This window comes from Dermochelys coriacea, chromosome 7 (assembly GCF_009764565.3).
Source record: "Dermochelys coriacea isolate rDerCor1 chromosome 7, rDerCor1.pri.v4, whole genome shotgun sequence".
Taxonomy (NCBI): Eukaryota; Metazoa; Chordata; order Testudines; family Dermochelyidae; genus Dermochelys; species Dermochelys coriacea.
In genome coordinates, this window is record NC_050074.1 from 69,223,633 (window position 1) to 69,367,811 (window position 144,179).

Below are 144,179 nucleotides of genomic sequence, written 5' to 3' on the forward strand. Positions count from 1 at the left end.
CTCATTGCAATTAGCCTCTGTGTTGATGGTTGCTGTGCAGCATCAGTGACCCCTGCAGGCTCAGCTTCTTACATTTATTTCATTTGTTTTGCTCTTTTTTTTTTTTTTTTTTTTTTAAATAAATAGGTGCACAAAATCTGAGTGACTCCTTTAAAGAGACATCCTCAACTTTTAAATCACATTGGTCTGGAAATAGTTTGCCTACTTTAGTTACAAGTAAGACCTATGGTAAAATGACTATAACTGGAAGAGATCAGAAAGCAAATTCTAGTTTTTTCAATTGGTTTACTCTGTATTTGTGTAAGGTCTGTTTCACTATAGCCTATTTCCCTTTGACTGAGATGGGGGTGGGTTGTTTTTGTTGGGTTTTTTTCCGTCTTCCCACACAAATATGAGAACACCCTTTTAAAAAACAGGATACTGTTGTGAAATCACCAAATTAGCAGGAAGACTTGGGGGCAGATGTTAGTAGCTGAAACTGCTTTTAACTCATTCTTTTAAAAAAGTTGATGTAGATCTTGGGTTTACAGTGTTCCTTTAAGTCATCTGGTAAACTCTCTACATGACAGGGTCTTTTCTGTTTGTTTTTCTATGCTGTGTTTTTTGTTTCACTTTGTCAGTTATATATTCTTGTTGCTGTGAGACCACCTGAAGTTGGTGCCATTTACAAGCTTGTGTAAAAGGAAGAGAATTCCAAGGAATCCTCCCTGCATTTTTCAGATTTATTTCCTACAAAACAAAGAGAGCATTTTAAGGCAGACATACAAGGAAATCTACTCTGTATAGTTTCACCACTGGATGTCACTGCTTCTCCAGGTGTAAGAAAGGTCAGTGATAAAGGGGTCCTGCAAAGAATTTGCAAAGTAAATAAATGTGCCAGAAATTGAACACCATGGATTCCTACTGGGCTAGAAGAAACCTGTTAGAAAAGACAACAGGAGCAGCTGAAAGACAAATATTCTTGTGCCCTTTTTACTGTTACGTACATTCTACTTTCCTAATATAGGAGATTTGGGATGGGACGGGGGGGCGGAAGGTACAGTCTGGCCATTTTATAAATACACCATATATATGCATTTATAAAAATGGGCTTGGGAGGAAATTACTAATTTAATAGAACTACAGCAAAGACACTTGATAAAACATTAGTTGGAATGACAGTGGTTCACTCCAGGTGGATTGAGGATAATAGACTCTCTGTCATTCCCACACTAATGCTTTATCAAGCTGCTTCTTGGATAGTGAGAATGAATGTTCCTCAATCACTTTCCATAGTAGACTGTCTATTACAGCTGAGACTAATTTAGTGGATGAGCCAGTACATGCACCACCCAATTGGAAATGCTAGAGATGGGGTGGAGAAAACATGGAGAAATGTGAAATAGCAATTACAATGTGAATTAGCTGGAATAAATGGTCCAGTCTAATCCTACTGGCTGCTTGATTCAGCCAAACTACAGTTTGAGCTAGTGGCTTAAAAAGGGCAAGAACATCTAAATCTTTACCTCCTTAGTTTCTAATTATTTTCTTGTAGCCTTATTATCTGAGACTGTTTGAACTCTCAGAATCTTCTCACGTGTTTCATCCCCTTTTATATTTCTCTTACTGCCTATATCTTTCCTAACCGGTGGAGTTTGCAATCACACATCACAATCTCAGGTGAAATCACTTGCGTACAGTGACACATCCTGGCAGCAATAGAACCTTCCTCCCCTACGAATTCATACTTCAGTTGGGAGAAGCAATAGATAATAATTCTATAATAGCAATAATGTCCTCAGTTGCAGGGACTAGTGAACAGCTGTGGTCCCTGTGCCCTATTCCAGCAACTTTTCCTGGTCCCTCATTAATGTTAGGAAACGTTTTGTGATGACCACAGGAAACGGTGTTAATGAGCTATGTATAAACATGACAGTTTGCATCTCTATCAGTCTTGTTTTCCACTTCAACCTCTTCATTCTAGTGAGAGAATTGAAGCCTTGGCCAAGCAAAGCTTTACAGACTTTACAAGTTTGCTTTTGCAGTTACAATTACTGCAATAGAGGGGATACTATTTAAACTTTATAACAAGGAGCTATTATGAATATAGAGGGAAGATTGGTTGGTTAGTGGCAAAGGCAACTGAAACATTTTTAAGAGTGACCGCTGCAGTAATTCCCACTCTTAAAGGTGAAAATATACCCCACTGTAATGTCTCCTGCATACAGTATAACAGCAACCTTTTCACAGGCCTGTCACAAAGAATGTGGAATCTGTTTAAAATGTTGATTGCTGCAATCTCCATGGCTAGTGGCCTGCCAGTACCAAAGCCTCCTAGACTCTCTCCCCCAACCCCACCCCCGGTTGATCACAGCATTTCAAATGAAAGTCTGGAATGTTGATGGCAGGGGAGATGGGCTCCACAGGCAAAGGGCATGACAGAGATTAGACAAGTTGCTGACTTACACCAGTACAGAGAGGAATGGTGTGAGCGTGACAGTGTATTTCCCACCCAACTTTCTACACTGTTAAAGAGAAAGAGGGCATCTTAGAGAGAAGGCAGCACCAACGGCCAGCACTGCATCCTGCAATGCTCAGGCAGTGGTTCTCAATCTGCGGCCTGCTTGCGGCCCAATCAGCACAGAGCTGCGGCCTATGTGACATCCTCAGGGCCATACAGGTAGTACTGGATGCAGCCCATAATGGTAAATAGGTTGAGAATCACTGGATCTCTTCTCATTGCAAAACCACACAACAGGACCGCACCAAGACATAGATACCATAAGGCCTGTACCTCAGGCTCCAGCTCAAGGAGGCATTGAATTATATCAGACTTTTTTTTTTCAAGTTTGCAGCCCTCAGGTTGTGAAGAAATGCTTGAAAAAAATGAACTGAGCATAACCGAAGCAGTGCTGTCTGCTTCAGACTGCAGACAGTCTGAAACAATAGCTCTGAGGAGTGAGAATTGCCCCATGTATCGCTGTGGTGTGTTAATTCTAAGAGCCATTGTGCTGGGGATCCCTGCTAATATCACCCAGCAGAGACTCGGTAGGTCAGGAGGGTCCAGCCTACTATTTACCCAAGAGAGCCAAGTTATTGGTGAAAAGAAAAGGAGTACCCGTGGCACCTTAGAGACTAACAAATTTATTAGAGCATAAGCTTTCATGAGCTACAGCTCACTTCATCGGATGCATTTGGTGGAAAAAGCAGAGGAGAGATTTATACACACACACACACACACACACACACAGAGAACATGAAACAATGGGTTTATCATACACACTGTAAGGAGAGGTTTCAGAATAGCAGCCGTGTTAGTCTGTATTCGCAAAAAGAAAAGGAGTACTTGTGGCACCTTAGAGACTAACAAATTTATTAGAGCATAAGCTTTCGTGAGCTCCGATGAAGTGAGCTGTAGCTCACGAAAGCTTATGCTCTAATAAATTTGTTAGTCTCTAAGGTGCCACAAGTACTGTAAGGAGAGTGATCACTTAAGATAAGCCATCACCAGCAGCAGGGGGGGAAAGGAGGAAAACCTTTCATGGTGACAAGCAAGGTAGGCTAATTCCAGCAGTTAACAAGAATATCAGAGGAACAGTGGGGGGTGGGGTGGGAGGGAGAAATACCATGGAGAAATAGTTTTACTTTGTGTAATGACTCATCCATTCCCAGTCTCTATTCAAGCCTAAGTTAATTGTATCCAGTTTGCAAATTAATTCCAATTCAGCAGTCTCTCGTTGGAGTCTGTTTTTGAAGCTTTTTTGTTGAAGTATAGCCACTCTTAGGTCTGTGATCAAGTGACCAGAGAGATTGAAGTGTTCTCCAACTGGTTTTTGAATGTTATAATTCTTGACGTCTGATTTGTGTCCATTCATTCTTTTACGTAGAGACTGTCCAGTTTGGCCAATGTACATGGCAGAGGGGCATTGCTGGCACATGATGGCATATATCACATCGGTAGATGTGCAGGTGAACGAGCCTCTGATAGTGTGGCTGATGTGATTAGGCCCCATGATGGTATCCCCTGAATAGATATGTGGACAGAGTTGGCAACGGGCTTTGTTGCAAGGATAGGTTCCTGGGTTAGTGGTTCTGTTGTGTGGTGTGTGGTTGCTGGTGAGTATTTGCTTCAGATTGGGGGGCTGTCTGTAAGCAAGGACTGGTCTGTCTCCCAAGATCTGTGAGAGTGATGGGTCGTCCTTCAGGATAGGTTGTAGATCCTTGATGATGCGTTGGAGAGGTTTTAGTTGGGGGCTGAAGGTGATGGCTAGTGGCGTTCTGTTGTTTTCTTTGTTGGGCCTGTCCTGTAGTAGGTGACTTCTGGGTACTCTTCTGGCTCTGTCAATCTGTTTCTTCACTTCAGCAGATGGGTATTGTAGTTGTAGGAATGCATGATAGAGATCTTGTAGGTGTTTGTCTCTGTCTGAGGGGTTGGAGCAAATGCGGTTATATCGTAGCGCTTGGCTGTAGACAATGGATCGAGTGGTATGATCTGGATGAAAGCTAGAGGCATATAGGTAGGAATAGCGGTCAGTAGGTTTCCGATATAGGGTGGTGTTTATGTGACCATCGCTTATTAGCACCGTAGTGTCCAGGAAGTGGATCTCTTGTGTGGACTGGTCCAGGCTGAGGTTGATGGTGGGATGGAAATTGTTGAAATCCTGGTGGAATTCCTCAAGAGCTTCTTTTCCATGGGTCCAGATGATGAAGATGTCATCAATGTAGCGCAAATAGAGTAGGGGCATTAGGGGATGAGAGCTGAGGAAGCGTTGTTCTAAGTCAGCCATAAAAATGTTGGCATACTGTGGGGCCATGCGGGTACCCATCGCAGTGCCGCTGATTTGAAGGTATACATTGTCACCAAATGTGAAATAGTTATGGGTCAGGACAAAGTCACAAAGTTCAGCCACCAGGTTAGCCGTGACAGTATCGGAGATACTGTTCCTGACGCCTTGTAGTCCATCTTTGTGTGGAATGTTGGTGTAGAGGGCTTCTACATCCATAGTGGCTAGGATGGTGTTTTTAGGAAGATCACCAATGGACTGTAGTTTCCTCAGGAGGTCAGTGGTGTCTCGAAGATAGCTGGGAGTGCTGGTAACGAAGAGCCTAAGGAGGGAGTCTACATAGCCAGACAATCCTGCTGTCAGGGTGCCAATGCCTGAGATGATGGGGCGTCCAGGATTTCCAGGTTTATGGATCTTGGGTAGCAGATAGAATACCCCAGGTCGGGGCTCCAGGGGTGTGTCTGTGCGGATTTGTTCTTGTGCTTTTTCAGGGAGTTTCTTGAGCAAATGCTGTAGTTTCTTTTGGTAACTTTCAGTGGGATCAGAGGGTAATGGCTTGTAGAAAGTGGTGTTGGAGAGCTGCCTAGTAGCCTCTTGTTCATACTCCGACCTATTCATGATGATGATGACAGCACCTCCTTTGTCAGCCATTACCCTCTGATCCCACTGAGAGTTACCAAAAGAAACTACAGCATTTGCTCAAGAACAAATCCGCACAGACACACCCCTGGAGCCCCGACCTGGGGTATTCTGTCTGCTACCCAAGATCCATAAACCTGGAAATCCTGGATGCCCCATCATCTCAGGTATTCGCACCCTGACAGCAGGATTGTCTGGCTATGTAGACTCCCTCCTCAGGCCCTTCGTTACCAGCACTCCCAGCTATCTTCGAGACACCACTGACTTCCTGAGGAAACTACAGTCCATTGGTGATCTTCCTAAAAACACCATCCTAGCCACTATGGATGTAGAAGCCCTCTACACCAACATTCCACACAAAGATGGACTACAAGCCGTCAGGAACAGTATCCCCGATACTGTCACGGCTAACCTGGTGGCTGAACTTTGTGACTTTGTCCTGACCCATAACTATTTCACATTTGGTGACAATGTATACCTTCAAATCAGCGGCACTGCGATGGGTACCCGCATGGCCCCACAGTATGCCAACATTTTTATGGCTGACTTAGAACAACGCTTCCTCAGCTCTCGTCCCCTAATGCCCCTACTCTATTTGCGCTACATTGATGACATCTTCATCATCTGGACCCATGGAAAAGAAGCTCTTGAGGAATTCCACCAGGATTTCAACAATTTCCATCCCACCATCAACCTCAGCCTGGACCAGTCCACACAAGAGATCCACTTCCTGGACACTACGGTGCTAATAAGCGATGGTCACATAAACACCACCCTATATCGGAAACCTACTGACCGCTATTCCTACCTATATGCCTCTAGCTTTCATCCAGATCATACCACTCGATCCATTGTCTACAGCCAAGCGCTACGATATAACCGCATTTGCTCCAACCCCTCAGACAGAGACAAACACCTACAAGATCTCTATCATGCATTCCTACAACTACAATACCCATCTGCTGAAGTGAAGAAACAGATTGACAGAGCCAGAAGAGTACCCAGAAGTCACCTACTACAGGACAGGCCCAACAAAGAAAACAACAGAACGCCACTAGCCATCACCTTCAGCCCCCAACTAAAACCTCTCCAACGCATCATCAAGGATCTACAACCTATCCTGAAGGACGACCCATCACTCTCACAGATCTTGGGAGACAGGCCAGTCCTTGCTTACAGACAGCCCCCCAATCTGAAGCAAATACTCACCAGCAACCACACACCACACAACAGAACCACTAACCCAGGAACCTATCCTTGCAACAAAGCCCGTTGCCAACTCTGTCCACATATCTATTCAGGGGATACCATCATGGGGCCTAATCACATCAGCCACACTATCAGAGGCTCGTTCACCTGCACATCTACCAATGTGATATATGCCATCATGTGCCAGCAATGCCCCTCTGCCATGTACATTGGCCAAACTGGACAGTCTCTACGTAAAAGAATGAATGGACACAAATCAGACGTCAAGAATTATAACATTCAAAAACCAGTTGGAGAACACTTCAATCTCTCTGGTCACTTGATCACAGACCTAAGAGTGGCTATACTTCAACAAAAAAGCTTCAAAAACAGACTCCAATGAGAGACTGCTGAATTGGAATTAATTTGCAAACTGGATACAATTAACTTAGGCTTGAATAGAGACTGGGAATGGATGAGTCATTACACAAAGTAAAACTATTTCCCCCTCCCACCCCACCCTCCACTGTTCTTCTGATATTCTTGTTAACTGCTGGAATTAACCTACCTTGCTTGTCACCATGAAAGGTTTTCCTCCTTTCCCCCCCCTGCTGCTGGTGATGGCTTATCTTAAGTGATCACTCTCCTTTCAGCGTGTATGATAAACCCATTGTTTCATGTTCTCTGTTTGTGTGTGTGTGTGTATATAAATCTCTCCTCTGCTTTTTCCACCAAATGCATCCAATGAAGTGAGCTGTACCTCACGAAAGATTATGCTCTAATAAATGTTAGTCTCTAAGGTGCCACGGGTACTCCTTTTCTTTTTGCGAATACAGACTAACAGGGCTGCTACTCTGAAACCTGTCATTATGCAAGTTATTGGTGCTCCCTGAATAGCTGAGCTGTATCTGTCAGGAAGCAGCTGTTCCCAGTGACCAGCAGAGGCATTGATGTGTAGGAGCTCAGCACAGCAATCTAATGATAAGCCAGGGGCAGCATGTGAAGATGGTCTGTGCAATCTAATGATAACCCGGTTCAGGGACTGGTAGGGACAGGGATCTGTTTTTCATAAACACAATCAGAAGACTGGGGAAATCTCCTTACTTGGGGGTGTTCCCAGAAAACCAGACTATATGATTACTCTCACCTCTCTGAACATTACTGCCAATTGCAAGTGTTCAAAACCCATGAATTAGTCCATACTCCACAAGCAGGAGATTGATTTAAAAATCACAAGACACATTTTTTTAAAATGTGTTCTTGGATTCTTTTTCTTTGCTTGCTGGTTGCTGAGCCTTTAGTGTGTTCTCAGTTAAATGTTTTCAAGCTTTTCTCCACCGCGGCGTAGCTACACTAGAACCTCAGAGTTACAAACAGCTTGGGAATGGTGGTTGTTTGTAACTCTGAACAAAATCTTATGGTTCCTTCAAAAATTTACAACTGAACAGTGACTTAATACAGCTTTGAAAATTTACTATGTAGAAGAAAAATGCTGTTTTTAACCATCTTAATTTAAATGAGTTTTCTTACCTTGTCAATTTTTTTTTAAATTTTTTTAGTAGTTTGCATTTAACACAGCACTGTAAAGTACTTGCTTTGGAGGAGGAGGGTATCTCTGCTGCTGCCTGATTGTGTACTTTGCTTCCAAATGAAGAGTGTGATTGAATGGTCAGTTACTAACTCTGGTGTTCATAACTCTGAGGTACCACTGTACAATGGTGCAGTTGAACTCAACCCCCCAAGGAGGTTAGGGAATGGAATGACATTCTGGTACTTTACCTGGCACACACAGGGTTGCAAAACCACTCACTCAAAGTTGGTCCTGCTGCCCACCCCCATCATTGCAGAGGAGGCAGCTGGGCCAAATGTGAGCGAGTGCATTGCAACTTGACACATGCATGGGGTTGTAGTGCCACTCAGGTTTGGCCGAGCCTCCCCTGCATCATGATGGAGGGGCAGCTGGGCCAAACTTGCGTGGAGCTTTGACTCCACATGCCAGGTTGTGATGCCACTCATCAAATTTGGTTGGTATTGTGACAGGGTGGGTCAGGTGATGTAAGCAGCTGCCCATAGGCTGGGATGGGGCAGAACACTGACCTGGGGGAAGGAGGGGTGAGTGACTAACAAATTTCCCTTGGCAGTTGGTGAGGGGTTAGGGGCAATGTGCTGCTGGGCTATGGATTGGTGGGGGGTGAGGGAGTGGAGGATGTTGGTGGGTTGTGGTGAACATGGGGATATTGGGGGCAAGCAAAATTTTAGATTTCAGAATTGGGAAGGGGGCCCCTAACCTATTGCACCAGGGCCCACTGAGGCATTATTACACTGTTATTGTCATGCCCATGAGGATTAGAAATTTAGCTTTTGCTTAAAAAAAACAAATAAAGTGAGATTCCCACCTAGTCACAGGACTCCAGGAGCTGGGGGTTGAAGGCAAACAGCAAATAGTGCAAGACTTGTGTTTAAAAATGAGGCGGATTGTAGCAATGCTCTGTATACTACTTTAATTTTAAATCAGATTTTAATCGAAAACAAGGGACAGAGTGGGGCCAGGTCTGGAAGTGGGCTAATGAAACCTCTCAGGCAGGCTGCGTGCGTTAATTAGTCTCCTGGTGTGTATGAAGTACAGCTGAGCCCCTGTCAGGCTGATGAGCGTTACAAATATTTGTAAAGCCCTTTGAGTCTGTAGGATGGCAAGTATTATGAATAGCGGAGGGGAAAGGGGAGGAAAAAATATTAAACTGAATACAAAAGTTAACTGGGGGGAGCGTCTAAAACGCCTGTGATCGGCTTACCGAGCGTTTCTCTTAGCTAAATTTAAGCCACTATACGAACTTCCCCCCTGCAAACCATGAGAGACACGGGTTGAAAGAAAAAAAAGCTAGCTGATGTGCATGGGGCGGTCAGGGTAGAATTACATCCCGAAGGAGAGGCAAACTGCTTCCCTGGAAGTTCTCCTTTGTGTAAACCGTTTTGTTGCGAAAGGAGAGGCGGGACCTGACCGACATTTCCTGTGCTACCAAGAAAGAGTATAGCAGCCGTACGCCATTGGAGAGCTGGCAGAGAAATAGGCTCTGCAGACTCGGGGGGTCATTATTTCCTGAGCGCGGGGGAGCCTCCTTTAATCGCGTGATCCGCTTTCATGGACTGACCGAGGCAGCAACCAACCGAGGAACGCCTGTGTTTCTGGCAGCCTCTAGCCTTTCACCCAAGTTGGTGAAACTTACTAAGCAGGCTCCGGGGCTGCTCCTGGGTGAGTTTCGTTTCCTGTGCTGATCGCGGCTGTGTGCCGATCTTCCCTGTGTGCTGCCGTCATTGGGTCACTCTCTTGGGCGCTGTTGGTTCCCGGGCTTCGGCTCTTTACCATCGTTCTCACCAGCTCACTTCTCCCTGCGCTTTTTCGACGGGTTAGAAAAGCAGGGGCAACCTGCAGATTGTTAACGCTTCACCCAGCCTTCTGTCTGTAAGTCTTTCTTTCCTCTCTCTTGGGGATTTCGACAACGAATGAGAAGGTTGTCTGCCGAGCCTGTCCGCGACTCGCCCCTATGGGGTTCTCGGAAGTGGGCGGGCACTCACACGGTTCTTGTACATTAGCCCCAAATTTTGTAGTTGATCATGTTCGCTGGGGTGGGTTCGAAGAGCCCACGTGGAATTTCTTTGTATTGCCACATAGCGAGAGAGAGAGAGAGAGAGTGAGTGCATGCATGAGTCTGTCTTCGTTTACACCTTCGCGTAAATAGGCGAGAGAAGAGAGCTGCATAAAACTTCCAAAAGGCTGAGCAGATTGAGGCTCGAGAGAAAAGAAGCTCCAGAAGGCAACTTTGAGAGGCTTGTCTGGAAGTCAGAGCTGGAGCAGGGCTTGCCTATGGTGGTTGAGATGTAATTAGTTCTACATGGAAGAAAGTTTCCTGTCGCTATTTAAGAAACAGGTCTGCCTGCACTGTGAATGCCTTTTAAACCATCCTCTTTGAATTCTACAAGTCATTCAATATTGATTTATTGGACTGATGGGGATGTTCTCACAACAATTTCTTTTAGTGTCTCTTCTCCCCTCCCTTCCACACCCACACAATTTTCTCAAAGCTCATAACAATGCAATTAAAGGGCATTGGTATATTGTATTATCTCATGGCTTCAATTGCAGCCTTCCCTGATGAGCAAAGCTCTGATCCTGCAACAGACTCCTGATGGAGCTCAATAGAAAGCACCAGGGCCTATTTTGGCTTCTGTTAGCAGTATTTAAAATGTGACTGGGTTTCCTATATCACCCAGCTGTAAAGTTGTTAAATCTGATATTCCTAATCAGGATCCAACTGAGCCAGTACTTGAATGAGAAAGATAAGATGTTTCAGAGTAGCAGCCGTGTTAGTCTGTATTCGCAAAAAGAAAAGGAGTACTTGTGGCACCTTAGAGACTAACAAATTTATTAGAGCATAAGCTTTCGTGAGCTACAGCTCACTTCATCGGATGCATCCGATGAAGTGAGCTGTAGCTCACGAAAGCTTATGCTCTAATAAAGATAAGATGCTGCAGGAAGTGGTGGCATCAGTACACAGGTGGCACTCTTTCCTCTGGTTCAATAACAAAATACTGCCAAGATGAGTTTGGATGGGCTATCTTCCAGATGAATCAGAAAGTGGAGGTCCTGTCCGCTTGAGGCTATTAAAAGGGCATCTTGCAGCAGTAGAATTAACATGTTCAGGTCCAATTGCAGTTTAATCAGTTGCATTCTAACTAGCCCCTCCCCTTGGAGTTTCAATTGAATATGCTATTTCAGAGAACTGTTTAATAGTTGCTTTGTTCCACCTGGAAAGGTGAGTTGAGTAATACTCCTTCTTTAGGCCTTGTTTACATGGGAAAGGGTCTTTTAGTATAACCAAAGGGGGTAAATGTAAACCTCTGTAGTTATGTTGGTATAGCCTATCTCTCCCATTATAGTATGAATGGCTTCCCCCTTTTTATTTATTTATTTATTTTAGTCTTCATTAAGGAAGGGAGAACAGGAGTACTTGTGGCACCTTAGAGACTAACAAATTTATTAGAAAAGCTTTTGTGGGCTACAGCCCACTTCATCAGATGCACAGAATGGAACATATAGTAAGAAGATAGATAGATAGATAGATATACACACACATACATATAAATTGGAAGTTACCATACAAACTGTGAGAGGCTAATTAGTTAAGATGAGCTATTATCAGCAAGAGAAAAAAACTTTTGTAGTGATAATCAAGATGGCCCATTTAGACAGTTGACAAGAAGGTGTGAGGATACTTACACTTATTGAATCTATTTCCCTAAGTTAATGACCCAGCCACTCCCAATCTCTATTCAAACCCAAGTTAATGGTATCTAGTTTGCATATTAATTCAAGCTCAGCAGTTTCTCCTTAGTCTCTTTTTGAAGCTTTTTTTGTTGCAAAATTGCCACCCTTAAATCTTTTACTGAGTGGCCAGAGAGGTTGAAGTGTTCTCCTACCGGTTTTTGAATGTTATGATTCCTGATGTCAGATTTTGTGTCCATTTATTATCCAATGAAGTGAGCTGTAGCTCACGAAAGCTTATGCTCAGATAAATTTGTTAGTCTCTAAGGTGCCACAAGTACTCCTTTTCTTTTTGCGAATACAGACTAACACGGCTGCTACTCTGAAACCTGTCTTTTTGCATAGAGACTGTCTGGTTTGGCCAGTGTACACGGCAGAGGGGCATTGCTGGCACATGATGGCACATATCACATTAGTAGATGTGCCACTGAACGAACCCCTGATGGCATGGCTAATGTGATTAGGTCCTATGATGGTGTCACTTGAATAAATATGTGGATAGAGTTCGCATCGGGGTTTGTTGCAAGGCTAGGTTTCTGGGTTAGTGTTTTGTTGTGTGATGTGTGGTTGCTGGAGAGTATTTGCTTCAGGTTGTGGTGTGGTTGCGGTGTGTGGTTGCTGGAGAGTATTTGCTTCAGGTTGTGGGGGCTGTCTGTCTCCCAAGATCTGTGAGAGTGAGGGATCATTTTTCAGGATAGGTTGTAAATCTTTGATGATGTGCTGGAGAGGTTTTAGTTGGGGGGCCGAAGGTGACAGCTAATGGCGTTCTGTTGTTTTCTTTGTTGGGCCTGTCCTGTAGTAGGTGACTTCTGGGTACTCTTCTGGCTCTGTCAATCTGTTTCTTCACTTCAGCAGGTGGGTATTGTAGTTTTAAGAACGTTTGATAGAGATCTTGTAGGTGTTTGTCTCTGTCTGAGGGATTGGACCAAATACGGTTGTATTTTAGATCTTGGCTGTAGACTATGGATCATGTGGTGTGTCCTGGATGGAAGCTGGAGGTATGTAGGTAAGTATAGCGGTCAGTAGGTTTCCGGTTTAAGATAAACTCAGTAAAGTAACTCGTACCACAAGTGCCCACATGAGAGCTATTATAGTAAAACTTTCCTATGTAGACAAGGAGTAGTAGAAATTTACTATCTTCAAAGTGCTGTGTGAACATTAAGGCCTCAATTCAACACATGCCTAATCTAAGCTTAAAGTTAGGCACATATTTAAGTACCTTGTTGATTAAATTGATTCCATCTGGAATCGTTCATGATGCTTATTTATTATTTGTATTACTATGGCACAGGGGTGGGCAAACTACAGCCCAGGGGCTGTATCTGGACCTTCAGACGTTTTAATCTGGCCTTCAAGATCCTGCCGGGTAGTGGGATTGAGGGGCTTGCCCCACTCCACATGTGCCATTGCCGCACGCAGCTCCTGAAAGCAGCGGCATGTCCCCGCTCTGGCCCCAAGCGCCACCCCCGCTATTCCCATTGGCCGGGAACCATGGACAATGGGAGCTGCAGGGGTGGTGCCTGCCCACAGGGCAGCGCACAGAACCACCTGGCCACGCCTCCAAGTAGGAGACTGGGACATGCTGCTGCTTCCGGGAGGCGCTTGAAGTAAGCACTGCCCGGAGTCTGCACCCCTAACCCCCTCTCATGCCCTTCACTCTCTGCCCCAGCCCTGATCCCCCTCTGAACTCCTCAGTCCTAGCCCAGAGCACCCTCCTGCACCCCCAGCCCCTCATCCCCACCCCAGAGCCCGCACTCCAAGCCAGAGCCCTCTCCCACACCCCAACCCCCTGCCCCAGCCCAGGGCCCCTTCCTGCACCCTGAACTCCTCATTTCCAGCCCCACCCCAGAGCCTGTACCCCCAGCTGGCACCCTCACCCACTCCCACATCCCAAACCTGTTTTGTGAGCATTCATGCCCCCCCCCATACAATTTCCATACCCAGATGTGGCCCTCGGGCCAAAACATTTGCCTACCCCTGCTATAGCACCTAGGAGCCTCAGGCATGGACCAGGACCCCAGTGTGCTAGGTGCTGTACAGGAACAACAAAAAAGGCTGTCCATGTTGCAAAGAAGAAAAAAATACTGTAAATAAGAGCTTACACTCTGGTGGTGGGGGTGAGTAGGAGGGAGGGGATGGACAGTCAGGCCTTAGTCTCTCATGGGAGGGAAAAACTGATTCAGCACTGTAACATCTAGGCACTCTGCAACTCTTGTTTAAATGATTAAAACTGGCAGTGCCTTAAAGCGATGAATATCTAAGAAAAATGATGAAAGCGCAGAGTGTTTCTTGGAGATACAAAGTCACTCTTAGGCATTTATCTAGAGATGCAGCCTTGGGCTATCAGCACCAACCACTTGTGAATCCCCAGCCAGGTCCAGTGTTGATAGCATTATCGGTACTAGTTCTAAGTAGCTAAGCGTACAGACTAGCTTCAAGCACTTGTGCATGGATGAGTGTGTGTCATTATTGCTGTTTGTGTGAAGCTGGAGTTCTGTGTGGGGGAATTGTGGGAAAGCGTGGGCTGGGAATTGTAATCCATTTTGGACCTCCTAATTGGGATAAAATGTGGCTGGGCTTGTGGGGAGGAAGAGTGCTGCTGTTTTGTATTTTAACTCCTCTCTGTTGTCTTTAAAAACACATATCCAGGGCCCTCTCTGCCTCAGATTGGTGTTCTGTGATGTGGGGTTATTAACTCTGAAGAGATTGTCTAGGGAGTGTGGTGTGTCAATCTAGTAATGGTATTAAAAGAAGGCCAGTTATTTTCATGTTGAGCAAACTATGCTGAAAACAACAGCAATGCTTTCCTAAGTAAATAGGAACACAACTTTGTTTTTATTGAAACAGCATTTTCTTTTAAAGAACAGAACTTGTGTTTTAAAAATCTGGAAACAAATGTTTATAGCAGCATTGTTGTGGTGGTTCAGTGAGTAGTTTGAAGTACTTTATAAGGTTTCATTTTTTAAAACTAAGCCTGGAAACTTCCTGGGGGGTAGACATTGTATTATTTCATCTTAGGGTATGTCTGCACTACCCGCCGGATCAGGAGGAAGCGATCCATCCAGCAGGGATTGATTTATCGCGACTAGACTAGATGCGATAAATCGACCCCCGAGCGCTCTCCCGTTGACTCTTATACTCGAGCACTGAGAGGTGCAGGCAGAGTCGACGGGGGGAGCGGCAGCAGTTGACTCACCTTGGTGTCTTCACCATGGTAAGTCGATTTAAGTACGTTGACTTCAGCTGCGTTATTCGCGTAGCTGAAGTTGTGTAACTTAGATTGATTTTCTCCCCTCCCTCCCCCACCCCCGTGTAGACCAGGGCTTACAGAGGAGGTGGCAGAAGCTCCTGGTGCCTGAGTGCCGTACTCAAGATCCTACAGCAAGTCAGTGGTGGAAATGTGAATCAAATCCAGGGGCTTGAGTCTCGGTTACTCTCTGCTAGGGTTGCCAGCCCTCCAGGATTGCCCTGGAGTCTCCAGGAATTAAGATTAATCTTTAATTAAAGATCATGTCATGTAATGAAATCTCAAGGAATACATCCAGCCAAAATTGGCAACCCTATTCCCTGCCTTTGCTTGAGGCAGGAATGAGAGTGGGCAAAGGTGGCTTTAAGCCACCTTTGAGCTCTTTATACTTTGGGGCTATGCAGTTGTCTGCCAGGCCCCTAATGAAAGTCAGAGCAAACTTGATACTGCTCTGATTTATGCTCTGCTTCCCATGGCCCCTGAAAAACTCAGAATAACTCCCCCCAGTTTAGGGTAGATTGGGATGGGAACAAGGTCATAAATCAGTACTGTCAAGGAGTCCGTTTGTGTGGGAGGTGACCACTCTAAGGCATCTTTCTGTGGCCAGAGAAGCATAACACTAAACCAGACATCAATTTAGAGCATCTTCTCTGGGACTGAAGATTACAATTTGCTGTGTTTTAATGTAAGTCTATAGCACGGGTACTTGGGATGCAGGAAGTTAAATAGCACACTTGCAGTGAATGAGCAATTGGGTAGCTACTCTTTTTAAGCAGTAGCTCAGTATGTTGTGATGTTGACTTGTTCCTTTAAGGGTGGTTAAATGTGGTCCATGGAGCCTTGAAAGGGGAGCAGTAGCCATCCTTTTTCCTGCAATCACAGGGTAAAGATGACAAGGAAATGCATCCGATGAAGTGAGCTGTAGCTCACGAAAGCTTATGCTCTAATAAATTTGTTAGTCTCTAAGGTGCCACGGGTACTCCTTTTCTTTTTAAGGATTTTATTGCTTGGAGCCTTGACCACAGCAAACTTTTCCTATTCATCTATCAAGTTTTGCCTGAACAGCCTCAGGTGATGCAAGGTTTGAGCACCCTTAGTTAGAACAGGTTGAGTTTGTGTATGGTTCTGTTGTCTGTTTTTTGTCTTCAGTGTGAACTCTGGCAGGGTTTGAATGTTGGTCTCTGTTAGATCCTCTACTTTGTAACTGAACTCTTCTGCCACCAAACTACAGTTGGCTGTGGGGGAGCAGATTAAAATGTGTGGTTTGTATACTTCTGAAACAACTGAGCTTTTTTAGCTCAAAGTTTGCATTACAGAGCCAAGAATGTGCCTACCCACTAGTTTATTTTCATGCCATCCTTCTGTGCATTGTAGGCTTTCTGGGCCAATACATCTCAAAAAAAGGAGATTATGGTACTGTGCTTTCTGCTGGCATAAATTTTGTGTTTTTTAAGAGTACTTAACCGTGTATAATTCATGGATGCTGTGTTTACCTCTTTGTGACAAGCTGTTTCTGTGGAACCACCTTGTTTTAAAAGAACAAAACCAAGCTTGGTTTCCACTTTAATGTGAATTGTGTTTATTGCTTCAGGTTTTTATTATGAGGGTACACCTATTGGCCCTCTGACCTTCCAGTCAGAACAAATAGACATACTCATGTGTTTTTTGCTCTCTCAGCCAATAAAGGTAGAACCCAAGTAGTGGGTTTCAATGAAGTCACACGAATGAGGGTCATTCCTGTCAGTTGCTAGCTTGTGTAGATCAAGGAGTGACTGATTGACATTCTTTTCCAGGTGCAAAGCACACTCCATTGCTGTCAACCCATTCTCCCAATAATCACGATCTGGTTTCTTGATGTCCCACAAAAAGATGCAACTGTCCCTCTGGTTCTGCAGCTTCGTGAGTTTTTCAGCATGTTCACACTCCTCGTGGGACTGGTGCAGGAAATACTTGGCAAAGTTCTTTAGAGCCACTTCATCCCTTGGAAAGCATCTGCCTCCATCAGCGCAGGCTCAATATTCTTCCATGTCCTCGTTTGCTATTGCCACTCCAGAACAGGACTGTTGGCAGATAAGCTGCTATGGATCATCCCAGGTTTTATAAGCCTACCTGGGTACATGGAGTACTGCTGGATTTCAACAACTGGGGATAGCTGTGCTGTATGGGCAGGATGCCAAGGGATGACTGCTCCTCTCCTGCTCTTCATCAGTTGCTCCTGCTGAGTCAAAGGAAGGGAGTGTAGCAGCATGTGAGCTCTTCAGGTCACTTGATCTGCCCAAAGTGAGGATTTATCCATCTCAAAACTGGAAGCTCTCATCATAGGGAACTTCAGCCGATGAGACTATTTTTAGGAGTTTCAGTTATCAGTGTATTTATTACGCTCAAACTCTTTTGGCTCTTATCGACCTGACCTTATTTACAGCATCACCACTCGGGGAAAAAAGCTCCAAATGGCCACGCTGTGTAGGGGGAAAACAAGCCTCATTCTGCTTGATTGACTCATCATTTCAGCATTGCACGTGCATCTCAGTTTCGAAATATATAACATATAGTTGGAAAATAAAGTTCAAATACAGCCCCAAGATGAAATGGTTCCAACTCCTGTGCTTCCAGCAGGACATGGAAACAAATCAAACTCCCTGTGTTTCCTATGCATTCGGAAGTCTATGGTAGAACCCAGCTAGCAAGTGGGTCTGACGGTCTTTTTTTCTTTCCGTTTCCTGCCCGCAGCCCTTCCTCTTTATCTTCCTCTTTTCAGAAGCAAATAAGTGCTCTGTGCTGGGAATGGAGCTCATGCTGCTAAAAAACTGTGAATTCCCCCCTTCTGATCAGCCTCTCCACAACCAAACATTGTTTTTGCTTGGAGAACAGATTCTGTCCATCCTCATCCTTCTGGCAAAGCAGTGACTATTAGGTCATCCTCACCCTTTAATTACGGACTCAAAAACCAGAGGCGAGGGTTTAAAAGTTCTATGTCTCTGATTCTTCTCTTTGTTAACCGTAGGCATCTTTCAGAGTAGCAGCCATGTTAGTCTGTATTCGCAAAAAGAAAAGGAGTACTTGTGGCACCTTAGAGACTAACAAATTTATTTGAGCATAAGCTTTCATGAGCTACAGCTCACTTCATCGGATGCATTTGGTGGAAAATGCAGTGGGGAGATTTATATAAACACATGGAGAACATGAAACAATAGGTTTTATCATACACACTGTAAGGAGAGTGATCACTTAAGATGAGCCATCACCAGCAGCGGGGGGGGGGGGGGGGGAGAGGAGGAAAACCTTTCATGGTGACAAGGAAGGCCATTTCCAGCGGTTAACAAGAACATCTGAGGAACAGTGGGGGGGAGGGGGTGGAGTGGGGGGGAGAAATAACATGGGGGAATAGTTTTACTTTGTGTAATGACTCGTCCATTCCTAGTCTCTATTCAAGCCTAAGTTAATTGTATCCAGTTTGCAAATTAATTCCAATTCAGCAGTCTCTCCTTGGAGTCTGTTTTTGAAGTTTTTTTTTGTTGAAGGATAGCCACTCTCAGGTCTGTAATCGAGTGACCAGAGAGATTGAAGTGTTCTCTGACTGGTTTTTGAATGTTATAATTCTTGACGTCTAATTTGTGTCCATTTATTCTTTTACATAGAGACTGTCCAGTTTGACCAATGTACATGGCAGAGGGGCATTGCTGGCACATGATGGCATATATCACATTGGTAGATACGCAGGTGAACGAGCCTCTGATCGTGTGGCTGATGTGATTAGGCCCTATGATGGTGTCCCCGGAATAGATACGTGGACAGAGTTGGCAACGGGCTTTGTTGCAAGGACAGGTTCCTGGGTTAGTGGTTCTGTTGTGTGTGGTTGCTGGTGAGTATTTGCTTCAGGTTGGGGGGCTGTCTGTAAGCAAGGACTGGCCTGTCTCCCAAGATCTGTGAGAGTGATGGGTCATCCTTCAGGATTGGTTGTAGATCCTTGATGATGCGTTGGAGAGGTTTTAGTTGGGGGCTGAAGGTGATGGCTAGTGGCGTTCTGTTATTTTCTTTGTTGGGCCTGTCCTGTAGTAGGTGACTTCTGGGTACTCTTCTGGCTCTGTCAATCTGTTTCTTCACTTCAGCAGGTGGGTATTGTAGTTGTAAGAATGCATGATAGAGATCTTGTAGGCGTTTGTCTCTGTCTGAGGGGTTGGAGCAAATGCGGTTATATCGTAGAGCTTGGCTGTAGACAATGGATCGTGTGGTATGATCTGGATGAAAGCTAGAGGCATGTAGGTAGGAATAGCGGTCAGTAGGTTTCCGATATAGGGTGGTGTTTATGTGACCATCGCGTATTAGCACCATAGTATCCAGGAAGTGGATTTCTTGTGTGGACTGGTTCAGGCTGAGGTTGATAGTGGGATGGAAATTGTTGAAATCCTGGTGGAATTCCTCAAGGGCTTCTTTTCCCTGGGTCCAGATGATGAAGATTCATCAATGTAGTGCAAGTAGAGTAGGGGCATTAGGGGACGAGAGCTGACGAAGCGTTGTTCTAAGTCAGCCATAAAAATGTTGGCATACTGTGGGGCCATGCGGGTACCCATCGCAGTGCCGCTGATTTGAAGGTATACATTGTCACCAAATGTGAAATAGTTATGGGTCAGGACAAAGTCACAAAGTTCAGCCACCAGGTTAGCCGTGACAGTATCGGGGATACTGTTCCTGACGGCTTGTAGTCCATCTTGGTGTGGAATGTTGGTGTAGAGGGCTTCTACATTCATAGTGGCCAGGATGGTGTTTTTAGGAAGATCACCAATGAACTGTAGTTTTCTCAGGAAGTCAGTGGTGTCTCGAAGATAGCTGGGAGTGCTGGTAACGTAGGGCCTGAGGAGGGAGTCTACAAAGCCAGACAATCCTGCTCGATGGGTAATTGGAATTAATTTGCAAACTGGATACAATTAATTTAGGCTTGAATAGAGACTGGGAATGGATGAGTCATTACACAAAGTATAAAACTATTTCCCCATGGTATCCCCCCCACCACTGTTCCTCAGATGTTCTTGTTAACTGCTGGAAATGGCCTACCTTGCTTGTCACCATGAAAGGTTTTCCTCCTTTCCTCCCCCTGCTGCTGGTGATGGCTCATCTTAAGGGATCACTCTCCTTACAGTGTGTATGATAAAGCCCATTGTTTCATGTTCTCTGTGTGTGTATATAAATCTCCCCACTGTATTTTCCACCAAATGCATCCGATGAAGTGAGCTGTAGCTCACGAAAGCTTATGCTCAAATAAATTTTAGTCTCTAAGGTGCCACAAGTACTCCTTTTCTTTTTGCATAGGCATCTTGGAACTATTCCTCCAGTCACTCCAGGCATATTATTATTTGACTAAATGTCTCTGTCTTGCCTGTCTGGTTTTGTGACTGAGAATATAAGTAAATAACGAATAATGATAAAAATCTCTTTGGTAAGAGCCTGATCCAAAGACCATTAAAGTTGGTTAGCAGTTTTCCTTCAACAATCATGGGCTTTGGCTCAGGCCCTAGCTGAGTCTGTAATTAAAAAATGGATTGATGGTGGACTGAATAGTGATTGGTACCATAGTTGTCCTTTTAGTAGTTCACGTAGGGTTGCCAGCTTTCCAATTTTTCAAAACCGGACACTACATATCCTGTTGCCTGCTCCTCGCTCCCCCGGGACTCGCCTGCAGAGAGGGGCTGGGAGGAACTGACACGGAGCTTACCTGCCCAATTGGGGCACGGCAGGGTGGAGAGGGGGGTGTCAGTCTCAAAGCAAGGGGCCGGGGGCAGTCGTGGCATGGCAGGGATGAGGAGCTCGGGCAATCGGGGTGGAGGAGGGTCTGTTTCCGGACTGAAGGGCGGGAGAGAGCTGGGGTCTCAGGAAGTTGAGAAGACGATATCTACCTCCTCTGCGGGAGCCAGTTCCTAAGCTTCTCTCCTGTCCAACAGTAGCTGCTCTTCCTACCCTCCTGTGGTAAACAGACTTTTGATGTCTAGTCAGCAGTACTGACCAGACACTGCACAGATCCCCTTTGGACCAGACTTTCTAGTTGAAAACTGGACAACCCTAAGTTCACGCCTTTTCAAATGAGCAGTTTTCTGTGCCAATTAAATATTTAATATCCTGTTTTTCCTAAATAATAGGTGGGGTTTAGAGGTGTGGGGGGTTTTTTCCTTTCTTTTTTTAAAATAGCTTCTAAAGCAATAGGAAGTAGAATGAAGCACTACAGCTCTTTCCGTTGGGGCAGCTGGCAGCTGAATGCTGTGAATTATAGGATGTCATAAATATAAAGGGAAGGGTAATCGCCTTTAAAATCCCTCCTGGCCAGAGGAAAAACCCTTTCATCTGTGTTTAAGGGTTAAGAAGCTAGGATAACCTCGCTGGCACCTGACCACAATGACCAATGAGGAGACAAAAAGAAAAGGAGTACCGGTGGCACCTTAGAGTAGACACCTAATGCCCCTACTCTACTTGCACTACATTGATGAATCTTCATCATCTGGACCAAGGGAAAAGAAGCCCTTGAGGAATTCCACCAGGATTTCAAAAATGCATCCGATGAAGTGAGCTGTAGCTCACGAAAGCTTATGCTCTAATAAATTTGTTAGTCTCTAAGGTGCCACAAGTACTCCTTTTCTTTTTGCGAATACAGACTAACACGGCTGCTACTCTGAAACCAATGAGGAGACAATATACTTTCAAAGCTGGAGGGAGGGAAAAACAAAGGGGCTGTCTGTCTGTGCGATGCTTTTGCTGGGGACAGAACAGGAATGGAGTCTTAGAACTTAGTAAGTAATATAGCTAGATATGCGTTAGATTATAGTTTCTTTAAATGGCTGAGGAAATAGGCTGTGTTGAATAGAATGGATATTCCTGTCTTTGTGTCTTTTATGTAACTTAAGGTTTTCCCTAGACGGATTCTCTGTTTTGAATCTGATTACCCTGTAAGGTATTTACCATCCTGATTTTACAGAGGTGATTCTTTTTACCTTTTCTTATATTAAAATTCTTCTTGTAAGAAATTGAATGCTTTTTTCATTGTTCTTAAGATCCAAGGGTTTGGGTCTGGGGTCACCTATGCAAATTGGTGAGGATTTTTATCAAGCCTTCCCCAGGCGGGGGGGGTGCAAGGTTTTGTTGAGGATTTTGGGGGGGAAAGATGTTTCCAAAAGGGTAAAATAGTTTGTACCTTGGTTTCAGAGTAGCAGCCGTGTTAGTCTGTATTCGCAAAAAGAAAAGGAGTACTTGTGGCACCTTAGAGACTAACAAATTTATTAGAGCATATTCTTGTTAACTGCTGGAATTAGCCTACCTGCTTGTCACCATGAAAGGTTTTCCTCCTTCCCCCCCCTGCTGTTGGTGATGGCTTATCTTAAGTGATCACTCTCCTTACAGTGTGTATGATAAACCCATTGTTTCATGTTCTCTGTGTGTGTGTATATAAATCTCTCCTCTGTTTTTTCCACCAAATGCATCCGATGAAGTGAGCTGTAGCTCACGAAAGCTTATGCTCTAATAAATTTGTTAGTCTCTAAGGTGCCACAAGTACTCCTTTTCTTTTTGTACCTTGGGGAAGTTTTAACCTAAGCTGGTAAAAGTAAGCTTAGGAGGTTTTCATGTCAAGGTTCCTTCCCCACTCTGAACTCTAGGGTACAGATGTGGGGACCTGCATGAAAACCTCCTAAGCTTACTTTTACCAGCTTAGGTTAAAACTTCCCCAAGGTACAAACTATTTTACCCTTTGCCCTTGGACTTCCACTGCCACCGCCAAATGTTTGACTGGGTTTACTGGGAAAGCGTTGTTTAGAAATAGCATAGAGTAGAAGTAGGATTACTGAAGGAACTGGCTAATTTGGAGCTACCACTTGGAAGTCTCATGTCGCAAGAGTAGTGTTAGACATTATATGGTATCAGTGAAATGCAGCTAGCTCTTAGAGGTCCCAGTTAGATGCTCTCCTCTGCCCATTAGGTACTGCTCAACAATGAGGGAAAGGAACTCTTGGGACTGGGGGTGGGGGGGGGGGAAAGGAGCCCTTGTCTTACCAAAAGTTAGGACTTCAATTTTTAAGATCTCCTAAGACAGAAATGCTCTGCCTCTCATGCTTTCACAACTGGGCTGTACTTCCTTTGTCACCAGATATGTCACCAGCCTGTCAGGACAATAGTTTCAGCTGTCACTTCTCACTTTAAGGATGCTTGAAAAAAAATTACCTCTCAATTACAGGTACCGATTAGAAAGTTTTATGTTGTAATTCATCCTTTGTGCCCTTCAAATTATTACAGATACGGGAGTGTCTCTTTTCTCACAAAGAAAAGGAGTACTTGTGGCACCTTAGAGACTAACAAATTTATTAGAGCATAAGCTTTCGTGAGCTACAGCTCACTTGAAGTGAGCTGTAGCTCACGAAAGCTTATGCTCTAATAAATTTGTTAGTCTCTAAGGTGCCACAAGTACTCCTTTTCTTTTTGCGAATACAGACTAACACGGCTGCTACTCTGAAATCTTTTCTCACAGTGGGTGACAAATATATAAGGCAAAATCTGCGTTTAAAGGAGCTCTGACGTTCTTATTGAAATTGCTTTCCTGCCTTCATCAGTACGAGCTAGGCTGTTGTTTCTTGGCCTACTTCACAAGAGGTGGAAAGCTTGTCCTGATTCCCTGGGGAGAACAGGGAATCTTAGTGAAACAATTGACAAAGTTTCTCATGACCCCATCCCCGCCCTTTGTGTGTTTGGGGGAGGGGGAGAAGAGGGAGACTGTCTGCCAGCTGTGTCAGACTAGAGCAGCTTGTTTTTTGTCTTGCAGTGATGGGCCATGAATAAACCTGGTCACCACACACATCTCCTCAAACTTGTGTGTCTTTCACAGTGCATGCTGGCTCACTTTATCTTGCCGTTGGGGATATCCTGCATGACAAGCCAAAATTTTGCTTTTAGCTCAGCTGCATGAGTTGTTGAGAAGCTGAGAATGTGTCTTTTGGTCACTCTTTTCTCATGGTCTCCACTGCTTTGTGTTTCAGGGATCTCCTTGCTAGTTCTCTTTCAAAAGTATTTCAAGCCCATCTCTTTATCAGAACGGCTCAGTTGATAGGCAGAATAATTACCACACAGAGTCGTTGAGCTGTTTAAATGGCCACAAAAAGCCATTTTCTTTGTGATCCATGTGCTTAACTCTCATGAATTGCATGTAAAACAAGGTCCTCTCTGAGTGAGTTTTGAGTGCAACTCGGGACATCCATTCCTTTGCAAGAGCTCTGAAATTTAAGCTTTGAATGGGCCAGAAACCTTATATGATTTGCTGAAATTGATTTTATTTTTATCTTTTTAAAACAAAGATCGTTCCAACTCTTTCAGGGATTGAGCCCCACATGTCTCAGTAATATAGACATTACCTGGCTGATTATACTAAACAAATCACAAATGTGGCTGGCATTGCATAGAAAAATGCATCCGTTTCTTGTCACAAGATAGCTGATATTGAAAGAGGTTGGTTTTTTTTCTTAAATTTTGAAATTAACAGTGTCCTTTTAACTTGTTACAATAGTAGGTTAAAAAACTTCTCAGTTTGAAGCACAATTTTTGACCTGCCAAGGGCACAGTGTGTGACACAGACCCAAAATGAGAGATGTTTAAATAAATTAAGAAACAAAATCGGCAAACTTCAATGCTGCAAGATTCATTCCTTCTGTGTATATAACTGTATTGAAAGTTGCATGTAAATAACCTTAAATTGTAAAAGGCAAGAGGATGTGGCATGTAGGTAACTTTGGAGACTAAAATGAGTGGCATCCATTGACAAGGACAGTGAGATATGGTTAGCAGTGTTGGGCTTTTTAAAATTGGTGTTCCTTTAAAATTGGCAAAGAAAACTGCTCACTTCCTTCCTTGACTGCTTTAAAATATGACACTTTAATATATGAAAGATTTTAGTTGAATTGTACAATAAACAAAGAACCCCATCTCCTTCTGCCTGAAACTGAGACAATTGGAAAAAACTGGGCTCCCTCAACTGCCAAGTCCACATGGCTTTCTTGTTTATGGTCTTAACCTTCCCGCTTTCTTGTGCAGAAAGTTCAATATCTGAATAAATATATATGATTCAGTGCAATGTGCAGACACCTATCTTCCCGTGATTTACCACCATCCCTCTCATTTAACAGCCAGAAGGGTGTGGCTTTTAACACAGCATCTGATAGTTCAGGATGCCTTTTTATATAAGAACCTGGAGTTCTCTGAGAGTGTTGTCAGTGCTCAAAAGTACAAATAAAAAGTCACTTACAGCATGGCCAGGCATTGTCCTTTGGCCACACAGCTGAGTCAGTGCAACTCTGGACAAATCACCATTGTTCTTCCAGGCCTGAGGATAGAGATACAAAAATACTTAATTTGGCTGACCTTTTGTTACAAATTTAAAGGTTTGGAGCCAAATTCTGTTCTCATTACAGTGTAAATCGAGGGTATCCCAGACTTTAAATGACGATACACTTTTGCAAATCTGGCATACCTGAGAACAGAACTTGGAGCTGATGTTTCCCTTGCTTCTCACCTACTCTGGACTTAAACTCACTTCTTCTTCTTTCTTCTGAGATGTGCTGCTATCTTGGACATCCTCTGTTTTCAGTCACACTTTCTATTAAGAGTATTGCCAACTCCAAACATGGAAGAATCATTGGACTAACTTAAAAATAACAAGACTTAAAAATATTTTGGGAAGCTTTTATTTGCCTTTTGGCTTCTGATCCTTTCTGGCTCATGATTTTCAAGATTTTCTCCACAGCTACAAATTCTAGAAACTTTTTTTTTCTTTAAACAAAACTGAGATCCTTTGCTTAAAGCCCCAGTTCCTGCCAAATATTGTGTGACTTGCGATTAAAATGGGCCACAGAGAATGTATTGGAAGACTCATCTGGAGGGAAGGAAAAGGGATCTCCATTGGACATGCCTGAGCTCAGCTCAATCCCTGAGAACATCAAACAGATCCAGAGAAGAGGCCACACAATCCCTGCAGTGGGGACTCATTGTTAGAGAGTGAACAATACATTCTGCAGGTGACAAAAGAACAGCAGGACTCTGTGCAGTCTCAAAGGTTGGATGGGATTTTGAAGACTTCAGTCAAGGATCCATTTGGCTATACACATTGTTACAAATGGTATTGCCTCAGAAGACAATTCAGGGATCTTGTAAGAGAGTTGAAGGAGGGGGAAATACAGATGATCTTAAAGTTTCTTCCTGTTCCAAGAGCAAGAGAAGATAGGCAACAGAAGATATTGGAGGTAAGCATTGTAGAGTAGAGGGTTTCCGTTTTGTGGAATATGGCGCCACCTTCTATATGGAGAGGAAGATTTATGCTTGGACTGTGTGGGTTTGAAAGGTGTAGCTTTAACTCGTCTGATGCCAAGTAACCTTTGTTTTAAAAATATTTAGTTTGGAGAAAGAAGAAATGCTAGGCCAGCTCTTCCTAGCTGTTGCCAACTTAAGAGTGGTTTCCACTATTTAATCACAAGGGTTCTTTTACCTACTTTAGGGGATACCAAGATCAAGACCAAGCAAAATAATCACAATTAATAACCATATTTTATTAAAGAAAGGAAAAGGAAACATTAAAAACGCCTGAGACACTGGTTACTTTGTTTTTTTGTTTATGAAGAGGAGTGCACACCTCAGAGGTGCTCACTCTCAAGGGTGTAATCTCTGTTAAACTCTCCACAGACCCGCATACAGAAGAGATTGTAACCAAAGTATATTGTTTCCCAAAATTATTGTGAATCCATTCTTCAGTATATCCTTAGATACCGAGGAATGTTTATATGGACAACAGAATTTCATTTCAGGGTAGATGGACCTGTTTGGTGGTTAATGTATAATCACTCAGTTTAAAGTTGGCAAAGTAAGCAATCTTAACTACATCAACCAAAGAGAATACGTAAATCAGTTGCTTAGAAGCCATTTAAGGAGCTGTCTTGGGACAGGCAAATTAACCAGTATTAGGAATCATAAATCCGATTAAATTCCATTATTCCTCCGCTTACTCACTTTTCTACAAATACATTATCTAACCACTTGGTGATGAACAGGAGTAACTGTCTTTTTAAGTTACAACAGCATTTAAAACCTCCAACAGTTATCACAGGAGTTTTAAATCTAATCCACTGCCAGTGGCTTAACTTCCTCTCCCCAATCCATGTTGAAAGTTTTCTTGCGTTGGTTTTGTCTTGAGTGGTCTGTTTTTTCTTGTCTGTGGCAATTTGCTTGTAGAAATGGACAGGATGTGCTGTGAAGTGCTTCCTGTTACTGTGCTTAGACAGCATGAGAGTGTGGGATGCTCACTTCAGAGTTGTTTTTATATACCTTTTCTTATTTTAATGAAATTATAGGAAAACCTGCTGCAGCTCAGGAACCCTAATAGTATCAGCTATGGTAGCTGACCTTTTAGAAACATGACATGTACAATTCCCTGGGCTACTTCCCCCACAGCAGCCCTCAAGCTCCACTTCACCCTTACCTCAGGGCCTCCTTCCTTGTGCCTGATATGGTGTGTACTACTCAGCCTCTCCAACCGCACAACTTCTTCCACAGCTTCTGACATGCACCCCCACCTGACTGACTGAGAGGCTTTTAACTAGTTTCAGCCAGCTGCTGATTGGCTTCAGGTGTCCTAATCAACCTAGCCTTCTCCCTGCCTTCTGGAAAGTTCTTAATTGGCCCCAGGTGTCTTAATTGACCTGGAGCAGCTGCCATTTCACTTAACCTGGTACCAGGGATTTGTTTAGCCTGGAGCTAATATATCTATCTCCCACTACTCTTCCACAGCCTTCTAGCTTGGAGGGAGGTGGGAAGCTGCTACTCCTGCTGCTAGGCCCTAAGCTCTCCCTGCTGCTCCAGTTGCTCCCTTGGCTGGACCAGACCCCTCCTTCCCCCCCCCCCCGTTCTCTGCTACCTGGTTGCTGGACCCCCCACTCTTGGATGCTGCTACTGCTCCAACTGCAGCCCCCGGGTGGGGGTGGGGGCTGCTAGCCCACTCCCCAGAGAGGAGGAGTGAGGGACCCCAGCCACTGCGTTTGTGGACACGACCACCACCACCTGAGAGAGGTCCTTTCTGCCTGCCTGGACCACCACCTGGAGTTCCTGGAGCTGCTGCTGCTGCGAAGCTTGCTGCCGGGAGCTGCTGAAACCCCGAGGAGGACCATCTACTAGTGGGGGAGCACCTAGAGACTTTGCAGACCACTGTGGAGGGGGCCCTAAGACTGAGTAACTTTCAAACTGTGCTCTTGTGGTGGGGGCCACGGGGCTGTACCAAGGGCCCCGTCGGGGAGTAACCAGGAGACCGTAACCCCAGCCCCCCATGCGCTGCGAGAGGAGTTGCGGGAGTTTTTTAGAAGATGTCTGTGGCTCCCGCAACAAAGTACAGCTTGTCCTCCAGCGATGGGGGGACTTTCATCAAATCCTCCGGGCCGCAAGGGCCCTCATGGGGGAGGGTAAAAGGACCGGGAGGCAGGGCGCCGTGGCCTACCAGCGGGTCCGCCTCTTCTGTGACTCCTTACTCGCCTACGGGGTAGGTCATGGACTGCTGCGCGGCCTATCGCGAGCGTCCCTGCAGGCGAGGATCCCCCCCAGCACTCCTTATGGCACCTCTTACCATCGCAACATTGAACACCCGTGGCTGTAGGATGGGTCTCCGCAGGTCCCAGGTGCTCTCCTTCCTTCGAGAGGGGAGGTACTCTGTGGTTTTCCTGCAGGAGACCCATACGGATCCGACCGCCGAAGACAGCTGGCGGCTGGATTGGGGAGACAGGGTCTACTTTAGCCACCTCACAGTTCATACGGGTGGAGTGGCGACCCTGTTCTCCCCCGACCTACGGCCCGAGGTGCTGGGGGTCGCCGAGGCTGTGCCGGGTCGCCTGCTGCACCTCCGGGTCCAAATGGAGGGGCTCGTAGTCAACCTCGTCAACATCTATGCCCCAGCAGCGAGCCCAGAGCGGCTGCAATTCTATCAGCAGGCATCCGCCTTCCTCGGCACCTTGGATCCTCAGGAGTGCCTGGTCCTGGGAGGGGACTTTAACATCACCCTTGAGGAACGGGACCGCTCGGGAACCGAGCAGAGCCCGGCCGCCATGGCCGTCCTCCAGGAGATAGTCGAACACCACTCCCTGGTGGACGTCTGGCGCGATCACCACCCGGATGACACTTCCACGTTCACCTTTGTCCGGGTGGAGGCCCATCGGTCGCGCCACTCCCGGTTGGACCGCATTTATTTATCACGCTTTCATCTCACACGAGCCCACTCCTCCAGCATCCGGCCGGCCCCATTTTCTGACCATCACATAGCCACCGTGACAGCCTCCCTCTGCGCGGAGAGGCCGGGGCCGGCCTATTGGCATTTTAACAACAGCTTGCTGGAGGATGCGGGCTTCGTGGCGTCCTTCCGGGAGTTCTGGCTGGCCTGGCGAGGGCAGCGGCGTGCCTTTCCCTCGGCACGGCGGTGGTGGGACGTAGGGAAGGTGCGCGCTCGGCTCTTCTGCCGTGACTACACCCGGGACACCAGCCGACGGAGGGATGCAGCGATAGAGCAGTTGGAACGGGAGGTCTTAGAGCTGGAGAGGCGTCTGGCCGCCAGCCCCGAGGATCCACCCCTCTGCGGAGCGTGCCGGGAGAAGCGGGAGGAGCTCCGGAGCCTCGAGGACCATCGGGCCCGGGGTGCCTTTGTTCGATCCCGCATCCGTCTCCTTCGGGAGATGGATTGCGGCTCCCGCTTCTTCTACGCCCTGGAAAATAGAGGGGGGCTAAGAAACATATCATCTGCCTACTGGCAGAAGATGGCACCCCCCTCACGGATCCGGTGGAGATGTGCGAGAGGGCGAGAGCCTTCTACGCAAGCCTTTTCTCCCCGGAGCCGACCGATCCTAACGCTTGCAGAGTGCTGTGGGAGGAGCTCCCGACGGTCAGCGTGGGCGACCGAGACCGGCTAGAGCTGCCTCTCACTCTGGCCGAGTTCTCGGAAGCCCTCCGTCGCATGCCCACCAATAAATCTCCAGGCATGGACGGGCTGACCGTGGAGTTCTACCGCGTGTTCTGGGACGTCCTGGGCCCAGACCTAGTCACCGTCTGGGCCGAGTCTTTGCAGAGCGGGGTCCTCCCTCTTTCGTGCAGGCGAGCCGTGCTCGCCTTATTGCCGAAGAAGGGGGACCTCCGCGATTTACGAAATTGGCGTCCCGTCTCGCTCCTCAGCACGGACTACAAAATCGTGGCAAAAGCCATCTCCCTGAGGCTAGGGTCCGTGCTGGCGGACGTGGTCCACCCAGACCAGACCTACACCGTCCCGGGCCGCAGTATCTTCGACAACCTATATCTGGTCCGGGACCTATTGGAACTTGGGTGTAGGGATGGTCTGTCGTTCGCCCTCCTGTCTTTAGATCAGGAGAAGGCGTTCGACAGGATGGATCACGGGTATCTCCTGAGCACTCTGCAGGCATTTGGCTTCGGACGCAGGTTTGTGAACTTTCTCCGCGTGCTGTATGCTTCCGCAGAGTGTCTGGTAAGACTCAACTGGACCCTGACCGAACCAGTCAACTTCGGGCGAGGAGTACGGCAGGGGTGCCCCCTCTCAGGCCAGCTCTACGCTCTGGCGATCGAGCCCTTCCTCTGTCTCCTCCGAAGGAGGTTGACAGGGTTGGTGCTGAGGGAGCCGGAGCTGCGGCTGGTCCTGTCGGCGTACGCTGATGACGTGCTCCTCATGGTCCAGGACCCGGGCGACTTGGTGCGAGTGGAGGCTTGCCAGGCCATCTATTCAGCAGCCTCCTCCGCGCGGGTCAACTGGGTCAAGAGCTCTGGCTTGGTGGTAGGGGACTGGCGGCAGGCGAGCCCCCGCCCACCCGCGCTTCAAGCCATCCGGTGGAGCACGGGTCCGCTGCTCTATCTGGGCGTTTACCTTTCTGCCACGCATCCCTCTCCGCCGGAGAACTGGCAGAATTTAGAGGGCGGGGTGATAGAGCGGCTCTGGAAATGGACAGGATTGCTCCGGTGCCTCTCCCTTCGAGGGAGAGCGTTAGTGCTTAATCAACTAGTCCTGTCCATGCTTTGGTACCGGCTCAACACCCTGGTCCCTGCCCCGGCTTTCCTGACCAACCTGCGGACATCGATTCTGGAGTTCTTTTGGTCAGGACTGCACTGGGTCCCTGCAGGGGTTCTCCATCTACCTGTGGAGGAGGGAGGGCAGGGCCTCAAATGTCTGCTTACTCAGGTCCATGTCTTCCGCCTCCAGACCCTGCAGAGGCTCCTTTATGGTGCAGGTAGTCCGGCGTGGAGCATACTGGCGCACGCCTTCCTGCGCCGCTTCCGAGGGCTCGGATACGACCGACAGCTCCTTTATCTCCATCCGAGAGGTCTTCCGCGAGACCTCTCCGGGCTGCCGGTCTTCTACCAGGACCTCCTCCGGACCTGGAAACTCTTTACAACGAGCAGGTCCGTGGCGGCCACCGAGGGGGCAGATCTCCTCGCGGAGCCCCTGCTACACAACCCCCAGCTCCGTTTGCAGGTGGCGGAGTCCCGCTCGGTGCGCCAGAGGTTGGTCCTGGCAGAGGTCACAAGAGTCGGAGACCTCCTGGACTATGACCGGGGAGACTGGCTGGATCCCCTAACCTTCGCTCAGCGCATGGGGCTTTCCAGACCTTGTACTCCCCGATGCATACTTCAGGAGGTGAAGGCCGCTTTGCCGCCCGCTGCTCGGGTTTATCTCGACCGGGTCCTGCACGAGGGCACGCCCCGCCCACCCACTACCCCAGGCCCGCCGGACCTTTTAATTGGACCCCTCCCCCGTGGACCCAACCGATCCCTTCACCCCTTCACTAGAAGCCGGCTGCACGAGATGCAGCCAGTCTGTTTTCAAACCGCGCCAAGAAAACATCTCTACACGCTCGTGCTCCACACCCTTCACGCCCGCACCCTCGTGTCCCGCCCCGATACAAAATGGCGGGACCTCCTGCCACCTTTGGAGGGTGAAGAGCCCCGGTGGGCCAGCCTATATTCCATCTTAGTCCCAAAGCCCGCCGGGGATGTCAGTTGGCGGCTCCTTCACGGAGTCGTGAGCACGGGTGTGTATTTGGCGCGGTTCACCACAATCCCAGACACCTCCCCCTTTTGCGGCGTGAGGGATACCCTGGCACATGTCTACCTGGAGTGTGCCAGGCTGCAGCCCCTATTCCGGCTCCTCACCAATATCTTATTAAGTTTTTGGTTGCACTTCTCCCCTCACCTTCTTATTTATGCACTCCCTATCCGTGGCCCCACAAAGTCACGGGATCTCCTGGTCAACCTCCTCCTGGCCCTAGCTAAAATGGCCATCTACAAAACCAGAGTGAGGAGGTTGGCCGATGGAGTCTCCTGTGACTGTAGGGCCTATTTCCGATCCTCGGTCCATTCACGTATCCGGGCAGAGTTCCTCTGGGCGGCATCCTCTGACTCCCTTGACGCCTTTGAGGAGCAGTGGGCGCTGTCCGGGGTTCTCTGCTCGGTGTCCCCGTCCGGTTCCCTTCTTTTGACCCTTTGACCGCACACCTGTCCCTTTTATTTTATTAGTTGTCCCCAGGAATTTTTTGGTCATCTAGGTCCTGTGGATCCCCCTTTTAGGCTGGGGGGGATCCTTTAGCAGTGGACGGGCTTCGCCCGCCCACTTCCCGGATCCCAATAAGACTACTCTTCCACAGCCTTCTAGCTTGGAGGGAGGTGGGAAGCTGCTACTCCTGCTGCTAGGCCCTAAGCTCTCCCTGCTGCTCCAGTTGCTCCCTTGGCTGGACCAGACCCCTCCCTCCCCCCCCCCCCCCCGTTCTCTGCTACCTGGTTGCTGGACCCCCCACTCTTGGATGCTGCTACTGCTCCAACTGCAGCCCCCGGGTGGGGGTGGGGGCTGCTAGCCCACTCCCCAGAGAGGAGGAGTGAGGGACCCCAGCCACTGCGTTTGTGGACACGACCACCACCACCTGAGAGAGGTCCTTTCTGCCTGCCTGGACCACCACCTGGAGTTCCTGGAGCTGCTGCTGCTGCGAAGCTTGCTGCCGGGAGCTGCTGAAACCCCGAGGAGGACCATCTACTAGTGGGGGAGCACCTAGAGACTTTGCAGACCACTGTGGAGGGGGCCCTAAGACTGAGTAACTTTCAAACTGTGCTCTTGTGGTGGGGGCCACGGGGCTGTACCAAGGGCCCCGTCGGGGAGTAACCAGGAGACCGTAACCCCAGCCCCCCATGCGCTGCGAGAGGAGTTGCGGGAGTTTTTTAGAAGATGTCTGTGGCTCCCGCAACAAAGTACAGCTTGTCCTCCAGCGATGGGGGGACTTTCATCAAATCCTCCGGGCCGCAAGGGCCCTCATGGGGGAGGGTAAAAGGACCGGGAGGCAGGGCGCCGTGGCCTACCAGCGGGTCCGCCTCTTCTGTGACTCCTTACTCGCCTACGGGGTAGATCATGGACTGCTGCGCGGCCTATCGCGAGCGTCCCTGCAGGCGAGGATCCCCCCCAGCACTCCTTATGGCACCTCTTACCATCGCAACATTGAACACCCGTGGCTGTAGGATGGGTCTCCGCAGGTCCCAGGTGCTCTCCTTCCTTCGAGAGGGGAGGTACTCTGTGGTTTTCCTGCAGGAGACCCATACGGATCCGACCGCCGAAGACAGCTGGCGGCTGGATTGGGGAGACAGGGTCTACTTTAGCCACCTCACAGTTCATACGGGTGGAGTGGCGACCCTGTTCTCCCCTGACCTACGGCCCGAGGTGCTGGGGGTCGCCGAGGCTGTGCCGGGCCGCCTGCTGCACCTCCGGGTCCGCATGGAGGGGCTCGTTGTCAACCTCATCAACATCTATGCCCCAGCAGTGAGCCCAGAGCGGCTGCAATTCTATCAGCAGGAGTCCACCTTCCTCGGCACCTTGGATCCTCATGAATGCCTGGTCCTGGGAGGGGACTTTAACATCACCCTAGAGGAGCAGGACCACTCGGGGACCGAGCAGACCAGCCGCTGCTGCCGTCCTCCAGGAGATAGTCGAATACCACTCTCTGGTGGACGTCTGGCACGACCACCACCCAAATGACACTTCCACATTCATCTTTGTCCGGGTGGAGGCCCATCGGTCGCACCACTCCCGGTTGGACCGCATTTATTTATCATGCTTCCATCTTTCACGAGCCCACTCCTCCAGCATCCAGCCGGCCCCATTTTCTGACCATCATTTAGCCACCGTGACAGCCTCCCTCTGCACAGAGAGGCCGGGGCCAGCCTATTGGCATTTCAACAACAGCTTGCTGGAGGATGTGGGCTTTGTGGCGTCCTTCCGGGAGTTCTGGCTGGCCTGGCGAGGGCAGCGGCATGCTTTTCCCTTGGCACGGTGGTGGTGGGACCTAGAGAAGGTGCCCGCACCCGGCTCTTCTGCCGTGACTACACCCAGGGTGCCAGCCGACGGAGGGATGCGGCGATAGAGCAGTTGGAACGGGAGGTCTTAGAGCTGGAGAGGCATCTAGCCGCCAGCCCTAAGGATCCGCCCCCTGCGAAGCGTGCCGGGAGAAGCGGGAGGAGCTCCGGACCCTCGAGGACCATCGGGCCCGGGGTGCCTTTGTTCAATCCCGCATCCATTTCCTTCGGGAGATGGATCGCGACTCCCGCTTCTTCTACGCTCTGGAGAAAAAGAGGGGGGCCAAGAAACAAGTCATCTGCCTTCTGGCAGAAGATGGCAGCCCCCGCATGGATCCAGTGGAGATGTGCGAGAGGGTGAGAGCCTTCTACGCAAGCCTTTTCTCCCCGGATCCAACTAATCCTAACGCTTACAGAGTGCTCTGGGAGGAGCTCCCGACGGTCAGTGCAGGCGACTGAGACCGGCTAGAACTGCCTCTCACTTTGGCCGAGTTCTCAGAAGCCCTCCGTCGCATGCCCACCAATAAATCTCCGGACATGGATGGGCTGACCGTGGAGTTCTACCATGTGTTCTGGGACATCATCGACCCAGACCTAGTCAGCGTCCGGGTCGAGTCTTTGCAGAGCGAGGTCCTCCCTCTTTCGTGCAGGCGAGCCGTGCTTGCCTTATTGCTGAAGAAGGGGGACCTCCGCGATTTACGAAATTGGCGCCCCGTTTTGCTCCTCAGTACGGACTACAAAGTCGTGGCAAAAGCCATCTCGCTGCGGCTAGGGTCCGTGCTGGTGGACGTGGTCCAACCAGACCTACACTGTCCCGGGCCGCAGCATCTTCGACAACCTATATCTGGTCCGGGACCTTTTGGAACTCGGTTATAGGGATGGTCTGTCGTTCACCCTCCTGTCCTTGGATCAGGAGAAGGCATTCGACAGGGTGGATCACGGGTATCTCCTGAGCACTCTGCAAGCGTTTGGCTTCGGACCCCAGTTTGTGGGTTTTCTCTGGGCGCTGTACGCCTCCGCAGAGTGTTCGGTCAGGGTCCAGTTGAGCCTGACTAAACCGGTCAGCTTCGGGCGAGGAGTACGGCAGGGGTGCCCCCTCTCGGGCCAGCTGTATACTCTGGTGATCGAGCCCTTCCTCCGTCTCCTCCAAAGGAGGTTGACAGGGTTGGTGCTGCGAGAGTTGGAGCTGTGGCTGGTCCTGTCGCCGTACGCTGATGACGTGCCCCTCGTGGACCAGGACCCGGGCAACTTGGCGCGGGTGGAGGCTTGCCAAGCCATCTATTCGGCAGCCTCCTCCGCGTGGGTCAACTGGGTCAAGAGCTCTGGCTTGGTGGTAGGGGACTGGTGGCAGGCAAGCTCCCTCCCACCCGCGCTTTAGGCCATCCGGTGGAGCACGGGTCCGCTGCTCTATCTGGGCGTTTACCTTTCTGCCACGCATCCCTCTCCGCCAGAGAACTGGCAGAATTTAGAGGGTGGGATGATAGAGCGGCTCCGGAAATGGACAGGATTACTCTGGTGCCTCTCCCTTCGAGGGAGAGCGCTAGTGCTTAATCAGCTAGTCCTATCCATGCTCTGGTACCGGCTCAACACCCTGGTCCCGGCCCCGGGTTTCCTGGCCAACTTCCGGACATCGATTCTGGAGTTCTTTTGGTCAGGACTGCACTGGGTCCCTGTAAGGGTTCTCCATCTACCCCTGGAGGAGGGAGGGCAGGGCCTGAAATGTCCGCTTACTCAGGTCCATGTCTTCCGCCTCCAGGGCCTGCAGAGGCTCCTTTATGGTGCAGGTAGTCTGGCATGGAGCATACTAGCGAACGCCTTCCTGCGCCGCTTCCGAGGGCTCCGATACGACCGGCAGCTCCTTTATCTCCATCTGAGAGGTCTTCCGCGAGACCTCTCCGGGCTGCCGGTCTTCTACCAGGATCACCTCTGGACCTGGAAACTCTTTTCAACATCCAGGTCCGTGGTGGCCACCGAGGAGGCAGATCTCCTTGTGGAGCCCCTGCTACACAACCCCCAGCTCTGTGTGCAGGTGGCAGAGTCCCGCTCGGTGCGCCAGAGGTTGGTCCTGGCAGAAGTCACAAGAGTCGGAGACCTCCCGGACTATGACCGGGGAGACTGGCTGGATCCCCTGATGCTCGCTCAGCGCATGGGGCTCTCCAGACCTTGTACTCCCCGGCGCATACTGCAGGAGGTGAAGGCTGCTTTGCCACCCGCTGCTTGGGCTTATCTCGACCGGGTCCTGCACGAGGGCATGCCCGCCCACCCTCTACCCCAGGCCCGCTGGATCATTTAATTGGACCCCCGCCCCATGGACCAACTGACACCGCCACCCATCCCTTCACTGTAAGCCAGCTGCACGAGATGCAGCCGGTCTGCTTTCAAACCGTGCCAAGAAAACATCGATACATGCTCATGCTCCACACCCTTCACACCCTCACCCTCCTGTCCCACCCTGATATAAAATGGCGGCACTTCCTGCCACCTTAGTCCCGAGACCCACCGGGGATGTCAGTTGGCAGCTCCTTCACAGAGCCGTGAGCACGGGCGTGTACTTGGCGCAGTTCACCTCAATCCCAGACACCTGCCCCTTTTGCGGCGTGAGGGAAACCCTGGCACACCTATACCTGGAGTGTGCCAGGCTGTAGCCCCTATTCTGGCTCCTCACCAATATTTTATTATGCTTTTGGTTGCACTTTTCCCCTCACCTTCTTATTTATGCACTCCCTATCCGTGCCCCCACAAAGTCACGGGATCTCCTGGTCAACCTCCTCCTGGCCCTAGCTAAAATGGACATCTATAAAACCAGAGCGAGGCGGTTGGCCAATGGAGTCTCCTGTGACTGTGGGGCCTATTTCTGATCCTCGGTCCGTTCGCGTATCCGGGCAGAGTTCCTCTGGGTGGCGTCCTCTGACTCCCTTGGTGCCTTTGAGGAGCAGTGGGCGCTGTCCGGGGTTCTCTGCTCAATGTCCCCATCCGGTTCCCTTCGTTTGACCCTTTTGACCACACTCCTGTCCCTGTTGTTTCGTTAGTTGTCCCCTGGAATTATTTGGAATCTAGGTCCTGTGGATCCCCCTTCTAGGCTGGGGGGGATCCTTTAGCAGTGGATGGGCTTCGCCCGCCCACTTCCCGGATCCCAAAAGGACTACTTTTCTATAGCCATCTATTACCCCATCACACTATGCAGAGAAGAAAAGTTACATTTGCTGTTCAGGCGTTCGAAAGTTAAGTGTTACTTAAAATTTTTGAACAAGGCATTTTACATTGTTAGTTCTCCTTTATTGGGGTAGGTAGCAGAGCAGTACCATGAGAGGAGTAGAACAGGAAGAAGGCAGAATTTAGACCTTTCAGAGTTTTGGCCCAAACAAGGGGGTATGGGGGTGTCATTTGAGCTCCTGCCTCAGATGCCAAAATGTTGTGGTCGGCCCTGGTATGAGTGTTTCGTTCTCAAAGCAGTCTTTTAAAATAAAATAACTCTTGGAAAGCCTTTAGCCTGAGTTGTTGACTCCACATGACAAGAAAATCCTCATTTCAACAATTGTCATCTTGCGTTGAGTAAGGATTTGCTCAGGCACCACCAGAGATTGATTGGTTTGATTTTTCCCATTAATATAAGTAATGCTTACATTAGTAATTAGCCTAGCACCAAATGATTTTTCTATATTTGTACATAAAACATCTTACTAGTCATATAACAATATCAGGCAGTTATGTGAAGGCTTGCATTTAGATACAAAATACTTGCAAATATACACATTAAAAGAATCTTATGCAATCATAAGCATTTGAGAAGAGATTTTCTCCTTTAACTGGAAAAATGAGTTGAACATAACCAATATCTTCTGTAGGTCACTTACCACCATAAATGTTCTCCAAGTTTAAAGAATGAAGACGACTTTGGTGTGTGTATAGAAGAAATCAATTTCATAAAGATGTTTCTAGAATACTTTGTTTGTGAGTTTAAGCTCAAGTTTTATTTTGGGGGGAAAAAAGTGGTGGAGGAAGATTTGTTATAGGCCTGCTTTTCCTCTGGGTTTGTTGTTCTGATACCACAGCATTGCATTCTTTTCACAGGCAGATTTCTTCCAAATGTTTGTGATTTGTAGGCTTGATGTTTGCTTGGTCTAGAGAGAGAAAAGTATAAACCTGGAATTTCTCTGATTTAGCTTTAAAGTTTTGTAACATAATAAGCTAACTATGTATATTGTCATATTTTCAAACATCGTGGCTATAATGTTCTTATGGCTGCATCTTGATATTTAGTGAAGGTAAATTTTTAACAACTTAATTTTTTTTAAGTGGAAGGGGAGCTAAGCTTCTAGATAGCAAACTAGACATAGGCCATGTCTAAACTACCCACCGGATCGTCGATCTATCAGGGATCAATTTATCGCATTTAGATCGCTCTGCCATCGACTCCGGAACTCCTCCATGGCAAGAGGCAGAAGCGGAGTCGATGGTGAGCAGCTGCTGTCGATCCCATGCCACGAGGATGCGAAGTAAGTGATTCTAAGTTGATCTAAGATACTTCGACTTCAGCTACGCTATTCTCGTAGCTGAAGTTGCGTATCTTAGATCGATACCCCTCCCCCCCCCCAGTGTAGACCAGGCCTTAGAGTAGTCATGAGGGTTTTAAATTGGCATCAGAAGGGGAGGGTGAGGAGGAAGAGGATAAACGTAGGACATATGATCAAATATAACTCTGGCAACAAATCAAGGGATGTAAAGAGAATAAATCCTTCAGTTTAATTCCTTCAGAATAAATCCTATACACCAAAGCTAGAAGTCTGGGTGGTGAATAAGAATTAGAAATATTCATTTATGAAAAGCAACTTGATATGGTTGGGTAGTACTGAGTTGGTGTGGTTCACATGATTGGAATGTTATAATAGGGTGACTCTAGTGGAAGACAGAGTGGGCTGAAGAGAAGGTGGGGTGGCACTCTATGGTATAGATACCTTTACCTGCTTTTGGGTTGCTCACAAACCTTATATTGATAGGACATGTAATGCATATAGGTGGATTGGTTGAACTAATTCAGCTGAGGGGATAGGATATGCCTGGCATAAAATATCTATCTATGTTGCATTATCAGAGGGGATTTCAATCTGGGGGACTTGATGAGGTCTCATACTGCCACTAGTAAAACTTCTTGGAGTGTCTCAAACTGATGATAAATTTGTAACATTTGCAATTAACTTGAGCAATTCTATTATGAGACCTCATTCTGTCACATAAATGTGGACTGAAAATTGGTGGTTGTCTAGGTACAAATGATGCCAATGTAACTTCATTTGCTGCATGCAGAGTATAGTCCCAGCCAGTTACATAACACTTCCCCCTCCCCCCACTCCCGCCCTTGGTGATTTTTAAAAAACCAATTTTCCAAAGCTGGAAGTAATTATGAGCATAATTCAGTGGGAGAAGATATCGAATGATTGGAAATTAGTTAAGAATGCATTATGTCCCCCCATCCCCAAACATATCCTTACTAAAAAGGGAGGTGATGACAGCAATCTAAATGTAAGTAAACTGAAAAATGGCAAAGCTGATAGCAATGAATATAAATCAGAGTTTAGGTGGAAATATCTCTAGCTTTCCTTATCAATTTTATGCATCAATGAAAAACTGTGGCCAGTAGGGCTAAGGACAATAAGGAACAATATATATTAAATATATATATATATAAAATATATCAGGAACAAACTAAATCCTAGCAATGATATAGGTCCGATACTATAAAAGGATGGTAAAAATGTCAGTTGTGATGTAGAAAAATATCTGTTCCGTATTTGGAAATCAAAAAGATGATGTATTCATCGCTTACAGAGATAATATACTTTCCCTGGCCTGTAACTAAGGAGGATGTTTCAACAGTATCCATTAAAGAGTTAAACACTTATAAAATATATATGACTGGATAACTTGCACTGAAAGATTTTTTTTTTTTTTTTTTTTAAATTGGCTCTGGAGCTCTCTGAACTGTGGGTGGTTGTATTTAAACAAATAGATTCATAGATACTAAGGTCAGAAGGGACCATTCTGATCATCTAGTACGACCTCCTGCACAGCGCAGGCCACAGAATCTCACTCACCCACTCCTATGAAAAACCTCACCTATGTCTGAGCTATTGAAGTCCTTAAATCCATGGTTTAAAGACTTCAAGGAGCAGAGAAGCCTCCCTCAAGTCAACCATGCCCCATGCTACAGAGGAAGGCGAAAAACCTCCAGGGCCTCTCCAATCTGCCCTGGAGGAAAATTCCTTCCCGACCCTAAATATGGCGATCAGCTAAACCCTGAGCATATGGGCAAGATTCACCAGCCAGATACTACAGAAAATTCTTTCCTGGGTAACTGAGATCCCAGAGGAGTGGGGGTGGGGGGGAAGTTTAACATTGTTCCCGTATTTAAAAGACCTGCGAAATTAACTATAAAACAGCTTTCATGACTCACATCTTAGGCAAAACCATGGAAAGCGGATATAGGACACAATTATAGAATCATAGAAATGTAGAGCTGCAAGGGACCCTGAGAAGTCCTCTAATGTTGTGTTGTGTCATGTTTCTCCTCTCTTTGTCCTCCCTTCTCCCCCCTGCCCCCTCACTGAGCCAGGATTAAGTTAAAGCTAGACAAACAGAAGTTAGGGGCTTGATGCAAGAATTACTGGGTGAGACTCTTTGGCCTATGTTATGCAGCAGATCAGACTAGATGATTGTGATGGTCCTTTCCTTAAAATGTATGAATCTGTGAGTTGGTAACATGTATTAAGATTCTAATTATAAAGACCTAATAAGCTATTAATGGATTGTGAGAATTACAACCCTCAAAGTACTTGAGGCTTTTATTACTGTCCACAGCTGTCTTCTGTTTGCCTTAAGTCAGTCACTAATTCTACCAGTTTAGTTGTTTCCCTTTGCTGCTTGGAGTTAATTAACCCATGGTCAAAAATGATTTGTAGAACCTCTAAACATTGCACAATATTTAAACTTACTAAAAAGTAAATAGCAAGTCTTTGTGTTTTGTGTTTTGGTTGTTTTTTGTTTTGTTTTTTGTTTTTACAGGACTCTTAAGTAATAGTTTTCCAAATATGCACTAATTCCAAGTAGGTGAAATCCCATTGTAAATTAAGAAGTCTTGCAAAGATCCTGCACGTGTATTTTCCATTCCCAAAGGTGCCGTGAGTGTCCACTTTGCTATTTTAATGATAGGACCTAATTCCAGTCTCGTAGATCCACTGATTTTGAGTATCAGGAGTGACTTTGGTAGTATCCGAGCAGATTATGGTCTGTATTTTATACTTGTCCTGAACTTTTCACCTGCAGATCACAAAATGCTTTACAAAGATGAGTAATGTTGGAAAGTTCACAACTACTTTCCTCTTTTTGAAAGTCAGTACTTACCGGTTTAGGCTCAAATTCCTTTTTGGATTCACTTCCTTTATGACCTTTCCTTCAGTTTATTTTCTAGGCATTTTTCTTCTCCTGCCCCAGGTGGACTCACAGAAATTTTAGTTGTTATGATCACTTCTGCTTCCAAACTCTCCCCCACTCTACCTCTGCAATTGTATTTTTATATTACCCAAAACTAGGTCAAAGATTCCGGCCTTTTTAGTTTGTGTATTGTGTAAGGAAGCCTTTATGTACGTAGTACAGAAACGGATTGCTCCATTTACTGCTTTATGCTTTAATGGAGTTCCAGCAGCGTGGAACACAGTGGAGAATTAGGCCCTGTATATCCAAGATGTACCCTGGTGGCAGATTTTGCTCCCATTTTTACCAGCTTGTTCTTTTTTTATTTTAATATTGTTTATACTGGATTGGTAACTTTTGCTCATTAGTGTTACAGAAGTTCTAAAATGTTTAAGTGAATGTATACGGTCAGTAAGTGGACAATGTAAACATAACCTTTCAAAACTCTCACACTGAACACCAGAGCACTCTTGTCCATAAGGTGTTATCTGTAACTTTGATCTGCAATGATTCCGCCCAGATTATAGTCCCACCTGAAATTTCTGCAGCACAGCTGGTATTTTTTTTTAGTTTAAGGCATTTGCCTGTAAAGCCAAATTATCAATACAAAGTGAAGCAAGCTGCTATCTGCTGGTTTTCTTCCCTGATGCTCCATTTGGAAACTGGATTGATACGCCTGCTTCTGGCTTTTCTCCAGGAATCCCAAAGCCTTTGGAATGCTAGGGATCCAATCCTTGACTTTCCTACTTCCAGTTTTGCCTCTGCTTCTCAAGTCTGTCTTCTCCTTCTTGCCCCAATTCAGGAAGTTGAATGGGACTAATAACATAGTTAAAGTTAGGCACATACTTAAATGCTTGACTGAATCAGGGTCTTGTGATGTATAGCTTTAGCTTACTCTGCTGGATGAGCATTGAGTAGTTCAAAAGACACCAATGGGATGACTCTCCTGGATAAAGATACTCCTTGTTCATAAGTATCTGCAGGATTGGTCCCTTTAATCACTACTTTAGGAATCCACTGAAACTTCACTGGAAGAGAATGATCTTAATTTAAAAACAAATGTTCTATTCTCTGTGCTCAAACCTTTAAGAATAATTAATAATAAAAAATACACAAACTTAAGCTGAGATCCCACAAGCATTTAAATATGTCACTTTACTTGGACGAATCGTCCAAATGACTTTAATGGAACTGCTCCCCGTGAGTACAGTTGTTCATCTTTAAATGTTTGCAAGATCAGTTCCTTTAAAATCCTTCAAGACCTAAATTTCTTCCCTTTGCTGGCACCCGTGGCATGAGTGTGAGAGAGAAAAGCACACACCCGAATGGCTTTCTTCAGACATTGTGTCTACAGACTCTGAAAGAAAACACATTAATTGGTGGAGAGAAGAAAATTTACCAGTGCAAACTTGCTGGGAAAATGATTGGCTTCCAAATGCAGGACATTGCTATTTATTATGTAGGGAAATAAATCCATGTAAACATTAATTTTAAAAAAGCTCAGAGCTCAATACTTTTGGGTCATGATGCATCTCCTTTAAAAAGCCTGGCAATATAAAAAATATTTGGGATGGGATTTCCTGGGGGGTCCTTATCAAAGCTGTAGAGAGTGCCTGGCTTGACAAACCCTTCTCCTTGAAGGCCCTCAGTGTATCCACCTGCCAAGGGGGATGGATCGGAATTCCACTGGAAGCTTGTCACTGCTGCTCTGTAATCAACTATTGAAGATTGCTATTGAGGAGTTTGTTACTGGCTACATACGACTTACTTTCTGTGATGCCTGATGCTTGGTTCCTGACACCAAAAGAAATGAGACATGCCTGCAGTTTCTAAGTCTCTCTTAACTACATTGTAAACAATTAGTCAGAACTCGAGTTAATCATTGTTGTTAATGACTTCATCCTGTCTGATGTGATTCATTTTTGTTGCAAGTTGCTGAGAGTCTAGGAAGCATATTACTCTTTATTGCAGTATGTGGGTGTAAATTCAGTTGGAAAATCTTCTTGGTGTATGGGAGCTTCCCAAGACTCCCCCGGAGGTCTCTTTGTCAAATTTAAACTCCACATGGAGAAACTTGAATTCCTGATCTCTCCTGAACTTTCTGCACCCCAGTACTGTCACTGTTGAAGATTACACTTTCATCCCTATACATAATGGGTATTAGTTTTGACTTCCTTGCAGCCAGCCTGTGTCCATACCCTGCTGTTGCTTCCTCCACGATATTTCTAAGATTCAACTTTTTTCTCTTTCCAGGCAGTTAAAATTCCTCATCCAGTACCTCATCATCTCCTGGCTTGACTTCTTTGTGAATTGTGCCTTTCTGAATACCTGTATTGGGTCCCCCTTCTCCACTACATGAACTCTTGTCCTCCTGTTAAAGTCTCTGCATAACTTTGTCCCTCCCTACCCAGTGACCATCTGTTGGGTTATGTGAAAGAGTTTGGTTTCTGTCTAGTTCCTAGAGGAGAGATGTCCCTGTCATAGAATATTCCATGAGACCTGGTTGTAAGAGGTACTGTAGCTGGTCTCAGTAAATAGTACAGTCATGGAGCCTGGATTCCTCTCTATCCAGAATGATGGGCTCACTGGTGATGTCGGGGAGACTGCACTGCTACTGCTCATGTTGAACTTGTTCTGTGGAAAAATGGAGGACCCGGACCTTCAGAACAGCACTGATGATCAAAACAAAAATTCCAGAAGTCACTTAGCAAAGATACTGTCTGTCATTTCCACTGACTTCAGGAATCCTAGAACAATTCGCAGCCCCTATTTTCTAGTCAGGCCACAATGTTAGAAATGGTTGTACATTTGCATGACTATAGAATTATAGTTTGAAGTTGCCTGCCCCACTGCATTCTCAGGTTCCGTGATCCAGATCTCCCTTTCTTGTAGCTTACTCAACACTAAATGCTTCATCTGTCTCCCAGGAGTGAGCAGAGCTTCCTCCACACTTTCACATCGCAGCTGAAGTAAATACATGTCTGTAAGGAAAGAATCCTTGAGCCATTCCATTCCAGCATCAGTCAGAACTCTTGGGAAAGTGACTGTTCAGTGACTCATAGGTGCACGCCCTCAGATTTACCTGATACTGTACTTAATGATTCACGATCTCTTTTATTGAAAGAATCAACAGCTCTTATATTTTCCCTTTACCTCACAGTAAGAGGGGTTATGGTGTTTGTTGCAGCCTTGGGAGAGTCCCTCAGGTTTTTCTTTTTCTTACAGCTCATCAGCTTAATGTAAAAATTTCTAATACAGCCATCTCCATTGGATCTGGGTGCTGCACACAACAGCTGGTAGAGCCATCACTGCACCTGATCTGCCCGATGGAATATTTGGAGGATACTAATGGGGAGGAGAGAAATATCAGTGGACTGGTGTCCTTCTTTGTAGAGAGAACTGGCGAAAAGTGCTATGAAATGTAATACTGGGAACAAGGTGAATAACAAATTAATAAATAAACCATTAACCAAAATAATCCGATCTTTTATATTGGATTTTTTTTATTCTACTTAAATGTTTTTCCAAAAATCTTTTTAAAATCTGAACTTAACATTTTACACCTTAGCATATTTTATTGCAAAATATTTCAATAAATAAATATGCTGCATCCATGCATGTGTCAAAAACTTTGAGTTTGAAAGCTGCTTTTCTAGATAAAGAGAAAATTGGGAGGGTGGGGAAAGGACCATTTAACTTGACATTAATCTTTTTAAATATGGCACAGTAAATCATGTGCTACATGATGCTACTGTGCTACAGGCTTCTTTTGGTTAATACAAATACATTTTATATTCTGTTTTGTGTGTCAATTAAATTCTATTTGCCACCCTAATGCAGCTTGCCACAAATCATGAGCAGAAAGTTAATTATCTAGTGAATAAGTGATGTCCTTCACCATTTTCTAATATACTAAAAATGTACAATTAGCTTAATCTTTTGAGATTCTGATGTGATTGCTTAAATGTGTATAGTTATGTAGTACCCTCATAAGTAGCAAAAAGATGTATCCCATCTAGTATTAAGGCTCTATTTAGTTGTAAATCAGCATGTTCTAATGGTTATATCAACCAGTGAGAGTGCACTTTTCCATTTCTACGTCAGTTATTTTCTAAAGAAAAGTTTATTTGAATTCAGTGATTTTTAAATGGAGAATTTCCACTTTGGTGTTTTAAATTGCCTTGATTTTAATCTACACTGACAAGATGAGAAAAAGGTAATTCTGTATTGGGATAGTTTGTTTTCACAAAAGCTTACCATAGTTGGCACCTCTAAATAGACATTAACCTGTCAGCTTCAAGCCTTCAGCTGGACAGGTGGTAAATCACATGCAGCGAGATCAAAAAAAAAAAAATTAGCTTGTTATATTATAAAAAATAACAAGCTAGAACAATACACTGTGGATGAAATAATGGAAGTAACTTGCATGCCAAAAGATTTGACGGGATGTTTTTCACTCCCAATAGTTCAATGTTTTGTTACCAACAGCCATGTAACCTTCTTGAATCACTGTTCTGCTCGCTGATTGTTTTGATTTTACAGAAACAATGAGGAGTCCGCGGCATCTTAAAGACCAACAGATTTATTTGGGCATAAGTTTTCATGGGTAAAAAACCCCACTTCAGCTGCATGTGAAGAAATATGCCCAAATAAATCTGTTAGTCTTTAAGGTGCCACCGGACTCCTTGTTGTTTTTGTGGATACAGACCAACACGGCTACGCCCTGTTGTCCTGTTTGAGGGTCACATATGCTGCAAGGGTTAAAAATCTATGGGCAGTGAATAATATCACAATTTTATAAAAACTTTAGGATCCTTGCACTTTGTAGATAACCGTGTAATCTGTGGGTTTGGAACTGTCTGACTGGAAACTGCAGCATTCTTTTGCTGAATGGTTATATCTTTCATCAGTGCAGCTGTGAGCTGAAATGATATGTCTTTAAAAAGCTAGCAGTATCCCTCTGTATTAGTTCTCTGAAAGAAATTCCCACTGCTATAAGTGGGAAATAACTGTTGTCAAAGTGAGTCCGTGTAACTCCATATAGAAGAATAAGATGTACTGCAGGGAAAGCTGATGATTACCATCTGCATGTCATTTTATATCTCTTCAAAGCACTTCACAATACTAATTAGCTAATCAATGAAACCTATGAGGTAAGTTAATATTACTAACCACATGTCTTATTTTGTAGTCTGGCAGCTGATACTTCTGAGCATCTCCTACACTAAGTGACCTGTTCAAGTTCATGTAGCCAATCCATTTTCAGAATTAGGAATAAAGTTTAGGATGGGAGTTGGACGTGACCAGTCTTGGGGCTAGTCTACGCTGGCAGAGCTTTAACGTGGCTCGTGTAGTCACAGCACAGGGCTGGGAGCGCTCTTAAAAAAGACCCCATCTCAACGAGAGGCATAGCTACCAGCGCTGGGAGCACAGTTTACACTGGCGCTTTACAGCGCTGAAATTTGCAACATTTGGGGGTGTTTTTTCACACCCCAAGCGAGAAAGTTGCAGTGCTATAAATTGCCGGTGTAGACAAGCCCTCAGTTGCCTAGAACATGTTGCCTCTCCATACAGCATTGTTGCTATAACAGCAGTGTGTATCTCAATGGCAAAAACCAAGATACCATCTCTGTTACTTTTTCCTCCACCTCCCCACCCAAAAAAGTGGCAATAGGCCAAATCCTGACCTTAATTTACATGGGAGTAAGGGGCACAGAAGCCCTTTTCCTCTCTATTTTCAGGACTCCAGCTCTGAAGATAGGTACAACGTTTCTGCTAAAGAGAATGGAGAACTCCATAGAAATGCCCATTCTGTCATCCTTTCTCCTTTCAGGAAGTTGTCATTCAATTTTGCAGTAATTCTTGCATAGCTTTCTGCTCCCACATGCCTCCCTACCCCTTCCTGGAAGTCATCCCTGTGGAGGAGGGAATTTTGGGGGGGGGCAGTGTGTGCTGCCCTTCTTGGTACCTAGCCACCTATGTGGGAGGACAAGGTGGGTGAGAAAATTTGTTTCTTGGATCAACTTCTGTTGGGGAAAGAGATGAGCTTTTAAGCCACACACAGTTCTTCAGGCCTGGGAAAGGCATTCAGTGCATCACCACTGAATAAAAGGTGGAACAGATTGTTCAGCAATGTGGAAGGAGACAATCATCCTGGCTGACCGCTCAGAAGGGAAACTGTGTGTGTTTCTGCTGTGGTGCCCCTTTTAAGAATCATCATCGCAGGTGCATTTCTTGGAGATCCACCCTACCTCCTGAAGTGGGCAGATGGCTTATAGTAGTGTGGTTTGATCAAGTGTGAATCCCCTGACATCACGGGATACTGTAGCATTCCTCACTACCTACACAGCGACACTCCTCCAGGGCAGGCAGTTGGTTCGTTGTGGCTGGGCAGCTGGCCAATGGAAGGGGAAGTAGGGAGAAATGTGTTACCAGTCATAGAAAGGTCAAGATGATTAGGCAGTTGGGACCCCAGCTTGTCAGTAAGGATGTGGGAGAAGCTGATATTCCTGTAGTGGGCTTTTCACTGAAGTTAAGGCCTGAACAATCAAGGTAGGTCTGAGAAACAGTGAGGGGAGGAAGCCAGGCAGAAAATAAGATCTCTAACTGGGGGTGGGGGAATTCCTTCAATGGCTTTGGCTATCTTTTTTTGTTTTTCAGTTCCGTTTTAGGACTGTTAATTTGCTGGGGTTTTTTGTTTTTTTTTGTTTTCCCCCCTGGATCCTCCTGGTCTACTAGCTTAGAGGCAAAGTACGTTGGTTATATAACTGTCTATTTGCAGCTTGATACTTAATATATTTAATTGAAATACTCTGCGACACCCCCACCCCACATGAACTAGAGAGACTCTCGTCCTTGTTTCTTTTTGTGTGCATCAGTTTAGTTATGTCTAAACTACAGACCTTACAGCCATACCACTGCAGTTGTAAGCTCTTGTGTGTAGCTGCTTTATGCTGGTGGGAGAGAGCTCTCCTGCCAGCATAATTAAGCCACCCCCAGTGAGCGGCTGTAGCTATGTCGCTGGGAGAGCATCTCCCACTGAAATAGCACTGTTCACACCAGCACTTCTGTTGGTCCAGGAAGGGTTTTTTTTTTTCACACCCGTGACTTACAGAAGTGCTAATCGTGGGCCACCCTTCCTTTCTTTTACGCTTTGTGAACATGTCTGTCTGCTCAGTTTCCATTTGGGCTTTGCTGTTTCTGGTAAACAGTCTCTTGCGGGTCCTGTGATAGGGTGTGGTTGTGATCTTTCCCCCAGAATACATCATGGAAAGTCATGATGCAGTGCTAGAGCATGAGAAAGGGAACCCGATTCTAACAAGGTACAGGGTAGTAGAGAAACGGGCCCAGGAAGTGCAACTAACAAATAGCAAAACACTGAAGTTGACGCTGCACAACGTGAACTGAAAGAGCGGGGGTGGGTCGGATAGCCCTGTAATCCTGCTTAGCAGCCTTAGATGCTACTTTTAGCCCTAATAGGAATAATACTGTCAGATGGTGTTGGGTCTTCTCAAGCTGATGGGGTCAGTCATAGTTACAGAGATAGCTGCTGCTTTTCACCCCTCTCTGTTCTCTGAGTGCACCCTTTTAAGATTTTGCACTTCTTGACTGTACTCCTCGGCTGCAAGTCTTCCCTTCGGGAGGCATGACCAGGCAGCTTTCTAAAAGTATTGTTTTAATGATAGAAATACAGCACAGTATGGGTAGGAGATTTGCCCACAGACTGTTTTAAAGTCTTCTCTCTTACCCTATTTTTACCATCCTTCTTGGAAGGTTAAGGAGGCTCACTGGCTTCAGGGCCTGTGTCTCTGTGCTTGCTGACAACTCTCACCCCTCTCTAGAGTTCAAGTATTTCAGTCCCCTTCAGTCCAGCCTGTTCCATATCTGGGCAAATCAAGCTTTATAATTTCAGCTGGTACCTGTAAGTATCATCTTCGCTGTTTAACAGCACAGACGTTGTTTCCTAACCTTTTGCCTTGTTTACCAGGAAGCGTTTGTAGCTGGAGCTGTTACCCGCCAGCTATTATCCTGAACCTCCATGTGCCCACAGTAAACCCTTCAGTATATTTATGCAATAAACATTTCCCATGGGTTGCTCACCTACAGTCAGGGGCATGTGCAGGAATTTAAATGTGACCACTTTTGTAGGGGCACGTTCTGTGCCCCTGCCGCAGCCCTGGGGCTGAAGGAGCTCACTCTCCCCACTGCGGCCCTGGGGTCAGAAGAGTTCTGTGCCCCTACCCATTATTGGGGAGCCCATGTCCCTACTTGCCCCCCCCTTGTGCAGGCTCCTGCTTACAGTGTTTGTAAATTAATACAGATCAGTCCTTCAGTGGCCATTGAAAAGGTTTGTATTTACATCAGAATGGAGACCACTGAGTTCAATAGTTAGATCCTCTGTTTTTAGAAGTTGTTTACTATCTCATTAATCTATAAAGCCTTATATGGCCACATAGTACTGAGGGATGTGTGGTAGGTTTTTTTTTTGGGGGGGGCAAGGGGGGAGGGGAAGGGCTCCTGCAGTCAAGAATATACTGGAATTATTCTTTCATTTGCTAAAATGTGTGCTCTTTTTCTCTGTGTCAAGGGGAATTATCATAAAGTTGTGCTGATGGTCCAATCTATTGCGAAAAGGAAAATTGAAATGTACTTTCATTCATGTGCTCTTGAACTTGGAGGCCTGAATTAGGTGCTACCGCTCTCTATATTTTTAAAAGAATAAAGGTCAATCACCCATTTCTGAGCATAAGTGAACACATTTTCTTGCAATACAAGAACCAGAGATGTCTCTTATTTTAAACAAACAAAAAAAACCCACCATATTTGGACAATTCTTTTGTCATAGCTACTGGTATTGTGTAGCAACAGTATCACTCTCTCTCTCTCTCATATTTTTCTTGTTTTAACATTTTTATTACAGTAGTGCCTAAGGGCTAAGTAGCAGTGGGGCTCCATTGTGTTAGGAAATGTCAGAGTAGCAGACTGTTGATTCCTGAAGTGCTTAAAAACTAAATGGACAAGACAGTCACAGGTGCAGGAAGGGGTAGAACCCACTAGCAGAATGAACAGTATGATAGGAGGGGATCAGCTAAAGGGAAAAGGAAGTTGAGGAGGGACAGGAGAAGAAAAGCAGATATGGAGTGAAGAGACTCCAACGGAGGGCTGCAGCAAACAGCCAGTCAACGAAAGTTCAATCAAAACCGATCCTTTGCATTTGGAGAACTGTCTACCAAGGTCCCTGCTTTGGCTGCTTCTACCCTCTACTGCCTGGAGTCCCTGGCTTGCTCCTATCTGTAATTTTGACACCACCTGGTGTCCCCAGTTTTTTAAATAGGCAGAGACCAACAAATGCAGCAAGTTGTCAGGAAAACCGCAGAGGCCCAAAAGTGACCACCAGGTGATGGCTGGGGAAGTCAAGACCAGATCTATGAGACCACTTAATCTCCTTTTGAGAGAGGTGCATCTTGGACACTCCACACATGGAACCCCATGGGCAAAGGATAATCCAACTTCTCCCTAGGGGCTTGGTTTGGAATTACTCTCCTTTTTGCAGCCAAAAGTTTGTGCTTGGTGCTGAGTTTCAAGTTCATGGCAACTTGATATGAGACAGGGTTTGGTTATGAAACTTAAAAACAGACTTGGTGGCAGTATTCCATCATGCTGCTGGAAACTTTTAGCAATGCCGTTTTGAAAACTAAAAGAGGCAGTCTTATGTAAAATGAGATATTCTTCAAAATAGATAACAGTTGGTTTTTTGGGGCGGGGGTGCCAAGGGGTAGAATGATTTTTATAGTGAATCTGTGTGACAAACCTATCCATCATCCTATTGAATTTCTTGTTACAACCAAGAATACAAGACAACTTCATGCTAGACCATTCTGTGATGCCTCAGTGAGATACCAAGGCGTAATTATTAGAGAAGTGCTTAATTAAGTATGAGGGCCCTATTCACCCACTTGTCGTGCACAGCTTATGACCCCAGCCACAGTATGGGTGATGGAAGAGCAGTAGCTGCTCACCCTGAATTCCCCCTCGCAAAGAAGTGAGCAGATGGGTTGGGGGTTAGAAGTAGCTCACGAGCTGTCCTTTCTCTACACCTCCTCCCAGATGGCCAGCTGACATGCAGGAGTATGCTCTGCTGTAAAAAGAGTTGAAATAATTTGCTTGCTCTCCAGATCAAAAGGGGAGGAATTATGGTTGAATCTGCTTCTGGAACTACACCGCTACGTGCCCCCACCTTACTCTATAAAGTTACAGTCTAGCCCTATCAGGCTGGTACTGTGGATGTCTGTTTTCCCCCGCCTTCCCTTTTATGTTATTTAATGTAATTCCACAACAAACAACTTGTCTCATTTCTTTATTTGGGGTAAAACCATTTGAAAAATCTTATTATGCTCTCTCCCTTGCTAAGCTTCTACTAAAATCCCCTGGGAGGGAAACCCTTGATTTAAAGACATGATTAGAGGGTTGAATTGTGGGAATGGTGTTAACCCCTCTCCTGCCCAATTCTCAGAGTGACAGACCAACTGATATTGGCTGGTGGGCCTTTCCCACACACTGGCCTCTTCTGAACTTCTTCAGCATAACAGCTTTCAGCTGGGAGGTTTGTGGTTTTGGTTTTCTATATGGGGCATTCTGCTGCATTCCTATAGAGAGATGGGTTAGGCATAATGCCCTGGAAGGCTTCAGTTTTTTGAAACATTGAGCAACTCCAGTGGCTGATGCTTACCTCCTTCAAATACAAGAAGCACAGAAAGCAGAACTCTGCAATGCCCATCAGATCAAAGCTTTCATAACTGCATGACTTGTGATCTAAATAAAACCAATTATGCAAATTTGATGCAGTATAGGAAGATTAAAAATATCACAGTGCTACAATCTGTCACAGCCTAACAGAAGCTCCCACTGCACCATTCTTTCTCAGTTACTTAAAGCTTTGTCTTCTCCATTTCGCTGCGTACCACCATACTTAACATCACATCTCAAGTCCAACAGGCATAGTGGTAAAAGGAAAATCAGCCTGTATGCAAAGTCCAAGTCCATGCATGTGCATGGAGTGTCTTGGGCCAAGGGGGCACAAAAGGGATTGTCTGTTTAATACAGAGCCTGAACTCATTGATGTGTGTCTTCTGGGTTTAACTCTAACTGTATAGTCAGTTTTGTTTATCTCTCTCAGATGGCAACAGGCAGAGAGAGAACTGGTTAAAAACTAGAAAATATTGTAAAGCCACAAGAATTGGCAGCGGGACTTGGAGTCAGGTGTGGTATTTTGAAATTTCACTGAATATCTTTTTGAAATTGACTAGATTTCAAGTTACCGTAATACTTTTTAATATAAACTTTTGGAATAGGGACTTTACTTTTTCTAAGATTGAAGAAAGCTCACATTTAAACATCTGAATTTTTAGACTGAACTTTTTCTCCCTCTTTTCTTCCTCCTCTGCAGATATTGCTCTATAGAAGATGCTCTATTACCGATACTCTAACCCAGAAATCAGCTGTTGGTATAAATATCTGCTTTTCAGCTACAACATCATCTTCTGGGTGAGTACAAGGCCAAAACTCTCCTTTTTGTAGTATGAGGTCCTCAGCCTGGGACTTGTCTCCCTGAAATTATGTCCTTCAGCCCATGCATATTACTCACAGTGAAAGTGAACGGCATGGACTTGGATGGAGACTTTTGTGATATGGCCAAGCATGACTGAAACCTTCAAACTCATTTCACTTCCAACTTAAATTGGAGGCAGGCAAATGTCCAGATGTTTGGATTTGTCTTGTTGGTTTCAGCATGTCAGGTGGCTCAATCCGTACAATAATAAAGAAAAATGTGGTCCTTGCTCCAGTGAGTTGACAGTTTACGTTATGGATGGCTCCTGGCAGAGACATCCAGGTATGTGGACTGATTCAGATGCCTCTCCAGCCTGAATCTTTTGGGTATGGAAATAGCCTTTCCTGGGGACTGTGGCTCTCCTGTCCTGCTCCAGGCTGGAACCAGGAAGCACCGTGTGTGTGTGTGTGTGTGTGTGTGTGTGTGTGTATGTGAAGAATAGTATCGCAGGAAGTTATCCAAGATCTTCTGAACATCAAAAAAGTTAATTTTCCTTTGAGTAGTGTCACTTTGGGTGTTCCATTTCAGATGTGCGTGCACCTCTCGAGCCCTGTGGGGATGCTGGTTGGGAGTCACCTAAAATGGAGCACTCATAGGGACACCACTCAAAGAAGAAGAGGTTACTCACCTTGTGTAGTAACTCTCTGGTTCTTTGAGAGGTGTTCCTATGGGTGCTCCACCACTACTGCCTTCCTTCCCCTCTCCTTCAGACTGTGTTCTTTGTTATCCATTCAGATAAAGAAGTAACTGCCTGCACAGCTCTGTATCCCCTCTGTGTGTGACATGAGATTGTACAGAGTGCATGCACAGGGCAAATGGATAGCAATGGAAAAATCTCTGATCAAGGGCTTGAGAGGTGTATGTGTAACCCATACACCTCCTAGGTGTGGTGTTCTGTCCCATCTAGTGGCACCGAGACCTCTTAGAGAGAAGAAATGAGTCTGCTTTACAGTCTTAGGTAACAGCCAGTTGGCTTTTAACTCATGCTGTAGAGGCTCATGCACTAAGCTCCAGAGGTCCGAGGTTCAATTCCGCCTGCTGACGATGGGAGTCTGTTGGCGTTACATATGCGCACCTGAAGTGGAGCTCCCATAGGGACACACCTCTCAAAGAACCACAGTTACTGCACAAGGCAAAAACCTCTGGTTATCTTGGTCTGAGCTGGTTCTTATGACTTCTGAACTATTAGTTTGACCCTAACTTAAACAGCATCAGTAAAAAGGGTACAGAAAATGGTATCAACCCATTCTTGTTACTTTATACTATGTGCACATTAAATTAGGCTTATGTTCATTAACTATCCTGGCCTTTCAACATCTGTGCATGCAAGGTGAGGAGATGCTTCCTGAACCAGAAGTTTAATAAAAACCTCAAAATGGCCATGAGGCCAAACTATGCGATGTCTGATGTGTATCGCTGTCCTTCAGACAGTGCAATCGGAAGACTGGCATAAACGATGCAAGTGTCATTTGAGAAATGATGCAGCCACATATCCTTCCCATAGACAGCTTGGGCCAAAATGACTACTAATGAAAACAGGTACAAAGTGGAGCTGCCCCTTTGCTAATATCTTTTACAGTGATACATGCAGCTGGTCTAATATGTTGACTCTGCAGTGTAGATAATCAAAACTTTACTGAAGCAAACTTAAGTGCTGGAGTTTTCAGGGGAAGACATGAAAGTGACTTTTTCCCCCCCTTCATAAAACTTGATACCATGATACCAGGAGTATAAATTGACACATTTCTGTTAAAGCCAGTGGTGCCATATTGACTTACAAAAGCTGGGGATCTAGCTATGATGGAAGCTGCTCTCACTGGTGACCATCCTTGTTTAGTAGTCCATATCCTCAGCCGAAGGCAAGTCGTTTTAATGAAAACCAGGACCTCTAAACTGAGATACTATAGATGATAGCTCACAATAGAGCAAGTAATGTGGGAAAAGGAGATGGAAATATCCCCTGCTGGAGAATCAGTTTTCCATTATAGCATTATGATAGTCCTAACCTTCTGTAGTAGGCTTGTCAAATCCTTTTGTTTTTGTAACTTGACAGTAGGAATGTACAGCACTTGGAAAAGGTCAGAAGTCCCTGACGTTTCCACAAGACTATCAATGATCTGTAACTGGTTTTTTTATAGCAACTCAGTTTTCCCTCTCATTCTATGTTGTTCCATCCTTTTTATCACTTTTTTTTCTTTTTCCTCATAAAGGATAGAATGACCTTTTTCTTTACCCGTCTGTTTCCAACCTGTCTAAAAACTGATAGTGATCTTAACTGTTCCTTTTTCTGACCTCTTGGCTTTCAGTTTGCCTTGTTGCTCACTGGAATGAGGGCTAATTCTGAGAGAAGAAAGAGCAAAGATTTTGCAAAGGTTCTTTGCTAAACAGTGATAAAGGGGCAGAGAACTTGAGTATTATGGCTTTGAGCTACAGCTTTTTCCCTCCCCCCTCCAGATTGCTGTTTAATGTTTCCAGTACTGAATTTAATCTTAGGGTTGTAATTTTGAAGAGATATTGGTTGAGTCTTTGCACCTTTCCAATTTAATGTTGGGCTTGCATTAAAAACTGTGTCCAGAGTGTGCTGGTAAGTGATTGTACCTAGGGCTCAAACCTCCTTGATAAGATACAATATGGGGACCTATCTGCTGCATAAGAGGCTATTTAAATTGGGGGTGCGTGCACACACCCACCCCTTGGAAGTACCTCTCTTGGCTGACCTGGCAGTCTGTTGCATGAGGTCAGGAGTATAGTGGTTGGGAGGGTCAGGCTGTGCTTTGACAGTGACTTCAGGACTTTGCTTCCCTCTGTGGAGGAAGGCTGGAATTGGAGAAGAGTACAGGCTAAACACTTTCACAAGCCTATCTCAACCATTTACAGTACTGTGTTACAGTGATCTTGGAAGGAGCTTGTCTCTGTCTTGCGTAATACTTCAAGAAAAATGCTGTAGGTGTGTGCAGTATCTCAAAGGAAAAGATTACAAGGCATATCTGAAAGGTCCTTAATGAACATATCCAAATGGGGTAATAACTTCTTTAGTTACAGTCCTGAGATTCCTTCCTACATACTCACCGTTTGTTAATACGCTACATGTCTAGAGGGAGGGGTAAGATCGAAGACACTCTCCACTGCAATATATAAAATGTAGAGGAGAATAATAGGCCAAATTATACCTGTCCCTGCATAATATTGCTATGGGGAAAGGCCCTGAAAGCACAGATGCAGAGGGCAACCGTAATCTCTCTGAGCACAAATGCAATGGGGAAAAAGGGTTTACCAGCATTGCCATGAGAGCTGAACATCCTCCAGGCTGCTATCTGGGCAGGGCCGGCTCCAGGCACCAGCTTTCCAAGCAGGTGCCTGAGGCGGCATTCCGAATGGGGTGGCAGTCCATGTCCCATGGTGGCTTTTGGCAATTTGGCGGTGACTGCTTGGGACGGCAAAATTGGCAGAGCCGCCCCTGAATCTGGGTGCGGGCAAGTTCAGGACCCTGACTCTCGTGTCCACTAGTTAGTGCTGGTAAGCAGCCCTGGGATATAGCACAAGCCACACTTTACACAGGTATAGAAACTGCTTAAGATAAGCACACTCCTCCAGCACACATAGGGTGGCCAACTTTCTAAGTCCAGAAAACCAAACACCCTTGCCTTGCCCTGCCCTGTCCCCAGCTCACTGCATCCCCCATTCCCTTCATTGCTTGCTCTCCCCCACCCCCTCTCACATGCTCATTTTCACTGCAAGGCCCAAACGTGTATATATATATTGTTTTGACAGATGTATTTATGCTAAGTTCAGGTTTTATTTGTTACCGGATGCTATAGCTGGCAGCAAAATAGTCAAAAAGGGTCAGTTTAAAAAAAAAAAATTTTTTTTCACAAAGGTTTTCATGATTCTTCCGCCCCCCCCTTCCCATTTTCTTTTGCAACCAACTCCATGTTTTTTGTTCACTAAAGTTGTTGTAATTTTATGTATAGAATTAGGACCACAAATGATCATAGTGGCAATGGGTCCATTACAGGCCCAATCCTGAAGCCCAGATCCAAATCCATAGACTACAACCACAGAAATGCATACCAGTCCAGATACCTATATAAATAAATCTGTAGCAACTGACTCCCACATCTACACATAGGTACACATATATATTCGTGTGTACATATCTAACATGCACTAACACATTTACTTCCACATTATTTAATATTACAACTGTTGTTTAATACCTAGAAATCTCTATTAAGATCAGGGCTCCAGGGTGACAAGTGCTAGACCTACTGGCCAAACTGGACAGTCTCTACGTAAAAGAATAAATGGACACAAATCAGACGTCAAGAATTATAACATTCAAAAACCAGTCGGAGAACACTTCAATCTCTCTGGTCACTCGATTACAGACCTAAAAGAGGCAATTCTTCAACAACAAAACTTCAAAAACAGTCTCTGTCGAGAGATTGCTGAATTGGAATTAATTTGCAAACTGGATCCAATTAACTTAGGCTTGAATAGAGACTGGGAGTGGATGGGTCATTATACAAAGTAAAACTATTTCCCCATGTTTATTCCAACACCCCCCCCCCCCCACACACACACACTGTTCCTCACAGGTTCTTGTCAATTGCTGGAAATGACCCACCTTGATTATCATTACAAAAGGTTTTTTTTCCTCTCTCTCTCTTGCTGGTTATAGCTCACCTTACCTAATCGCTCTTGTTACAGTAACACCCATTGTTTCATGTTCTCTGTGTATATAAATCTTCCCACTATATTTTCCACTGCATGCATCCAATGAAGTGAGCTGTAGCTCACGAAAGCTTATGTTCAAATAAATGTGTTCGTCTCTAAGGTGCCACAAGTCCTTCTTTTCTTTTTGCGGATACAGACTAACACGGCTGCTACTCTGAAACATAAAAAAAGAGTCTGCAACAAAGTTTATAATGTAGCTAAACAAAGGTGGGGAGAAATGTATGATACATTGGCTCTTCTGCAATTATTAGTCAACAATAGTCACTTTTTTAAGAAAGAATACATTTCTTTGAGAGATCCCTTCTTTTTAAAAAAACTTGTTACGGAATGAATACACATCTATTTTATGTCATCAATTTTTTTTTTCCTGCGGAAGCCAATAAAAAGACTAAAAGTCAAAAAGTTAGGCTGCAAATTTTATTCACACAGGTGTAAACACATGCAGCAATACACACATCTCCCTACTCAGTCTCTTACCCACACACACACACACACACACACACACACACACACACACACACACACACACACACACACAATGCATGCATGCACACACTTGCCTACACAGAGACAATTTTTCATACACTTTTCCAGGGGCTGCCTAAATCACCCAGCTGGGAAAGGAGGTTGGTGAGCTGAAGGGGAAAAGATGCGGGTGGTGGAGAAGAGGATGGGGAGGAAAAGAGGGCAAGGATGAGAGCAGGATGGGGGCGAGAGGGGACAGTGAAGGAGAGAGGAGGGGTGGATGGGGATGCAGGGGGAGGCAGAAGGCTACAGGAGCATGAGGATGTGGGGGAAATGGGTGTATAGGGACATAATGGGAGTGTAGCAGTGTATGGAGGTGAATGGGATGCAGGGCTGTGGGGGGTGAGGAACATGAGGGTGGCGGCTCTGGGAGGTGGAGAGGATGGGTGGGAAAGCACTGCAAGGGGTATTGGGCTGGGATGGGTAGGTGTTGGGGGCAGGACAGGATGAGACAGTGGAGGGATGCAGTGATGGGGATAGTGGTGTGGGGGGGTTGGGGAAGGGTGTGGGTGCAACCCCATTCCCAGCACTTGGAGATGGGGGTACACATACCTCAAACTCCTGGGTGCTGGTGATGGGGCAACAGACAGACTGCAGTTCGCCGCATGGCACGCACTGCAGCTCAAGCCCAGCCACACGAGGAGAGTGAGGAGAAGAGGGCTGGGCAGCAGCGGGAGAGGTGCGTGCCGCCTGCTGAGCACTTGCGAGTCGTGCTCATGCTAGTTCCTCCCCTGTCCTGACCTGAACCAGCCAATGGAAACTACACTAGGGGAGGGACATCATGCAGACCCTCCCTGGCTGCCCCTAAGGCTAGGAGCCGGACATGCCAGCTGCTTCCCAACCTGGGAGCCGCGTAGTGCAGTGGCTAGAAGGGAGCCTGCCAGTCCCGCTGCATGGTGTGGCAGCACTGCCAACTGCCAGCAGTGCTGACCGGAGCCACCAGGGTCCCTTTTTGACTGGGTGTTCTAGTCCAAAACCGGACACTTGGTCACCCTAAGCGCACAGAGAACAATATGCCTGTTCGTGCACCTTTCAAACTTAGCCTTACAGCTATCACAACCTCACATTGCCTTCAGTTGCCACCAGGAAACAGATTTTTCTGTAAACTCTTGACTGCATGTACATAAAATAAAAGTGGTGGCACAGACAAACTCGCAATATTATAATGGATTCCTGCATTGATGGGGACCCTTTCATCCAAGGATCTCAAAATGCCTTGTGAGCGTGAGGAGCCCCAGTAAGGCCTGGGCTACACTTAAAAATTAGATCAACCTAACTACCTTGCTCAGGCTGTGAAAAATGTCATGCCCTGAATGTCGTAATTAAGTTGACCTAACCCCCTGCGTAGATATAGCTAGGGTTCTTCTGACAACCCAGTTCCCACCTCTCAGAGAATTTCATAACGGTATCACTGTAGCGTAGGCATTCCCTAAGCTAGGTATAGAGTTCATTTCACCCACTACTAAAAAAGCCAGCCATCTGTGGACTAGAATTGCATGAGCTGTTGAGGAGTGTTGCTGTGAGTTGTTAGACCACTCAGACCAGGAAATGGAGAAGTAGGAAGGAAAAACGAAATATATTAAGTAAGATTTGGTCGGGACTCTGTGCTTAAAACATACTAAGCTCCAAAATGTATTTTTGTTGTATCCATAAAGTCTGCTAGCAACAGAGTTCCCCAGTGCCAAGATAGGATATTGGTTCAATACAGATTTGGAAGGAAGAGTTCCACCTACTGAATCTCCAGTGCAATTTCCTGTATCACATACCCTGCTGTCTACATAACATTTTTGGTGTTGCAGCCACCTTTTCAGTCCTCTGACATATCTCCATATGCAAGCTTATGGTGTAGACAATGCCTGAAGTGCTACTTGGTGATCCTTATCCAAATACTCACCTGACTCAGCCTGACCTTCCCTAGCTTGTGAGATCTAATGGAACTGGATTAGCTAAAATTAAGATAGTGTTGAATGTAGGTATAGTTAAAATATTTATTTGCAATATTTCAAATCAATTATAGATAAATAATTAGCCTTGCAAGATTCTGCTTTCTTAGGGCGAAGTAAAATCTCTAGGTTTTTCATTGTCCTCACTCATCATGGGAGAGAGCAGGCAAGTAGCTCTTGTGCCTGGACAAATAGATATTCATGAAGGCTGAATAAAACCATACAGCTTAAATAAACAACTCTTTCTTTAGGGAATTTGGTTTTTTTTTTCCTTTTTGCAAATAGCCATTTTCAGAGACGTCTATTTCCTTGGGGGAAAAAATATGTATATAAAAACTTGCTTCCTTTCAGGAAGCAGTCATGGCCTTCTACATTAAATCTCTTGAGTGCCTGAGATGGTCTCTGTCTGTTACGGCACTACATTAATTTGTGGTCTTTTTTTTTTTTTTTTTTTTCTTCCTTCCATCTCACACCAGAAGCTGTCAGGTTGTGACCTATAGATTTGCTGAGACAGACTTTCAATTTCCCTGAAATAGATATAAATATATTTTTCTTTTCTTTCATCCTTATTGAAGTCACCACATTTGTGACCATTTCCTGCTGTTGATTTGCCTGATGTCTGCTGTTTGAAAGCTAGCAGTTTAAACTATGAAGTTTAGCCCAGTGTTTGCTATGCTTTCATTTTTCGCACATGTCTAGCTGATCAGACATTTAGACCCTTTAAAAAGGCTGTGACCTTTCCCTGTGTACTCTGAATGACAGGCCACTAGTAACTGTGATCAGTGGCTTTGATGTATATAGAATGTAGTTGAGCAATGTGATACAAGTATGATTGGGTTTTGTTTGTTTTGTTTTTAAGATCAATATAATTTTAACCCTGGCAGGCCCAAAATTTAACTAGGCTCTAGAAAAATTATCCATGCTTATAAAACCTTTGTTGTTCAGATCAAGGGTTGTAAGCAAGAAGTTATTGATATTTCATTTTCTGATGAGAAATATGGGTCTCTTGGTATCTATATGGTATATTGGAAGCTGTGTAAAAATTACCAGCTATCACTGTAAATCCTAAGGGTTTTTCTGGTCCTGTTTGCATGCTTTCCTGCAGATCCCCTTGACCTGCAATCAGTCAGTTCTGCAGAGAGCTAGCCTCGAGAGAGATGGGTTGAGTTGTGTCTCTCTGTTTTAGAGAGCTTGTGCTCTCTGTCTCTCGTTTTTAGTTCTTGCATGTTAAGGGTTGTGTATTTTAAGAACTAGTGTTATGTTGCAACCTTCCAGTAATAGTTAAAAACATAGAATTCTAACTTCCCTATGTGTATGCCTGAACATAAAAGTACAATCAGTTGTGAACGTATGCAAATGATTCAGCCCACACAGTAAGGCATGGGGCATTTAAAGTCTCACATGGAATTTAAAAACAAGGAACTCTCAGTCATTTAAATATTTGCACTTTGGCAGCCATGTGAATCTGCTCCATCATTCCACTTCTATAAATTCACTGATAGATATAGAGTTCTGCTCCTATTTGAGGTTGAGGTGGCTCAACATCTTGGACGATTAGGCACATAGACCAAAGAGAGTACCACCTCTGATGGTGAGTCACCTCACTACTGCCATGGATCAACTCCCAGCCCATGTGGATAGTAACCAAAACTTGTTAAAATAGGATGGTTGTCTGATGACCCATTTAATGATGCGTTTGCTCTCTGTCCATTGCTTCTGGACTGGTATCCACATCACAAAAACAGCACCACAATTAGATTTATTTGTAGTTCTTGTTGGCAGTTCTTTGGTCTGACCTCTCACCAAAGACCAAATGAGCATGGAGACTGAGAGGCCCTCCAGCTCTGAGAGATGGTCCTTCTAGCTCAAGTTAGAGCCGCACAGGCTGGGAAATAGATCTGGGAGAATAGTGTGACATAAAAATCACAGTGAATTCTAAATTTGGGTGTGCTCACACACAGCTTCTTCAGCACTCACTTATGTAAGATTTTGTTCTCGTGGATATCTGGCACATTTAGGAGGTGAGGGTGGAAGCTCATACCTGGAAAAACATGCTGGTTCACTATGTGATCATGCTAGAATGTGTATTCATTTCAGAAGTGCTTGCAAGGTCGTCAAATTATATTGCTGAATTTGGATGTGAGGCTCTTAGTCAATTGGGAACACACAGTAACTTGTGATAGGCCTCCACAAATTGTGACTACTGGCAGCAATACTCCTAGGGCCAGATTGTGATACCCTTACTTAAAGGCTATGTAGTGAGTAAGAGTGTCACAATTTGGCCCATAGTGCACCATTGATAATTCATAAGCTAACATGCATTCATCCAAAACATTTTTTTCAAATGAATCTGAACAGGGAAACAGCTCTTTTCTACTGGGCAGCTTGCACTGCAGCTGTTCTTGGTGAAATAAGCTTCTTCATCTCTTAGTTCTGCAGAGCCAAATGGCTAAGAAGGAGTGAGCCTGATTCTGTTTCCGTTGATTCTCAATGCATAATTGACTGAGATTCAACAGTGAGGTGCAAAGGTGTTGAGGGTATGATCTGGCCTACAAAATAGCTGGCTGGTAATGCACAAGAAGGAAAGAATGGAGCTGACTTTCAGAGCACAACCTGAGAGCTTGAGGTGACAGAAAAATATATCCTCTTAATTGTAAACTGAGAATATGGGGCTTGGAAGGTGCTGGAGGTGATTAACATGGAAACCGAAAGTGCTGTTTTTAGTCACTTTTCAGAGTAGACCTACACTTCGAAAGAAATACAAGTTTGCCTCATTTCTATTACTGTAACAGACAAGTCAATCACCTCTCTGAGTGACAGTAACATAAGAAGGAAGTGGGAAAAAGTGGAATGTACATAGGAAATCAATTTTAATTTTGCTGTGCTATGTCCAAAGGCCCCTGTGATCCTTCATCTAGAGTTAAAACATTGTTATACCAAAGAGATGAACTTGTTTTTCTATTATCCCCAGATTGGAAGCAACAAAGACACATGGAACTGTAGAGAGAAATCAAAAGATACTATCTTCCCTTTCCTTCTAGGACCAATGGGACAGAATGTCTTTTCTGCTGAATCTTAATAAGGGGAAGTAGTCTTCCTGTCAGTCTCTGAAAAATTCTCCATGGCCTCTTACAGTACAGAAGCAGCTGTTTTAATTGTTGGGTGTCCAGTCCCACTGCCCAACAACTCCTATCTAGGCAGGGTAAAATATGCTGCCTAATGGAAACCAAAATAAATGCTTCTCAAGTAAGAAATCCATTTTTTAAAAAAAAAAATTAGGATGGGAACAAAACAGGAAGGCTGTAATCCGTTCAAACACAACAAACATGAACGCGTTAAATAGCTCGCTATGTGAATAGCGGCATGGTCCTCTCTTCTTTTTGTGTGTATCAGCTAGTCCCATTCCATTAATTTTCTAGAAATCTTCCTCAAGTTCCAGTTAACCCTTTACCTATTGCCAAGATTAACCCATGCTGTGGCAACTTGCTACCTTGTCTCCTGCACCCTACACCAGCCTCTTCTTCTCTTGCCTTCTGGCATCGTTGTGGCACATTAGTAGGAAATATTAGATGAATGTCTTTAAAAAGAGCTGATTGAAACTCAGAAATCCCTTTCCACTGGATATGCCAATGCTTTGATAAGAAAATTTTCTCACTAGAACAAAACCTAGAAATTTTCAAAATTTTCCTTAAGAGGAAAAAAAATCCATTTTTTTTCCATATTGAGGAAAAATTGAAGTATTTTCATTTGTTCCCTTCCCCTTCTCTACTCTTCTCTTCCCTCCCCCTCCCCCGAGTCCCTCCTGGAGTTGCCTCCTGGAGTTGTGGGAGCCTAGAAGCCATGAGAGCCCCAGTTCAAGCCAGGACTTCCAGTTCCACAGCAGGGACCCTGGAAGTCCTGGACCTCCCAGTCAGGCTAAATGGCAGGGCTGTCCTGGAAGCTTTACTCTGGAAGCTTAGGATCCCCAGCAGCCCACCAGGTGACCTGTCAGGAATCTACGCAGGGTTCTGTTAAAAGTTTGTTGAAACCAAAATGTTTCCATAGATCAGCAGTTTCTGATGCAAATTGGTACTGGAAAATTTCCTAACTAGCTCTAGCTTTGAATTTTGTATAATAGAAAATCCACAATGAAACACTTCTGTTCCCTGCCTGAAAAAAGTCACTGGTTAGAGACTTAGGTGTGGTCTAGGTCATTACTACTTTTGACACATCCATATGTTTTTTCAAAGCTTATTAAAATGGGGGAGGTTTTTTTAACACTCAAGGTGTGTACTTGCTTCAACATGACCAAGTTCCATGTTCACTGAATGCTATTGCTCATCTAACCTTGAAATGGAAGTTTAACTAGCATCACTTTGTCCACCCGTGGCTGTTTCATGTGTAATTGTTTTGCATCACTTTCTGTGTGCTTGTCCTACTATATGTTACTGAGCTCTTGCAGAATCATCTGACACTCTTTTGGTATAAAATGGCTTATACATCACCCTCAGCATTTTTAGCCACAGAGCAAACTAGGAATTTCTCCTACTCTGATCACTGCTATGCCTGTGGCAATAGAAGTGTTGACACTTCAAAATCCTGACATCTGCCTAATGCGAAACGATCAAAAAGCTCTCTGCTTCCCCTCCCGCCCCCTCTTGACTACATCATGTGGAATTAGCTGTAGTGTTCAGCTCACTGAAGATGGTCGTTCCAGATATGGCTGCTTTTGCTAGAAAAAGGTTGGTTTTTTTTTAAAGATATTGCCCTCTACTTCTCAGCAGGCATGTGTTGTCAAGCTTAGAGGGGAATACCAGATCACAGACTCAAGAGAAAGGAAGTCCTCCATAGTGTTAATAGTAGAAGTACTGGTTCTGAGTTAGTGGAAGTGTCAGACAAGAATACCATTTAATATGATCTCAAGGGGAGAATTCAGGCTTACTACAAATGAGCAGAAGACACGCTTTGGTGAGCCAAAATTGGATTGAAAATTATATATGTAATATCTGCAGTCAGTTCTTCATATTAATTAAAAAGAAATATGGCCAGCTGCCTAGCACTCACAAATAGTAATAAAAGTGCTTCTGTAAAGTGAATGAAGGGGGAGAGAATATAGCACAAGCAAATAAACAATTTCAGACCTGGGAGGAATTGCTGTAAGTAATAAGGAAATTGTCTGAGAAATTAAGAAGAATCCATTATAATCTGGAACACAGTTAAGCCACCCCATAAAAAGCAGCGGGGGACACCTAGCAAGTGATGGTTGGGTACCTTGTTGCTAAGCACCTTAGAAAAGCCAGTGTTACCAGTCTACAGTCTGGTTATGGCCTGTCAGCAAGGGGGCAGGGGGCAGCGTTCATACCGCACTCCCCATCAGTGCCCGGGCTGGGGAAGCTAATGATCCAACGAGCGGACTAAATACTTTACTTTGAATCCTGGTCACGTGCCACCTGAGGCATGTTGCACATATGCTAAGAAGAATCAAGAATGCACAAAGTATAAATCATGGCAAAGAGCTGACTTCAGTTTAAAAACCAGTGTTCTGCTAGCACAATGCAGCTCTTGCCAATGGAAACTCCTGAAAGTTGGTTATGATCCCAGGCTTTGCATACTTCAGTTAGCGTTCCTACTGCACTTCCTTTTGGCTGAGAGAAAGCAAGTATGGTATCAGTCTAATATTGGATTCAGCCTGTTTCTGGGGAACTGTACCCTCCATGCCAAGGGCAAGGTAGAGCTTTTTCCCATCTCTAACTTCTCTACACCCAGAAGACAGCATTCCCAAAGCTGGTTAGGTATCGGTAAACTAGGCAGCTGCCTAAGATGGCAGGTTTGGCCTGTTCACCCCTCTGTCATGAAGGAGGAGCAGCCTGGCTAAATCTGCCACTCAAGGCCTAGGAGGAAGAGGGTGGCATGTTGAAATGTTGTTTGTCTTGAGTGACCTCTGGGTGAGTGTCTCCTCTCCTTCATCTGAAACTGTTTATGCATAGGTTTCTGAGATGCCTCCAAGCTTTTGGGTAAACGGTTTCTATTATAGACTTAGAGAAGTGAGAGTGAGACCTCATTTACTCTCAAACTATGGAAAAGCTTTTGCTGTAGCAGCATATTATTAACCTACAAGGTCAGCAGGTATGCTCTAGGGGAACGGATAAAGAGCTGGTTAGCTCAGACATTGGGGGTGGAAAATTTCATCTTTTGTTTGGATACTGATATTGGGTGTTAAGACAGAGACTGCCTGTGACTACAAAGTGTTGACATCAGAACAAGGATCAATTTTTGCTTCACATGAAAGAGCTGAGTTAATGGGGGTTATAGAATGTTTAAGTCAGTGCAAAATCTGGGTTAGGTGTTTCTCAACCTAGGTGTTTGCTGCTTTCTGAAAAGGAAGGAGTTGGAGACCATCCCTACCACCTAATTCAAAGTGTCTTAAAGTTAGGAGCAGGAAGCAAAGAAATGGTGTATCTAATTGAATGGGAAGAGGGTTAGGTAATGAGTCTTGACATAGACAAATCATAAAAAAAGGGAATACAGGAGCACTCAGTCTAGTACTGCCCTGTAAAATTACTAAACGGGAATGAGCTGGGTGAAGTAGTGCATGAAATTCTCTGAAATCATCATCAGAGCGCAGATAAGCGGTTTAAAAAAAATGGGCCGTGGGATAATAGAGAATGATCCCTTAAGGAGGCAGCATGCACTTTTCTAATAAACAGTTTTTAAAAGGAGTTAATTTTTTATTTGTAGGTGGAAAAAATGCAGCGGGCTAAAACCAAGCCCTGAAAAGGCTTGTTTTATGAGGAGACATTAAAAAGAATGGGGCTGGTCAGCTTAGAAAAGAGATGACTGAGGCGGGCTATGATAGGAGTCTCTAAAATCAGGAATGGCGTGGAGTAAATGATAAACAACACTTCTGTATTCCCTTCACATAACACAAGAACCCGGGGTTTAAAACAAACGCATGGAAGTACTTCACACAACTTTACACAACACAGTCAACTTGTGGAACTTGTTGCCAAGGGATGTTATGAATTCCAAAAGTATAACTGGGTTCAAAAAAGCATTAGATAAGTTCATGGAGGATAGGTCCATCAATGGCTATTATCCAAGACAGTCAGGGAAACAGCCGCATGCTCTTGGTGTCCCTGAACCTTGGACTGCTAGAAGCTGAGACTGGATGACAGGGAATGGCTCATTCGATAACTGCCCTGTTCTGTTCATTCCCCTGAAGCACCTGGCACCAGCCACTGTCAGAAGACAGGATACTGGGCCAGATGGACCATTGGTCTGACCCAGTATGGCCATTCTTATGTTTGTAATGCTGCTTATTAAAAGGTCGTACCTCTGCGTGGGTGTCTTCTGCCCTGGTTCTACGCAGCTCCTGGAAGTGGCTGGCATTTTTCTCCAGCTCCTAGGCAAAGAAAGGCTTGGCCACAGGGGCTACGCATGCTGCCCCCTGTCTCAAGTGCCGGCTCAAACAGTGTGGTGGGAACAGTGGCCAATGGGAGCTGCAGGGGTGGCTTGTGCGGCCAGGGGCAGTGTGCAGAGCCGTCTGGCTGTGCCTCCACCTAGGAGCTGAAGAGAAATGCCATCCGCTTCCGGGAACCACCTGAGGTAAGCACCACCTGGAGCCTGCACCCCCTCCCGTGCTCCAGTCCTGAGCCCCCTCCTGCACCCAAACTCCCTTCCAGAACCTGCACTCCCTCCTGCACCCCAAACCCCTTGTCCCTGGCCCTAGACCAGAGCCTGCACCCCTAGCTGGAGCCTTCACTCCCCCTGCACTTCAACCCTCTGCCCCAGCCCAGAGGTCCCCCCCTACTCCAAACCTCTCATTTCTGGCCCCACCCCATAGCCTGCACCCCTGGCCAGAGCTCTCACCCTCTCCTGTACCCCAGCCCCTGTCCAGCCCAGTGAAATTGAGTGAGTGAGCAAGGGTGGGGGAGAAGGAGTGATGAAAGGAGGGGGGATGGATGAGCAGGGGGCAGGGCCTTCGATAAGGGGTGGGGCATCAGGAGTGTGTGGGGCAGGGGGCAAGGGTATTCAGTTTTCTGCAATTGGAAAGTTTGCAACCCTACTGTAATTCCTGGGGTTCTGGTCTATGATTGAGGCTAGTAGTGCACTAGGAGCCGTACGAACCAGAATAAAAAAATCCTTGCCCCACAGAGTTTATAATTTAATATGGATACTTGCAGACTGACTGAACGAATACAAGGAAACAATGAGACAATACTGGTCAGCATGACAGGCTGCTGGTGTGCTGAGACCACTGGCTAATTGTAGTCAAGTTTTTTGTAGGCATGACAGCAAATGATGAATTTGAAGGAGGATAATGAGGTAGGTTTGTGGACGTTTATGGGGATCTCCTCTCAAACATGAAGGCAGGAGCATGGGAGGAAAGCGTGAAGATGCTTGTTTGAAAATACAATAATTGCATCATGGAGGCTATACTTATTGACCTATCAAGCATGGAAATTGACACTGAATGAAACATTATGGCTAGGGTGAGGATAGGCTGTAAAGGGCCTTGAGAGTGACGATAAGAGGCTTATGTTTTTGGTGCGGTAGAGGCGGAAGCTAGTGGAGGGATGCAAAAGGAAGGTGATGTGGTCAAAGCAAAGGGCTAAGAGTGACTTTTTTTTTTTTAAAATCAGCCTTTTGAATGGGTATAGGTGGAGCAAGATTGTATTTGTCAAGGCCAGAGAGAACGATGTTGCAGTAATTGAGATTGCAAGATGAGAGCCTGGGTGAGCGTTTTAGCTGCATTGATGGATAGGAAAGGTGGTATTTTAGGGAGATTATTTCTGCATAACCTGCAAGATTGAGGTATATGTAGCCCAAGGTCCAGTGTTTTTCAACAGCAGCCCCAGAAACTACAAGTTGTGGACTACAAACTGAGGCATGCTGGGAGAACATGCTGATTCCTGCCAGGATGTACCCTCTGTTCCCCCAGCAGGAGGTTCTCAGCACTGACTGAGCTGGGAGCACGAAGCAGGCAGGCAGAGAGGAGGCTACTGGACTGTAATCCTGTTCTATGTTCTTTACAGAATAAAGCCTTGTTCCTGATGGTTTGTCTGAGTGGGTCTGGTCTGAGGTGAACACACACTGACACACAATGCAGAGCACACAAAGGAGCCTCAGGCCCAGTTTCCCAAAGTTGTGTAAAAAGTCGCAAGGCAGGCTTCCCCTATCTTGAACAACCTCATACTGGACCAGTGAACAGGAGAAGGGGCTACATATAGCCTGGATGTGGCAACGTAGAAAGAGGTTTGAGTCAAAGATGATGTCCAGGTTACATGCCTGTGTTGTGGTGGTGTCCATTGTAATCACAAGAGGACATAGGAGGACTTGAGTTGATGTCTAGGCATCCACAAGGAGATGTCGGGGAGAGAGTGGGAGGCGCTGAGATTTTTGGTTTGGACAGAAAGAGACAAGCCTGGAGTAGAGAGGTAGATCTGCACATCATCAGCATGTGGAGATGGTAGCTGAATTTGTGTTGTGCAGATGAGATTACTTAGAAAAAGAAGAGAAGGGGACCAAGGACAAAGCCATCTATAACCACTGCAGAAAGCTGGGGAAGGAGGAGTATCCTCTAAAGGACATGCTAAAGGAATGATTAGAGAGGCAGAAGAATCAGCATAGTACAGAGTCACAGAACGCAAGGGAGAGCAAGATTTAAAGAAGGCAATAGGGTGACCAGATAGCAAGTGTGAAAAATCGGGATGGGGGTGGGGGGTAATAGGAGCCTATGTAAGAAAAAGCCCCAAATGTCGGGACTGTCCCTATAAAATCGGGACATCTGTTCCTCCTAGGAGAACATGGTCAACTGTCCTCAAGGAGGATGAGGATGGAGTATTGGTTCTGAGTTTTGGCAAGGAAGAGGTCATTAGAGATTGTTTCTCTACTGCAAAATGGGGATATGATACTAACCATCTCCAAGTATTCTAAGATTTAAAGAGGCAAAACACTAGAATTATTATTTTAGGCCCTGATCTTGCAAACATATATTCACATCCTTTTCTTTATTGAAATGAGTATTCCCCTTGAAATCAATGGGATTATTTATATGCATAAGTATTTCAATATCTGGGCCTTAAACCCAATGTACATTCTTTTCAAGCACATCTGTTGCTCTCTGCCTTTTATTGTTGCAAACTCTTTGTATCAGCATTCCAGAATCACAAGCCTGAGAGTCTGGGGATGAGATGGCTCAGACCCATTCATCATTAGAATACCTAGTACTAGCCACAGCTGATGGTCAGGCCTGATCCTGTGAGATGCTTAGAGCCTCTTCAGAGGTATTCACAGAGAACTGAGTAGATTCAGCATATCTCTGGGAGATGTTTCCCCTAGGACAAGCTTAAGGTACCCATGTGGAATGGCAGAGGGATCATGCACTGCCACTGCCGAGCCATGCGGCTAGCCAGAGAATCTCATTCGCTAGTTGTGCTATAGATCTGGTATCCTTTGCCAGTACTAAATTTGCTTAATTAATGAAAACTGTAGGTAATGCTTCCTGAATTCAAGACTTTTTTTTCCCTATGTTCCTCAATCATTTTTAGTCTTTGTCCTATGTTTTTGTTTCTTCAGTATGGATACAATGAGGGGAACACACTTTTATACAGGTTTCAGAGCATCAGCCGTGTTAGATTGTATCCGTAAAAAGAAAAGGAGGACTTGTGACATCTTAGAGACTAACAAATTTATTTGAGCATAAGCTTTCATGAGCTACAGCTCACTTCATCACTTTTATACAGAACTCTAGAGTCCTAAGAATCCCTTCTGTTCCTACAGGAAGTGTTAACTTAATTAGGAAACCTCTCCTATCAGGTGATTTTTATGTTATGCTGTAACAATTTTTTCTGAGAAAAGGACTGCTGTTCTATGTAAGCCTATACGCATACAGAGACTCGTAAATACATTCTCCTATTTGCTTTATTATATGTATTTATGGTGATTATTTCTAAGGAGGGTGAGGGGAGCATATTATTTCACATTGGGAAGTCTTGTTTTCATTCCTGATTAGTGTTGTAATAAAATTTTCTTTCTTTTCTGTAGCTAGCTGGAGTTGCTTTCCTAGCAGCCGGGCTTTGGGCATGGAGTGAAAAGGTAAGACTACAAAGGATTGTTGATGTTGCATTAACCAATTTCTTAAGTGTGTTTTAGCTTCCCATCCTCAAGAAACAATAGGAGTTAAAAACATCTGAGCTGAATTCTTAAGGAAAAAATAATTTACTACTTTATAGAATAAAGTCCTAGTTTTTGCCCTTCATAGGGATGGTTGTGTCTGTAGGGCCTATATACAATAGGCAGCACAGGTATAATATCCCTCTTATATTTTGCTAGATAAACCTTTTCTCCCCTTCAAAGCCCTGTGGTAGTCACCCCAGCATCACTCCATTATTTTTCCATTTGCCAGGAGGAATGAGCTGGACTAAATATGTACAGGTATACAATTCGATCTACCAAATGCGATAGCTGGAACCATCCATTATGATGATGATGGTACGCTTTAGTCATATGTGTTTGACCTTTTTTTTTCTTAAAATTTCTTTTTGTTGCTACCAGCATTGTTGTGACTTGCTTGTGATTAGAATTAAACAACAGGGGTTTGGAACTGCAAGTGCCTGTGTATGTATTGTTGAGTTGTTGTAATTGGTAGTGGATGTGGGATGTTTGTAGGGGGGAAAAAAGTCTGAGCCCTAATATCACAACTTCTGTTAACAAACTTTATTTTAGAATCTATTGTAGAGATGCAATACATCTATTGGGTCATCTAGTCCAATTCCCTGTCAGTAAATCACCTTATTGTACACCTACTAGAGTTTTATCTAGTCAAATTTTAAATGAGATGAGATTTCCCCAACTTGATGTGAGAGATTATTCCAAAGGCTAGTAGATCATAGTTTGGAAGCTTTCCTGATATTCAACCAAAATTTTCCCTTTCTTAGGCCTGGTCTACACTATGGGGGTAAGTCGACCTAAGTTATGCAACTCCAGCTACGTAGCTTAGGATGACTTACTGCGGTGTCTGCAACCGCGCTGGGTCAACAGGAGACACTCTCCCATCGACTTACTTTATGCTTCTCTTTCTAATGGAGTACCGGAGTCGAGGGGAGAGTGATCTGTGGTTGATTTAGTGGGTCTTCACTAAAATTTGACTAGATAACTCTTCACTAGACCCGCTGAATCGACTCCCAGTGCATCGATCGCTGCAGCATTGATCCCCGGTAAGTTTATACATTCCCTTAATTTTTTTCCCATTACTCCTTAGGTGTGGTAGGTAACTGAGATATCTCTTCCCCATCTCACTTCAGATGCTGTTGAGGAATTGCTAAATAGATTTGAGAGCAAGAGCTGGTATTGGCAAAATATAAACAGTATTGGGAGAAAAAGCACTTATTGGAATTTCAGTTACAGATTTGACCAACAACCAAAGTGAATTAGATCTGAGAAGGATGAGGCAAAAAAAGCTTTTTCTTTTAATTGGTTAAAGAAAGACACGCCAAACATGTACATCTAAGAGCTTTTCTGTCAGTTTTCTTAATCAGCCTGTCTTCTCATATACAGTAGGCCAGGGTGACATTACTTAAAATCATGAAATGTAGGGCTGGAAGGGACCTTGGGAGGTGATTTATAGGGCCCGGGGCTCCGGCTGCTGGCGCAGTAGTGACGGTGGTAGCTGGGAGCCCCAGGCCTTTTAAATTGCTGCTGGGTAGCCGTGGCAGCGGCTGAGAGCCTAGGGGCTCTGGCAGTGATTTAAAGGACCAATGGCTCTGGATGCTGCTGGGAGCTCTGGGCCCTTTTAAATTGCTGGGCCCCAGGCAACCTGCCCCTTTTGGCCCCCCCCATTGGCAGCCCTGCTGGTATGGTCGTCTGTGTACCGGCTCTTACTGGTACACTGTACCAGACCATACCGGCTTACTTTCACCTCTGGTTGATGTACCCCAGAATGATAGTCACCTTTTTCACAAGTGCCTCACATTGTTGGCTTATACTCAATGTGTGATCTACTATAACTCCCAGATACTTTTCTGAAAGTATGACGACCAAGTCAGTTATTCTCCATTTTTATATTTGTGTATTTGATTTTTGCCAGCCTTTCTCCTGGTTTTGTTAAGAAGTTTTCATTTCGTTGGTATTGGACAGACATGCTCTCTGAGCAGCTACCTTGCTAAGTAGGTGCATGTGAAATACAGACAAGTATGCAATGTTTGCTTCCCTTATTAGAAATCCATCTGAGCATTTTCAGGGGTCCAGCAGAAACCATGTATGTAATGGGGCCTATTCCTCCTTCATTGTTTTGGAAAATGGAGAAAGTTTGAGCTAATCGTATAATAACATACAAGGTTTTCACTGTCAAAAAAATGCAAACCGTGAATTTATTTTGAATTTCTCCCTATTCTGGTTGGATTGCAGTATGAAACTTAGTTCAGTGTATGAGACCATGTTGCACATTTCCTAGTCATTCTTTGAATACTGTAAAGATAAAACAATTAACCTAAATTGTTTCTTACCTAAATTCCTTTTTCTCTGAATTTTATGAGATTTTAACGTAATTAACACTTTTCTGTTTATAAAACACAAACAGATCTTGAAGAATCTGCCTTCTCTTCTTAAATTTAATTAAGCTTTTCCTATGCTGTCCACAGTTTAAAAGAGGTGCCTAGTATTGTAATTACAGAAATGGCTAACGCATAACCATCTCCATCTGACTGATGGATTGACAATGCACTGGATTTGTGTAAGAGAAACATTTAGCAAAAGTTATCTTCTTATATTGTAAATTGTTAGATGTCTTTAACAGTTCTATAATTTTTGCACATGGCATTCTGCCTTTCCACCAGTTAGCTCTTGCTGTTGATGCTCCCAAACCTTGTCAATGAGCAGTATGATACCTAAGGTCTGTGGCTTAAACATTTGAATGACCCGTAAGCTGTGCATATAGTTAGCTACTGATAAGTTAAAACAATCAGTGAGAAAAACTAGTGTCTAAATCCCTTGGTGTTACTGATATTCTTCAGCTCTCATGCTGATGAAGTATGGATCTATTCTGTCTACTTGCCTGTGCAGATGGAACTCTGAATGTATGATGCTGCAATAAACCAGGGGAGATGAATTTATTTATAAAACAAAACAAAATTCACCAGTGATGGAGGTGGATGTGGGAAGAGCCAAGGAGAAGTTCTGAACTCTCCCCCAGTGCAAACTGTTAATCTCATCCAAACATATCTGGCACCTACATAATTCTGAATTCCTCACATTTTTTTCCTCCAGTCAGAATTAATTCAGCTTGATTCTTCAGCAGGGATTTTTATCATCTGGATTCATTCCTAATTGCTCTATCTGGGAGTGAGTGCCAGAATCTAGCCCGTCCCAAAACAACCTTTGTTCACAGGAAAGGCAGATCCTGCTTGAGCTGATGACTGTCTGGGAGGGAAAAAAATGAGTTCAAGGTGGAAGGAAATGAGTAGAGCAGTTGTGGAAAGCTTCATTAGTGTGCAAAAATGCTGTTACTAACTGATAGTTTCCATTGCTCTGTGGTTGTTGTGCAAAAGCACTGTGTTATGCCAGAGTTTATGTTGGTGCTGCTTCCCCATTTGTGGGTTCTGATGAGTCAGGGCTAAAGAAAGAGTAACCCAAAAGGGCTGGAGATGGTAAATGTAGATTCCAGGTGTATCCATTGCAGAGAATGAGAACACATCTCTAGTAAAACCAGATGGACAACTCACTGCTTCATCTAGCAAGAACACTTTTTATATTAGACATTCATAATCATGAGAGAATCTACATATTCTGACAGGTTTCAGAGTAGCAGCCGTGTTAGTCTGTATTTGCAAAAAGAAAAGGAGTACTTGTGGCACCTTAGAGACTAACAAATTTATTAGAGCATAAGCTTTCGTGAGCTACAGCTCACGAAAGCTTATGCTCTAATAAATTTGTTAGTCTCTAAGGTGCCACAAGTACTCCTTTTCTTTTTACATATTCTGAGCGATTTTGGAATGGAGAATGCCTAGGCTATGATAATTGGTCAGAGTGAAGTGTAGCATGCAACTGCTCCTCTCTAGTTCTTGTACTTTTTGACAAATGCTGATTAAAAGTAAAGTTCTGTTAGCATGTTACTGCTGCCAACCTGGCAGCTCTAATGAGAGCCCACTCTGGCAGTTTGTTTTAAATTATAGAGGAAGGTGTAATAATTCTTAAATATCACTGGGGTGCTATCCCTACCCAAAGAGCAGCAATCACAAAATTTCCCAAAAGCAATATCCTTGCCTTATATTTACATGCTTATTAAAGGATAGTATTGACTCTCTAAAATCCCCCTTTTGTGATGTGTATTTTTAGTTATTCCAGCGCTGGTGTCTCTGTTGAATAGGAAGATGGCAATATACAATGCTTTGAGAGAAGTAGGCTGCTTCTGTGAATTATATTTCTGAATTCTCTGACCTCTCTTTTTACTATTAGATTTAGTTTGGTTGAGAACCACACATCTTCATTTCATGGCGTAATTGCCAGCACTGCTTTGTAAATGGCACTCTATAACCCGTTGATCTTTACCCATTTTTCATTATAGAGTGAAAGACCGAGGTCTTCCTTAGTTTAGAATGCTTCTTGTATTCATATTGCTGATTAACGTTTTGGAAACCTTCATGCTTTCACAAAGCTGGCAGCCACATGGATATCACCAAAGATCAGTCTTGTACTCCCCACTTTTTCTTTATCCTGTCTCTCTCAATAAAACAATAGGTTTCAGAGTAGCAGCCGTGTTAGTCTGTATTCACAAAAAGAAAAGGAGTACTTGTGGCACCTTAGAGACTAACCTTTTCTTTTTTTCCTTTTCTTTTTGCGAATAAAACAATACTAAACCTTAGTTTGTCCCATGCTCTATTACTATATTAAATATTATTACAATTATACTCTCATTTACTTTCATCCGTCTAGAAAGATCATCTTTGTAGTGTACATTTATAACTGGTTGTGCACTTACATTTTGTACATAATTTTTTGTAATTTCTATTATGGTAGTGTTAAGAACCTCAGTCAGCACGGATCCGGGCTTCATCATACTAGGTCCTATGCAAACACATAAGAGAAAAAAGAAAAGGAGTACTTGTGGCATACTGTGGAATGCATCCGATGAAGTGAGCTGTAGCTCACGAAAGCTTATGCTCTAATAAATTTGTTAGTCTCTAAGGTGCCACAAGTACTCCTTTTCTTTTTGCGAATACAGACTAACACGGCTGCTACTCTGAAACATAACAGAAAGATACTCATAGAACTCATGTTCTAAGATTAGGCAAACTACTATAAGTAAAGAGGAGGTGGATGAACAAGTATATAATAAAGACAAATGCATATGCATAAACTAGTCATAATGGTCAATGAAAGCCAAAACTATGTTGTATTTTGGTGTTGGAAGGTAAGTGTTGCTAAATAACCGTAATGTGTTTATGTGGTCTCAAGGAACTATTAATTTGTCTTGATGTAGGTTCCCCTGTAACACTGGCAGAAGTTTGTTTGTACATTGCTTTCCCTCCGTTTGCAGAAAGATGTCCAAGGAGATACCCAAAGCTTGGTAGTAGTCAAAATGAATTGAATTCAAGAGTACAGCAAAATGTCTTGCGGGGAAAACACCCATGCCTCTCAAGACAAAAACATCCCCCAGAGACCCATCATCTGTAACTGGTTCCTTAGCAACTGTGACATTGTTCAGGGTTTTAAGGTGGGAAAAGGTGGTTCTGAAGCTTGAAAGCTCCTTTGCCGATTGCCACACTTGGCATGCTAATTGTTTTGCTGTGGCCCTAGTTCAAATCCTCTGGCTTGACGCTCTGGAAATGCTGTGATGGTTCCAGGCTTTTAGCACCATCTTGTGGTAGCCTGTTTAGTTGAAATCTCCGTGAAGATTGATTTTTCTGCAAAGCTAATGCTAGGTTGTGAGTTCTTCTGTCACCTTTCTTACTGCAGCTCTGCTTCAACTAGTTTGCTGTGCTGGATGAAGAAATGGTGTGATTGATCAAACACCTATTTATAAATAATTTTCCAGGAAAACCTCCTGGGGTGTGCAAGCTTTCCCTAGGCCTAGAGGGTCACATGCAAAAGGTGTTCATGGGGCTTATATAACCCACACACCTTCTGTGTGTAGTGTTCTGTCCCAGCTAATGGCATCGAGACCACTTAGGGAGCAATTAATGAGTCTGCTCTACAGCTTTAACTAATAGCCAGTTGGCTTTTAGCTCATGCAGTAGAAGCTCATGCTTTAAGCTGCAGAGGTTCCAGGTTCGATCCCATCTGCCAACGTGCAGGGGCTGTCAGCGTTACAAGTAGGGGCTCTTCTGGGATTTCAGCTGGGAAGACCCTGATGCATGGAACATGCTTCCTCAGCTAGGGGAAGTGTATAACCCACACACCTCCTGGGTGTGGTGTTCTGTCCCTTGTAGTGGCACCGAGACCACTTAAAGCAGAGGTGGGCAAACTATGGCCAGTGGGCCACATCTGGGCCACGGGATTGCCTTGCCCCTGAGCTCTTGGCCCCAGAGGCTAGCCCCCAGCTTGTCCCCCCTCCCCCACAGCCTCTGGGCGGAAGGGATGTGCACTCATGCAGGGCAGCGCAGCAGTGTGTCTGGCTCCAGACATGCTGCTCTGAGTGGTATGGTAAGGGGGCCGGAGGGGTTGGATAGGGCAGAGGTTCTGGGGGGGTGGGAAAAGGGGGGGGTTGGGTAGGGGATGGGGTCCCGGGGGGCGGTTGATGGTGCGGGGTACCGGGTGGGGGCAGTCAGGGTACAAGAAGCAGGGGGAGTTGCATGGGTTGGGAGTTCTGAGGGGGGGCAGTCAGGGGGTGGGAAGTGGGAGGGGGCGGATAGGGGGCAGGGGCCAGACTGTTTGGGGAGGCACAGCCTTCCCTACCCGGCCCGCCATACAGTTTTGCATCTCAATGTGGCCCTCGGGCCAAAAAGTTTGCCCATCCCTGACTTAAAGAGAGAGAGAAAATGAATTTGCTCTACAGCCTTAGCTAAGAGCCAGTTGGCTTTTAGCTCATGCGATAGAAGTTCATGCACTAAGCTCCAGAGGTCCCCGGTTCGATCCTGCCCGCTGACAACTGTGGTCTGTTGGTGTTACAAGTGGGACAGAACACCACAGCCAGGAGGTGTGTGGGTTACAATTGCATGTAGCCTTTTGTCTATGCACCTTTTACTCCTATTCCAGAATTTCCTCTAAAACATCAATGTAGCATTAGTGGCTTCTCCATGCTTATTTTTTTTTTTCTTTTTAAGTGCCTTTGCATTCCCTTTACTGAAAGCCTGTCCTAGCTCTTATTTAGCATAAGACAATAACAAAATAAACTAGACTTTTTAAAAAATTTGAAACTCTTCTCTCCCCGATAGTTTCAGCAGCCCTGCCTACACAAGGGTAAAAGAAAGCTTACATTTGTGGAAAGCTGACATAAATGTGCATGGCTGCAGATTACCATGAATCGGAGTGTTGTTTTTTTTTGTTTTTTTTTTCCTTGGTTTTTGTGTTTCCAGGTGTGAAATGGGAGAGGAGAGGATTGGGCTCTGCTATGTCTTCCTGGGGTAATCTCACTGTCTCATTCCCTCTGGGAGCAGAAAGGCATCACACTGCTCACTTTCCTGCTGAGCTTCCCATCTCTCTTCTTTTTTTTTTTTTTTTCTGGTTTGTTGGGTGACCTGTGGGGAGGCAAGTCAGGAAGCTGGAGAAGCTGAAGGTTAGGGAGGCCTGGAGCTTGGACAGCTTGACCCTTGTGGGACACATCTGTAGGTATAATACACAAATTAGCATGTGGAAGATTGCACATTTAAAATTTTTCTAGAGAGTATTTCTGTGTTTTATAGTGGCTATTTGCACATACATTGAATTGATAAGCAAGTATGAATGCAGGAGGATACAGAAGTAGAACTGTGGGGGAATAAAATACAACTCCTGATCATGAAAAACGTGCTCCTTTGGTTTACCTATTTTCCCTTGTGATTATTCTCTTTAGGGTGTATTATCTGATCTCACAAAGGTAACCCGTCTCCATGGCTTTGACCCGGTGGTACTTGTCTTGGTGGTTGGAGGAGTGATGTTTGTTCTGGGATTCGCTGGTTGTGTAGGAGCACTGAGGGAAAACATCTGCCTTCTGAAGTTCGTAAGTAACTTGGTGGTGCTGTCTGGTGGCTCAGTGCACAGGGAAGAGAAAGGATAGTGTCACAGTTAAAGAAGAACTGTTAAGTGAAACCAGACATTGAATTAAGCACAGAAGTGTGTGGTAAATGTTCCTGTTGATGTGGCTGGGGGTGGTATCCAGAACAGTAGTACATTTAGAGTTACCTCTTTCTTTCTCTTACATTCTGGAATGTGTTCCGATACCAGAAGTCTCACTGGAACCCATAGCGCTTCTCATATCACAAAATTAGGCATTCTAGGATACCTTCAATAAAACAGGAAATGTTGAGAGGATTTTGTGGAAAATTTTTATAAACTATTTTTTTCTTAAGTTAAAATGCATTTCTTTTCTGACTGGTTGGTAGGTGGAACTGTGGGACCCCAGCACAGAAATTAATGCTTAACTCAGCTTCTGGATCCAGTGTAACATTAGAATTAAAACTAACAGCTTAATTGAGAAAAGAATTGAAATAAAAATCCAAGTAGCTACCTTTGTCAGGACCATTATTTTCATGTGTTGCCATCTCTGACTGGCTTATTCCTTTTTTATTATCTCTGTATTACAATGGACTATGACACAGTGTCTATGTTCACTGCAGACTTTAAGACGACCAAATAAGATAACTCCACCTATTGTATGTTGTTTCCCACTGTGTTTAATTTTAATTTGCCTTGTATCTTGATCAGATTTGTACTTTGTGAGCGTTTTACTGAAGTCTTTGTATCTATTTTTAATTGAGTTGAGATGTGGTTGTATTTGAAATAAGAGTTTTGTAATCTGTGCCCTGTAACTTTATTTTGCAGTTCTGTGGAGCAATTGTACTTATATTTACGTTGGAGCTGGCTGTAGCAGTGCTGGCTTTCTTGTTCCAGGACTGGGTGAGGGACCGGTTCAAGGAATACTTTGAGAATAACATTAAATCCTACCGAGATGACATAGACCTACAGAATCTCATTGACTCACTGCAGAAAATTGTAAGTCATCCTTTAATGTGTCACATTTTCTGCCTCTCTTTTTCACCCCAAGAACAATCTTAGTCTTTGAGGTTTTCCAGTTGTTGGGATAGCATTTTCTCTCAGGAGATTTAAAAAAAAAAATTAAAAAATTACTTAATTTCTGCCTTCTTTGGACTGCCCTGATTATACTTAATGATGTCAATAGATGTGTCCCTCCAGCAAAATGAAGATAACTCTCAGTACCCTAAAATAATTCTGCAACCAATCAAACTTCATAGCTGTTGACTTAATAGTCACATTGCGTTTACATGGACTTCACTATCCATGTACACGGACACAGTGCAGGACATTTCTGTTTCAGAAACCTAGACCTCTAGCACTTGAGTCAAAGGAGAATATCTTAAGTATAGAGGTATTGGGTCTTATCTCAATGGGCCAGTCTCAAAGGGTACTTCTTCAGTACAGTAAGCCGGGGTGATCGATGCCCAGGTTAGTGTAGCACAGGGATGAGCAGCCATACTGCAAGCCCTACCTGAGTTACTGTGCACTCACCTGCATGTATTACAAGGATTTCTGTGGGGCATGTCCCATGGGCTTTTGTGCTTCAGTAAGCTGAGCTTCTTTCTGGTTCTTTCAAAATGATTTGTTGGAGAACTTCTCTGCCCTTCTGGGTATGTGGGAAGGCATTGCAGGCCTATCAGCACTCAAATGATTTAGCCTGTGTCCTGCAAAGTTGGCAAGTTACCAGCCTGACTGAAAGCAGAACCTGGGCTCTAACCCTGGGCCAGCTAGCCCAGATTGAAAGCACCACTACATTCAGATGAGAGGTCTGTGTGTGTGGACAGGAGGGGAGTTAAGAGCAACACCTTGTGCAATGAAGGCCTATCCTCATGAGTAAGACAATTCTACTAATGGGAGTGGTGCTAACATTCCATCCATTAGAGGATAATGGCATGCATGCACACACCAGGATATTACAAGTCCTACAGTAATAATTGAGTGGTGGTTTTTGGATCAGTTAGCCAACAGCTTCTTACCATAATATAAGTATGCAAGGCAAAGCTCACCTCTAATGCTACCCATGTGCTCAGTAAGCACTTCATCAGGGACAAACTTTGGCCCTTCAAAGAATAACCATTGTGTATGTGAACTCACACAGGCTGTGGTGAAGGGGGTCAACTTCCTCTGTTCAGTGTTTTTCCCCCGATGGCACACAAGATTTTTATAGGCAATTTCTTTCCATCCTTTACAGGCTAAGAACCAGAAATCAGTCCCTTTGCCAAGGATTCAGAAACTGGTAGCAATGCTATCTTGTACTTGCGTTCCATTTGGATGGTTGATGCAAGCAATGCCCCAATGCTTTTTGTCCATTCATCCAGGTGTTAACGCCTAGATGTAGAAGTAGTTAAACGCTAGCAGAAAGACTAGCTCATATAGTCATGTAGATTCTTGGAGATGTTCTAATTCTCAGATTTCTACACTGGCGGATGCCATAGGCAATTTGTGCAATGTGGTGCTCTTTAATAGATCCAATTAGGTCACCAAAGCTCATTCTTACCTGTTCGCAATGAGTTCTCAGCATCAGTAAATGTCTCAGCTCAGCATACTGTTTTCATGCTTCCTGGTGTTGCCATTGACCCAGGTTTAATGCAATGAGACAGGCTAATGTGATAAGCTGATTTACAGGTGAACCCTTATTAAATGCTCTCAATAAAAATAAAAGGCTAAATTTCCCTAAAAGAGAGTTCTACAGCTAGATTATCAGGCTAAGAAATGTGGAAATAAAGCCAGAAAATCTCTGAATAAGCCCGTCACTCACCCACAATGGGTAACACGGTTTGGCAACAGGGAAACAACTTGACATCCATCACTAAATGTAGCTCTGTAAGATTGAGGAAACCCTTCAAGAAGGTACTGCCATATTCTTTCAGTGCCATGTTGAAATCCATCTTCTAACTAGGCACGGGCTGACTTGCAGTGCCTTTAATTTGTGACTCTGGGCTAGTGAAGAGCTTTCTGTATACAGCTCATTGCATTGACTAATGCAAAGTCATATTACCTTGTGGCTTACGTTTGAGCAGGGCTTCTCCTTTATAGCCTTACCTTACTTGCATAGACTGATTGGCATTTTTAGTAGGAGCATGGCTTCTAGCAGTGATTTTTTTTGGGTGGGTGGAGCAGGGGAGAGTGGGAAGGGAGAAGGGGTGGATGAAAAGGCAGAAACCTCACTTGCTGTTATCTCCAAGTTTTTATGTACAACCTCTGAAACATATTGATATAAAGAAGTAGAAGGAAGGTATTGACACAGAATTATTTTTAGCAGTTTTTTCCCCCTCCTTCTTCTAGCCTCTACTGCAAACCTTTTTTCCTCCAAAGTTAATGCATTTTTTCTGAATTGCCTAAACTATTGTGATGCTGTCCATTCTAAAACAAACTTATTTTCTAGTGTTGTCTGTTGGATGTTGCAGTTCCTGAAGTCATTGTTGATTAGTTTTTTCTTTCTAATGGAACACATTTTATTTGGTCCACACTTCCCATAATATTTTAAAATTATAATGGAGACTTTTGAAAATGTCTTGTTTCATTAATCAGGCTATTTTCTCTGGATCAGTAAATTTGTTTGTTTGATTCTTTGTCTTGTTAGCTCAAATCATGTATATATCTTTTTGGTGAAAAAGTTGCAGGAATGTGTTTCTGATTAAGCTTTGAAAATTTCGTGGGTTTTGTATACAAATTTCACAGTAGGATGGGAAAATCCTACTTTGTAGTGGAGATTTCAAGTGTTTAATTACAGTTTCATAAAACATTGACATTTTAGGAAAGTTCAATCTCTGTAACATTTTTCTATATTTGCTTATGGCAAATGTTTGTGTAACTGGTCTGTGGAGGGTGGGACAAAGTTGTACCCCTATAACTATTCAAAATTTGCTAGCTGTAGTTTTGCTTTGCTTAACAGTACCTCGTCTAAAGTATATAAACACAAACATTGCTTGATTTAATATGAGAATGAAGTCCGCTTTATATAAAATGGGTACAGTGTGGATGGACAGTGGAAGTACATGGTTTCAATAATGTATCTACCTGAACCCAATGGGATCAACTCATAGAAGTGAAGTGATATTTAATTTTTTGAGGCCAAGTCTGTCCATGGCCTTTCTTCTGTTACTACCATTTAGAGAGCCAGTTGTGATGACATTTCTTGTCATGTTGATGTCTGTCTCCAGGAATCAGAGTAGCAGCCGTGTTAGTCTGTATTCGCAAAAAGAAAAGGAGTACCCGTGGCACCTTAGAGACTAACAAATTTATTAGAGCATAAGCTTTCGTGAGCTACAGCTCACTTCATCGCATCCGATGAAGTGAGCTGTAGCTCACGAAAGCTTATGCTCTAATAAATTTGTTAGTCTCTAAGGTGCCACGGGTACTCCTTTTCTTTTTGTCTCCAGGAACTGGATGGAAGTTAGTTTTAACAGATACCATGATATAGGGCAATGGTTTTCAAGCTGCAGATCTGCAACTCAGTAGTGGGTCGCGGAATGTAAGGCACTGGGTCATAGCTGTTAAAAGTCCTGTTGGTGGTGCTGCCCAGCTAAGGCAGGCTAGTCCTACCTGTTCTGACACTGCGCTGCGCCCCGGAAATGGCCAGCAGGAGATCTGGCTCCTAGGCAGGGATGGCGAAACGGGGCTCTGTGCACTGCCCCCACCCCAAGCACTGGCTTTGCAGTCCCATTGGCTGGTTGCCGGCCAATGGAAGCTGGGGGGGGGCGGTGCCTGTGGGCGAGAGCCACACAGAGCTGCTTGAATGTCTCTGCCTAGGAGCCAGACCTGCTGCTGTCCGCTTCTGGGGTGCAGCGCAGTCTGCGGTGCCAGGACAGGCAGGAAGCCTGTGTTAGCACCCCTGCTGCGTCGCTGCCTGGGAGCCACCCGAGGTAAGTCTGTGCCCCAATACCCTGCCCCAACCCTGAGCCCCCACCCCAACACGGATCCCTTTCCTGCACCCCAAGCCCCTCATCCCCGGCCCCACTGCAGAGCCTGCACCCCAGCCCAGAGCCCTGACCCTCTCCCGCATCACAACCCCCAGCCCTGAGCCCCTCCCAAACCCCAAGCCCCATCCTGCACTCCAGAGCCTGCACCCCCAGCCCAGAGCCCTGACCCCCTCCTGTACCCTGAGCCCCTCCCAAACCCCTCATCCCCAACTCCTTTGGGTTGTGGGCATCAACATTTTCTTCAACTGGGTCACCAGAAAAAAAGTTTGAAAACCACTGGTCTAGGGTAAGCAACATGGAGCTGGATACTAGGGATTTCAAAATTTTAATTCTTGTTTGGCCATTGATTCACTGGGTGGCCTTTGACAAGTCACTTTACCTCTCTCTCTCGGTTTCTCTATCTGTTAAACTGAGCTGATAACACTTGTCTATCTCACAGGGCGATTATGAAGACAATTCTCTTTATACAACACTTCTAAGTTTTTCTTCATCTGTTGCAGAACCATTGCTGTGGTGCTCAGGGGCCAGATGACTGGGATCTTAACATTTACTTCAACTGCAGCACTGAAAGCAAAAGTCGTGAGAAGTGTGGTGTCCCCTTTTCCTGCTGTGTACCTGATCCTGCTGTGAGTTGTTTCCTGGCTTTGTATTTCTGTATTATTACTGGAGAATTTTGAAAGGATGTGCTTCCTGAATATGCTGTAATGTCTAGGGTTTTAAGAAGAAGGGAAATAAAGATTGGGAGGAAGAGAAAATATGCTGGAAATAAACTCTCTCTCTTTTTCTTTGTGTTTGGGAGTGGGGAAGAGTATGAAAAGACCTAAAGAAAAAGAACAGGAAGAGTAAATGAAGATGATGGAGGGGAGAGCCTCTGAGAATATATGCTACACTTGCTCCTATCTTGTTGGAGAATCTGTCTCACTGTACATTGCTATTCCAAATTCCTCAGAGATCCAAAGAAACCTTATAGTCTATTGCTGAAAAACACTGGTGTCAGAACTAGAGAAACTATTTTTGTATCCCTGAAGCCCATGGATGTTGGATATTGTTTTGTTAGAAATCCATTGTTTCCTTGAGTTCCTGGTCTCTTGTTCCCAAAGCTGCTGGGATCTGGGAGCTCTGTCTGAGCAGTGTGCTTAGTCCCTAGGGTGAAGGGGGTATCTTAAAACTGTTCTATACCCACCCCGTGATAGATACAATAGCACGGACTCACTGGCTCTGCTGATAAAATGAGTAATCATATTGGCCTCAGTGGGATTTATGCGCCTTAGTGCTTTGCTGGATTCAGGCCCAAAAGCAGTCTGTCTGGCTTGCTTGCCTGGCTACGACATGAACCTTGAGTTGGACATGAGGACAGTAGTATCTCAGTGCTTCAGAAGAGATTTGAAGGATACCCCTTTCTCAAGGTTTGATTATTATTATTATTATTATTATTATTATTATTGTTATTATTTATTATTATTTTTATAGCAGTCTGAATTAGTCACACTCAGTTTGATTTAATCACAAACTTGTTGTTTCTGGCATTCAGTACTGTGAAACACTTCTTTGCACAAGATGCTGTTTTTGGCATTTAATTCCTATAACTGCAAATTATGGTAAATTGACAACTATAATTGTGAATCAAATAGGTTTTCATTTTTGTTTTATTTTTATTTTTTTGCTTTCCTCTTAACAAAACTGTGATCTTGAAATGAATCTCAGAATTACTCTCACACACAAGTATCTCTGTATCCATTGAAGCACAAGTAATTTCGGTGGTCTCTGTGCTCTGTAAGGCTTAGAGTTCAGTACGCTTCAATTCAGGTCCTATTTTCAGGGTTTGTTAGAATTTTAGAATCTGATTACTTGGTAGACTTTTGAACTAAATACACTAAAAATAATCTAAGTCAATTAGCTTGTGATCTTGTAGGAGTCCAGCTATTAGCTGATCAAAATCACAAACATGCCACCAAAAGGGGGAAAGAGGGGAGCACGACTGGCTTACAAAAATCCCCTGCACTCTTGTGTAAATAAATAGGCTGGGTTATTTTGTTTTTTGTTTTATTAATCCCGTCTCCAAAATGTTCAACTGTTGTTGTGTGGGACTTTAGCCACACAACTCCATAAAGCTGGTTGAAGTCAGTTGGCTGAAGTGACAGAAGTCTTTGAAGGAGTAGGTATTTGATCATTAGTATTTCAAGAAGTAGGTGTTAGAGATGTCTGCAGAATAGTAATACAGCTGAGGGAGCTGTAATTTATGATGTTGGGTAGGCCTTGGTGATGAAAGCTGAGGGTGGAAGAAACAAGATTGTAAGGACGTGTGGGGCCTATAAAGTAATGGGATAACATATCCATATACTTCAGCATGTCTCATGGTCTTATAAAAAGATAAGCTTTTTTTTAAAAAAAAAAAATGAAATCGTGAAGCATGAACAGAAGATATAGTTCCCTCAGTTGGTGTTGGTTGTAGTTTGATCACGAGTCTTCTAACAGATAAACAATGTCCTGTGAACTCAAGCTGGTAGGATTGTATTAATATTTCTAACTTTTTCCCCCTTCCCAGCAAAAGGTTGTGAATACGCAATGTGGATATGACATCAGAGCACAGGTGAGTATCTGCTACCTACAGTGTTGGTGTTTCTAGCTGGTGGTGGTTCAGATGTGTGATCTAACACACTGATAAATTAGATTGTGTCACTCTTTTAGAAAAACTTAAATATTTTGGCCTATCTTTTTAAATTTGAGAAGCTAAGAGTAATAGTCAATGTTTATGCAGGACTGATAAAATAGAGCAGCAAGGCAAAACTATGAGATCAAATAACTGTATGGTGGACTATACCATCACCTACATGGAAGCTGCCCTGGGGATTTCCTGTACCCAGTCAGAGGGTGTGCCTGTAGGGACAGGTGGAGAAAGACTGTGTTAATTGGTGGGAGGTGGTGAGGTAGGGCTGTTGTCATTGAAAGAAGAGACTCAAAGTTCAAGTGTATTCCAAATAAGTTTCTACACTTCTGGTTATTTATCAGAACTTTTGAAGGGTGTTCCTAATTAATAGTCAATTTGCAGCAAGAAATATGTAATGATTCATGACGCTCAAGAGAATCTGAGTTACAAGTCTCTAGTTCTTGTACTTCAGGATTCCTTTTAAAAATACTAGTTCTGTCAACTACAGACCCATACAAAGAAATGTTGCCTGCATAGTTATAGTAAATATAAACGAAAAAGTAACATGCTTTCCCCCCCCCCCCCATCCCCTCTACCCAGAAGAAAAAACAATGGGACAACTTAATTTTCACCAAGGGTTGTATCCCTGCTCTTGAAGCTTGGCTACCTCGAAACATCTACATTGTTGCAGGAGTCTTCATAGCTATCTCATTGCTGCAGGTCAGTGGTTTCATTCTTCTACTGCTACAGTAAAAGCTTCAGCCTCGCATCTTCTGTCTACTATAAGGTAGTTGAAGGGAGGAAAACAATACAGTAACTCCTCACTTAAAGTAGTCCCAGTTAACGTTGTTTAGTTGTTACGTTGCTGATCAATTAGGGAACATGCTCGTTTAAAGTTGCGCATTGCTCCCTTATAACGTCGTTTGGCAGCCGCCTGCTTTGTCCACTGCTTGCAGGAAGAGCAGCCCGTTGAAGCCTAGCTGGTGGGGGCTTGGAACCAGGGTGGACCGCAGCCCCCATATCAGCTTCCTCGCTCCCCTAAGTTCCCTGTGCAGCAGCCGCCCAGCAGGCTATCAATTGCCGGCAGTTCAGCTGTCCCTCCCCCCACTGCCATGTGCTCCTCCTGCCCTTTGCCTTGAAGCTGCTCCCCGAGCCTCCTGCTTGCTGTGCAGGGGTGGGGCCAGAGGGGGGCTAATGTCAGTGTGTCCCTCTCCCCCCTGCTCCTGCATCCCGCTTACCCCATCTTCCGTAAAGCAGGGGACACACACGAGAGGTCTCAGGATGGACGGAGCTTCCTGACAGCAGCTGGTCTCTCAGCTTGCTGATCTACTTAACAAGAGTGGGGTCAGCGTACTTAAAGGGGAAATGTGCCTCTCTCTCTAACGAACACACGGTTTGTGTCTCTGTCTGCCATACTGTCTCCCCTCCCTCCATTCATGCTGCCTTGTAGAGTGTGAGGCTATATTAACAACAATGAGTTAACCCTTGAGGGCTCAGCCAGTTGCTAGCTCATCATTTAGCAGTAAGGTATTCCCTGGGAAATATCCCACCCTCTGACTTCACCACCTCAATCAAGCTTTACAATCATTATCGCTCTGTATAGTATTAAATTGTTTGTTTAAAACTTATACTGTGTGTGTGTGTGTGTGTGTGTGTGTGTGTGTGTGTGTGTATAATATAGTCTTTTTTTGTCTGACAAAAAAAAATTTCTCTGGAACCTAATCTCCCCTATTTACATGAATTCTTATGGGGAAATTGGATTCACTTAACATCGTTTTGCTTAAAGTCGCATTTTTCAGGAACATAACTATAACATTAAGTGAGGAGTTACTGTGTTTTAGAAACTTTGAAGTCCTTGGGTTTTGCAAAAACAGTATGGCAAAAAAATTAACACTGTGTTTTTGAAGGGTGGAAGTATATGTGGTTTTATTTTAATTTCTTAGCTTTGTGAAATGTTAAGTCTCTCTTTAAGGAAAAAAATGCATGACTTTTAGGTTTTTTTAAAATCGCTAGTAAGGACAAGGCTGCAAAGTGCAGAGATGTTGTTGTGACCTCTCATTTCCATAGACCTATGTTCAAGCTTGCCTTTGTCACAAGTTAAAATGGATTTGTTGGTCTCATTGCATTTTCATGCCCCTTTTCATCAATATCCTAAAACCACCACATGGTCTGGTACCTATGAACCTATTTGGTAATCTGTGCTCAGGAGAAGCCCAGGACTAGAATAGAAGCGATATCTGATCTTTAACTGGCTCATCTTCAAGATCATAGAAATCTTCAGTGACTAGATCTTCTCCTTAAATCAGTAAATTATTTTACATTACATGCTGGACCCACAATGAAATGTAATCTGAGAAAATTGAACTTGGCCCAATTTTTTGTGAAAAACATGACAGTTTTACCGATTTTTTTTTTTTTGAACACGTGCATATGCACAACCTTTTTCCAAAATTTCTTTTCAACCAAACCAGTTTTCATTGAAACATTGCAAAATTTTGAATGTTGGGGGCGGGGGGTGGTTAATTTGAAAAAGGCCATTTTTGGTGAAAGGCTCAAAATGATATGATGAAATTTTTCACACTAAAGTTTGTGGTAAATGTTTCATTCCTTTGGCACAGTGAAATGTGAATTAAACATACAAAAAGCTTTCAAAGAGAGAAAAGAGAAAGAGAGATAGGGTCAGGCTATATGATATCAAAGGGATGGAATGCAACTCATATGAGCAAAGACTGAAGGAACTGGGTATACTTAGTTTGGAAAAGAGGAAATTAAAGGGGGGATGTGATAGTGGTTTTCAAATACTTGAAAGCCTCCCCTAAAAAAAGATGGAGAAAAGTATTTTTCTCTCTTGTCATAGAGGTCAGGGCAAAAGACAATGTGTTCAAACTACTGCATAGCTGATTTAGATTAAATTCTCAGGAAAAAACTTCCGAACTGTAAGAACAGTAGGACAATGGAACAGACTGCCTAGGGAGGTTGTGGAAGCTCCTACACTGGAGGTTTTCAAAAGGAGATTGGACAGCCATCTGTCTTGGATGGTTTAGACACAACAAATCCTGCATTTTGGCAGAGGGTTAGACTGAGTAGATGACCCTTGTGGTCCTTCTAACTCTCTGATTTTATAAATCTTCAAGTTGAATCACTGAACTGGGCAGAAAAATGGAAATGCCTGAAATGTTTAAAAGTAATTGAAATGATGAGAGAGTGTTAGACCTAAAGGAACTAGCTGAACTTGGCTCCCCACTCTGACACACAGAAGTCATATGATTGTTCCCAGGAGAAGTGTTACATGAAAGCATTTTTTTTTTTTAATCAGTTTTTTTTTTATGGGCCAGATTATGCCACCCTCATTGGGTAGTGTGTAGCTATTTGGTTTAGAAGTCCCTGAGCCTGCAAATATCTTAAGCATAACTTTACTCACAAGAGTAGTTTCATTAACTTTAATGGGAATACTCATTTGAGAAGAGTTGTACATGTGCTTAAGTGTTTGCAGAATTGGAGCCTGACTAAGGGTAGCAGAATCTGTCCCTTTACTCAGAGCAGCCTCACAATTTGGTAATCTCCAGAATGTACATTTTCCCTCCCAGACTGCTTACAGGTTTTGTGTCTTTTTGTGTTTTGTCTTTAGATTTTTGGGATTTTCCTAGCCAGGTCACTGATTTCGGATATTGAAGTTGTAAAGGCAAGTCATCTTTTCTGAAGATGAAAGCAGACACCAGCTGTGAAGTCAAATACGTGTCACTGCTATTGATTTGACATCAAGGTGAAAAGAAATTGAGAGACACACGGGCCTTATTTTTGTATCAGCCAGATCTTCTTCTTCTGCTTTTGCTGCGGGCTGGTGCAGAAAGAACGCACTGCTTCCTCCTCCTAATCCCCTTCTCCCTAACACAACGTCCGTTTCTTTTTCCAAGGGGAAGACTAGATTTAAACCTCCTCTAGTGTGGAAGACATTTCCCTAAACCTATGAGGGATGGACTGAAAACTTCACTAAGCAGAAATGGAAATTGCTATAAACCAGTCCCTTACCTTGAAGAACTTGCTGCTGTCAGGGCTATTTTGTTTTGGCTCCCAGCTACCATCATTGGAGGTTGCAAATGTTGCATTCATTATGTGGATCATAGCTGCATCTGTTGTGGTGTTTGTCATGGTCTTAGAAGAGAGTGTCCTAAAGATCGACAATGACCGCATTGATGGAATAGGCAAAGGAGGTTACTTAACGTCTATTCTCAAAACATTGTAGTCTGTTCTTGAAACACCAAGCATTTCATTGAGTCCTATGTGAGTGGAAGGCCCAGGCAGTTATGTCATTTGATTATTGGGAGTCATGATAGTCTTGGTATTAGAGACTATAAAGAAATGTCATTAAGTCTCCAGTTGTCAGATAGAACCTCAGCTGTGCAGAAGTAAGGAATGTCCCTAGATGAGCTAATGTAGATATTTTAGTAGGGACTCAAATGCTTGAGTAACAGAAGCCACTTATTTTGAAAGTTCTTGCCAACATACGTTTCTCAAGAGAGAGTAATATAATTATATATTGATAGCATAATTGGAAATCTTTTCATGAGGATTCTCTGATGCTGTTGCTCTTTTTTAGATGTTTGTAAATAGCTTTAATTTATCGAGGATAAAATCTCACCGTTTGCTTACACTGTTTTGTAGAGCTTACACTGTTTTGTAGAGCAATTACTTCTAAAAAGAGTGATATCTGCTGGGCTGAAGGCATTTAACAATTCTGCTTGGTACAAGAGATCACAGAATATGCGATTGTATCTGTCAAGAGCTCTCTAGTCTGCCCTCTGTTCTTTCACACCTGTCCACTGCACTGTTGTTTATCATCTTCTTTGACTGTTGATTGCTATAGTAGGACTAAAGACATTCAAGGACAAGCTAAACTCTGTCAGACCTTTGATTCAGGATTTTCCAGGATAGTCAAAAGCTAATATAATACAAATAAGAGGCTAGTGGAGCACTGGAGTTACTAGCAATAATTTATTTTAAGAAATTGTTTGAATGCATTGTTGTTTCCCATTCCATTTGTCCTTTGTTGCTCAGCCTTTCCGGCAAAAATGCCAGATCCAGTCATGTTGAAGAAATGCTCAGAGCTGCATCTCCCGATTAATGCTTTAGGCCCTGGCCCAAAGTGAGTGCAATTCCCATTGAAGTAAAATGGGTGTGGCTCCTGTTTACACCAGGATGAAATTAAGTCCTTATGAGATTTCCTGTAAAGTGGTGTGCTTAAGACCTGAACCAAAGTCTATGGAGGCCAATGGAAAGACTCCCATTGACTTCAGTGAGCTTTGGATCTGGCCTGTAGTGCTAGTCCAAACCACTCTTCTGATCTTCTGTGAAATCAAAAATCGGAGTACAACTAACTGTAAAAGCTGAAATGTGTGATACATAATAAGGAACGCTTTTAAATAGTTGTTGCAGTGTCAATTTTACTATGGGTTATTTACTAACAAACTGTTCACTGCTTGTAATGGCACCCTATTTTTCAGGGATAGCAGTTATTTTCAGTGCCTAATGTCATGTAAATTTTAGTAAAGTGTATATTTTTGTAATTATATTTTACTACATTGATGCTTGTTTCCAAAGTGTTATGCTTTCTTAGAATGCCAAACTTTTGATTACATCTTTTTATGTACATGTGTTTAACATTGTGTGTGTTACCTAAGTATTAATGAGCAATTCACTGGAAGAAAGGTGGTTTCTTGCATGAAAGCTAGAAGAAGGCTGCTTTGACATTGTGTGAAACATTTCATGGACAATGCTGTATTTTGTTTGTGATTTTCAGCTGAGCTTTCATGTTTCTTTTTCTGACCAACGACTGAGACGGAACGGGAAAAGGAAGCCTGTCTAAGAATGGCTGATTTCCTCAGAGACCGACACAGAATACAGTGTCTATTGTATTCTTCTACATGACCTGAAGGTAAAATCTCCAGGCATATGCTGTGACTTTTTTTTTTCTTTGATCTTCAACAAGAAGAAAAACAATAAGTAGGAGAAGCTGGAAAGAGGGCAAAAGAAGCTGCTTCTACAGAGCCCTGAAACTGAAGTCTGTGCCACATGTTTGCTGTATCTATTGCAGCGGTAACAGGCTTAAACTGTCTGCTGATATTTTCATTTAGTAGGTAGCACAGCAATGTCTATAATTATTGCTTCAAGTTCTTCCACTAAGAACATTGGTTTGCAGTGCCAGACAACCCAAGGCTTAAAGCCACATCAACCAATTTATGCTTGTGACCTGTGACAATACAGTAATCCATTTAGTTTGAAAACACTACATTCTTTTTGTGAAATGTAGCACCTGAATTGCATCTAGGGAATAGATTTCACTATTTTCTGAACTTGTGAAGAGGTAGCACTTTCCTGAAAGACCAGTAAAACCAGCAGGCCATTTCTTTAGTTGGCGAAAATCAACATAGTTCCACTAGCTTCATTGGAACTACCCCAACACCAGCTGAGGATCTGGGCTGGTGTAAGACCTCTCCGTAGTTCTCTGTATCATCAGGTTTCTTCTGCTTGCTTGATGGCAAATTAATGTCTAACACCTCTTGTGTTATCAATTGTGTCTTCTATGCAAAACAAAATTAATCTGAAGTGTAGCTTTTCACAATTAGGTGCTTATTCCTGTTGCTTTTACTACTGTTAACACTTAAAGTTAATAGCAGCTATTTACAACACTGCTTAAGTGCTCTTGTAAATAATGCTTCATGCCTCAAGAAAGCAGAGAATAGGGGTTTATTATCATTTTTCACGTCTTTCTGCTTTTGAATTTTCAAAAGTGCCTAAATCTCACATATAAAAGTGACTCGGGGATTTAGGAGCCTAAGTGCATTTAAAAGTGACTTTCAATATGGGTCTTTGGCTCCTAAGTCACTTAGGTACTTCTGGAATTTTTGTTCCCAGCCATTTTAAAGAGCAGTTCTGCTGGCAGTGGCAAATATAGTTAGCAAAAACTAGATCCCTGAATGGATATGAAACATGAACATTTGCCCGTTGCTTACTAAACACACCTTTAAATAGAACATCCTTTATGAACCTGTGGTGCCTTAATTGCTAGAGATATGTAGGTTCTGATTGCCTGAGTCCTGCAAAGCTAACCAGCTAACTGCTTCTGCTGCCTCTAAGGCTCCTAATGAGGAGCAACTCAAATCATTCCACCGCCATACTTCATAAATGCTTGAAGTTGAGATCTCAATGGTAGCATTCAGACCACGTCCACCACACTACAATAGAAACAAGTTCTTTTTTGGTTTTTTTTGTTTTTTTTTTAATGAAGATATCAGATGTGAACTTTGTTATATGACCTGAACTTGAAAAACAAAAGCAGAACTAATGGACTGGGCTATGTGAGGACATTTAATTTCTAGGAAGTGAGTGCTTTTATTTCTGGGATACTTTTATCTTTTACTTTTTCACCGTTCTGAGTGACAGTGATAATGGGCTTTGGTCTCCACTTAATGCACCTGGATTCAGACACACAACTGCTTATGGATCAAGATGAGAATAGATTCTTTTGTGAGCCCCAGACTGAGAAAAGCACACAGAAGTGTATCCTCTTCCCAAGGGAGAACCCCTCTCCTGGGAATCTGAACAATCCACCCCATGTTGCAGTGACCTTTGTACAGCACAGGAAGGCTGGAGTGTGCTCTCAACAGAGTCTGTCAAGACTACTCCACAACTCAGCCTGAGCTGTGTGTCAAGCTGCTCTCCTCTTTTCCAGAAGCTAGACATGTAGCTTTAACAGTGTTTCTAGTCCACAAAAGGATGGATCAGACTCTGCTCCCCAGTTGGTTTCCCTGGATTTGGTTTCTTTTTCTTCCAATACCTTTGTCTTCTAAGCCTTAAAATAAATTGACTTAATATATCAAACCTCATGTCTTTCATCACTGGACTTGTGTTTTCTTTTCAGCTCTGAGACTTGTTGGATCCAATCATTTGTAAATTGAGTGGTTTTTATTGCTGAGGTTTAAATTCTCTATTGATGCTTTTGATGACCAGCACAAACAAGTGAGACGGTGCCTTTAGCATAGGTGCTTTTGTTATGTTTTTACATCGAGGTCTTTTTAATTCATTCTTGCGTTGCATTCCCAGCTGCCAAATGTTGCTTATGATTTATTGCACAGATAAATTCTGTATGGGCTGCCAATGTCAAAGATTGTAACTGAGTGTTGAGAGCCAGTGTAAAAGTGTTTCAAGGAGAAGTATAAAATGCTAAATTTGCAGAGTTCCTAAAATTTGTATAAATAAAGTAAAAAGTGTGATACATGTAATAATTTTTTTTTTTTTTTTAAAAGAAAGGACTTTAATGCCTCTCTGCCATGACATTTACTTCAGGTCTGTTAATTTCAGAACTTGATGATATTGCACGTTCCTAGGCTTCTGAGACCAGCTAAATGGACAATTTAAAAAAAAGTATAGCTAATTTGAAAAATGTCTTCTATACTAGGAATTATTTTTTAGACCTGGTTTAAATTTTTCAATAAATCCTTAACCAGGAGGTGCAAGGAGGGATAAAAATGAAGATATCTGAAATGAGACAATATTTTGTATTTCAGCCCTTGCTGAAAGGTGAGTTGTACAAGTGTGTGTTACATGTATGCACAAATCTGTATTCATTCTTTGTGTGTAATTAGTCTTCTATGACATTATTGCACCTTGGTTTCTATCGACATTCCGTTCATTTTAAGTGTCTTCCTTTACTTAATGACTAGCTTTTCTGATGTCACATGACTGACATTTAAATATTTTGTACAAGAGTATTCATGCAGCCATGTAAGATTGCTGTGATAGCAAATTGACTGAATATATTCCCCTCATGTAGAGAGTGAATATTTGAAATAATTCAGAACTAAACTTTTCTGGCCCTGATTCTCCTTTTCGAATACATCTAGACTGGAGTTAGAGCCCTATTGTAATCAGAGTTGAGAGACTGCTCATTAGCTGGAGTAGACTAACACCTTTGTGAAGGTTTAGTCTAAATATTCCACAAATGTTTGTTGTGGAGTACAAATGTTTGATTTACCCTGAGGGATGCTCCAGTACACAACAGTTTCTTGCATGCTGTCCATGAACTGCTCCAGAATTTTCGTAAGGACGTGGACTGTGGAGATTCCCCCTCTCACCCTGGATGTGTCCCCTGTGCCAGGGATTCAGAGAGGGCCAGGGTAGGTCTGTTCATGGCAGCCCTATGATGTGCAGAAGCTGAGTTCTTCCCCAGCCCCTTATGCTTCTAGTCTGGCAAGTGGGGGGGGGGGGGGGCAGAATCTGTCCCGTGTCACCTTTATAAAGTCTGACATGTTGGAGTGGCCCTTGGAGTGTCTAACGTAGCTGTAGATGCTTGGTCCCGCTCAGTTGGTGCAGACAGTAATGTAGTGAAGTATACTGCAAGGAGTGTGTGGGGGGTCCTTTCCCCAGGAACAATACGCATAACTAGGGAAGAGTTAAAACACAACACAAGCTAGTATATCCATGTAGTTACTGAAATTTATTCCTTTAAAAAGACATTTGGTCATGCATCATGATCAAGAAAGCAGCTGAAATTAGGGAGGAAAACAGAATCTGAGACCATCAGAGCTGCTCTGGTGCTGTAATGGAGCCTTTAAAGGAATGTAAATACAACTTACTCCCACTTTAGGGCCACTTTACTCTGCCAGACCAGCATAAGGGGATCTTTAGTTTAAAATGAGAATCATTCTAATGAGTCATGTAACGAGTCAGCAGACATTCTGAAAGCCAAGGGAGTGGGAACTGCTCCATCCATCTCTCACAGTGTCCATCTCAAGCTCTGAGGCCTCCTGCCAGCATTGCCTCAGCAGAGGACTCTGCATGTTGGGAAATAAAAATTGCAGTGGGACTGGCCCACTTCCCAAACAGATTACCACAGCATCCAGGGTGTCAGATCGGGGGGGAGACACCCCCTCCTGCTGCACCTGTCTCCCCAGAGGGCTTAAGGGCACATCTTGCCACTAGTGCTAGGCCTGGGGGGAAAGAGGGGGCAGGAGAAGAAGGATCTTTATTTGCAGTTTCTATGGAGGGAGGAGGCAGCTCCTTGCCCCTGTCCCTGCCACAGGGGGTGTCCTGCTGTAGTGAATCCTGGATTGCCTGTAGGTACATGCAGCTGCAGTAACACAGTGTGGGTGCAAACTAGAAGCACAAATGGATATACAGTGTTGCATGTACAGTTTTGAAAATGAGGCATGTCAATGAGAGCTGTAGCCTGCTCTATGTTTAACAGCATTTAGTGGACATCAGCGTGATAAATATGGTGGCTGTTGGCAAAAGATAACATTTTATTGAAATACCCCAGCTGCCAGAGAAAGCAGCACCAACAGCTATGGAGAAACAAAGCCAGTGTTTTGACTCTCATCTCTCAGTATCTGTAGGGTCATCATAGCCTGCTTGACCACATTTGCATTGCTATGGCTACAAAGTTTTTCCAAGGTTTCTTTAATGTTACTCTCTTCTACTTCTTGTTTCAAATCACCTGAAGGGAGATCAAACACAGACTTTAATAGCATGCATTAGTCCATTCTCTGAAGAAGATACTACAATGTAAGGATGTATTACAGCCACAGGTTAACTCCACTATGTTTTATTTAAATACAAACTTATTTAGAGTCTCACTTGGGATGATGATTTTTGTAAAGAAGTTAACTTATTTGCAACTGTTAACTAATTGCCTTGTTTAAATATCTTTTTTTATTACTTCACCCTTCCCAGAAGAACTAGATGTAAAATAATAATTTTTCAGAATGTATTACAACAGCCATGCTCCTGCCTTCACCTAGTGCTTTATATTTTGCTTCAGCATTTCATACCAGGAAGATTTGACACTCAGCGTCAAAGTTAAAAGATGTCTGTAGCGTGCTAATGAAATAGCCCACTGAGGAAAATCTTTATGGGTCAGATCCCCAGCTGCTATAAACCAGCACAGCTCCACTGAAATCAATAGAGCTTTGTTGATTTATACCAGCTGAGGATCTCACCTACCTGGTTTATGGTTCAGCAGTCTGGGTCCAGGGGGTGGTATGAGGACTGTTGGGATATAATAAATGGAAAAAGTCTGCCCAGACAATAGATTTTTAAACTTAGAAATTCTTGGGCTTTCAAAAAGAAAAAAATATTTAAAAATCTGGAACCCGCTTTCAGGTTTCCCCTGAACCATTTTAGAAAAACGTGGATAAAAAAATATCAGAACTATTTCGGCAGACTCTCCATTGGCACATAGCAGACTTAGAGCCAGCTTAACCAGGCAGCTGGGGATTCCTCCCAGGAGAGAATTTCTAGGCAGCATGGTGCCAGCATGGCAGTTGTTTGTCCACACGCCTCCCTAGCCTCTGTGTAGGGGACAACGTAGCTAGGAGATGGGGGATGGGTCAGCGAGCCAGTATATCTGGCTGCTGTAACAGCCTCTTGAGCTAATTGGTTGCAAGGCTGTCATACGCATTTTGCTTTGGGTATGGGAGCTGGTGCATGCTAGCCCCAAAACTGAGGAAGCATGAAGGTGTCTGTGTTACTTTGCTCCCTCCTCTAGACTTTTGCCGTGACTCCATCACAGGTAGTTCCAATGACCTCAGTGGACTTCTCACAGGGAAAGGTATTATCCCATGAGAGGAAGAATGGCTGTCTGGTCCTGACCTGGCAGAAAGAAATAAACTTCTGAGTCTTGCTGCTGCTACTTTATTGTTTGGATGCAACCTCGCAACTGGTTGAAAATACTTAGTGACACAGTTTTTGTGATTTCACAGTAACAGAGATGGACAGGCTTTTAGTGCCAAAGTGAAATTACCTGAATTAAGAAGGCTGCACAGTAGGCCCATTGAATTATATTTCACCTCGGGACCTGTGCTCTCATCTTGTAGAAGCTTATGTAAGCTTTGAACTAGTCTCGACTCCTTAAGTGAATCTTTGATGACTTCTGAAAATAAAATTAGAATTATTTCCATGACATCTTATGTTTTAAATGAAAAATTCTTGGGTAACTTGCATATGAAAAATGAAGGTCTGTCAAACAAGATAGAAAAGGGCTGATTTGCCTTAATGCAGATATAAGGCCTGATCCAGTGAAGTGCTGAGCAACCCCCAGCACCTCGCAGTATCAGGCCCATAAAACAGCTCAGCCATAGGTAGTAAATTTTCTACATCATGGCTTAATTCATATGTATCAATCTTTACTAGCCTTCCCTCACATTCTCATAGTCGTGGGTAGCTGACTTAATTTTCTGTATATAGATCTTTTTCTGACTTGACCAATGCTGGCAGCACTGATCCATGTCTTAAGACTACATTCCTTTCAGGCTTTAGTCCATGATGGTGCTTAGCATTAATATTGGCTTCTTGTAGTTGGGTCTTAAATGCAATTGTTGTTGTTCTTCAGATTAGACTGTAAAATCTAAAGGATAGTGTCTTTTATGTCCTATATATATGCAGCACCAAGCTTAATAAATATCAAGCCCCATTTTTTCAAAGGTGCTGAGCAACTGCAAATCCAGTTGAAGCTGACGGGAGCTGTGAGTGTGCCACGCTACTAGGAATCCAACCTATTAATTGTAACTGTGAAAAGGATGGTATTTTCATTTCTTTCATTCAGAGCTTTTGCAGGATCCTTTAGCCTACTTTGTCATTTATACTTTCTCAAGTCTATCCAAAATGCCTCTGCTATAGTCCTCTTCCTGTCTACCCTGACACTGCTTTATCCTTGAATCATCTTGCCTGTCATTTAAGCATGAAGGCCCAAACTAATTTTGACTCCACTAACATCTCTACACTCCTTTCCCCTGTTAAAATTCTTGCTTCCTCTCTTCTCTTCCTGATTCTCCCTTTGTCATGATCTTGGTTTCTAACACACTGCCCAACAGGTATCAAATAACTTCTTGTCCCTATCTACCAAGCATCCTCTATTCTTCAAATCCCTCCCCAAAACCAACCACTTCAAGAAATCCCTTGTTCCTGCTTCTTACTGGTAATCCCCAGTCCCTCTGCTTCTGTACTGTTGACTGTAAAATAGACCATAATCTTTTCAAGGCTAGGAATATACCTTACATAAATTCTGTAAATTACTGTACAAATTAACAGGGCTATAAAACACTTGTATAAATAACAAGAACAGTATCTGAAATGGTTACTCAGGCCAATGTTCTGGGGGAGGGAGGATACCTAAATTAATTGCAGATGCTATGGCCAGTGCAATCAGAGCTTCATTCTGCATGATAACATGTTCACTTGTTGTCATGGAAACCAGGTGCTTCACTCCTTGTGCCTGCTGGATGGCTTTGACCACTTCCTGTTGTCAGTCAAACAAAAGAAATGGGTCAGGTGAAAGGATCACAAATCAAAAGCTGAGGCACAAATAATGCTGAGGTGACAAAAGGAAATCACGGTTCACCCCTGAAAGTCTCTGAATCGATTGGAAATGGTTCCCCTGCCATCACTGAAGTGCTGTTCTGGATACGTTTGTTGTATTTTGCCTGCACTTGCAAAGAGAGAATTTTTTGTCTGCATTAGTCATTCACCTGAGCTTGAAAGCCACCTTGCCTTCCTTTAGCTGAAATAGCAATGTTTAGAGGTACTTCCTTTTTCTTTTACTCTTGTGGTTCATTCATCATGGTCAAACTTTTAATTATTAAAGCTTCTAAATTAGTAGTGACTCATTTTTACTTCATGCAAATTACAGCTCCATTTTAGATCCTCTCAAAATGAAGCAGCAATTGAGAGGCTTCCATATAATCAATCAGAATAGCCTTAACATAAGCAACAAAGCCTTTGCTAACATATCAACAGCATATTGTCATCAGAAAACCTGCATTCATCCCTCCCTGAAACAAGGGCTAAGCAACCTCAGTGAACTCATTAGAATTTCTGAAAGAGATTTTGGTTTATGACACAGGTGGGTTTTTTCAGCTGTTTGTGTTTTGTTTTTTAATATTGGTTTCATGTTTGAACATGGTAAAATCTCTATGAAAAAGAAGATTGTACCTAGGATGCTTGATGGAGGAGTCAGGAACTGGTATTCAGTTAGGGTGTTTTTCTCCTCTAGGTTGCTGGTTCAAATCCAGCCCAGCTTGCTGAGTGACTGAAAATTATCAGCTGATGTCTGAAATTAATGTGGTGAATTGTCCATTCCAATTGACAAAACAGCCACCACCCATGCACTAAGTGACTCCCTTTTGGGTAGTTTCAGCAAAAAGGACTGTGTGGTTATGAGGGGTGATCGCTCTCCTACCCCAGAAAGGAGTCCATCCATCTGAGGCATGTTGGAGGGGTGGTATGGAAAAGCTTGTACTGATGTTGTGTGTGCTGTCAGCAAGCACACAGCAACAAGGATGCCAGCCTGGCAGTAAGCACTCCTGGCAATTAAAAAAAAAAATTATACCACTAATTTCATACTTGGGATCTGCTGTGCCGCAAGAGTGATGCCAGCAATCGGTTTGCTTCTCCACGAACACCAGCGTGCTCCTGGGCATCACACCATTGCACAAGTCTGTTGATCAGCAGAGGGTCCTGTCCTAGCATCTCTGCAGTGTCAGCTGAAAAGAGAAAAATGGCATGTCCAGGTGTTTTACTCAGAGCCTGTAGCACGGAGGATGCAGTCTAAAAGAGAATCTTTGCAGATGTCTAATTTTGCTGAGGTCCTCACTTGCCCTACTGAAGGACACCGCTGTTTGGTTTGCGGGTACCACACTCTACAAACAAGCTATTTGGGACTATAGTACACATATGAGTCATACATAAGAAGTTCCAAGAAACTAAAAATGTTAAATGTTAAAACAGGGGAATGGGAGTCAAGCTTCCTGGCACTTGGGCAAAATTCCAGTTGTTATAAAACTGGGTTGCTCCATTGAAGTCAATGAAGCTACACTGATTTATGGCAGCTGGGCTTCTGGCCTAGCCACTGACTTACTGTGCAACCCTGGGCCAGTTACTTAAGATATCCATGCAGGAATACCTGAAAGGGGGGTAGGTGTCATGGCCCCATCACTTTAAAAAGTGTGAGGCCCTCCCACTTCTTACTGGCTGTAAGGTTGAGCGACGGGAGGGAAAAGACAGAGACGAGCAAGCGGGGTGCGAGGTCTTTGGGGGTGGGACCTCACAGGTGTAGGGTGGGATGGCGTGGGGGTGGGACCTCAGGGAAGGGACCGTGTCAGGGCGGGGCCATGATTCAGGCACCTCTGGGCCCCCCACTTTTAAGGAATTTCTGCTGCTCCTGTACCCATGTCTATTTACCTGTAAAACAGATATAATCTGTATCTACTGCCTGGGCTGCAGCAATACTTAATTCACATCTCAAGTGTTTTGAGATCCCTTGAAGTGAAAATTACTATTATTGTTGCTTTTATAGAAAGCATAAGGTAGCTACCCTTATCTTCTCTCCCCCATTCCCTCTGACTGTTCGTGCACTCGCTCCTTGAGTGTTGTCCTAAATTTGACTGTATGCTCTTCAGAGCAGGGACTGTCTCATACTATATTCCAATGCCTGTAGCACAATGTTTATTTGTATTGCGGTAGTGCCTAGAAGTCCTAATCATGGACCAGAACTACTCTGTGCTTGGTGCTGTACAAATGAAAAGATGGTCTGTGCCCTAAAGAGCTTATAATATAATTAGGACTGTATTCAGAATATGACTTTTGGATGCTGCCATAATGAACCCAAGAAGAAAGGAGGGCTGTCTGGAAAACAATTCCATCTTATGCAGAATTTTGAGGTTTTGAAATTTTGTTTTTGTTCAGCATTGGCACAAAATAGAAACCCTTTTGAATTTTTTGCAAAAAAATCAGAGCTACACACAGACAGAGCTAGGGTTATCAATCCTCCAGGATTGTCTAGGACAACGTCTCTCAAACTGGGTTCTGTGGACCCCTGGGGGTCCGTGAGGGCACTCCAGGGGGTCTGTGGGCCCTGCTGATCAACTTCTCCCTCTCCCTCCTAGCTCCTCCTGCACACTGGGGAACAGCAGTTCAGCAGTGTGCAGGAGGTGCTGGGACAGGGCATGCTAGCGGGAGGAGGCAGAAAGAGGTGGGTATGAGGAGGGGTGGGGCCTTGGGGGAAGGGGGGGACTTGAAGGTCCATGAAAAAATTTAAATCAAAATGGGGGTCCTTGGGTTGCTGAAGTTTGAGAACCACTGGTCTAGGAGACTCCAGGAATTAAAGATTAATCTTTAATTAAAGATTAAGTTGTGAATCAACCTCCAGGAATATTTCCAACCAAAACTGGTAACCCTAGCAAGATCCCAGAATAACCAATAACTGGTGATTAGGGCACACCTATGGGATATGGAAAACCCAATTGAAGACCCTGCTCCAAATCAGGAAAGGGTAGGAACCTGAACCTGGGTGACATCCCAGCTGAGAGTCTTAACCACTGGGCTATTGGCTTTTCTGGGGGTGGGTGGGGTGTCATTTGTCTATAACCATCCATCCAAGACCTAAGAAAACTTCTGGACAAAATTTTCATCAAAACTTTTATGTTTTTGCAAAAAATTTAGGTTTTGACAAATCGGCAGATGGGAGGGATTGTCCAAAAATTCCTCACCAGTTCTACCTAAAACTTCAGAAGAACCTCTCCAGCGCATCATCAAGGATCTACAACCCATCCTGAAGGACGACCCATCACTCTCACAGATCTTGGGAGACAGGCCGGTCCTTGCTTACAGACAGCCCCCCAACCTGAAGCAAATACTCAACAGCAACCACACAACAGAACCACTAACCCAGGAACCTATCCTTGCAACAAAGCCCGTTGCCAATTGTGTCCACATATCTATTCAGGGGACACCATCATAGGGCCTAATCACATCAGCAACACTATCAGAGGCTCGTTCACCTGCGCATCTACCAATGTGATATATGCCATCATGTGCCAGCAATGCCCCTCTGCCATGTACATTGGTCAAACTGGACAGTCTCTACGTAAAAGAATAAATGGACACAAATCGGACATCAAGAATTATAACATTCAAAAACCAGTCGGAGAACACTTCAATCTCTTTGGTCACTCAGTTACAGACATAAAAGTTGCAATTCTTCAACAAAAAAACTTCAAAAACAGATTCCAACGAGAGACTGCTGAATTGGAATTAATTTGCAAACTGGATACAATTAACTTAGGCTTGAATAGACTGGGAGTGGATGGGTCATTACACAAAGTAAAACTATTTCCCCATGTTTATTCCCCCCCACACACCTCCCACTGTTCCTCAGACATTCCTGTCAACTGCTGGAAATGGCCCACCTTGATTATCACTACAAAGGTTCCTCCCCTCCCCCCGCTATCCTACTGGTAATAGCTCACCTTAAGTGATCACTCTCATTACAGTGTGTATGGTAACACCTATTGTTTCATGTTCTCTATGTATAAAAAGCTCCCCACTGTATTTTCCACTGAATGCATCCGATGAAGTGAGCTGTAGCTCACGAAAGCTTATGCTCAAATAAATTTGTTAATCTCTAAGGTGCCACAAGTACTCCTTTTTCTTTTTGTGAATACAGACTAACATGGCTGCTACTCTGAAACCTGGAAATTCAAAGTTACTTAGGAGAAAAATTAAATAAACTTTCTCAGACCTCAGAAGAACACTTTTCTTTGTCAGACTTGATTCAAATTTTGAACAATGTTTGCAGGAGGTTCTTATTTTGTCTGAACCTCTTCACCCATCCGTCCTTATCAGACCAGAGTCTTCTCATGAGATACCAAGATGTCAGGAATTCTAATCTTTGTGGGTGTCATGCAGAAACAACTCACTCGATAATCCTCTTTATAACAAAATGAGCTTCTAATCGTCTGCAGTAACTCATGAAGCCTAGTGCTTCTGAAGAAAATTGCTGCCACAACCCTTAAAAGTTCTGACAACAGCAAAAGAGAGGTTATGCATGATCCTGATGAACTTCTTTGATATCCATATAGTTGTAACACACATAGTTCCACAGGAACATTATTGCAATTTAACTTAATTAAAGCCACATTGTTACAAAGTGCTACTGATTAAAAATGGTTAGAATCTGGAAAGTGCTACTCAGTGCAAGAAAAAGTGCTTGCAAAAGGGGTACTGAGGCATATAAAGTCTTTTGTTCTAACTAAATATGATGCTGTCTAGGGATCCACTCCTGTGAAGGTCTGAGTGCCACCAGGCAAACGTTTAGTGCCTCAATCCCCATTGCCCGCAATAGAAGTGGATGGCATTCAGTAGTTTTGTAGGATCACGTCTTAGAACTCCACACACACACACAAAAAAAAACCCACCAGAGAGAAACCTGGAGGTGTCTTTTCAATGTATGTTTTTAGGAGATGAGGTAGGAGCAAAAAATGAGATGCAACTTGCTTCACCTCTCCTAAGCCTCAATGTAAAAGTAGAGTGCCCATCCACATGGCCACAGAAGCATTTAGTGCAGTAATTAATAGTTGGGGAGGGATGCACAATCCCCTGTGCCCCATAGCCGCAGGATATAGCAACCCAACCTCCCCTCATGCTCCCTCAACTCCTCTCTACACACCAGCCAGAGTGGTCATAGAACAGACCTGTCCTTTTCTATCTTGTTTAAGCTTTAGGTCTAGCTTGTAGTTTGAGATTCAGTTGACTTTAAAGATTGATTTATTTAATTTAGCTTTTCAGGAGTGAGGGCAGTGTTGTTTGACTTTTTTTGGTTGCCATGGGGCCGTGATGTACACACCTAAGAAATCCTGGGATAAGAGGTGTTCCTTCTTGCCCTGCAATATTCCCTGCTTCATCTGGGCATGAAATATGACTTTTATGTCTTGACCAGAGTGCATTTGGTACAGGCTATTTGCTATAATTAGAGAGAAACATGCCTTTCTCAATTCTGCAAGCATCAGCATGCCCAGCAATTGTCAGAGTAATGAATTTACAATAGATAATGCAATTAACTAATTGTTGTTAGACACATGTTCATGAGAATGTTTCATGCGGTGTTAATTAAGGTCAATGTTGGCTCATGGGTAAATAGAACATAAAGCAATTAAAGACTGGCAGCTTTTGCGCTTACTACCATGGAAGGATAAAACTTAAGTAGCATTTTAGATTTTCCCTACTCTACACTAGAATATGCTACATTATTTCAAAATCAGAAGAGGATTCTTGTTTCAGCTATTGCTGTCTCATTGGGGCCAATTTCTGATCTCACTTATACCAATGTAAATCTACGATAATTGAACTGAAGTCACTGGAATCTTATTGGCATACAACCAGTGTGAGCAAGAGCAGAAGCTGCCTCTTAGTGTTTTGTAATTCAGGGCTTATCCTAATGTTTCTTAATTTCCTAAAAGTATCCTCTGATGCCTGTCCTCTCAACTCTTTTAACGTTCTTCAAATAATCATAACAGACTGAATATTTTAACTCTCTCCAAAGCATGAGAAGAAAAAATAGTTTTATTATGCTAAATTTCCTTGTAGTTTGTAATGTCACCCATCTACTGTGGTCAGATGCAAATGGAAACTTTCTATTGAATTAAAGTTTTTTGTACTGATCACACAGATTCTAGGCCTGATTCTCCATTGCCTTGTACCTGGTGTATTCATTTGCAAATTGCTGACAAACCAACTGTGGTACTTTATATCAGGCGGTAGAGAATCAGCCCTTTGTTTTCCCCACATAGCTGATGAATCCATGTGAGTTAAGCCTTACTCTGTGTGTGCCAGCAATCTGTGACAATTCTGAAATGGGAACCCATCACTCAGTTTTCTGGATTTTTTTTCCCCTTGTTCTGGTCCTTAAACCTAATGCAAAGTCTATGAGGAATATTGTTCTAGGTTATCTGCTCATGTGCACTGAAATAACTAAGATATCTCAAAAGCACGGGGTTTGCTTTCCCATGCCATGATATTCTGGTAGGACATTGTCTGGTTTGTGTCAGGATGAATCACCATATGATGGTAAATGGAGAGCACAATTTTCAAACTTGGATGCCTAAGCTGAGCGCCCATTCCTTCATCTTGGTTCTCAGAATGGCAATTAGATACATAAAATGAGTGTTGTCATACTTCATGCCCATCCGTGTAGCCAACTGTAGGCTTTGGGCTTCCAAACATGGAATTGAAGCACATGGTATCATCCTGTTACAATTGCCAAAAGAGATTCAGGGCTTTTGAAGATATGCAGCCAGACTTGCAGGATGTAGGATAAATCTGTAAGAATCAGGACTGTACAGAAATATTTTAGAGTGCTAGAAACCTTCCCCCCCCCCCATCTTCTTGATCCTTTATATTCTCCAGTTCTACTGCTCACTCACTTTAAACTGTCAGATTATAAAGCTTTGGCCCGTTTCTCCCTACCATTATACTCATTTTATGCTGGCGTAACTCCATTAAAAATCTCTTGTTCAGGCCTTAGTTATTTCTCACTTAGATTTTTGCAATCTCTTTGTTCAGGACTCTCCATATCTTATCTATTGCTGTCAAGATGTCTGAGTTTTTTGCTCAAGTGGACTTGACACACCGGACAAAATTCTCTGCTGTTTTAACTCTCCTGGTTTAGTGGAGTTATCTGCCAAGCATTTGGCCCATTGTCTTTTCACATTTCCAAAGTGTATTTTCCTTTTCATTTGTAGCTTGCAAAACATTTCAAGGTGACATTAGTCTGTGCTCAGCAGTTCTCTACCTTGACCATCTATTAACATTCGCAGTGTTCCAAGAAGTTTAAACTGCACAGGAGCCATCTCTGATCTCAAAAGCATCTGGATCCGTTCTGCTACGCCTTCCTCCAGCATCTGAACCTTGTTAGCAACTAGAAAATGGAATCAGAAAGAGAGAATTTGATCATTTTGGAGAACGTGAACTTGTAGCTCAAATACTACAATGATGAAGACCGTACAAGTTAGATACATTCAACGGACAGTGTAACAGTTGCTTTTTCTGTGGTTACTAAACATTGACAAGGGGTAAGCCTGTAATAGTTCAATTTGGTTCAAATAAAGGTCAGAATTGTCCAAACCTTTTAGTTTTATACTGAGCTACACATATCACAGGAACAGTGTTCTTGTGAAAACACACTCACTCACTCGCTCACTCCTTTTTCAATGCGGACCAGGGTTCAGAAAATTGTGCTCTCTGTTTGTTTGTTTATCCCTATCCAAAAGGAGATGCAGTAAAAATAATTTACGTCAGTTTGGAGGGTGAAGTGCCTTTCTATTTAAGATACCTGATGCTTTTGTTGCTGATACCATTGCTTCTGTGCTCTCCTTCCCTTCCTAATCCTGTTTCTCTGCAGCACTCTTTAGTGCAATAATTCCTGGTAATGATCAAGAAGCTTCTCTGGAAAAAACCTGAACGCTGCTTAACTCAGTTACCAAAGTCTTTCTCCAAAGTAATGTTATCCTCCCCTTCTGCATGTTTTTGTCTTTCCTGGAGCAACTGCATCAGGCAAGAATCCTTCTGTCCTTTCCCTTCCCGACCTTGCATGCATGCCAAGAAACAGACACTAACTGTTAATTACCTTGTTTGTAATTTTCTTTGGTTCCAGTAGCACAAGCTCAAACCCCAGTCTCTTGATTGTAGTAGAATTCACCAGGAAACCCCTCTCTGTATTACTCAGTTTGAATCAATTAAAGACACCTCTTGTGCCCATCCATAAGTTTTAGAATGGATCTAATTGATTTCCATCTTATGTTTTGTTTGACTTCCCTTGCAGTTTTATCTTATACCCCTTTAAAGGTGTAGCCTGTGTAGTATTAATGCTGAGGGTGAGTATATCAGCAGAGCCCCCATACTGAGGACAATTTCCATATTTTGAGGCTTGCTGTAATGGTGATGGCTAGCACAGACCTGGGATGAGAATAGGATTTCACAGAATTTATAAATGCTGTGTTCCGTACACTACTGCTCCTTTTAAGTAAATCACTGTGTGTGGATTTTCTTTCTTTCTTTTAACATTCTCCAGTTGCTTTCATTAGTTCCTTTCATGCAGCCTCTGGCAACTGATAGATTTCTTTATTTAGCCCCCATCTATGATTTTTTTTCCTTTTCATATTCTGATGCACAGCTTTAGTTTCCCAGAAGAAACTCGCACTTCAAAAGATCATATGTTTGTAATAGACATTTGAACAACGAAGATTACCAAAATTAAATTAGACTCTAAATCAATGCACAAATATTTGATAACACATAGTTCAGCACATTAAAGTACAACTGCACAAGCCATTAAGATTGGTTGGCATTTGGTCTGTCCTAGCAAGGAAGGATACAGGAGGAATTAAACTGCAGCTTGATAGACCCTATAAACTATGCAAGGTCTGGGTCATTCACTGCTTGGTTAAGAAACCTCCAAAGAACATTTAGGTCCTATACTACAGAAAGTGGGATGGGAATTCACTGAAGTGGGTTCTTCCTCTTGAGTTCATATCATACCAATGTCCCAGACTGCTGTTTAGGAGAATTGAGCATGGAAGAGCTATCTTTCAGATGAGAGATGAATCAATGTCCTCGCTACTTGTGATCATTAAAGATCCCACAGGACATAGTACAAGAATAAAATCAATGAGAGTTTTTGAAGTTTTGAAAATCTCACCCTACATTCTAATGTAGGTAATTACATCCTGCCTACCTAAATTACCCTCACTGTTTTAGCTGGATAAGGTATTATTTCTCCCTTCCTGGCTTAAAGTGTTGTGTAATATTGCTCTGCACTGTTAAACAGCTGTTAAATTTCCTCCCAGAGACTGCAGCACCAGTGTTTGTACTTCAAGGTCAGACTGTTTGTTTGTAAAGAGTCCGCCTTGTGCTACTGTATGTAGTGCAGCACTGAGGGAAGGTGCCACAAGATCCTAGGAAGGAGCTTTTTTAAAAGCAGATGTAGGATAAGTACTGTCATTGCCAAGCCAGAGCCTGTGCACATAATCCTAAGGCTTAGCCACTGAAGGCGACAGGTTCCTGGCTAGAGTCAAGCAGAGAGACAGTGGAAGGCCAGTGCTAAGGAGCTTCAGGAATTGGAGAGCAGAAACTTTAGGTTAGTTCACATGCAAAGGCACAGTTAGACGATCAGCAGAATGTGATGTCTGTAGAATAACTTATTAATTTTTGCTATATGTAAGCATGGGTATTATCTCAGCATTTCTGTGTTATAAGGCTTCCCTGAAATGGGAAGTAGTGCTCAACCATCTGTTACTTCCAGGTTATGACTAATAAAGCACCTTTCTTTGCTTTAATCATTTGTCCTTCTCTGTGCTCCCTCACCACAATGTAAGAGCTTCCATGTAGGAGGGTAGGTATATGACTTGTCTGGGATTTATATGCCTGCATAGCATGGACATCTTGTGCACTTGACCCTGTTATGCACTTGTAACTAAAACTACTTTGCAGTAATAGACATGTTTGTCATGCAATGCCAGATTGTTCTGAAATGAAAGAAATATGGTTTAACTATAGAGCTGGGTAGGAACTGGATTTTCCACTTTGTGGGAAATTCCATTATTTAAAAAAAATTCTGTTCCAAAATTGATCAAAAGCAAATAATGAAATTTTCCCAAACATTATTTTTTAATCAAAACATTAATTTGGATTTTTGATCCTTTAAAACTTGAAAAAACTTGTTTTGGAAAATTATTTCAAAAACTGAAACAGTGAGTTCTAAGAATGTCAAAATGGGATGTTTCAACAGTACTGAAAAGCTTCATTTTACTTTTTTTCTGAACAAAATTGTCAAACATTTTTAAACGCTTTGATTTTGATTAAAAACAGCTCTAGTTAAATATGCCATAAAAATTGTTGTACACTTTTAGCACCAAGAAACACCTGTATGTTGAGCTGTGTCGACTAACGTACATAACACACACACAAACACATATATATATACACACACACACACACGCTGGTTTATGCAAGATGTTACATTAGGAAAATTTATCCTCTTCACCTTTCAAATGAATATCACTAGTTTAGAACAATTGGCAGGGACTGTGCTATGAAGTACATTGCATTAAAAACCCCAAAAAATACATTCACACACACACACACACATATATATATTATGGCCAACTTTATCACTCTAGTTTGATCAAAACACAGGCCCCACCCAGTTCACCAGGTTACCTAACTTTAAACATGAGTATTGAGAGAAATAAATGAACTTTTGAAATGAAACTCATATTTTCTTCAGAGAGAAACCATTTAACAAATATTAAAAGGAGGCAGTGGAGAAGAGGCACAAGATTTAGCTACAAATTAATAGAAGGATACAAATATATTCCATGGCATTAATTTTGATTTATTTTGACAAACTCTTGGACATTTTTATCGTATAAAGTCACCATTTTGTGCTCAGACAAGTTAAACAACCTGGTCAGTTTAATATTGAAGAGGAGACCTCCAAGAACCCCCTGTTGCTGCAGATAGTAGTAGAGTATTGATGGCTCTGTAGTTGGCACTCTTTCCTCTGAGCCAGTGCTAAATCAATGCCCTAACATCATTTTGGGTGGCACTGTACTGTTAGAAGTGTTCAGACAAATTAATTCCTGCTCTCAATTGCACTCCCAGACAGCAGAGCTGCATCTGACATGAGATGAGGCGTAGAACCAATGTCCTGATGCATTTATTAATGATCCCAAGAGCAGAAACTCTACACTGCAACATATAGGTCAAACTTTAACTCATTCTCAATTAGTATTGGTTTCGAAGAAGGAGAGGAGCAGTTTTGTAAAACCCCTTGAAGATATAATGTGATATAATTCCTTCCTGCTCCCTACGCTGCTTAAAGTGTATCTACTGTTCTTCATTTCCTGTCCTGTAATATAGCGTTTGTGCGACTATATGTTAAGCCATTTCAGTGGTGACTAATGAGATCTCCGTGGATAATTTCAAGCTCCTTAACTTTCTGTACATGAGCAGTCGCAGTGAGTTAGTCGCATGGCATGAGTTATTTTGCAGGAAAAAAGCTCAGGTACCTGTCAGAATCTGAAAATGCACCAGAATCTGTGACATCAGTGGATCTACACTAGCTATTGACCTGTCCCTCCATGGACGCCAGTTGTTTATGAATAAGAGATTGTCTACCAGCTTTGTACCTGGGATAGCAAGGTTTCGAAGGGCACTGAGTGCAGCATGTTGAACAGAAACGTCCCCATTCTCCACATGTTGCTCTAAAAGGTCCAAAAGCTGAAGTACCACGCCCAGCTGCACCATCCGTACACAGTTGCCATCTTAAGAAAGAGGGGGAAAAAAGCATTCAGGAGGAGAGATGAGACACAGTGATAGTTGTTATGCCCAGCAGTGTTCCACTGGGGAATGCCAGGAACTATTGGCCTGGATGTTTTGTGGTTTAACAGGGATCACGTTTTAGCAAGAGCAATGGCAATCCTTAGCTGCACAGAACTTGCCCTCATGCTCAGCAAAGGTGACCTTAAGCTAACTTTATACCTGCCCTGAGCTTGCTTCCAGCGCAAGTTAACTTATGCCAGCTAAAATGGTCCACTAGGGCTTTGGACTCGCTGTCTGTAGGCCCCAGTTTACCCCCCAACAAGCCCCAATTCCATGATGGTAGAATCCTTTGCTGCCTCATTAGGGCAGCTTTAATGTCATTCAGTGCCACTTTAGAGCTCTTAGGAGCACTGAGGATCTAGCCCATCAAGCGTGATTCTGATCTCACACTGATTTTACACAGCTATAACTCCACTAACTTCAGTGGAATTACTGCTGATTAACAGGTGTGAGAAGAGAATTGAGTCCACAGTTACTTTAGCCTCCTCAGTGTAAGGGACCGAATTCTGATCTTGCATTTATTACACTGGTGAAATTCCCATTGACTTAATGAGTTACCTGTTTAACACTGGTGAGAGTCAGAGCAAAATAATCAGTCCCAAGAAATCCCTGCTTTGTATTGCACTTTCTCCAAATACCCTCCTTAGTGATGTACTTATCTTGAAACTCTTATGCCTTTGTTTTCTGTATATTACACTGTGATGGGGTGTATGAACTCTGCATTGGCCCAGCAAGGGTTAACCACACACTTTGGGTCTGGGAGGCCATGCTCCCTTGCCCTTGCTGGGCATGTTCCCGGTGGAGGGAGCGAGCGTATAAAAGGAAGCAGCTCAGCTTACTCTGGGCTGACTGAGGAGGAGAGCAGATGTGTGCTACAGGCTCCTGCCAGAGTCCCAGCCTGAATTCACTGTGGCACCCTGGCCAACCACGTAGAATGAGGGAGACAGGAAGCCGTTACCCTTTGAGGGACTACAGGATTCGGAACCAAGGATAGGCAGTGGCCCAGGGAATACATTTGCTGATATGAGAACCTGAAACCAGGAAGGCTGGTTCCACATGGCTCTGGGTTGGGACCCCGTGGAGTAGGGCAGGCTCATGTCCCTACCCTAACCCCCCTTTGGCCTGAAACCCTGCTATGTATATCTTTTATTTCTAAGAACCCTTTTGTTATCAGAGATGCTGCAGCCTCCTACAGAACAGAGACATGAAGTTGTGCTCTCAGGGAAACTTTCCTTTAGGTCCTTCTTGTTCTAACTTTTCTTAATCCCTGTCTTCCCTTAATTCCTGTGTGTCCAGGAAATCCTTCCCCAAGAAAGTGTTGTGGAGTTGCATGCCTATTGGTGCAGTAGGGTGCCTATACTGCTAAAGAACAAGTAATTTTTGCTAGTATAGTTATTGGCCCAGAGGAAAAAAGTCATTTCTGGTATTAGTTGAACTTTGCTATAGTCAGGGCAATGCTTCCTATCCCCTTTTAATGTAAACTTGAATTGGTAAAATATGGAAAAGAAACTGAGTACTGCATACCACAGACTGGAATAAATTTGTGACGTTCCATTCACTTCAATGGAGCTATACCAGATGAGGATCTGGCCCTAAAAGAGGGTTTAAATGAGAGGTGGATAAACTTTTTGGCCTGAGGGCCACATCTTGGTATGAATATTACATGGCGGGCCATGAATGCTCATGAAATTGAGGTTGGGATGCAGGAGGTGGTGAGGGCTCTGGCTGAGGGTGTGGGCTCTGGGGTGGGGGCAGAAATGAGGAGTTCAGAGTGCGGGAGGAGGCTCTGGGCTGGGGCAGGGGGTTGCATAGGGAGGGGAGGGGGAAAGGCTCCACCTGGAGGTTGAGGCTGGGGATGAAGGATTTGGGGTCTAAGAGGGTGCTCCAGGCTGGGACCAAGAGGTTCAGAGGGTGGGAGGGGGATCAGGGCTGGGGCAGGGGATTGGGGCATAAGGGGTGCAGGGGTGCAGGCTCTGGGTGGCACTTACCTGAAGCAGCAGCATGTCCCCCCTCCAGCTCCTATATGGAGATGTGGCCAGGCTTTGCATGCTGCTCTGTCCTCAGGCACCACCCCTGCAGCTCCTATTAACTGTAGTTCCAGGCCAATGGGTGCTGTGGGGGTGGCGCTTGGGGTGGGGGCAGTGCACACAGCCCCCTGGCTGCCCCGAAGCATAGGAGCTGGCGGGGAGATATGCTGCTGCTTCCAGGAGCCTTGGCATGCATGCACAGCACGGCCTCGGATCCCGTTCCCCGGCTGGAGTGCAGGAGCAGGGCAAGCCCCAGACCACGCTCCCCAACAGGAGCTCAAGGGCTGGTTTAAACCAGCTGGAGGGCCGAATGTGGCCCCAGGGCCATAGTTTGCCCACCCCTAGTTTAAATCCATTATACAGTCAACAAAGTTATTTCAACTGATTTTTTTTTTCAGAATTTCTCTCCCTGCAACTGATTGACCTTATTTAACTGCATTTAAACTATAGGATTGTTCAATGCCTTTTCCACTGCAACGTCTATCTCTTCCTGATCTGTGCTGAGGGATGCAAGGTTCTTTTCGATGTGTGTGTCTCTAGCATCATTATTACCATTGCATTTCAGCTAAACTATGCTTTTTCCTTTGTTACATATCTCAGTTGAAACTTGTCAAATACTTGTGACATTTAAATGTGTACTTGTGTGAAAACCAACATTCCTTGCGATTTTTGCAGATTTTATTCAAGAAAAAATTTTCAATTTCCATTCATGAATGCAGCTTTTAATGGTGACATTTTGTCTCTGATTTCTCAGAGATGCTCCCCTGCAAGATCCTGGGTATTTTGAGATCAGAGGCCTGAGAAAATTCACAAGACTCTTTGGGTGGCCATGTATCCTTTCTGGAAAGGAGTTAAGGGTTTTGTTTGACAGAATGTTACAGGTAAAATATGTAGTATGAGGTTTTTTTTAATACTTTCAAGTCTATACTGAAATAGTCTCTCTTCCACTGAATTTTTTTTTAAATATACAAACTAGAGAGAGAGAGAATGAGAATACCCTTCCTGCTCTAGTACTATGCAAACAGCCATAATCCCTTTAGTGGCCATCTTTCTTTGACTGTTGCAAAGCTCCCAAGAAGCTTTCTTTCTGTAGATTTTTACCTGTACGGTGGAAGCCTTGCATGCGCCTTCAATTTAATGGCTCACAGTTAAAACTGGCTAGAAACCGCTATTTTCTCAGCTGCAAAAGCTGTCATCTTTTCACTGCCTCATCAGAGGTCCCTTAGCACTGTAATCAGATAGCCACAGGATTTCTTTACTTAGATTAAAGGCTGTGCATACATCAGCAGCACAGACTGAGTCCAGATAGGGATTATACTACTTCTTCTTCTTCTTCTACCCAGAATGTCTAATGTTGGGGGTGGAGGGGATGGCACGGGGTGAAGGAATAAACAAAAAGTCATTCAGTCAAACATATTAAATCTGTTAGCAAGTTTTTAAAGGCAAAGAGGACATTTCCAGTGAGCAATCATGTACAATGTTCACTGCTAGGTAAAATGCAATGAAGAACTCAAGCCTCTGTGTGTGTGAGAACAGAAAGAGTTAGGGATGAGGCTATGTCATTTGTTAATGATGCCTCTCAACCATGTCCTTTAACAGTTCTATCAATGTAAGTGCAGTTCATTTCCTATCCTATAGGCAATGCCACTTCTTTACGTTCCTCTACTTATAGTCCTTAGCAATCACTGTTGCTTTCTTTACACTGAGGGTACTTAGTATGCCAAAATGGTCTCCCTTGAAATTTCATCCCTAATTTCAAGCCACTCAATTTTTCTTCTGAAATGACTGTGGGTAAAATGTTCCAGAGCACGTAAGTGTCTTGGAAATGGGATTTATACACTTAGGAACCTGCGTCACTTGGTGATTTTTGGAAGTTTTATCCTACATCAGAATGAAGGGAAAGCAGGGTACACACAGAGCCCATAGCATCAGGGGAATAGGGGGCACCCAGAACCCCTGGCAGGGGAGGAGAGAGTGGGTGGAATGCATGGAGACCCTAAAATAGGAGCGGGAGGGGAGGGTTGCCTGGAGCCTCTAGTACAGGGGTTGACAACCTTTCAGAAGTGATGTGCCAAGTCTTCATTTATTCACTTTAAGGTTTCGTGTGCCAGTAACGCATTTAAATGTTTTTAGAAGGTCTCTCTCTAAGTCTATATATTATATAACTAAACTATTGTAAAGTAAACAAGGTTTTCAAAATGTTTAAGAAGCTTCATTTAAAATTAAATTAAAATGCTGATCTTACGCCATCGGCCTGCTCAGCCTGTTGCCGGCCTGGGGTTCCATTCACCTAGGCCGGCCCCCCAGCTCAGCCCGCTGCTGGTCTGGGATCCCAGCCCTGCCCACACAGAGTGGGTACCTACCTTCTCCTCGCTCTGCACTGAGCTGAGGATGGGAGTGAACTGAGCACAGGGCTGGGGGTGAAGGAGCAGGCTGGGGGTTGGGGTGCAGGGTCTGGCCAGGAGCTGCAATGTGGGAGGGGGCTCAGGGTTGGGGCAGGAGGTTTGGGTGTGGAGTGCTTACCTGGGTAGCTTCAATTTGGTGCGAGGGGTGCAGGTGGGAATGTGGGGAGGGGGGTGCAGGAGCTCCCGTTTAGTGCTCAGGGTGGGGGTGGGAATGTGGGCAGATTGCAAGAGTCAGGGCAGAGTGTGGGGGGTCTGGGGTCTGAGGAGGGTGCAGGAGTCAGGGCAGAGGGCTGGGGGGGCGTGCAGGGGTCAGGGAAGAGGGCTGGGGGGAGTGGACTACAGTGGTGGGGGTGCTCCCAGCCCCCTGCCCAGAGCGGCTCATGGCAGGGGGCTGGAGGGGATATGCCCTGATTCCACCTCCTTCCCCAAGGCCTCGTCTCCACCTCCTCGCCGGAGCAGCGAGCTCGCTGCGGCTCCGCTTCTCCCCCTCCTCACAAGGGCCATCAGTGCATCGGTGGCAGGGAGGGAGAGGAGGGGCAGGACCCCAGCACGCTGGGGGAAGAGGCAGGGGAGGAGGGAGCTTGCCTGCTCTGCAGCAGCTGCCGCAGACCAAGCTTCTTCACCGTGCCCCCATGGGGAGAGGGCGTGGGGGGTGGAGAAGAGCGGGCCGGGGTGGGAAGGATTTTTAATGGGACACTGCTGCCTGCTAGGGTCCTGGCCTGGGTTCAGCAGCGGGATGAGTGGGGCCTGCGGCGGGGACCCAGCAGGCAGCAGCATGCCATTAAAAATCGGCTCACGTGCCATCTTTGGCATGCGTGCTGTAGGTTGCCAACCCCTGGTCTAGTATGTGTAATGACCTTGACCAACAGAAGCAAAGTGTTCAACCCTCTAGTAGTTGCAAGTGACTGAGTGAAATGAGGCCTAATAGTCCACTCAATGGCATTTTGTGATAACTTTCCAAGACTACTTCTGTTTTCAGGGAAAGTTCCAGGTATTAGTGGGAAGAAGTCTATCAGTTTTGGTGACAACTGGAAAAGTGGAACTCTAGAAAAGCCTGTTTTCCTCACAGGGTCCATTTGGTGCTGCAGGCTGAGGAGCATTGTGACAGCAGAGGTAAATCAGTCAGCACTTCCTCCCTTCAATTCATTTGCATAGTTCATTTCCACTGATTGAAGTGAGTCAGCAAATGAAACTGCAGGTCAGGACTGAGGTGCTTTGACATTTGTGGGGGTAGAGGGATTCAGGACCAGAATAGTGGAGGCTGCTTTAGAACAAGAGCTATATTAACCGAGTAGGAGTGAGGCTGGAGACTTGCCCACACAATGATCTTAAAATGATTAGTATCCATAGTTAAGATGCACACCAACATTGTATAGAAAAACAAAAGTGCGTGTGAGAGAGTGTGCCATGAAATCTAGTAGTATTGCACTCTTTAATAAGAATCAAACAATACTAGCTATCTTGGTCACTTTGATGGGTAATGAATAAGCAATCTTACCATTCCTGGCAAAGTTGGCAATAGCCAGTGCTCCTGTCAGCTGCAGCTGGGGGTGATTGGACGCAAGCCAGGTACCAACCTTCTGGTAGATAATGCCACATCCATTAGCAAACATCTTCTGCATGGATTCATCTGTGGTACAATAAATTAAGAGAATCCTAAAAGTACATCTAAGCTCTACTTTGCATCTATTATGGAATAGTACGGCTCAAGGTTTCAGAAGTCTGTAGACTATTGTTTCCTCTAACAGAACATCAGAATTGGCAGGAGGCTGTGATTCTGTGAAGTGAAGGCTATAAAATTGATCATTCTAGATGTCTTACACTAATCCATGCACTCAATATATGGCTAGTAGCCTTATGCAAGGTTCCCCATGCTACTTTTAGCTATATGCTCCAGTCTTGCATGAAAGGACCATCTCCTTCAGAAGGTGTGAAGTTATTCAGTCTTGTGATAGTGGGTTTCTCCCAAGCAGAGGCATAATACAATAGCAATTGTATATGACAATTTGGAGGAACAGAGCTGTTCACTCTGCTGAACTGATGCCTGTATAAATCTGTTCTGCAGAGTGCTAAGTGCCTTCATCTTCTCATGAAATCAGTACCTTGCAGGATGGAATCTTAAGTGGCAAGGTGATCACAGCTCAGATAAAGGCTAGATCACGTAAAAGGTGGTGTGTGTGTGTGTGTGTGTGTGTGTGTACACACCCATAATCAATGCATGGAAATCTCCTAGGATTTACAAGTGCGGATCGAGGAACAGTATGTATCTACTGTGTTTCCAAGTGTTCGGTGTCAGTATGTTACTCATTGAGATCTGCATAAGCTAAATGCAATCTTAAGAATGAAAGCCACAGATTTGTGATTACTAAATCTGGAACTAGTTCTTTATACTGAATCCGAATATACTACAGCGTTTATCTCAAATGTTTGCCACAGCTTTGACTTTTAAGAAAAGTTTAATTAAATTGTAAGTTACTTTGAGATTTTGGCAAAGGATGCAATGTAAATGCATGATTATGTGCAGTTGTTCTTTAATTCATGTAGCCCCAAATGCTGCAAAGCTGTCACCCATACAAGGCCATCTGAACCAAATTACAATTAAGATCAGCAGAAGCTGCTAACATTTTTCTGCTATACCTTATGGTTGAGCATAGATTCTATGTGTCTCACACATCAAAAGCAGCATCTCAGATGTCTTCTATGACATTTTATGCTCTGTTTTCAAAAACTGCTGCTGGACTCCATCCCTTCTCACAGTGCAGCAGTGTAACTGAGGAAATGAAAGGTCTGGGGCAGCAAAATGTATATTCTGAAAGGTCAGTTTAACTGAGGAAATCGAAGGTCTGGGGCAGCAAAATGTATACTCTGAAAGGTCAAGTTAACTTGTTAACTGCTGGAAATGGCCCACCTTGATTATCACCATAAAAGGTTTTCCTCCCCCCGCCCCCTTGGTGGTAATAGCTCATCTTAAGTGATCACTCTCCTTACAGTGTGTGTGATAAAACCCATTGTTTCATGTTCTCTGTGTGTATATAAATCTCCCCACTGTATTTTCCACCTAATGCATCCGATGAAGTGAGCTGTAGCTCACGAAAGCTTATGCTCAAATAAATTTGTTAGTCTCTAAGGTGCCACAAATACTCCTTTTCAGTTTTCAGAGTGATAGCCATGTTAATCTGTATCGGCAAAAATAATGAGGAGTCCTTGTGGCACCTTAGAGACTAACAAATTTATTTGGGCATAAGCTTTCATGGGTTAGAACCCACTTCATCAGATGCATGGTGTGAAAAATACAGGAACAGGTATAAATATATGAAAAGATGGGGGTTGCTTTACCAAGTGTGAGGTCAGTCTAACGAGATGAAATCAATTTAACAGCAGGATACCAAGGGAGGAAAAATCTCTTTTGAAGTGGTAAGAGAGTGACCCATTACAGTCAGTTGACAAGAAGGTGAGAATAACAGTAGGGAGAAATTAGTATTGGGTAATTACAAAACCTAAACTTAATTTCCCCAACCACTCCCAGTATCTATTCAGGCCTAATCTGATGGTATCCAGTTTGCAAATTAATTGCAGTTCTGCAGCTTCATGTTGGAGTCTGTTTTTGAAGGTTTTCTGTTGAAGAATTGCCACTTTTAGGTCTGTTATTGAGTGGCCAGAGAGACTGAAGTGTTCTCCTACTGGTTTTTGAATGTTATGATTCCTGATGTCAGATTTGTGTCCATTTATTCTTTTGCATAGAGACTGTCTGGTTTGGCCAATGTACATGGCAAAGGGGCATTGCTGGCACATGACATATATCACATTGGTAGATGCGCAGGTGAATGAGCCCCTGATGGTGTGGCTGATGTGGTTAGGTCCTATGATGGTGTCCCTTGAATAGATATGTGGACAGAGCTGGCAACGGGGTTTGTAGCAGGGTTTGGTTCCTGGGTTAGAGTTTTTGTTGTGTAGCGTATAGTTGCTGGTGAGTATTTGCTTCAGGTTGGGGGGCTGTCTGTAAGCGAGGACTGGCCTGTCTCCCAAGCCATGAAAGCTTATGCTCAAATAAATGTTAGTCTCTAAGTTGCCACAAGGACTCTTCATTTTTTTTTTTTAAGAAGGTCAGTATTCTTCATTTTCAGTACATAGAAGCATGTAATACGAAGTAATTTAAAATTCTTATGTTTCCTTCCTTCATTAATCCAGATGACTGAAACACTTGCTCCATTTTTGAAGAATGAATGAATGAAGAGTGTATGCAATGAATATATTTAAATAGGTGTCATAAATATAAAGGGAAGGGTAAACACCTTTAAAATCCCTCCTGGCCAGAGGAAAAACCCTTTCATCTGTGTTTAAGGGTTAAGAAGCTAGGATAACCTCGATGGCACCTGACCACAATGACCAATGAGAAGACAAGATACTTTCAAAGCTGGAGGGAGGGAAAAACAAAGGGGCTTTCTGTCTGTGCGATGCTTTTGTCGGGGACAGAACAGGAATGGAGTCTTAGAACTTAGTAAGTAATCTAGCTAGATATGCGTTGGATTATGATTTCTTTAAATGGCTGAGGAAATAGACTGTGCTGAATAGAATGAATATTCATGTCTTTGTGTCTTTTTTGTAACTTAAGGTTTTGCCTAGAGGGATTCTCTGTTTTGAATCTAATTACCCTGTAAGGTATTTACCGTCCTGATTTTACAGAGGTGATTCTTTTTACTTTTTCTTATATTAAAATTCTTCTTGTAAGAAATTTAATGCTTTTTTTCATTGTTCTTAAGATTCAAGGGTTTGGGTCTGTGCTTACCTATGCAAATTGGTGAGGACTTTTATCAAGCCTTCCCCAGGCATGGGGGTGCAAGGTTTTGGTGAGGATTTTGGGGGGAAAGACGTTTCCAAACAACGCTTTCCCAGTAAACCCAGTCAAACATTTGGTGGTGGCAGTGGAAGTCCAAGGGCAAAGGGTAAAATAGTTTGTACCTTGGAAATTTTAACTTAAGCTGGTAAAAGTAAGCTTAGGAGGTTTTCATGCAGGTCTCCACATCTGTACCCTAGAGTTCAGAGTGGGGAAGGAACCTTGACAATAGGTATTTAAATGTACTGAATGAGTTAAGGTGTATTGAAGGGAAAAAATTGAGAACACCAGTCTGAGATTGCTATGTCAGAAGCCAGTTTATTTGAAAGGACCCACCGTACTGTGAAATGCCTCCATGAGAAAGGGGGCAGACAAAGGGTCTTCATATAGACCTATGACTGCATTATTCAGCTGCAGAGCTTAGTCTGTAGAGACTGATGTAGGCACTGTCTGTGCTATAACACTAGTATTCTTAGTCCCTCACTTCACATTATGGGCCAGATTGTGGAGCCATGCTGGTTTACAGCAGCTAAGGATCTGGCCCTTTAAAACTGAGGTTAACTCAAGTAGTATATCTGGTCTTATATCTGAGCTTTCCTTTTTTTTGGGGAGGACTGCATATTTCAGTGGCTACCCAGAGGAGCCAGGTTATCACAAAGTTGGAGAAACCCAGCTCTAGATAGACTGGACTGATACACAAAGCCACAATTAAGAAGGCAGTACAGTGTTCTGTTGCATTTCTCGCCTCTGCCTAGGAGCAGGCATAGTGGCATTAAATGCCTAAGGCAAAATGTGTATATGCTTGGAGGAAAATTATGGCAACATGAGCATTACAATCATAATGTAAGTGGGGAGGAAAAAAAGAATGGCTGTTGAGAAGAATTCCCCCAAGGAATCTTGAAACAGGCTGCAGATAGGAAATGAAAGCACAGGAACATATGGCAATCCCTGCTGCTAATGGGGCTTTAGGCTGCTTCTCCATGCATCTTACCTCCAAGGAGCAGAGACACAATGAGATCTGATGCAGCCTTCACACTGCGCATATCTTCTGCCTGCGAACTGCCCTGGAGCCTCAGCAGGATCTCTGTCAGTGCCTCATGCACACCCGCCTCTACCATTTGCACTTTCAAAGCATCTGCAGAAGTAGGAGAACATGCACGTTAATGGCTTCTCTTTGGGTCACTGCATAAAAAATGAATGCAAGGAGGCTAAATCCCCAATAAATTTAAAATATTTCCAGGTGCAGTAATTTGTGGGACTCTTGTTCACAAACAGGGATGTTGCCATTGGAAAACACCACAATCAGAATAAATACACCTTTTCGATAGATCATTGTAATTTTTTGTGGGGGTGGGGTGAATGAGGCAACTACGGAACTTCTATTGCAATTTATAATGTTTTGTGCTTTTAAAAATGACATTCCAGATGTTTTGTCACATAAGATATCACCCTTGTTATAAAGTAAGAACTGCAAAATACTAACAGGTGTACTGGTGTTGCCAAGTTGCAACTTGGCAGCACCATGGCTATATTTCTCAGAGAGGGGGATTTTTCTCCAGTGGTGTTAATATTGAATTTGAACACAACAAACAGCTTTGATAACATCTCTAGCTATTACTCTTTTCACTCCAGTGTGGGGAATGCTGTTTGACCACTCATTCCACTAGACTTTCTGTTGCTGATAAACCCTGAACAAATTGTGTGATATAGCAATGTCTTGAACAAACCTAAATAAAATCCCACAAATATTGTGATGGAGGAAATGAAAAACTGGGCCATTTCAGGCACCCCATAGAAGTTCCTTAGACATCATCTGAAGACAGGGGACTGTCCCTGTGAAACCCAGATGTACGATCTCTTTAATTATAAATAAATACACAAAGGTATTGTGCTAGAAATATATTCATGGAAATACCATTTTCATGAAATTGTTGATTTAGCATTAACTGTCATCTGATTCACTGAAGTAGACTGGCCTCATTAGTCAACCACAGCTGATTACTTTTAGTAAAGGGGCTCCTTTTATCTCCATTTATACCCATTATAATTTGTAAAATATCTTTTAGGATCAGGTCCCAGTAATCTTCTGCATTCTCATACAGTATGGAGGCTGTGTGTATCATACACAATTATCAAATGGTTCATTTCGTACCACTCCCTCACTTCATATTTTATTCAGGAATTTTTCCATTGACATCAATCTGGCCAGGATTTCACCCATTGTTTCTATGAGGAGGGCTTATGACCCTGCCTCCAGTAATGGAATTCCACTGAAAACCCTGGAGTGTTCGTTGTAGCCACTATGCTAGTATCCTCCATCCTAAGGAGCCTACTCGTCAAGATAAGAGAACCCTTACCATTCTCCGCTAGCATCTGTAGAACCTCAATGATGTTTTCTATCCTCTGATGGTTCTCTGCCCTTCTCAGCTGCTTCACTAGATGTTCAGCAACCTTTGTCTTGCTTAGAGCTTCTTTAGAAATCTCTGTGTGGGTAATTTTATATGTTTTCACACTTAAATGTAATACTGTTTTTAAAAAAATATCTCAGAAATGACTAGATGCTACTTTGAATCTAGTTGCCTTGCTAATTTGTTTAATACATGTAACATCTAATCATTGACGGGATTTAAAGGGGAAAAAACAAAAACAATCTGCCTCATTTTTCTTCTGCTGTCTAATCCAGTTGTCATTCCAGTGGCTACACCTTTTTAATAATAATCAAATCAATTGCTGTCCTAACTCCATTGCATTTAATGGCTTTATACCAGTGATGAATTTGTCTTGTGGTATGACAGCATGTACCACTTTACCAGAACGTTTTCTATGCAAAAAAGTATCCCAGCAAGAATCTAACCAATTTGTTCAGGATGGGCAGTCAAACTTTCCACACAAGCTCTTTCAAAAGCTTAACATATATGTGCCATAGTGCCATGAGATATAGAAGATTTAACAATTTAAGAAAAAATGTATAAAGGACATGGCTGAAATAGAATATGTCCAGAATGCAGTATTGCCAACATTAAGAGTTTAAAAACAGTCAGCCCTTCCTCAAAAATCATGAGATAAATAAAAAACTCAGTTTTTTTGTCTTCTGTTTTGTGAGCCTCTAGGGGTTAAGATTTTCTTTTAACAGCAACCATGAGGGCTAGAGACTCCCCCCCCCCCAAAAAATAAATAAATGGGAGGTTCTCACAATCATAACACAAAATTTCCATAGGAAGAGAAATGAAAGACTTCACACCTGATTCTTCTCTCACTAATGCTTGTGTAAATCAGGAGCAACTCCTGTCAGTCAATGGAGCTACACCATTTTTAAACCAGTGTGAGAAGAGAATCAAGCCATTTTATTAAGACATATAAATGATGAATGGTAGACAGAGAAGGTGCATCAAAAATTCCTAGTGTCCCTGGTCCTGTATGAGATGCATGGAAAAAAAGATACTTAATAAAATTACATTGCAACACATTTTAAATAAAAAAAAAGTACTATCATATACACTGTGAAGTCAGTAGAGCTACATCCATTTATACCAGCTAAGGACACAGCCCATTAATTTTCTCTGGGAAGAGGCTAGGAGGACATGTATTGAATCTTAATTATTTGTGTGTGGCTGGTCAGCAACTGCTACAGGTTCTGGTGTTTAGTTATGAACAGTTAGAGTCTATTTAGGTTAGCCACAAGGGGGCACATAGCAAGGAGGTAAGCCTCTGTATAACAAGAAATAAAGACAGTCTTGCATTTATCCCAACCGCAGGTTTCTAATCTCTGTGCAGTGACTTTGCCTGATAGCAGGACAAACATTTGCATGCTATGGCCAACCCTACTTGTGGAAACACTGCCTAAGAACAAGCCAATGGTAGCATGAGAAATGAAACCAACACAGTTACAAATCTGGGAATGTTTTAATACCCACCTAGGCTTGCAAGATTGCATAAAGCCAACAGGTTGACACGGACAAGTGGCTCACTGTCTGGGTAATCAGTTAATATCCTGACCAGTGATGTGATCACTCCTGCCTTCACCAGCTGCTCCTGAAGGTCACCTGGAAATCAAACGCATAGAAATGAAAGGCAACAGGAATTTCATTTTGGATTAATCCATCATTATACTAACTAGGGCATGGAGGAGGCATCCCTAAAGTAAGAGTTAAAATAAAATGTTGCTACAAGATACAGACTAGAAATAAAGTGCAGATTTTAACTCTGAGGGTAATTAATCATAAGAACAATTTGGGTTGTGGTGGATAATCACTGGAAATAATAAATTTAAGATTTTAATTTTTTTAAATGCTCTAGTTAAACAGGAATTAATTCAGAGAGATCAAACTTTGATCACACTAGTCCATCCATTCTGGCCTTCTATCACATGATCTTGACTCCATGATCCTTCCAAACTAAGGAGAGTTTTACCTTGCAGATTCAGGTTAATACAGATCCAAATAGAAGTTCTGGATGTGGATGAAACATAAAGAATTGGGGTCAAGAATCCTGCTGTGAAATTACAAGACCAAAACTAACAGGAGTACTTGTGGAGTACTCCTGTTCTTTTTGCAGATACAGACTAACACAGCTGCTACTCTGAAGACCAAAACTGCATCCCTAATCTCTACCCTCATGGTAAAATTGTTTTTTGGGAGCTGAACAGGTAGGCCATTATACAAGAGGTGTTAAGACAATTGTAGTGGGAGTGAGCATGTCAGATGATATAACAGCCTAACATAGGAGACGACTAAAATGAAGACTAAGAGATGAGGTTTTGCAGTGCTTTAAGGATATCATTAAATTGAATGCTTACCTCATTAGGGCTGTTGACACTACCTGCAAAGTGTGGTGCAGGTGGGGCTGTAGCAGTACAAGATTCAGAACAAACTCCTCTGGACCACTATAGATTGTCTGAGCTTCTGTATAACACAGGCTGTAGAACGTCCTCAAAATAATTCCTAGAGCATCTTGTAGCAAAACATCCAATCTTCAGTTTAAAATGGTCAGTGCTGTAGAATCCATCACAACTCTCGTGTGATCGGGTATCTGCCCCACATTAGCATTTAGGGGGTTAATAGACACCTTGGGAGGCTGCACAGGGAAGCAGCCGATAAGAGAGGTTGTGAGGAGCAGCCAATATAAAAAAAGCTGCAGGGCAGCGCAGAGTCAGTAGCTGCCTAGAGCTCAAGGAGGGAAGTTTGTGTTCCTAGCAAGAGGAGGGCTAGTACTTTGGATAGAGAGCAGTGTCTGAAGGCCCTGAGGTGAGGTGGTGGGGCACCAAGGGAAGAGGCTGAAGGAAGCATAGCAGTCATAGGGGAGTTAAGGAGACACACAATATGGCTATCATCGACAGGGTACCTAGGCTGGGACCTGGAGTAGTGGGTAGGCCTGGGTCCTTGCACTGGAAATGGCTGGACAGTTAGACTGCAGTACTAACCCACAGAAGAGGGGAGCACAGATGGTTTCATGACACAGCCCTCTGGCCATGTCATGAAGAGGATGCCACAGTCCCTGGAGTGACATGGGTCAGAGAGCAGATGTGACGGTGGGCAAGGCTCTCTCGGGAGAGGGTGTACCAACCTAAAGAGGTCATCTCCAAGATGGTGGCACTGGCATGGTGAGTCACACTCCATCATACCTTGGTAAATTGTCCTAATGGTTAACTACCTGCACTGTTAAAAATGTATGCCTGGCCCTCATGTAGGTGTATGGGAGGGGGAACAGGCAGAATCTTAAGTAGATCCCTCCGTGTATCAGTCGGTACAAATGAACTAGAGCATCAGGCGTAGAGGTGGTGAAGATTACTTTACCCACTGGAGCAGGATGAGAACTAGCAACTAGACTGTGACTGATTCATAGTCTAGATCCAGGTATGCTCCTGGGGCAGTGCAACCCTGTATCTTACATGCAGTTTGTGACACTGCCAAAACTTAGCTCTTTGCATTCTAGAATTGCAGTTATTTCTGAGAACTTGCCTTTATGAAAGATGAAGGTTCTAAACATGTACCATTACAGTATGTTCTCTAGAAGGAAGACCACATTATGCTTTCATATTGCTTTAACAGCTGTTATCTTTCAGATGGAGAGGTAATCTGTGTTGTTCCAGTGCCAAAGAGTCTCAGGACATATAACAATACTTCAGTTTAGCACCTAGCTTGGTATGGTGTTTTTATTTTTTAGAAACCAGATTCTCAGATGGTGTATGTCAGCATAGCTCCACTGAAGTCAATGGAGCTGCATCAGTTTACAAGGGGTGGGAATCTGGTTCTAAATATACACAGTTTATTTTTCCACTTATTTATGGGATTTCTGACACTCAGATAATTGTAACTATTCCACATCTGAAGCATCCAACCTGCCTTATCACCTACAATATCTTAATTCCCAACATGTTGCATTCTGATTTGGGTTTCATCAAAATAAACCACTGATGCCACAATATATGCCCAGATTTTTCCCCTATGGCAAATTTTCCTAACAGCGAAACAGTACTGCTTTTATAAACGTTTTACCATGAGAGGCAGTGCAGTACAGTAGGTAAAGCAATGGACTGGGAATCAGAAGACCTGAGTTCTCTGCTACTGAATTCCTGTGTGATCTAGATCAAGTCAGTTCTCTCTGTTTCCTTTCTTCCCTTTGTCTTGTCTATTTGTCTAACGTCTTTGGGGCAGGAAATGTCTCATTGTTTGCATATACAACGCTTAGCAGAATGGGGCCCTGATCTCAGTTGGGGTCTCTAGGCACTATTGTAATACAAATAATTTCACTTAGGAACAGCATGTTTTATTAAACTGCTTCTTACTAAATTGCAAGCTATTTAAATGATTTGGCTAGCGGGTTGGTATTAACTTATTGTAATTACAATGAATAAAAAGTTATTCAAAAGCGAATCTAACCCCTTATAGTCTCCTTGTTGTCAAAACCATGTTGTGTTTGCTGGTATGTCTATTGTAGAAGCAATTGGAAACTGAACTAGCACCACTGGTGTATAGCACTACATATAAAGAATGTTAACCTCAGTCTAAGTAGAAAGCCCATGTTTTTTTAAAAAAACAAAACAAAAACAAACAACATTGCAACTGTAGCCAGAATGTACAGCACTCCTTCAGCAAATTGAGTACTGTGACGGGGCAAGGCCAGATGGCTATGGAAGAGTAGTGTGAGATAGATAGATATATTAGCTCCAGGCTAAACAAATCCCTGGTACCAGGATAAGTGAAATGGAAGCTGCTCCAGGTCAATTAAGACACCTGGGGCCAATTAAGAACTTTCCAGAAGGCAGAGAGAAGGCTAGGTTGATTGGGACACCTGAAGCCAATCAGGGGCTGGCTGAAACTAGTTAAAAGCCTCCCAGTTAGTCAGGTGGGTGTGCATGTCAGGAGCTGTGGGAAGAAGTTGTGTGGCTGGAGAGGCTGAGTAGTACACCATATCAGGCACAAGGAAGGAGATCCTGAGGTAAGGGTGAAGTGGAGCTTGAGGAAGTGAGGGTTGCTGTAGGGGAAGTAGCCCAGGGAATTGTACATGTCATGTTTCTAAAAGGTCAGCTACCTAGCTGATACTATTAGGGTCCCTGGGCTGGAGCCCGAGTAGAGGGTGGGGCTGGGCTCCCCCCTCCCCCACTTTTGCCCCCTGTTTAATCCCTGAGACTGGGAGACAACAGAGACTGTGCAAGGAAGGATAACTTCTCCTTACCTCCCTCGCTGGCTTATGATGAAAATGGCTTAGTAGACTGTGACCCATGTCTCTAGAGAGAGAAGGGTTACGTGGAGGGTTATAGTGAGCCTCTGAGGCTAGCGAAATCCGCCAGGAAACACGGGACCCATAGAGGCAAGGACAGAGCTTTGTCACAACTGGTGTCAGGAGTGGGATTTCGTTCACAGCGTGGCGGAAGAAAGAGGTTTTTTTTTTTTAAAAAAAGTGCACTGGGGGGGTTTGGATTTTTTTTTGTTTTGGTTTTTGTTTGTTTGCTTTGTACCACAAGGGAGGAGATGGTAAGAGCTCTGATACAAGCCACAGCAGCCCAGCAGGAGGCCACCCAGGTTCAGGCAATGGCACAACTGGAGTCATGCAGCTATAGCAGGAAACCAATCAATTATTGATGAACCAGGTGACCCAAGATCGTGCTCTCTTGAGAGAGGTGGTGGACCAGCTGAAGATCCTCACCACCCTGGCCCACGGGTCTGACGGGACGCGAAGCCTGAAGGCCACTGGTTGTCTGCCAAAGATGACGTCAGGAGATGATGTAGAGGCATATCTCCTCTCATTCGAGAGTGCTCAGCGCGAGGCGTGGCCACAGGAGCAGTGGGCCAGAATCCTCACCTCTTTTTGTGTGGAGAGGCCCACAAAGCCTACTTTGACTTGCCTGCCACAGATGCCACTGACTATACCTGTGTGAAGGCAGAGATCCTAGCACGAGCAGGGGTAATGGCAGCGGTAAGGGCCCAGAGGTTCCATGAGTGGAAATACCAGAACAAACCCCCAAGGTCCCAGCTATTCGACCTCATACACCTCGCATGGAAGTCGTTACAGCCCAAGGTGTGCAGGCCGGAGGAGATTTTGGAAACCTTGGTCATAGACCATGACATGCGGGGACTGCCGCCAGATTTCCGCAAATGGGTAGGCCAGAACGATCCGTCCACGTATGACGAGATGATAACCCTGGTAGAAAGATGGATGACAGCTAGGGGACTGACCCAACTACCCAAGGAAGGCCCCTTTCGAAGCAACCACCCGATCCCAACCCTGGAAGGCTGGGCAGCCAAACCCATGGGGAGTCCTAGGTGGAAGAAGGGGGGGGGGTCGAAAACCAGCGGGGATCCCAGAAGGAAGGGATTGGCCTGAGTGGGGGGAGCCCTGGGACTAAACCCCCTAACTCCCGGGATAGGGGAGTGATTAAAAGCAATTATAGATGTTATGCATGTGGGAAGTGGGGACACATAGCAGCACAGTGGCCCAGCACCGAGGAGCCTATGCTATGTAACTTGGGGGTTTGGGAGGTCCCATGCTCCCTTATCCACCTCTTGGGGGGGTTGCATTAGCCCCGCATAATTACACCAGGCCAGTGAGGATAAATGGAGCAGAGACTACAGTGCTTGTGGACTCTGGGAGTGCTATCACCCTCATATTGGGTAAGCTGGTAAAAAAATAGTCAGCTGCTACAAGCCAAACGCGTAGCAGTGACGTGCGTGCATGGGGCCGTGAGCCATTCCCCCACAATCCCAGTGGAGATAGAGGTTCAGGGAAACCACATTGAGGTGACCGTGGGCGTAGTTACTAGACTCCCATATCCTGTAGTCATTGGCAGGGACTATCCAGGGTTTGATAATTTACTCCCCGCGGAGAGGCTGGAGTGAGGAGGGGGCCCTGAGGACAGCGACTCGTCACCGGGGGAATGTCAACACCCAATGTTCACTGAGATTTCTTAGGATTTGTTCTCAGCCCCCCGAAAGACCCGGAAGAGGAAAAAGGAGAGGAAGGCCGCAAAGGCCTTGGGAACCCGGATCCTGATCTAAGGCCAGAAGACCTCCCTAGTAGGCAGATGGATGTGAGCAGCCAACAGAGAAACTTCCACCACAGAAGGTGAGCCAGAAGCTGCCCCCAGCTATGACGGTGGCGAGCCATTGGAAGAAGCAGAAGCCAGCCCCTGGGAGCTTGGGCAGGTTAGCCCCGGGAGAGAGAGTTTTGGACAGGACCAGGCAGAGGACCCCAGATATGATAATGCCAGGAAAGAGGTGGCCGAGATTGATGGGATACCCGTGGATGGGAAGGTCCGGGGTCCTGGACCTTACTTTATAGTGAAGAAAGATCTCCTGTACCGTGTGGTGCAAATGCAGGAGCAAGAGATGCAACAACTTCTGGTGCCATGAAAACATCAAAAAGCCATATATGAGTCTTGCCCACAGTCACCTGTTTGGAGGATACCTAGGGGTAGAGAAAACTCAGGCACAGATCCTGCAGAGGTTCTTCTGGTCAGGAGTACATGAAGATGTCCGGCGATAATGCACCTCTTGTCCGGAGTGCCAGTTACATAGCCCTCTCTTGCACTTGTGGGCTCCTTTGATCCCTCTTCCAACCCAGAGGTTCCTTTTGAATGGATAGCCATGGATCTGGTAGGGCCCCTAGAGAAGACAGCTCGGGGCCACCAACATGTGCTTGTTGTACTGGACTATGCAACCCGGTACCCGGAAGCTGTTCCCATGCACAACACAACTTCGAAGACAATTGCTAAGGAGCTAGTACAGATCTTTGCCAGGGTTGGGCTACCCAAGAAGATACCGACTGATCAAGGGACACCTTTCATGTCCAAGTTGATGAAAGATCTCTGTTCATTGCTCCATGTACAAGCCCTACGGACCTCTGTATACCACCCACAAACAGATGGCCTTGTGGAAAGGTTCAATAGGACCCTCAAGGCCATGATCAGGAAAGTGGTGAGCCGGCATGGGAAAGATTGGGATACTCTATTGCCTTACCTCATGTTTGCCATCTGGGAGGTTCCACAAGCCTCCACGGGTTTCTCTCCATTCGAACTACTCTATGGGCGCCATCCTTGGGGCATAATTAATATAGCCGGAGAAGCCTAGGAAGAGGAGCCAAATCCTGGAAGGAACATAGTTGAGCATGTACTGCAGATGAGAGATTGGATAGCCCAAGTTACACCCATTGTATGGGAACACTTGGAGAGAGCACAGGAGATCCAACGAACCCATTATAACCACCAAGCAAAGCTTTGACAGTTCCAACCAGGGGATCGGGTGATGGTACTGGTGCCCACAGCAGAAAGTAAACTGTTGTCCCAGTGGCAGGGACCCTACAAAATAATCAAAGCCATGGGAGAGGTAAACTATAAGGTGCAGCAGCCAGGCCGCCGGAAATTGGAGCAAATTTACCACATCAATCTTCTAAAACCTCGGCACAATCAAGAGGCATGCTTAGTCATGCAGGAGACCCTTCCCCAGGAGAATAACTTACACGAGCAAGAGAGGACATCATCCAACTGGACACCGATCCAAAAGATCGAGGCAGCCGACATGATTAATCACAACAGAGATGTGTTCCCTACAAAAGCGGATGACTGAGACCTATCACCATATCTGCACGATCCCCAGAGCCAAGGTAACATTGAGACCCTACCGAATCCCAGCAGCCAAATGAGAGGAAAACAAGGCCGAAGTAAAGAAAAATGTTAGAATTAGGGGTTATTGAAGAATCTTATAGTCAGTGGTCCAGTCCAATTGTTCTAGTGCCTAAACCTGACAGTACCAGGAGATTCTGTAATGACTTTCACCGACTGAATGAAATATCCCAGTATGATGCATACACCATACCACGCATCGACAAATTGGTTGACCGACTGGGTAGTGCCATATTCTTGACTACACTGGATCTGACAAAAGGGTACTGGCAGATTCCTCTGACCAAAGAAGCTAAATAAAAGACAGCATTCTCCACCCCAGCTGGGCTATTCCAGTACCCTGTCTTCCCTTTTGGGCTACATGGGGCCCCAGCCACATTCCAGCACCTCATGGATAAGCTGCTGTGCCCCCATACTAGTTATGCAGCTGCATACCTAAATGATGTGATCATCCATATGCCAGACTGGGGAACCCACTTGGAGAAAGTTGAGGCAGTACTGCGCACCTTAACGCGGGCTGGCCTCACTGCTAATCCTGCTAAATGCACCATAGGGCTAGCAGAGACTAGGTACCTGGGATATATTATGGGAAGGGGCATAGTGAAGCCCCAAATGAATAAGCTAGAGGGAATTCAAAACTGGCCCTGGCCGACCCGAAAGAAGCAGGTCCGTGCGTTCCTAGGCGTTGTAGGCTACTACCGACAGTTTATTCCTCACTTCGCTGCTAGGGCAAGTTCCCTAGCAGACCTGGTGAAGGCCCGAGGTCCAGACATTGTAAAGGGACCGACGCAGTGGAGGGGACATTTACAGGCTTCGGACAGCCCTCTGTAATGACCCTGTACTCAGAGCCCCAGACTTTAACCGGGAATTTGGTTTACAAACAGACGCTTCCGAGGTGGGGTTGGGAGCAGTTCTGTCACAAATGGTGGGAGAAGAGGAACACCCAATGCTCTACCTAAGCAGAAAGCTTCTCCCAAGAGAACAGAAATATGCAGTAGTCAAGAGAGGATGCCTTTTTGTCAAATGGGCTATAGAGACACTGCGTTATTACCTCTTAGGCCGGCGATTTACTCTTGTGACGGACCATGCACCCCTCCAGTGGATGCAGCGGAATAAGGAAAAGAATGCAAGGGTCACCAGGTGGTTCTTATTCCTCCAACCATTCCAGTTCCGCATACGGCACAGGGCTGGATGCCACCATGGCAACACTGATGGTCTGTCATGAGCATAGTGCCTGGCGTTCCAAGTTGCCCAACTCTATGGTGTTGAGTGGGGGGGGGGGAAATATGTGACGGGGCAAGGCCAGATGGCTATGGAAGAGTAGTGGGAGATAGATAGATTAGCTCCAGGCTAAACAAATCTCTGGTATCAGGATAAGTGAAATGGAAGCTGCTCCAAGTCAATTAAGACACCTGGGACCAATTAAGCCCTTTCCAGAAGGCAGGGAGACGGTTAGGTTGACTGGGATACCTGAAGCTAATGAGGGGCTGGCTGAAACTAGTTAAAAGCCTCCCAGTTAGTCAGGTGGGAGTGCATGTCAGGAGCTGTGGGAAGAAGTTGCGCGATTGGAGAGGCCGAGTAGTACACACCATATCAGGCACAAGGAAGGAGACTCTGAGGTAAGGGTGAAGTGGAGCTTGAGGAAGTGAGGGCTGCTGTGGGGGAAGTAGTCCAGGGAATTGTACATGTCATGTTTCTAAAAGGTCAACTACCATAGCTGATACTATTAGGGTCCCTGGGCTGGAGCCCAGAGTAGAGGGTGGGCCTGGGCTCTCTTTCCCCCCACCCCATTAATCACTGAGACTGGGAGACAACAGAGACTATGCAAGGAAGGATAACTTCTCCTCACCTCCCTCACTGGCTTATGATGAAAATGGCTCAGTAGACTGTGACCCTTGTCTCTAGAGAAAGAAGGGTTACGTGGAGGGTCACAGTGAGCCTCTGAGGCTAGCGAAATCCGCTAGGAAATGTGGGACCCACAGAGGCAAGGACTGAGCTTTGTCACAGTACTTACTGTTTTCATAACAGATGCGGCCAATGGCCCTCCCAGCATGAAGCAATGTCTCTTGGTCAGTGCTCTCCAGTAGAGGTACCAAAGCTAGAACCAAACCTGCATCGATACATGGCTTCTTCATTTCCTCTACACAAACAGAGGAGAGAAGCTTCTAGGACCTTGCCTTATTGAAATAAAACCAATACATCAACTGCAAGGCCAATAATTAGCATCCATAGAACAGATAAGTGGATTGAAAGTATACAGAAATAATGGATTTAACATTATTTATAGGAACACTTTACATACCATTCTTTGCTATCTCTGCAATCACCTGGGCTGCCTTTACTGCACAGTTTGGATTGCCTTTGAGAATTTGAGCTAAAGTTGGGAAAATCCCACTGTTTGTGAGTAGGCTGGAGGATCTTTGCTCTGCAATGATAGAGAGTGTTAACAGTAGTGGCAATGAATTTGCTTTATTTACTGCATCTGCCTTCATGGTTTCTGCTGAGGTCTAAGCAGTGTTTGGAATCAAGATCCTGATTCAGCGAGGTACTTAAGCACCTGCCTAACTTTAAGCAGTCACTGGGACTACCAATTTGTTCAAAGTCAGGTAAGTGCTTAAGAACCTTGTTGAAGGGGCCCTATGTGTCAGACCTTGGAGGGAAACATTTCCATCTTCTCCAACTGTGAGAATTGAACTGTGGATGGGATCTGGCCTGTCATCTAGCAGCTGCTTCTAGCAATTAGGACTGTCGTCATATAGCTACCCCACAATAGGACATCCTGCCGTCCCATCATGTCTAATTGTTGTCAGGCCACTGAGTCTTCTAAAGGATGGATATATAAACAAACACCGGCTGGTGTCAGCTGGGAGAGTGGTGGGAGGGGGAAGGCTGGTCTTTCGACAAAGGGCTGTAAAAAATGCTACTCTTTCCTGCTTGAGTACTGGCTGATAGAAGTCTTTTTATGCTTTGACACTGGCTGAAGGAGGCTAAAACTTCAATAGAAAAAGTGGGACTCAGCCTGGTCATAAAAATATTTTTCCTAGTGTAATGGGTTGCCTTATTCTCTAGTTGGTCACACATACCATCAGTCATGAAAAGACAACTTCCTTCATATGCTATCCTGGAATAATTCCATGTTGTACGTAGATAGGTGTTTTTTTTAAGTTTATTTATTACTGTCTGCTAGGATGGATTGACCACCAACCTGCTTTTTTAAATAAACATGCTCCAACCCAGGTAAATAGGCCATTATCATACACAGGTGACATTTAAAGACTGAAATCATGCTAGGCATTTCTAAACATTTTATTAATTTGCTTGAACTACAACAATGTAACACAGCTGCTGTTAGCTCTGTGATGACAGGCATATCACTATCATGGTGTTTGTGATTCACCTCTTTTACTCTCAAGAGACTTTCTACTGTTGCTCTAAAAATCTAAAATGATTTACCTGTTTCCTTTCCTCAATATCCAGAAACATGTAATGAGGTTTTTTTGGATATGTTTTCTAAAAGCACAATTTCTTCTAATGAAACTCAGTAAGTAACTACATACACTATAATAAGTAAAACTAACATGTTGTAAAAAGTTGAAAATAACTTAAGTTAAATATTACTGCAAACACAGCTAACAAGATTTCCTTCTTAGATTAAGAATAAGATTACAAGAGGTTTGTGTACAAAACTCAGCACAACTTTAAATATGAGCTGCGATCAACATTTGCATAATAGTATTTTCGATTGAGGAATTTGGTGCCAAAGCACATATCTGTGCTGACAGGCGCAAGCTTCCCCAGCACTACTGTTCTAATATACTGAATCCTTAAATATGACACTTTGTTTTTTCCAGGCTTGTGCCCCAGTGTGCAGAAAATACCACCTGTGCCAAACTTTGCAAAACTTTGTTATGCAGAAAAATCATCTAGAAAATCTCTTGTGCATTGCTAACACTGATGAGCCCAGTCCTGCAACCTTTTACTTGTGGACAAGTAAGGAAGATGTCTGGCAGTACTGAGCAAGATCCACTCCAGGACAGAGGGATCCTTGCATGGCATTGAGTAGGCATAACAGCTCTTATGTCATCCCCTCTGCAGGTGGGGGGAGAGGGCACAAGAATAATTGAAATCCACTTGAAACATTTATTCTTGAGGTTCCTCAGGGGTCAGTGTCTGAAATAAATTAAATGAGGAGGTAGGATAAAGTTCTGAAAATATGATTAGTGGGTTTCTTTCTAGAGCTGTCAAATGCAAGTGTATTGTACAGAGCACACAGTCTAACCTTCAAGTTCAGGCCATATTGCCATGGCAACTGAATAAATCCCCAAGCTCTGAAGGAGAGGCAATAGTGCCAAGCAAATGCTGACAGTAAAACCAACCCACCACCACTCAGCAGAAAATAAGTGAAGCTGCAAATAATAAGAAATTAGCCCCCCAGACAGGCCTATTTACCGAATCTTCAAAGGTGCATGGTTTTATTTTATTTTTGCAAGCAACATACTTGGGAGAAGCAAAGGGCTCTGGGGATAGGTTGGGACTGCCAGACCTTTCTACACAGCATCCTCTGGAAATAACACTAATAGGTTGACAATGCTTCAGAGAATGGAAAGTGAGATCTAGCCTGTATGGTACAGATGACTATCACTGTCTGCAGCTTTAATATTTAAACCCATGGTGAATGAGTGTGAGCTGACCCCTTGATAATAATGAAAGAACAGCATTTCCCTGATGTCCGGTAGAAAGGCAGCTTGAAATTAGGTTGGCTTTTGTAACATTCCTCTTCTAAGCTGCAACAACCTAGTGTTTTCATCTTTTCTGTCTCCTCATCTTTTCTTTGGGGGGGGTCTGAAAAGTGGGGGTGAGCAGATAGTGTGATTTGCAAATTGTTTGTGAATAAAACTGGCATGTTTGATTTGTAGACCTCAAAGTTACAAACATCTTGGGAATGGCAGTTGTTCATAACCCTGAAATGTTCATAACTCTGAACAAAACATTACAACTGAACATTGACATAATACAGCTTTGAAACTTTGCTATCCAGAAGAAGAAAAACACTGCCTTTTTTTTTTTAAGTAATATACATTTAACACAGTACTGTATGTTTGGGTTTTTTTGGTCTTTGCTGCTGCGTGATTGTGTTCTTCCAGTTCCAAAGGAGGTTTGTGGCTGACCGGTCAGTTCATAACTCCAGTGTATATAACTCTGAAGTTCTACTGTAATATTCATTTTGTGATTTGGATAAGCATGGTTTATTCCTGAAGATGGTCACAAACCAAACTATTTCAGGAATTTTAGCACATTTATTCATATGAAAATTCCTAGCAGAAGTTTGTTCATTTTCCTGTTTAAATGAATTCGCAAATCCAATCCGGGAGCAAAACTAACTTGTGACAAATGACCAACCACACACCATGGACAATGAGGAACAGAGTGGAAGTGTAGCATGTGATCAAACTGTAGACTGAAATTTGTTACAGTAGTAACAGAACTTCCAACTTTGTAAAGTTGAATGCAGTGCTTTCTAAGTGAAAAGCAGATACTGTGTCACTATTAGAGTATCAGCTTTAAGAAATTTGTATGACTTATTTCTTTATTAAAATAAGTCCCAGTGAGTGTAGACTTCAGATTTATTATTAAAGGCTGCAGTTAGTTTTCTAGCCATAAACCTTAAATCACATTCCAGTATTTTAATTGCTGTCTAAATGTATAACTTAGCCCAGTAGTTTATCATACGTTAGTTGTAATCTATTGGGGATAATCACCAAAAGACGATTTTAGGATTCAGGCATATTTCTTAGGTAAGAAATTAAACCTGGAGTTTCTTTGCCCCTTCAGATTTTTTTGATCAGTACATTTGTCTTCTCAGCCAGACTTGGAGACTCCCAGAGTTTTACATTGCTCAAATGATTGATTTAAATGGAATAGGGAACGAGCCAACAGCTTCGATACAAGTCTTTTCATATCATCTTAACTACACTGTAGCTAATGGCTATAGTTCGGAATCAGCAGATATAATTCCCTTTTGTAAATCTCAGCCTAGGAGGGAATGTAATTGTTTGTTTTAAGGCTATCCCAATTATTTATCTTCTGCTTAAACCCTCCCAGCTCTGATTTACTCTTAAGGTTCTACAGTTGTCAGTCTTCCAATAAAAAACCTCAGTTCAAGCAACTGGCTTGCAATTCATTAGTCTTAAGTACCTTTTGGAGGACTAATAGGAAATTTCCACTGAAGCTAAATATTCAAGGCTGGATCATCCCCTCCATTGACAGATCTCAGCAGCAGCCCTCAAATATCTCCCCACACAATGCCCTTGGAACCCCCTAGAAACCCATCTTCTGGGGCTCCATGAGATTATGCTGGTGTAGGAACATCTGTCCTATGCAGACTCTTGAATTTCTGTGTGACAGTCAGGGAGGAGGAAATTAAGTACTTGTAGCATGAGAAACAGCTAGATAGAGCTCAGAAATGTTTTAATTCTCTCTGGGTCCTATCCATGGCTACTTCTGAGGGAATCCAGACAACTTCTGCCATCAGCATGCTGATAGGGTAAGGGAGGATAGAGAAGGCCAAAATACATGTCTTTGCAGAGCACATCTGAGGATCTGGAAGTCTTGAACACCTTGCCTCTCCAATCTGTCTTCCTTGAGAAAACAATTTAAATATTTAAGAGTTCAATATTAAAGTAAAAATGAACCAATGTCACCAAAATAATATTTTTCCAATGTCCTCAATTTAAATGTTCAGAATTTAATTTCAAAGTTTTTGTTGTTTCCAATTTGGAGTTAATTTTTTCCTCAATGTCAATTTCCCATGGAATGGAAGTTCCAGTTCCTGATCAGCTCTCTATTATATTTCCTAATCCCGTAAAGGGTTAGGAATTTATGGGTCCATTAGCTAGGAGCCTGATATTGTTTTTAATATTGCTGCCTTAAAGCACTCTCCTGGTAGAGTAGGACAAATTAATCAATCAGTTAGTCTGTTTGCAGCAGAGACTTCCCATTCCCCAACACAGCAGCAAACAGGGCATTTTAGGAGTAATTTCCTTATCTAATAGATATAGTCATGATAGGTGACAAGTCCTCAGGAAGTCTGCTGGTGTGGCTAGGCAATCAAAAATGGTTTGGATTGATACTTAACTGTCTTCGGCAAGAGCCAGAAGAATCCCATTTAAACTTTCAAGGATCTGACCTTCAGTTTCATCTCCAAAGAGTTTGAGACATTCCAGGTGTTGATTTAGGGACTCTGTTTAAAGAGGAAACAAAGATTTTAACAGATCTCCATGATGCCATTTCATGAAGGGTCTAGGCACTCTTGTTAAGCATATTCACAAAAAGACATATTGCATCAAAAAGAGTGGCCCAAATCTATCTTTGTCCCAGATCTCGGATAACAGAATTGCTATGAAATGTCTGAGGTGGAAAGGCACTGTACGCATAGATCTTGCTGGGCATTAGTAAGCTTGCCTAACCTTTGAAGGTAAGGTTAGACTGTAAACAAGGGTGTGACAAGCTGTGTGCTGAAGAATATTTCTGGGCTCGCCAAGATAAGCCAGAACACACTGAACTGATAAGCTTGAAGTGTAGATAAGGTGAGAACATAAGTGATGGAGCATGTAAGGACCAATACAGTGTCCAAACCAATTAGATTCAAGAACTATAGATGTTAGTAGCTAGGAAAAATTACAGAGTTTATGTATACTTGTGATATGATTTGGAATAGTATCAACTATACCTAAATCCCCAGTGTCTGGGCCTGCCAAGTGTGGGCATAGAGCTGTTACTTGGCTAATTTGCAAACTGGACACAATTAACTTAGGCTTGAATCAAGACTGTAATGACACATCTACTCCCAAAGTAAAACTATTTTCCCATATTTATTTCACCCTCCCCCCCCCCGTTCCTCAGTTCTTGTGAACTGCTGGAAATGGCCCACCTTGATCATCACTAAAGTTTTTTTCTCTCTCCTGCTGATAATAGCTCACCTTACCTGATCTCTCTCATTGCAGTGTGTGTATGGTAACACCCATTGTTTCATGTTTTCTGTGTATATAAAATCTCCCCACTGTATTTTCTACTGCATGCATCTGATGAAGTGAGCTGTAGCTCACGAAAGCTTATGCTCAAATACATTTGTTAGTCTCTAAGGTGCCACAAGTACTCCTTTTCTTTTGGCTAATAAAGTAATGTGAGTGATGAGCTGGAGCTGAACTGAATTGTTGGATCCCAGAGAACTGGCAACGTGTTCTGGATCAGTTGAGTGGAAAAGGTCTGAGAGAATCTCAACTGGTATTATCGACATATTAACTAGTGAGCTCATTTTGTCCTACTTGAGTTCAGAATTCCCATATCAGCTAGGACCACAACTAGCAGTTGCACAGGAGTACAGTTTACCAAGGTCAAGTATACAAGAAAATACTGCCTTGTATAGATATGCAACACACACAAAATATATACACACACAAATTTGCCCCACCTGTACTGTTTTTTTAACTAAATAAATTAAATAAAGAGTACTTTGAAAAGTGCCGAGAAAGAAAAATGACTAGATAGAGGGGCAAAAAATCAGAACCATTTTTTCCAAGCACCTCTTCCTCCTCTGCTGACATGACCTTTTGGTAGTAGAATAAAATGAGACCCTGACCAATTCACTCATGGTTTCAGTTTAAAAAATTCATGCATCTGAGGAAATTTGGCAGAACCAATAACAAAAAAGTATCTCAGGTGTTGCCCATACCTAGGAGAGATTAAAGAGGATGCACACATTTAGACTTTTTTGGGGGGCGGGGATGTTATATTTGGTTTTGGATGAACAGTGATGGGGAAGTGAAGATTTTGAAACAAAGATCTGTATTTAAGAAAATCATTCAAGCTTCTTTAAGTGTGAGTGATTACTCTGATCTATATTTCCAGTAACCCACAACGAATGTATGCCACTCCTAATCATGTTGGTGGGGTGCTAGACTAAGCATAAAATGTACTTGCATGATGATTTATGGCCTGAGTTCATGGGATGTAGACTACAGAAATTACATTGAAGTGTGCTGAGCCTTCGTTATCAGAGCTGCAATAAAACAATTTTTTCCTCCACAAACTAGTCACTAAAAAGTTTGTTTTTCCATAAAAACACTTGCAAAGACTCAACGCAGAAAATTTTCTGCATTTTCCTAGTAGTGATAATTCATCATTCCCATTTTTGGTGTTGTAGTGACGCTCGTGACATTTTTGCTATTTTCTCTCCCTGGGTATGTCGATTAAGTGAGGTGAGTTTTTCTAAATGACGGTGTGCATGCTGTGCAGGAGCTGTTTTTCTCCAGCAAAATCACAGCTGTCTTGTGCTGTTTGTTTTTAAAGGGAGTGGAGCAATATTGAAGGTTATTATTGCCTATGGGGCAAAAGTTGTTTTTGGTTGAAATGGAAATAAAAAAGCAATTAGACTCAGACTTTAAGGCTAGAAGGGACCATTGTGATCTTCTAGGTGACTTCCTGCACGTTGCAGGCCATAGAACCTCACCCACCCACTCCTGTAATAGACCCCCTAATCTCTGGCTCAGTTACTGAAGTCCTCAAATAATAGTTTGAAGACTTCAAGTTACAGAGAATCCGTGACTTACTCTAGTTTAAAACAACAAGTGAGCCAGGCATAATACTGTAGAGGAAAGCAAAAAAAAAAAAATTAAAAAAAAATCCAGGGCCTCTACAAATCTGGCCTGGGGGAAAACTCCTTCCCAACCCCAACTATGGTGATCAGTTGAACCCAGAACATGTCAGCAGGACCCATCAGCCAGATACCTGGGAAAGAATTCTCTAGATAGGTAGGTCTGAGTTACTACAGTGTCCCATTTCTGGCCACTGGAGATTTTTGTTACCAGCAGTTACAGATTGGCCACATGCCATTGTAGGCAATCATACCATCCTCGCCATAAACTTATCAAATTCATTCTTGAAACCAGTAAGGTTTTTTGCCCTAACTGCTTTACTTGGAAGGCTGTTCCAGAACTCCATACCTCTGATGGTTAGAAACTTTCATCTAATTTCAAGATATATAGGCTAACAAGCGAAGCTGCTTGAGTCTCCTCTCATAAGGCAGATTTTTTTATTCCTCTGATCATCCAAATAACCCATCTCTGCGCCTGTTCCAGTTTGAATTAACCTTTAACATGGGGGTTCAGAATAGCACACACTATTCCAGATAAACACTCACCAATGCCTTGTGTAATGTCAATAACATTTCCCTATTTCTACTGGAAACACCTCACTTGATGCATTTTAGGATTTCATTAACCTTTTTCATGGCTGCATCACAGTGGCAGTTCATGGTCAACTTGTGATCAACTAATACAACCAGGTCTTTCTCCTCCTCTGTCACTTTGAGTTGCTTATAGCAAAAGTTCTTATGCACTTAGGGACTAACCACCACTTTGCACTATTAAATTTCATCCCATTTTTAATTACTCCAGTTTTCTAGGTCTTCCAGACCTTCCTGTAGGATATTCCTGTCCTACTGTATTGGCAATTCTCCCAACTTTCAGAGGGGTAGCTGTGTTAGTCTGTATCCACAAAAACAATGAGGAGTCCAGTGGCACCTTAAAGGCTACCATTTATTTGGACATAAGTTTTGTGGGTTAAAAAACCCAGTTCAGATGCATGGAGAGAAAATTACAGATGCAGGCATTATTATACTGACACATGGAGAAGGGAGTTACCTTACAAATGGAGAACCCTTGCTGACAGGGCCAATTCAATCAGGTTGGATATGGTTCCCCTTCCAATAATTGAGGAGGTGTCAACACCAAGAGAGGGAAAGTTGCTTTTGTAGTGAGCCAGCCACTCCCAGTCCCTATTCAAGCCCAAATTAATGGTGTTAAATTTGCAAATTAATTTTAGTTCTGCAGTTTCTCTTTGAAGCATGTTTTTGAAGGTTTTTTGTAGTAGTATGGATACTTTTAAATCGGTTATAGAACATCCAAGGAGATTGAAGTTTTCTCCTACTGGCTTTTGTATGTTACTGTTCCTGATTTGTGTCCATTTAAAGTAGACATACTACAACAAAAAGGCAATGGAC

At 43.8% G+C, this 144,179-nt stretch overlaps 2 protein-coding genes across 10 annotated transcripts in view; one reads left to right on the top strand and one right to left on the bottom strand.

Moving 5' to 3' along the window:
- The first annotated feature begins 9,239 nt into the window (after positions 1–9,239).
- On the top strand, positions 9,240–95,811 carry TSPAN14 (tetraspanin 14). Of its 7 annotated transcripts, none has more exons than XM_038411242.1 (9): positions 9,240–9,840; positions 53,448–53,545; positions 71,840–71,890; positions 79,782–79,928; positions 80,750–80,920; positions 85,386–85,511; positions 87,431–87,475; positions 88,133–88,252; positions 91,161–95,811. In XM_038411242.1, the coding sequence occupies exons 2-9, from the start codon at positions 53,465–53,467 to the stop codon at positions 91,230–91,232; spliced, it is 813 nt and encodes a 270-aa protein (XP_038267170.1). In that variant the 5' UTR covers positions 9,240–9,840; positions 53,448–53,464; the 3' UTR covers positions 91,233–95,811. The 7 variants fall into 7 exon arrangements, with proteins under 7 accessions (XP_038267170.1, XP_038267171.1, XP_038267175.1 ...); XM_038411243.2 differs by lacking the exon at positions 9,240–9,840 and adding an exon at positions 9,921–10,050; XM_038411247.1 differs by lacking the exon at positions 9,240–9,840 and adding an exon at positions 10,208–10,516.
- A 1,195-nt stretch (positions 95,812–97,006) lies between these two features.
- LOC119859307 (rap1 GTPase-GDP dissociation stimulator 1-like) overlaps positions 97,007–144,179 on the bottom strand; it is a 60,946-nt gene continuing 13,773 nt past the window's right edge. Inside the window, exons 2-14 of one of the 3 annotated variants that reach the window (XM_038411239.2) lie at positions 140,256–140,360; positions 135,423–135,545; positions 135,135–135,260; positions 125,919–126,047; positions 124,362–124,487; positions 122,996–123,139; positions 118,669–118,800; positions 112,546–112,680; positions 108,150–108,275; positions 101,927–102,066; positions 100,697–100,823; positions 99,330–99,458; positions 97,007–98,024 (exon numbers count right to left, since the gene is read on the bottom strand). In XM_038411239.2, coding sequence (XP_038267167.1) covers positions 97,873–98,024; positions 99,330–99,458; positions 100,697–100,823; positions 101,927–102,066; positions 108,150–108,275; positions 112,546–112,680; positions 118,669–118,800; positions 122,996–123,139; positions 124,362–124,487; positions 125,919–126,047; positions 135,135–135,260; positions 135,423–135,545; positions 140,256–140,360 — 1,694 coding nt within the window. In that variant the 3' untranslated portion in view covers positions 97,007–97,872. The remainder of the gene's footprint in view (positions 98,025–99,329; positions 99,459–100,696; positions 100,824–101,926; positions 102,067–108,149; positions 108,276–112,545; positions 112,681–118,668; positions 118,801–122,995; positions 123,140–124,361; positions 124,488–125,918; positions 126,048–135,134; positions 135,261–135,422; positions 135,546–140,255; positions 140,361–144,179) is intronic. The other 2 variants (XM_043518966.1, XM_043518967.1) reach the window with 2 other exon arrangements.

Bases quoted from the DNA above. Each gene is read 5' to 3' on its own strand.
- TSPAN14 (XM_038411242.1), top strand. From the start codon at position 53,465: ATGCTCTATTACCGATACTCTAACCCAGAAATCAGCTGTTGGTATAAA. The intron at 53,546-71,839 runs GTGAGTACAAGG...TCTTTTCTGTAG, and splicing joins GCTACAACATCATCTTCTGG to CTAGCTGGAGTTGCTTTCCT. The intron at 71,891-79,781 runs GTAAGACTACAA...TATTCTCTTTAG, and splicing joins TTTGGGCATGGAGTGAAAAG to GGTGTATTATCTGATCTCAC.